Genomic DNA, 127,696 nt, shown 5'->3' on the forward strand with positions numbered 1-127,696 from the left:
TTTTTTTTTTTTTTTTGTATTTTTACAGTACTGGGGATCCCACCCATATTCTGGCATGTTCTAAGCAAACACTCTACCGCTGAGCTACACCCCCAGTTATAAGTTGTTCTTGAGTTGTCCCATATTCAGTTTGTCAGCAAGTTGGCATTAAGACCGTCATCTAGTTGCACTTTCCATATACTGTACCCTAACCTCACCCAACATCTCATAGCAGAACCTCATTGATAACGGTGAACTGGAAAGGATCTTAATTGGTCACCTGCTTCCATTATTGCGCAGCTGTAGTACATCTTCTGATCGGCAACTGAAGTGAATTTTTTTTTTGGTACTGGGGACTAAACCCAGTTGCACTTTTATCACTGAGCTGCATCCCCAGTACTTCTTTTTTGAGACAGGGTCTCTCCAAATTGCTTAGGACCTCGCTAAATTGCTGAGGTTGACTTCAGATTTGAAATCCTTCTGCCACGGCCTCCTGAGTGGCTGGGTTTACAGGTATATGCCACCGTGCCTGGCAAATCCTTCAAAAATGGAACTCACATCATAATACAATAGTATCCCTTTTATCTGTGCTTTCTCTTCTCATGATTTTAGCTACCTATGGTCAACCAAGATCTGAAAATATTCAATGGAAAATTTCAGAAATAACTCATAACTTCCAAATTTCATCAGTCTGACTATCCTGATGAAATCTTTCACAATCCCACTCTGTCCTACATGGGACATGAGTTATTCTTTTATCTAGTATGTGTATGTTTCCCATTTAGTTGCTGACTTGGTTATTAGATTACTTGTCATGGTACCATAGTGTTCATGTTCCAGTAACCCTTATTTCACTTAATAATGACCCCAACACACAAGAGTAATGATGTTGGATGTTCAGATGTGCCAAAGAGAAAACATAAAGTGCTTCCTTTAAATTAAAAGATGAATGTTCTCAGTAAGAAAAAAATTACATAGAGGTTGATAAAGTTAAGAACAAATCTTAACAGTGAAATTATGAGGAAGGAAAAAATTTATTCTGGTTTTGTTAACACATCTCAAACTGCAGAAGTTGTGGCCACAATGTGTGGTAAATGCTTACTTAAAATGAAAAAGGCATTAAGTTATAGAGTTTGGTACTATCCACTGGGGAATAAGGGGAATGTATATGGGAAAAAGGGGAATGTATCCCCTTTTGTAAGGGAGAACTAATCCCCTTGCTTGAAATCTTTCTGTTACATTAACAAAGTTCCATGTTATCAGCCCCTTTTACCTTTCCCATCTCAGGCACAAGGGCCTGCTTTCTGTTCTGGAGACACATTAAAGTTGTTTCTAGACACCACTCCCTACATTCCCATTGCTGGAATAACCCTCCCTTGATTTTCTTGGAGACCTGAAACCCATGTTGTTGAGTATATGGGATTAGCCCCACCCCTGTCTCTGCCAACATTTTGTTCATGAGCCCAACAAGCAAAATTGAGGCTGGTTGAGAAAGGTGATGACAGCTGAGAAGTAACTTTGATTTGGCTTTTCTGTTCTTTTGAACAAGAATGTTAAACACTTCACTGATATCTGACATAGGGTACCTGGAAGCCAAAAAAAAAAAAAAAAAAAAATGTGCCATGCAAATCAAAACTACACTGAGATTTCACCTCACACCACTCAGAATGACAGTCATTAAGAATATATAAATAATAAATGCAGGAGAGAATGTGGAGAAAAAGAAACATTTTTACACTGTTGGTGGGACTGTAAATTATTACAACCACTATGAAAATCAGTATGGAGATTCCTCAAAAGATTAGGAATGGAACCACCATATGTCCCAATTATACCACTCCTTAGTATTTATCCTGTAGAAATAAAGGCATCTTACTACAGTGATAATAGCTTACCCATGTTTGTAGCAACAATTCACAACAATTCACAACAGCCAAACTAAGGAACCAGCCTAGGTGTCCATCAATAAATGAATGGTATTTTAGTTAGTTTTTTCACTGCTGTGATCAAAAGACCAGACAAGAACAATTTTAGAGGAGGAAAATGTTTATTCAGGGGCTCCCTGTTTCAGAGGTCTCAGTCCATAGAAGACTGGCTCCACTCCCTGGGGCTCAAGGTAAGACAAAACATCATGGCAGAAGAGTGTGGTGGAGGGAAGCGGTTCACACAATAATCAGAAAGCAGAGTGACTAAGCTCACCAATATATACCCCAAAGACATACCCCCAGGGACCCACCTCCTCCACCACACCCTACCAGCCTATAGTTACCATTCAGTTAATCCCAGTCAGGGGATTAACTAAGTGATTAGGTTACACCTCAAGTAACCCAATCACTTTACCTCTGAATGTTCTCAGGTTGTCTCACACATGAGTTTTGGGGGGGACACCTATAATATGTCATAACAAATGGATAAAGAAACGTTATATGCATAAACAATTGAGTTTTATTCAGTCATAAAGAATATAGAAAAAAGAAATCGTCATTTGCAGGAAAATGGATGGAACTAGAGAGCACTACATTAAGTAAAATAAGCCAAACCCAGAAGGTCAAGGGTCCCAGGTTTTCTCTCATATGTAGAAGCTAGAAGGGAAAGGAAAAAGACAGGTGGTGGGTGGGGGATCTCGTAAAAAGCACAGGGAGATCAACAGCAGAGAGGAAAAGGACCAGGGAGTGGGAAAACAGGAAGGAGGGGGCAAGTGCGGGTGCGATATTGGCCAAATTATATGGTAATAATGTGTGCATGTACAAATATGTGACAACAGATATCACCATTATGTGCAACTATAATGCCCCAATTTTTAAAATGTGGGGAAAAAAAGTTCTGCCACTAAGATATTCTTTATGGGAGGACCTGGTCTTCTCCTTTCTCAACAATTGAGATCAGAAACCAAGGAATTAGAAACAACTAAGCATGACACCCTTCACTGTCAAGCTAATGGAAGAAGATAGAAAACTACAGCTTTAAAATAAAGCTTGGCATCTATATAATCATAATGTATTCTATTGTAGGGTTAAATGTATTAGTTTATCTTTTTTTTTTTTTTTTGCAGTGCTGGGAATTGAACCCAGGGACTCATACATTCTGAGCAAGTCTCCCACCAGAGAGCTACACCCACAAACAGCCCTGGTCCTAAAGTATATTCTTAAGGTAGCCACAATATTTGTAATTATATTTGGAGACTTCTTCACTTCAGAAGATAGAGTGGCCCCAGCCCCTCAGCCTCTGAAAGGTGTTGCTTAGACATATGCTATAGTGGTAGTTTAGGTATATAGCACTGGGGGTACCATTCACACTGCACAATAGAGGAGGAGGTTCATGGTTTCTTTGTCCATACAATTCCCCACAAAGCTTAATAAGGTATTTATTTATTATTTCCTAGACATAGCTCTCCTATTTATTTCTTTTCCTTATTTCTTTTATTCCTTGACCCCATACTCCACCTTGCCCCCCTCTCTTTATGGTGGCTACCTTGAGATCAACTAAATGAATTGGCTTGGGTAGAAAGATAACACTCTCTAACTCTCAAGAAATATTAGATTATACTGTACTAGTGGAAAATCCCCAAATCTTAATGGCTTAAAACAACAAATTTATTTCTCACTCATATTGCACATCCATTAGGGGTCACCAAGCAAGCTCTACTCATTATAATAACTCAGGGATACAGACTAATAGAAGCAGCATTTTGGTACATGATTTTACTATTGCAGAGACAAGGGGAAGAGAGCATAGTAAATTGCATACTAGTTATTAAAACTTCTACCAGATTTTGAGAGAGTGGTGGATAGGATGTTGGCATCATCATTTTTTAATTTTTCAAGATCCTCACAAACACTGAGCATCTATATGGAAAAAAGTCCATATACATTCATGATAAAGTTAAGTGACAAGTTTCCCCCCAAATACCAAATTATAAGCAAATGGAGACCAACTACAAACTACCAACAGCAATAAAAACTGCAGGGACCAGCATTTGTGCAAGTGGAAGGACACAGTAGATGCATAGGAAGATGCACAGTAGATGTTACCGGAGAGTAACAGAATCCCTAAGTAGCTGAGAGTTATTTGCTGGGCAGCATGGATCAATCACCTCAGATTAGCCAGTAAAACAGGAAGGGCGTCTTCCCCAATCTAACAGCAAGTGAATGTAAGGAGATTCTGGTAAGGATGAAAGGATCTGGAGCTGTCTGCTCAGTGAAGTTTTAAAACTTGCCAGTGAGGGGTCTCCCTTTTAGGTCAGAATCTGACATTGAGGAAAAACTGCTAGAATTGGAACACAATTTGAGCTGAATAAGACTTTTACTTCTGGCCATCATGTAGTAACTGGGATGGTGTTTGCCCTTCTGCCATAACAAGAATAAAACTGGACAAAATATAGGAGACAATCTTAGACATTGAAAAATGCTCTAATCCCTGAGAAAATACAAAGTGAGTCATATGATCGCTCCATGATTTCTGTCTGGATACAAATTCCACTTCATAATGCAGCAAGGGGATCCCAAGTAGAACCTGGCAACATAGAGTTGAGAGACTGGAGACTGGAGATTGAGATGGTTGTTGCAAACTTATATAGCAGTGTACCAGAGAAGAGGGAGATTTACTCATCTGCAAAAGAGTCTCCTTAGGTCTTTTGATGAATTCTAAGTTTCACATAAATAGAATGAAACCCCATAAGGTGAGGAAAAGAAAAACAGATAGCTATAAACTGAATAACCCAACAGCTCAAAACAGGATGGAAAAAAATTTAGTAGAGAATGAGAGTCTTCACTGAACACCCAGAATATTCAGTGGAAACTCAGAGTACAAGAATAAAGAATAAATCCACAATACTAAGCTAAAACAAAACCAAAAAAACCTAATTCTTAAAATGATTGAGCTGATCTACAAGTAACAATCCACCACAACAAAGACCAATACTTTTTAAAGGGATTCAACAACAAAAAATTCACAATATCCAACATCTAATAAAAAAATTTATAGACATAGTGATAAAGTGCTTGCCTAGATTCAATCTCCAGCACCACACACATACATAAATTGCTAGACAGACAGAGGCATAGGAAAATATGACTTATAAGCTGTAGAAAAATCAGTGAATAGAAATAGATACAGATAGGATAGAGATGATAGAATATTTTTAAAAAGCTATTATAAATATGATCAATTATTAGAAAGAAAAATATTTTTAAAAATAGCCAATGGACTTTCTAGAGATAAAGGAAATACAGTATCTTTTAAAAATTGATTAATTGATGAAATTGACTGCAGGTTAGACACTACGGAAAAATAAGATCCAGGAAATAGAAGATGTAGCAATAGAAACTGAGCAAAATTAAATATGGGGAGAAAAAAACACAAGGAAAATGTGAACATAGACTTCATGACCCATGGAGAAATATCAAATTGTCTGACATATTTAACTGAAGCCCTAGAGAATATGTGAAGTGAACTGAAGTCTTAGAGAAAAAAATATTTGTAGAAATAATGGCTGGAATTTTTGGAAATTTGATGAAAACTATAATCCCACAAATCCACAAAGTGCAAGAAGTCCCATAGTTTTAAGCACAAACCAAGAAACATTATAATCAAATTGCTGAAAATCAGTGATAAAAAAGAAAATTGTAAAAGCAACCAGAGGGAAAAAATATATAGGGAGGAAAAAATATAAGAAAGATGAAGGACAGAACTTACTAGAAATTATACAAGTCAGATCAAAACAGCAACCAGGGGCTGGGGAGATAGCTCAGTCGGTAGAGTGCTTGCCCTGTAAACGCAAGGCCCTGGGTTCGATCCCCAGCACCAAAAAAAAAAAAAAAAAAAACTGAGCAACCAGCCTGGCAAGGTGATGCAAGCCTATAATTCCAGTGACTCAGGAGGCTGAGACAGGAGAATCTCAAGTTTGAGGTCAGCCTGGACAACAAATTAAATTTTAAAAATAAAAATAAAAAGGGCTGATGGTGTACCTCAGTGGTGGAGTACCCCTGATTCAATCCCCAATACCACCATCACCAAAAAAAAAAAAAAAAAATCATATATTGAAGCCCTAACCTCCAATGTGACTGTATTTGGAGAAAGGGGCAATAAAGAGGTAATTAGGATTAAAGAAGGTCATAAGGGTGGGTCCCTATCCCTGTAGGACTGGTGTCCTCATAAGAAAAGACTGACACTAGGAACACACATGCATAGGGAAAAGGCCATGAGGGGTACAATAATGTGACCCTCCGTAAGCCAAAGAGAGAGGCCTCAGGAGAAACTAAGCCTACCAATTCCATCTCAGAGTTCTCGCTTCCAGAACTCTCACAGAATAAATTTCTGTTCTTTAAGCCACCCATGTGCTGATACCCTAGCAAAGTAACAATACTCTAATAGGTTAAAATATCATACTGTCAATCCCTAGAGCAACCACTAGAAACCAAAACAAAGAGTTGTTGTAGGTTGAGTTCCTATGAGCAGAGATGCAGAGTGCTTAGTAAGGGGTATTCTTGGGACAAACTCCTGTGGGAGGAAAAGCAGGAGTGGGTAAGATGAGAAACCAGGCTGTTTTGCTAGTCTTGCCCAAGCTCACATGAATCTGTAAGATAAATACTCTAATTAAAAGTGTGTGTTTAAAGTTTTAACTAAGCTAAAATTTAAAGGATTTAAAACCATGTAAACCATGTAAACACTAACCAAAAAAATGGTGAAAGAGCTGTAAAAAACAATAGCATGCAGGAATTTTGCCAGGGATAAAGGGGGACATTTCTTAATACTAAGTGGGTCAAATCATCAAGAAGACTTAATAGTCCCAAATGTGCATGAACTTCAGAGTACATGAAGCAAAATGCAAAGAACTGAAAAGGAAAAAATAATTCACAATTATAGTTAGAGATTTTACTACTCCTCCTTCAGTAATTGATACAAGTATACAGAGAATAAGTTAGGATATTAAAAAAATTCAAATAACAGGATCAACCAATTTGACCTTATTGTCATTTACTGAACACTCAACAAGATCAGAAAACACATTCTTTTTGATTGCTCATGGAATGTTCTCAAAGATTAAACTATATACTGGGCCAAAAAGCAAATGTCAATGAATTTTAAAATACTAAAATCATACAAAGTATGTTCTTGGGCCATGGGGACCAATTAGATATCAAAATTAAATTATAGCAAAAAGATATTTGGAAAATCTCCTAATAATTAGAAATTAAGCCATTAGTCAAGGAAAATTAATGAAATTAAATTTTTTTTTTTTTTTTTTTTTTTTTTTTTTTTTTTTGTGGTGCTGGGGATCGAACCCAGGGCCTTGTGCTTGCAAGGCAAGCACTCTACCAACTGAGCTATATCCCCAGCCCAAAAAAAATTTTTAAACTGAATGATAACAGAAACACAGCATATAGAAGTTTTGGGGTGCTAAGGATGTTGTAGCTAAATAACAGAGCACTTGTCTAGCATGTGTGAGGTGCTGGGTTTGAACCCCAACAACACACAAATACAATGTGGGATGCAATTAAAGCAGTACATGAAATTTATAAGGTTAAATGCTTACATTAGGAAATAAGAAATGTCTTAAATCCACAATCTTAAGTTTCTACCTTAAAAAGCCAGAAAAAGTGAATAAATTTAAATAAATTAACTAAGCCCTGATGTAAAGGGCTAAGAGATGAGCCAGGCATGGTGTTGTATATCTGTAATCCCAGCTCCTCAGGAGGAGCAGAAGTTTGAGGCTGGACTCAGCAACTGAGACCCTGTCTCAAAATACAAAATAAAAAAGACTGGGCCTCTAGCTCAGTGGTAGTGTGCCCCTGGGTTCAATCCTCAGTACCCAAAACAACAAATAAATCTGAAGTAAATAATAAAGAGTAGGAATCAATAAAGTAGAAAAAGAATATGATCCATAAAATTGATAAGCCTCTAGTCTAACTAAGGGAAGAAAGAGAGAGAAGATAGAACTTGCCAGTGTCAGAAATAAAAAAGAGACATCACTACAGATGCTGTGGACATGTAAGGATAAGGGAATATTACTATGTGAGATTTCCATGACAGAATACCTGAGATGAATCAACTTTGAGGAAGTAACTGTTTATTTTGGCTCATGGTTTCAATTTGTGATCTCTAGGCCTTGTTGCTTTGAGTCTGTGGCTGCATAGTTTATCTTGATTGGAATGAATGGCAGAGAAGGTTACTCACCTCATGGCAGCCAGGAGACAAAAAGACAGGTTATGTCCCAATAGTCCCCTCAACAGCACCCCAGTAACCTAAGGCCCTCCCACGAGGTCCCACTTCCCAAAGGTTCCAATCCTTCCCAATAGCACCACAGGCTAGTGACCAAGCCTCCTTTAATACAAGCTCCAAACCACAGCAATTATGAATAATTTTTTGCCAATAAGTTTGATAAATTAAAAGGGAAGATTCTTTGAAAGATACAAATTATTAAATTGGACACAAAAAAAGATTACAGAATCTGAAGGGCCCTATAATTTTAGTAAACTGAATTTGTAACTTTAAACTTCTACACAGAAAGCATCTAGCTAAAATGGTTTCACTGTCAAATTCAATCAAGCACTTAAGCAATAAATGATACCAACCTTTCAAACTTATTTTAGGGAACAAGTATTCTTTATCTCATAACAAAACCAGATAATGCCATTATTTTAAAAACCATGGAGCCTGGCCCAGTGACTCATGCTTGTAATCCCAGCTACTTGAGAGGCTAAGGCAAGAGGATTGCAAATTAGAGGCCAGCCCAGGTAATTTAGCAATAGTGAGACAGCAAGACCCCTGTCTCAAAATAAAAAAATTTTTATGTCTTCTGTTCTGTACCATTGGTCTTCATGTCTGTTTGGGTGCCAATACAATGTGATTTTTTTTTTACTGTGGCTCTGTAGTATAGTTTAAGTCTGGTATTTTGATGCCTCCTGCTTCATTCTTCTTGCTAAGGACTGCTTTGGCTATTCTGGGCCTTTCATTTTTCCAAATGAATTTCATGATTGTTTTTTATAGTTCTATGAAGAATGTCATTGGGATTTTAATAGTAATTGCATTAAATCTGTATAGTGCTTTTGGTAGTATGGTCATTCTGACAATATTAATTCTGCCTATCCAAGAACATGAGAGATCTTTCCATATTCTAAGGCTTTCTTCAATTTCTTTCTTTAGTGTTCTGTAGTTTTCATTGTAGAGGTCTTTTACCTCTTTTGTTAGATTGATTCCCAAGTACTACTTTTTTTCAGGCTATTGTGAATGGGGTAGTTTTCCTAATTTCTCTTTCAGACCAGAAGACACAGAAACGAACCTACATAAATACAGTGATATCATACTAGACAAAAGTGCCAAAAACATACATTGGAGAAAAGATAGCCTATTCAACAAATGGTGCTAGGAAAACTGGAAATCCATATGAAATGGATAGCTCAGAGGGGGGGTGAAGGGAGGGGAGGGGTTGTGGAGGTGGGAAGGATGATGGAATGAGTTGGACATTATTACCCTATGTTCACATATGATTGCACAACTGGTATGACTCTGCACCATGTACAGCCAGAGGAATGAGAAGTTATGCTCCACTTGTGTATAATATGTCAAAATACATTCTATCAGCATATATAACTAATTAGGACAAATTTTTAAAAATAAATTTTTTAAATGTTCTTTTTGTTCGTATTAGGGATTGAATCCAGAGGTGCTTTACCACTGATCTATATTCCCAACCCTTTTCTAAAATATCTTTATTTCATTTATTTATTTTTATGAGGTACTGAGGATCAAACCCAGTGCCTCACATGGGCTATGCAAATGCTCTACCACTGAGCTACACTCCCAACCCCTCAAAACATAATTTGTAAAAAGGGCTGGAGGCATAGTTCAGTGGTAAAGGCATTTGTCCAGCATGCACAATGCCCTGGGTTCATTCCTTAGTATCACAAAAACAACAATAACAAAACCTTGGAAAAATCCTCAAGAATATAGATGTAAAATCCTTAACAAAATACCAGTAAATTAAATTCAGAAATATATAAAAAGATGATAGCGCATAACTAAGTGGCATTTATCCCAGAAATACAAAGTTGTCTTTAACATCTGAAAACCAGATAATCACCATTTGAACATCATAAAGAAGAAAAACCATAATCGATGCGTACAAAGGATTTGCCAAAATGCATGACACACACATTCTCTTCAATACCTCTATATCTTTTCCTTTTTCCATTAAATTATAAATAGAAGGGAAATTTCTTAATCTGATGAAAAGTATACACATGCATGTATTTACTGCCTGCCACACATATCCAATATCTAACTTGACCCTTGGTGAGTGGTTAAAAACAAAACAAAACAAAACAAAAATGTCCCCTAAGATCCAGAACAGGGCAGGAATTATTGCTCTCTCACATGTATTCAACATTACACTGGGCATTCTAGCCACTGCAATAAAGCAAGAAAAAGAAATTAAATTCTTAGAGATCAGGAAAAAAAAGAAAAGCTGGTTTTTGGTTTTTTGTTTTTTTTTGGTTTGATTTTTACCAACATATGTCACAATATGTAGAAATCCTATATTCATTAATACAAAATACTATAGAATAAGTGAATTTAGTAAGATTGCAAGATACATGAGATAAAATATCTATGTTAGAATAATTTTGCATACTACAGACTATCTCCAGACACTAGCATAGATGATTTTGAAAATGAAAAATGAGATATCTCTACAACAGTATCAAAACAGCAAAATATACAGTCAATAAGCACATGAAAAAATGCTCGACAACGCTAGTCACTAGGGAAACACAAATCAAAACCACAAAGAGATTCTACTCCATACCTACCAAGATGATGATTGTGTGTGTGTGTGTGTGTGTGTGTGTGTGTGTGTGTGCGTAACAAATATTGACAAGGATGTGGAAAACTAAGTCCCTTTTGCATTATTAGTGAAAATGTAAGATGAATTTTGAGACATGTAAGGCTTTCCCTAGTCTCAAATTACAAATGAATTCTATCATGTTTTCTTCTAGGATTTGTGTGGCTTTCCGTTTTATATTTAGATCTCCGATCCATTTGGAACTTATTCTGGCATATGACAAGAGGCATGATTCTACTTCTGTATTTTTCCATATGGCTGTCCTGTTTTCCTAACATTATGCATCAAAAATTCCATATTTTCAGTGTTTTAAATCAGTATCTTTTTCATATAGTACTTGTCCACATGTAATTATGTGTGTTTTTGGACTTACTATTCTGTTCTCTTGGGCTATTTCTAAACCAGCACATTTTTTTATAGAAACTTTATGTTTCATCATCTAACATGGCTGGTATACCCTCACTGAACTTCTCTTTCAGAATTTTCCTAGCTATTTCTATTTGTGTGCTTTTCCAAATGAACTTAACAATCTCTTTGTCTAGATCCAGGCACACATCCCTTGCCCCACAAAAATTGGTATTTTTATTTGGAACATGTAAGATCTTTATAATTCTGAGTAGTACTTTTGCTCGTTTATTTTTATACCTTTAAGAAACATTTGAATATTTTCTTCAAATGTTACTTCTATTTCTAAGTATTTTAACATTTTGTTGCTACGCAATTGGGCTCTCATCCTCCACAGCATGTAATTTGTATTGACTATATATATCCTGCCACTCCACTGATTTTCTTATTGTTTTCATTGTTAGCATTGATTCTCTTTCATTTTATATCTTCCTTTCCAATTTTTATGTCTTGGTTTTCTCTGCATGCAATGGTTGTTACATTCAAACAATATTAAGTGGTAGTAAAGTAACTTGTTCCTGATTATAACAGGAATGACTTTAGTGTTTCCTCATTAAGTACATGTTGACTTTTATTAGTTTTTAAAAATCAGGAATGAGTGTTAAGTTCTGTCAAAGACCTTTTTGGTAGCTATAATCAAATTGCTTTTCTTCTTAGACCTATTTAAGTGAAGAATTATAAGCATTGACTTGCTGATACTGAACCATTTGGAAATAAATTACATTTGGTCATGAAACATCACCTTCAATGCCCTAATGGTTTGTTGACATTTTATTTGAGATTTTAAAAATTGATATTAATTTGATAATATTTGAAAATAAGTCATTTACAAAGTTTATACTAATCAATAATTTGATACAATTATTAATTTCATTGATATTAATAAGAGATTGATCTAGTTTTATTTTGTGTAATATTTATGAGTTTAGGTATTATCAATTGTCTATTGTTATAACACTAACATGCAACAACAAACTCTCAAAGGTCTACAGAGATAAAATGTTTATTGTCTGTGTGACTGAGACAATTGGCTAGATGATTTTGACATTAGCTGAGCTTACATACATGGAATTCAGCTGTTGGTTGGAACACCTGGAATGACCAGGATCTACTCCACGTTTGTCACCCTCCCAGTCATGTTATCATAGAAACGGTGCTCCTGCAAGCAAACTCAACCACACAAGTTATTTTCAGGCCTCAGCTTCCATGTTTGCTAACATCCCACTGACAATCTTGGTAAGCAGCACAGCCAATCTTAGAGTCAGAATGGAAGGGCATGACCAAATTACGTAGCAAAGTCTGTGGATAAGTTAGGTATTACTGTAATCTGGATCTGGAATGTTCCCCAAAGGCTCATGTATTAAAAAGCTTGGTCTCTCACCCATGGTGCTTTTGGGAGGTGGTATAATCCTTAGGAGGCGGGCCCTAGTGGAAGGAAATTAGATCATCAGGGGTGTACCCTTGAAGGGGATATTGGGACCTTGGTCCCTTCTGGTCTCTGCTTCCTGGACACCATGAGGTGAGGAGTTACCTCCATACAGGCTTCAGCTATGAAATGCTGCCTCACCACAGACTCAAAAGCAACAAGGCCAGCCAACCATCAATTGGAACCACTCAAACTGTGAGCCAAAACAAAAATTTCCCTCTTTTTAAAGTTGTCTCAGAGTTTGTTTGTTGGCTTGTTTGTGGAGCTAGGGATTGAACCAGGGCCTCAAATATACTAGGCAAGTGCTCTTCACCCCCAGTCCTATTTATCTCAGGTATTTTGTTACCATGATGGAAAGCTGGCTAACCCAGGTATGAAGCATTTGAGGCTATTTTTGCCAACTTTGCCAACTTATGACCATTCTTCACATCGTTCCTACATATGAAATATGAGCATTCCCATCCCAGCGGCCTCCAAAATCTCAAACATGACATCAAAATTCAAGATCTCATGATTCCCCCTATCATGTCTGGATGTGGCTACTCATAATCCAAAAATACATGAATTAAAAGTCAGATTAGTTGCTTCCCACATACCTAACAAGTGCGTAAAACAAGGACAGGGTAATTACAAATGCCCTTCCATTTGGAAAGTGTGAGAATGGAAGGCATCGTAACATTTACTTGCCCAAACCAATTCCAAAATCCCACTGGGAAAGTGATGCCAGGCCTCCCTCCTCTGTAGATGGGCAATGATCTGCAAATAAGCTCCAGTTCTGTGCCCTACATGTGTTAGGTATCTATTGCTGCATAACATCAGCATAAATTTAGTGACTTAAAACCACACCCATTTGTAATCTGAGTTTTTGTGGGTTAAGAATTTGAGCATGGCCTAGCTGGGTCCTGTACTTCAGAATCTTTTATAAGGCTGCGGTTAAGATGTTATCCAGGACTAGGGTCTCATGTGAGGCTTCACTGGGCAAGGATCCACTTCCAAACTCGTGGTTGTTGGCAAGATGCAGTTCCTTGTGGATTACTGGATGAGGGCTGCAGTTCTTTGATGGAAATTGGCAAGAAGCTGTCCCCAGTTTCTTGCCATGTGGGTCTCTCTGTAGGGCAGTTTGCTTCACTGAAGTCAGCAAGGGAGTCATTACAGCCTGCTAGGAAGATGAAAGTCATAATCTTACATAATTATAAAAGTGACATTCCATCACCTTTGTCATATCCTAATAGAGTATCCAAGTTCCCACTTACACTCAAGAGGAGGAATTACACCAAGGTGTAAATTGCAGGAGGCAGGGATCATTGCAGGCCATATTGGAGTTTGTCTACTCTAATCCACTGCTTTCTCTGGCTCTTGGCTTTACTCTCTTACACCTTTCATGCTCTGTTGTCCTCCTAGGACACTTCCCAAGAGGGCAGTGCAAAATATACCTTTCCAGCAAATTTCATAGCTTGTTTTCTGCCCACAGAAAGTCAGGGGCCCAGAGTCTTTTTGCACATAGTTCCTTTTAGTCTTGGTTAATAACACTTTCACTAGGGTAGCTCCCTAAAGTTTCATGGGTTTTTGGTCTGATTGGAGTTCACTCTACGTGCAAAAGGTCATACCCACAATTATTTTGAGCTCCCCCCCATCAGTTTTAATCACTGATACTCCAAGTGTGTTGGACTGCTGTGGAATGATCTCAATGATTTCTGAAAGCAGCTGGAAGGACCTATTAGATAGTGCCTGGATTCTTTCAGAGGGGTATGTTTTCCAATCTAGCACCTTATAGTGCCTCCAAGTTCTTTCTCCTTAATATCTAACTGGTTCTTTGGAGTATAGCCAACTGACATTTCCAACATTTTACCTAGACATCTCGTTCCTCAAGGCCAAATGTTCTCTGGGTACACTTGCTGGCTTCCAAGTCACCTCAGGTGGTAACAACGGTTGCCATTTTTCCTACTCTTCTCAGTTTGCTTGCATTTTTCAGTTCCCTATAATGGTTTTCTCGACATTTTTCCAGTTTTCATCCACAGCCTACTTCCAGCATTACATATACAAGGTTTTTGTTTTGGCACTAATTTCCATCAGTTATCACTGTGTAATAAATTACTTTAATCTTAATGCCTTTAAAAAATATTTATTTTCCTGGGCAGTCCTGGTCTCCTCTGGGCTCTCTCATGTGTCTGAGAGGTAATAACCCTAAGGTTAATCCTGAATGACTTTGTTCAGGCCAGTTTAGTCACAAAATTTTTATGACAAAAACAGAGAGCATAAGTGGGAGTGGATTCAGTTTGCATCATGTTAATGACAATCCCATTGCTAAAGCAAGTCACATTTGGGGCCCCAAATCGCACAGGGATAGCACAACAGGATTCCATGGCAGGGTATGAGGTTATAGGGACATGTAAAGATTTGAGCTGTTTTTTTTTTTTGCAACCTATCACAAGGATTAATGTTACATTTACTTCATAATATAATCAGAAGGTATTTTTCTCTTTTCTAGTGTTCTGGTCAGTGAAAATTTGGCAGAATTCCCCATTTCACCTACTGCTCTTTTTACAGGATGGTTCTTTGATAACTGTTTCTATTTCCTTTATGAAAATTAGTCTACTTAAGCTTCCTATCTGTTGGAATCACTTTCGTATGTTTTCCTAGATCATTATCCACTTAATTTAGGTTGTCATATTTATTTGCATCAAATTGTGAAAAATAATCCTCAAGATGAAAATTTTTGTTTTATTTTTCACTATTTTTTCTGTGTATTTCTGCATTCTCCCCTTAAGTTAACTAGTGGTTTGCCCATGTTTCTTATCAAATTACTATTAATTTATTCTATTTTTTGTTCCTAACCTGTGTTCTCATCCTTATCTTTCCTTTTTATTTTGTTCTTCTTTGCCTTTTTGAGTTGTATATCAATTCACTTTACTTTTCATTTTTATCAGTATTCCAATATTATAAGCTATATTTCATTTACTGCTTTAATTATATATCGATTTTATTATTAATCATTTTTCTGAGTTCTGAAATTTTAATTTAGCTTCCTTTTTTTCCCCCCAAGACTAGTTAACAGGAAGCTTTTCTCCAGGGAAGACTTTTTTCTTTTTTAACGTTCTATTAATTTCTCATTTCATTGCATTGTGGCTAAAGGTTATATTACTATTTTGTGCAAGCTAATGGGGTTTTCTTTATAGTATAATAAATTATCAATTTTGTGAGGATAGATAATATTATCAAGGTGTGAAACTCAATATATATTCAGAAGATCTACTTTATAGAAACTGTTGTTTAAATCTCTAATGTCCTTATGTAGTTCTTGTTGCCTCAAGTTGAGTCTTGAGTAAGAGTGCTGTTAAATTTCTCTATTATTTCTGGTTTTCTAATTTTCTTTGCAGTTTGCTGTACAAATGTCATATGCTTTGATGAGCCATAAGTAACACAACTAGAATAATGAAAAAGGAAAGGGAAAGACAAAGTACAAAGAACACTTTGTTGGACAGGCAATAGGTAGGAGTCAAAGAATATCATTCAAAGTTCACAAACCAATTCAGACTTCAACATTCATAATTTGTATATCCTTACTTGTCATTTAGCATTTTAATGCTCTTGTATGTGTGTGTGGGGGGGTGCTGGGGATTGAACCCAGGGCCTTGTGCATGTGAGACACATTCTCTACCAACTGAGCTATATCCCCAGTCCTATGATGCTCTTTTCCTGAATTTTACACTGTTAGAAATGGATTGTAGGGGCTGGGGTTGTGGCTCAGTGATGCAGTGCTTGCCTAGCATGTGTGAGGCACTGGGTTTGATCCTCAGCACCACATAAAAATAAGTGAATAAAATAAAGGCATTGTGCCCATCTATAACTAAAAATATTTAAAAAGAAAAAAAAAAAGAAATGGATTGTAAACCTTGTCTTCTGTGGTTTCTATTTGTCTAGTATGTTATTGCCTACCCCTTTACTTTTTAGCCTTTCTGAATCACTTATTTTAGGTGTGCCTCTTGTAAGTCAATCTGAAATTCTGTACAATAGATAGATGAAGTCCACATACATTTATTGATGTGACTCACATGCTTGGATTTATTATATATTACCGTACAAATGTAGCCACATTTACTACATTTTCTACTATATGAGCTACCACTGCCTTTGTTATTGTCTCTGAACACTGAAGGAGATTTGCATTTTTAAAAAATATTTTTTAGGGGCTGGGGTTGTGGTTCAGTGGTAGAGCACTTGCCTAGAACACATGAGGTAAATGTCTATCTACAACTAGAAGGACACAGTATCTTTATTTTATTTTTATTTAATTATTTTTTTTATGTGGTGCTGAAGATCGAACCCAGCGCCTCATATGTGCTAGGCAACTGCTCTACCACTGAGCCACAACCCCAGCCCCAAGATTTGCATTTTTATTGCAATGATTATATTGTTTATACTATATTATGGCCTTCAATAGTATAGTATACTTTAATGCTCTTAGTTCCCTTTTTTCCTTACTTAAACCCTTTGGTTTGTCAATTTTAAATAATCTTTGACTCCTACATATTGCTCAATGCAACGGAGAACTCTTACATGTTCCTGTTTCTGTCTCTCTTCTTTTTCACTTTTCTGGTTGTCTACCTTGTCAAACCATGTACCATTTGAAACTATTCATCCACCCTTACCCCCACTTGCATTTGGGTGTTAGATCTACAACTAAAGATGTACTTTTGCTCAAAGTTTCCCCAATCATTTCCTAGTTGGATGAAGCCTACATTTTTGTTGCTGTTATAATATTCTGAGCTCTTGCATAATTAAAACTTCCTTCTATATCCTTGATTCCTAAAGAACAGCTTAACTAAATATCAAATCCATAGTTCACAAAAAAAAAAAAAAAAACCTTTGAAATTGTTGCTCCATTGCTATTTTGCTTTGTTGAGAAGTCTGACACTGACCTGATCTTCCTTCCTTTGTAACAGAGTAGAGCTTTTGGCCTGGAGCATTTTTCTTTTAGCTTCATAATGTAATAGTTTGCTACAGTATGTCTCAGAGTTGATTATTTTGGGTCAATTTCCACAAGTGACAAGAATGATCTTTTCAAGACATAGTTTCAGGTTCAGGGGCTGGGGATATAGCTCAGTCATGCAGCCCTTGCTCAGCATGTTGTTTACAGAAATTTCTTTTGGGTAGTTCTAATTATTACCACCATTTCAATTTCTTTTTAAAATTTTTTTCCTTCAGGAGCTTCAATTTACCCATGCTGTCTCTTCTTTGCCTATCTTCTTCTCATTCCTGCCTTCTTTGAGCTTTACTGTACAGCAGATGTTATCTACTTTCATTGGGATATATTGGAATTTAGTCTCCATATCTGTCATGATTTTATCTTTTTGTTAAATTTTTTTCCCACATTCAATCAGTTCTCTTTTCACATATGCTTGCTGCTTTTTCATTTTAATTGTTTTTGAATGTGTGATCTGTGGTTTTCTTTCACATCCACGAATTTTTTATTTTTTAAAAAATTTCTGTTGGAGAGCTGTGTTACAGTTCACTCTGTTTCATGGTCCAAGAGAGCCCTTTTCTATTGATTGATGTAAAATTTCTTTAACAAGAAATGTCCAGATGGTGACGGGTGAGTTGTGTTTTCTTCTGAATCTTGGAGTTGCTGTTGTTATTTGATGGGCTGCTATCTTTTTTACTTTTACTTCCTTTTTCCTTTTTCACCCACCAAAAACCCTGTGGGACACCACTTCCTTTCAGGATGGCTTCATCTCTATCAGAAGGAATGCACTGGTTTCAGTCACTGTCTAAGCATCTCCCTTTTGACTTCCCACTAGTCACTATTCATCCACCAGGCTTTAGACCTGTCTGCAACATCTTGCCACTCTGGATGAGCCCAAGAGTACTTTGGTTTAACTGGAATCCCCACATTCAGCAAGGCCTATGACAGAAGAAAAATCTAGAGGATTTTACAGAGGACTTTCTATGGAAGCTTTTGCAAATAATTGATCCAGGAATACAGAGGTATTAAGTAAAACAGGAGGGATGGAGAAGAAGGAAGAAGGAACCCACCCACTATCTATACAAATACAGGAAGAGAACTGAAAGTGAGATTCAAAACCTTTAGCTGATCAGTTCTTTAGCTGATGAAAATACTCCAAAATAAAAAGAAATCAAGAATTTGGAAAATTCTCCCAGAAACTTGACAAAATGTCTTCAATAAGTGAACTTCAATGAGAAAGAGAGGAGAGCCCTAAACTCCACCACCTGGGAGATGGTCCAACCAAGGGATCTGATGAGACCCAGAGTCTAGTGGACTCTGGGCAGAGCTGAGGGAAGGCCCGGAAAGCATGTCTGCCAGGCCTATTGGTTCTTTTCAGGTGGGAAGTGGTGAATTACACCAGGTGGGTATGGGGAGGGGTTGGGTGACACATGAGGGAAGGACAGGCTGCATGCAGAAAAGGGTGAGCATGTGGAGGGAGGGTGTGGGCAGACAGGAGAGAACCTGAGAGGGCACCTACGATGGTGAAATGAGCAGGGTGGAAACAGCTGGGAGGGACAGGGTATAAAAGAGAAGTGGCTGGGGACTCTGGGTTGTAGGAGAGAGTGGACAGCAGGGTAAGGGTATGAGTGGGGCATCTGTGGGTCAGGGTTGGTGGGGCGTGGCCAGAGTCAGGGCTGGGGTAGGGGGTGGGAGAAGGCTTTGTTTCTCCCAGTCTGCTGATTACGGTCCCAAGATCAGCTTTCATTCTGCCTTTGAAAAGAGAGAGGTCACAATTTTTTAGTCGATATATCCCAGACTTGGTGTTATCCTGCTTCTTTGAATGAAAGACAGGAAAAGAGAGATGCTCTCCTGACCCAAGGCATAGGGTACAGGTAGCCCAAATGTCTTCAGGAAGATGTGCTGAAGCCAGCTTCAGGATAGTTCTGGATAGGACTGGAGCATGCTGAAGAGTCAGCATGAGCAAGGAGAGCTGCTCAGAACTAGGAAGAGAGTCCTTGGTGTTCAGGGCTGTGTCTCCAAGTGGGATCAGTGAGTCTGGGCAGGCAGGGGTGACAGGGGTTCCTGGGCCTGCAGAATTCATTCCAGAGTCCTTTGGGTCCGGAACAAGACTCTTTGTTCAAGTTTAGCATACCGGGGAAGAAGGGCCTCGTAGACCTACAAGGGCAAAAAGAGCAATTTAAGATGGGAGGGGAAGGTGCTCTTACATCTGGTTGCAACTTGCAATTTAAAAAATTTAAATCCTATTAACTTGCAATTTAACTTTTTTCCTGGACAAAGGAAAGGAAGCATCAATTCATAAAAGAGGAAATACTAGTCAGTAGGAGCTTGCATGTAATCCCAGGGACTGGGAGCCTGAGTTAGGAGCATCACAAGTTCAAGACCAGCCTAGGCAACTTGGGGAGACCCTGTATCGTAGAAAAAAATTTTTTTTTAATTTTAAAAAGGGCTGGAGATATAGTACAGAGATAGAGCACTTACCTATCATGTTTGCAAGGCCCTGGGTTCAATCCCTAGTACTGAGGAAAATAAAAGGAATTGCTAATAGTTCTCAAACTTGTAGTTTAAGATTTTTTAAAACTGCAAATTATGATAAGAAGCCAATTTTTGTTATCAAATCTACAAAAGTTAAAAAAAATTCTGGTGAGGGTAGTTGGGAATGGCTGTCTCACTGCACAGCTAGTGAAAATTGATGGAAATCAACTTATGGAAATCAACTTGACTTTTTATCTGTATTAAGGGATCCATCGTCTGTGACCCAGTTGTTATACTCTGAAACTCTCATAAAGAAATAGTTCTACGTGTAGGGTCTTAAGCCCACCAGGAGTCCTCTTAGATACCACTAAACATTCAGACTCAGATGACTGCCACGGGCCACTCCTTGGTCCTCAGAAGGGTATAGACCGGAGACACCTTTGCTGGCATTCCTCTTCAACGGGAGCCACAGGGTGGTCCATCCAGCAGTTCACGCAGTGGTCCAGGAGAGGGTCTTTTTGCCTCTCCATCTTTCTCCCTCTTGCCTTCCACATTATACATAGTTCAGGTACCTTCCTATGCCTGCCTCTGAATACAGCTGTGGGAGAGCATGATGTTTGAAGCAGCTCTAACATCCTGGGACCACATGGAGCACATCTAGAGTTACACTATCCAAGAGAGCAGCCACAAGCTGTGTGTGCCTCTGCATACCTGAAGCCTGCCTAGAACTGTAAGAGCAAAATACACACCAAATTTCAAAAGCTTCATACAAAAAAAAAAATAACAAAATATCACATTAGTAAATTTTTTCCTTTGTGTGTTTGTGTGTGTGTGTGTGTGTGTGTACTGGGGATTGAACAACAGGTGCTCTACTGTTGAACTACATTCCCAGTTCTTTTTATTTTTTATTTAGAGATAGTGTCTCACGAAGTTGCCCAGGCTGGTCTTGAATTTATAGTCCTCCTGCCTCAGCCTCCTGAGTAGCTGTGATCACAGCAACTTATGTGCACCACTGCACCTGGCTACATTAGTAAGTCTTCTAACTGGTTACATGTTGTAATAAGAATATTTGGATATTTTGGATTAAATAAAATATATTATTGAAAATTAATTTTACTTGTTTATTTTTTATTTTTGAAAAATGAGGCTATTGGGAAATTTTAAGTGGCTCACATTAGGTTCCCATTGTCCATTGCTGATCTGGAAAATTGCAAGGAACATTACCCAGACCTCTGATGTTGAACCACGGAAACAACCTTATCTTCAGAATTCCCATTAGTGTCAGCAATATCTGTGCATTCCAGCTGACATTCTGGCTTCTTTTACTCCCATTTTCGTGATAATTTCAAAAAAGGATTTCTTCTTTGGTTGAACACATCAAATTTAATGTATGTGATCAAGAAAAACTAATCTTTTTGGAAAAAATACCCTGGTCTGCTTTCACAATGCAAATGCATGACAAAATCTGATGGTGTCTCACCTGAGAAGCTCCTGGGCTTGGGGTGGCAGCCAGTCTGGGATTTGGGGCTAACTTGACAACCTCTGTAAAGGGCACATCTGTTCCACCTGTGAGATCAAGAAGGGAAAGGCCATTTTATATCTGTGCATGTTGCAAAGGATCACATTGGGATGATAAAGTGTTTTAGGGGCTGGTTGTAAGTCAGTAGTCAAGCACATGCTACCATGTTCGAGGTCCTGGGTTCAGTCCCCAACACACCAAAACAAAAACCAAAAACATTATAAAACTGGATTATGGTGATGGTTGCACAAATCAGCAAATTTCTTAACAATATCACTGAACTGTATAGTTAAAATGGATGACTTTTATGTCATATATTGTACCTCGATAAAATTGTTTTTAAAAAAAGAAAAAACAATTCAAGTTGAACCTCTCTTCAGCAGGAGCTTAGTCTGTCTTGCTTGCTGTGGTAGTGCCTGTCATGGAGTAGCCAAGTGAACCCTGAGATATGACAGAAGCAGATGACCTGCCTGTCATCCCTTATACTGCTCCACTCTCCCACTGCTCACCCCATTCTGGCCACCCTGGTCTTATTTCCACATGTCCTGCCTTAGTATATTCTTTCCCTCTTCATGTACCTATTTCCTTCTCTGATAATTTGCTGCTAGGAAGGTCACTAGTTCAGGAGGCCTCCCCCAGCTTCCAGCCCTGAGCACCATCTGCTTTTCCTCAGAGCACTTTTCACAATGTATGGTCACATATTTGGGTGATTCTTTGTTTTGTTTCATTGATCTATGTGGGAAATGAACCCAGGGCCTTGGACATGTCAGGCAGGCACTCTACCAATAAGCTTCATTGCTCTGGGTTATTCTTTATATAAGATTCCTCCTCCACTGAACTATAAACTTCATGAGGCCAGAAACTGCATCTCTCTGGGTCACCACTATACCCCTGGATCCTAGTACACTGTCTGCTACATAGGAGGCACTTAATCATTGCTCATCAAGCCAATTCATAACAGAAAAGAGGGAAGGCTGCCAAAGGTGGGCAAGAAGCAATATGGAAATCCTAGGCAGTTTAAGCAGGAGTATCAGATGGCCAGAGTAATGCATCTGTACCCTGAGTGAAGGAGTCCCCTGAGGATGTAAGAACTAGTTTTCCCAGCTGAGTGCTAGAAAATCTCATGCCAGAGGGGTATGGATGAGGGAATAAGAAGGGTGGTGGATAGCTGCTGAGAAATGAAAGACTCTGTTTCCAGCTGCACACACATTCACAACCCTGCTGCATGAGGGGTTCATCTCCAGACCAGCCAGAGAGAAGAGAGCTCCAAATAAAGCAGCTAACAGGCCTCGGGGTTGAGCTAGGATTTAGATCAGGCTTTGGTTTTGGAGGGCAGAGCAGGGCAACACACCCAGTACCCTTCAACGTCAAAAGGAGCAAAGAAAGGGAGAATAAAATCAAAACACAGGGTAACACAGCAGTGAAGTCCCTAAAGGGTAACTCCTTCCCATTTCTGCAGTAGGAGGAGTATAAAGTGGACTCTAGACTTCTCCCTGGCAACATCGAAGGCCAGATTAGGCAACAGCATCTTCAAAGTTCTTGGGAATAGTATTCTGAACTCAAAATCCTTTACCCAGCATTCTTTGAAATGGTGAAAAAAAGACCTTGCTAGACAAGTCAGACCTCAAAATCATCATCGGCTGAATTCTCTCTTAAAATATTCATTTAGAGGGTTGGGTATATAGTTCAGTAGCAGAGTGCTTGCTTGGCATGCATGAGGCCGTGGGTTTGATCCCCAGCACCACAAAAAAATTAAATGAATTCATTTTAGTTTCATTTGTCAGTAAAACTAGCATAGAAGGCTGAGGTTATAGTTCAGTGGTAGAATATTTTCCTAGCATGTGCAAATCCCTGGGTTTGATCCCCAGCGCCAATACACACATACACACACACACACACACACACACACACACACACAAATATAAAAACAAACAAAACCAGTAGAGACAAAAGAAAAGGAAATGCAGGGAGCTGAAAGAATAGAAGAAAGACTCATAGTTAAGTGCAAATAAGAGCTAATATGATGTAAAATATAATTAAAAACAATAACAATCTGGAAATAAAACCTCAAGTGATCTTGATATAAGAGATGGGGTGAAGAAGATGGGGCAGAAGGGAGGGGAAGAAAGAAGGTTAATTATTGAGAAAATATCTGTGATTTATTCTCAACATTAAAAGAAAAAAATCTAAGTTTGAATAAGTATGTTGAAAAGTTAAGAGTAAGCATGCAAAGAATGGAAAGTACCAGAGAGGGCAGGGACAAGCCCTGGAGGTAACACAGCAGCCAGGAACTCCCTCAGCAGACAGAGAACTGGGCAAACTGGTCCAAATTGAGGGGGACTGCCCTTGCGGGCGAGTGCTACTCCCTCCAGAACTGGCCTGGATGGGGGTGCTTCTTGTACTATCTGGATTTTTGTGAAGCCTCAATGGGAGCGTACTCGGAGCTGTCCAAGGTCCTGGAATGCTTGGCTCTAAAGCATCCACCATTGTCGCAACTTCCTGCTCTTGCTGAACATGGGGCTCTGCTTTATTCATCTCTCCTGCCCATTATCTGTCCAGACCCTGGCCCATGTCCACTCAAGTATGTCTTATGCCCTTTCCCAATATCCATCTGCAGAGCCAGACTCTGACCAACAATCATTCAGTTTGGATCCTGCACCCCTCTCCATTTTAAGTAGAGAATAAAGGAATAAAGGGCAAAGGTGCTAGGAGGGATAAAGAGGCTAAAGTCCCCAAGGCTCTAATGTTCCCCAAAAGTGGGGACACCCTACTTTCCCTTTCCACCCTCCTCAGCACAGACAGTGCCAGGATGCTTCCAAAGATACCTATCTCTCGTCCATCAACCTACCATGAAAAGCTTGGTATGCAGAGCCCACACAAGCTGAGTTGGCAGTGTCTATGACATACACCGGGGCACCAAATATATCTGCAAGCACCTGGGAAGGACACAGAGTTTTTATGGTGATGAGTCATTCCTCAGAGGGCACAAGGACATTTTGGAATAAATTTTCAGATTCTCTTTCCTCATGTCTTCTGATCCCTTCCACTCCACCTCTGTTGCCTTAAAAGAAGTACACTTGGGCCAGGTGTGGTGGCTCACACCTGTAATCCCAGCAGCTCAGGATTACAAATTGAAGCCAGCTTCAAGAAATTAGCGAGGCCCTAAGCAACCTAGTGAGTCCCTATTTCAAAATAAAACTATAAAAAGGGCTGGGGATGTGGCTCAGTGGTTAAGCACTCTTGGGGTCAATCCCCAGAACAAAAAAAAAAAAAAAAAAAAAAAAAAGAAGAGGAGGAGGAGGAGGGGGGAGGAAGAGGAGGAGAAGGAGAAGAAGAAATACACCTGGCCACACTGCCCCAGGGATAACAGAGGCAGGAAGCCAGGGGGAAGTCCCTGCGGAGGGCAACAGCTCTCCAGGCTATCCCTGTGCTTTTAAACCATTTTAACAAGACAAGGCAGGAGATTTAGGAAGGATGATTACTAAATGCCACTGACAGTTGGGAAACAGACCGATGTTAAAAAGCTCAAACTAACAAGGGAACTTTTTTTTTTGGTACTGGAGACTGGATTCAGGAATACTTTACCACTGAGCTACATATTCAGTCCTTTCACTTTTATATTTTGAGACTAGGTTTCTGAGGGTCTAAGTTGCCAAGGCTGGCCTCAAACTTGTGATCTTCCTGCTTTGGCCTATCAAGGCACTGGGATTACAGGCATGCAGCCAAGGATACATTTTAAAGGGATAATGATGAAGCTCTCCATTTAGGTACAAAAATTAAATTGCATAAATTTAGAATGGAGGAATATATTAAGAAGAGTTCACGTGGAAAAGACTAGAAGGCGGTTCTTAACTGACCAGAGGTATTGTAGGAGATGCCACTGACACCCCACCAGGATTCCCTTCACTGGACCAAGTGTATCCCTCACCCCGCTGCTGAGCATTGGAAGCTACTGGCCCATGTACTTCCTCCTCATGAGAATGAACTTTGGCTGAACAGAGGCCACCTCTCAAGGATTATGCTCAGCCCTCCCCCAGGCAGTTCGTTGGCCCCATAGCCCAAGGCAGAACTAGCTCAGTGTTTAATTCATGCTCCAGGGTACCCCATGGACAAAGCTGAAACAGACTGCAGGCCAGCTCATATTCTTCTTCCCCAACCCTGTCCAGAGTCCGTTGCTCCCTTCCTCTTAGGAGTATTGTCAACAGACAACTTATAGAAGAATCTCCACTTCAGGCTCTGCTCCTAGAGACTCTTACCTAAGACAGGCCATACCACAACTCAAGAGTTGGGGCAGTTGCTCAAATAGCTAAGGCAACCACAAGCTAAACCCCAAAAATGCACAGTGTCCCCCAAACAGGAGCTAATGGCTGTACAATGTGATGGCCTGAGTGTCAGACATGTATAGGCTGATTCTACTTTGGGTCATATTTTTAGCATAATGGAGGACCAGAAGGACAGAGACAAAGCCTGGCAACTATGTTACAAGAGGAATGGTTGGAGAGTCAGAGAATTAAATTGGAAGGGAGAAGCCTGGAGGAACATGAACACTGCCTTAGATGTCAGAAGGTTCACAATGGGGAAGGACAGCACTTCTCATGGGCTCCCAGAGGTCAGTGCTGCTATCAGAGTGGACTGTACAAGCAGAAGAATTCACCTGAATGTAAGAAGGAAACTGCTCACAATGGGAGCTGGAAGACCAAAGAGGTAGCTTCCTAGAGAGTATGAGCTATGAGTTCCCCATTTCTGCAGGTGTGGAAACAGATGCAACCCTTCCTATTGGGTCCATGGCTTTTAGACATAACACACATGGAAGAGGCCATGGTACAGGGTCTATTATCAGCACCTACCTGTAAGATGTCTTTATTGTGAGATGCTCCTCCTGTGGCCAAAATCTTTGTCTTGGGCACTGTAAGGAAAAAGAAAAAAATGTGTAACAGCTGTGACAATTCCCCCAAGGCAGAGAGGGTTGTTTTCCAGAGTTCTTTGGTCACACAGTGCTTATGAGGGAACAATGTCTCCTGTATTCTCCAGGACCTGGGAGAGATCCAAAGCTGTTTCTGTCCATGTAGGCCTGTCACATGTCATCTGTTAGGGAGACTGCTATCCATCCACCTTTCTTGTCTTACATTTTAATTTTTTTAAAAAAAAAATCTCTCAACAAATCAAGAATAGAAAGAAATTTCCTTAGATCAATAAAGACCACATATCCAAAATTTGCAACACACATCAATCAACATAAAGATGAAGCATTCTCTTTAAGACTGGTATGCCAGCCAGACTCCAAAATAAACTCCAAATGACCCATGCCTCCCAATATCCATGCCCTTATGTAGCCCCCTCTCACATTCAATAGGGTCGACTCCCGTGACCAACAAGACTTGTGTGAGTGATAGGGTGTGAACTCCAAGTCTAGGCCATAAAAGATATTACAGCTTCCATCTTGCTCTGATAAAGATCATTATCTCTTGGATCACTCACTTCAAGGGAAACTAACTGCCATGACATGAAGACATCAAGCAGCTTTATGGAGACGTCTCCATGGTAAGGAACCAAGGTTGTCCTGCCAACAGCCACATGAATATGCCATCTTGGAAGCAGATCCTCTAGCCTTCATCAAGTCCTCAGATGACTTGGAGCCCCAGATGATGGCTCAACTGTAACCTCAAGAGAGACTCTCAATCAGAACCACTCAGCAGAGCCAGGTTCAGTGTGTGCACCTGTAGTCCCAGCTAGTTGGGATGCTGTGAGGTGTGCCTATGGTATGCTGAAGCAGGAGGACACCTTGAACCCAGGACTTAGAGGTCAGCCTGAGCAACATAAGAAGACAGCTTCTCTTTAAAAAAATGCACAAAAGGGACACCACAGAATAATGTTTCAAGAAATGGTATACTTGTATGGTAAATACATCAAAGTTTTAAGTATCACTGCTTAAAAAAATGCACAAAAGAACTGGGGCTGTGGCTTGGTGGTACAGTGCTTACCTAGCATGTATGAGCACTGGGTTCAATTCTCAGCACCACATATAAATAAATGAATAAAATAAAAAGGTCTATAACATCTAAAAAGTATTATTTTAAAAAATGCACAAAAAAGAACTACTCAGTTATGCTGACTCAAATTCAATTCAAAGAGAAAGAAACTAAAGTTATTAAAAGCTGTTCAAACTCATTAATGAAAGAAACACAAATTAACCCTGAGATGTCTGTTTGTATCCATCAGACTGGTAATGAATTTAAAGGTGGCTAATGCTAAGTGTTGCTGGTGATATAGAAAAAGAGGAACCCTTAAGCACTGTTCCTGGAGTAAACTATCAACTTTCCAAAAGCAGCAATCTGAAAGCCCTTCCCTCCATCCCCCTACCCTGAGCAGATCTGACCCCAAGCAAAAAGTGAAGTCCTGGGGAGGATGTCTGGTGGGATGGAAAGAGAAACGGAACCTGAAGTAACACCAAACCCCCATGGCAGGCAGGCAGACAGACCTGGGAAGTGGCTCCACTTATTCATTAGAAAAAGAAGCTGGACTCATCTTCTAACCAGAATAACAACCTGCTTATTTTGGCATTTGAAGACACTCTAGGGAAGACTCCAGTTTAAAAGCATTTATGGGGCTCACAGGCATCAACTTAAATCTATGTTTTCACATCCCCGCTGTTGTGGTTTGGAACCATAATGTCCCCCAAAGCTCTGGTTTTGAAGGTTCAGTTCCCAATGCAGCAGTGTTCAGAGGTAGCAGCTCTGGGAGGTGAGAGGATCATGAGGGTTCTAACATCATCAGTGAACAGATTCATAACCACTGACAGATTCATGGCTTAATGGGCTACTGGGAGGTTGTGGGGCCTAGTTGGAGGAAGTAGGTCACTGGGGTATCCCCTCCAAGGGTAGATTTTATCCCCAGCCCCTGTCCTTCTGATCCCAGTCACCATAAGGTGAGCAGCTCTGCTCCATACGTACTCCCTGCCATGATGCTCTGTTTCATCACAGGCCCAGAAACGACAGAGTCAAGTGACCATGAACTAAAACCGCTGAAATTGTAAGGCAGCATAAACCTTTCCTCCTTTTAACTTGTTTCTGTCAGGTACTTTCCACAGCGACAGACAGTTAACACACTCACCCAAACACATAGCCTATACCAGCATCTCTTCTATTTGGAGAAGATAGAAGGTCCACTGGGAGAAGAGACCTTGCTCCTGAAAAAAGTTTGCTCTCTCCACTAAGAGATGTTATTTGTTTAGTGCTATGAGCCCCCAGCCACTCTGTGAAAAAACAAAACAAAACAAAAAACCAACAGCAAGAAAGAGAAGGATCAATATGAACAAACAGAGTACCCTAGAAATAAAGGGATAACTCAAGGAATAAAAGAGCCAATTTGAAACATATTCTAATATGTACCTCCAGAAATATTTGAAGGAATATAATGTTCATAAAACAAGGATATAACACTATGAAAAAGAACCAGGAGCCAAGAAAGAGTTCTAGAAATTAAAAAATAATATATGATTACAAAATAAAAATCTAAATAGAAAGGCTAAGACGTAGAGTAAACATGGCAAAGTCTATCTTAATAACCTGAAGGATACAACCCAGGGAATTTCTTATAACTTGGAGTGATAAACAGAGACAGAACAGAGTTAGAGGAGACAGGGAGAAAAATGTGGCAGCTCAACTTGTTCTCTCCTTGTATCAGTCTTGGAACCTTCTATTAATTCCAGGAGTCCTGTCTCCTTGAGTGGAGAAATTGTTTAAATTCACTCTCTGGATGTTCTTTGCTACTGAGATTATGTTGCTCCCATCCCCTTTTAGTGAGCTAAGAAATATAGGGTAAGTCTATGTCTATATGTACATATATAAGTCTATACAACTCTGTCTTCTCTCTCTCTCTCTTTCTCTCTCTCTCTCTTTCTGTCTTTCTCTCCCCTCCCTCCCATCCTCTCCCTCCTCCACCCACCCCCACTAGAAACTAAAGGAATGGGAAATGTATCAAGAGGACAAAGGATTAGTTTTGTTTTTTTTTTTTTGTTTTTTTTTTTGGGTGCTGGGGATTGAACCCAGGGCCTTGTGCTTGCAAGGCAAGCACTCTACCGACTGAGCTACCGACCCAGCCCAAAGGATTAGTTTTAAAGACAATTAACTGGAACAGAAAAAGATGAAAATTACTATCATTTTAGAAATGAAAAACTGAAAACACAACATGTTATGTGAAATTTTTTTTTTTTTTTGGTACCAGGGATTGAATCTAGGGGCATTTAACCACTGAGCCACATCCCCTGGCCTTTAAAAAAATATTTTATTTAGAGACAGGGTTTTGCTAAGTTGCTGAGGACCTCACTAGGTTGCTTTAACCTTGTAGTCCTCCTGCCCCAGCACTCCCAGCTGCCGTGATTACAGGCATGCACCACCACATCCAGCTAACATCTAGCCTTTTGAAATGCATTAGTCAGAAGACAATACAGAACAGGAATAAATATATCAGGTTTCAATTTGAAAAATATAGAAAAAGAAAAGGACTCAAATGACATAGAAGGAAGGAATATAGAAAGATAAAAGTTGGACCGGATCACACCAGTCAGAATGGTTACCATCAGGAATACAAATAACATGTTGGAGTGGCGCACCCTGGTAATCCAAGGTACTCAGGAGGCTGAGCAGGAAGAAGGAAAGGTCAAGGCAGCTCAGTGAGACCCTGTGTCAAAATAGAAAATAAAAAGGGCTGGGGATGTAGATCGGCAGTAAAGCACCCTGGGTTCAATCCCCAATACCAGAAAAAAAAAAAAAATACAAGTAACAATAAATGCTGGCAAGGACCTTTTAAACACTGTTGATATGAACATAAATTAGCATAGCTACCGTGGGAATTGGTATGGAGGCTCCTTAAAAAATTAAAAATAGTACTACCACATGATTCAGCTATACCACTCCTGGGTATATAGCTAAAGGAATTAAAGTCAACATACTAGCTGAGCACAGTAGTACACACCTGTAATCTCCGCTACTTAAGAGGCCGAGGCAGGAGGATCACAAGTTTAAGGCCAGCCTTGGCAACTTAGTGAGACCCCGTGTCAAATTTTTTTTTTTAATTATATTTAAAAAAGAGCTGAGAATGTAACTTAGTGGTAGAATGCTCCAGGTCAATCTCCAATACCATACATTCACACAAAAGTCAGTAAACTATAGAGATACCCACGTACTCATGTTTATTGCAGCACAATTCACAAAAGGTAAGTTATGAAATCAGTCTAGGTGTCCATCGACAGATAAATTGACAAAAAAAATGTGTTATATATACACAATGGATTATTATTCAGCCATAAAGAACATAATCCTGTCATTTTCAGGAAAGTAAATGGAGCTAGAGAATATGTTAACTGAAATAAGTCAGACTTAGACAAGTATTTCATGTTTTCTCTCATATGTGGAATCTAGTGGGGAAAAGATGACCTAAAGTTAGAAGAAAGACTAGTAGAGAAAGAAAAGGGATCAGGGAGATGGGGAGGGTTTGGTAAGGGGGTGATGGAGGTGGAAATAATCAAAATGTTATACACATGCAAGAATATGCCACAATGAAACCTATTATTCTATATATTTAACATGCTCTAATTAAAAAGAGTTGGGCTGAGCATAACTCAATGGTAGAGTGCTTGCCTAACAGGTGCAAGATTCTAGGTTTGATCCTAGCACCACAAAAAAATAAAAGAGAGAGAGGAACCCAGCTGAGCTGGCAAGATAGGTTTGACTTTGCTTTTAAGTTTGCTAAGGGGATAAGTTTGCTATTTTGTACAAGAAATGCTGTGTGTGTGTGTGTGTGTGTGTGTTATTGGGGTTTGAACTCAGGAGTGCTCTACCACTGAACTACATCCCCAGCCCTTTTTATTTTATTTTGAGACAGGGTGTTGCTAAGTTGCTGAGGGTAGCCTTGAACTTGGGATCCTCCTGCCTTAGCCTTCCCAGTTGGTAGGATCACAGGTATGTACCACCAAGCCTGGCTTCATTCCCCCTTTTGAAAGGTAACTACTAGTTACCCTGACTTCCAACAATAGCAAGTAGTTTTGTCTGTCTCGAGTCCAATGTACACAGAACCCTACCATTTGTACTTTTGTGTCTGGCATCTTCTACTCAGTGTTATTCTTATGAGATTTACCCATTTAGCTGCCTGTAGCTGAAGCTGGTTCATTTTCATTTCTGCTTAACATCCTGTTGCATGAATAGGACACAGTGCATTCATCCTGTCTACTGCAGATGGGCAATGGACTGCTTCCACCATGGGGCTATTAAGCACAGGGCCATGATGAATGTTCTCATGAATATCTCTAGTGAACATGTGTATACATTTCTGTTGTGCATTTATATAGAAGTAAGATTGCTGAGAAAGTGGATATCCAACTTCAGCAGATGCTGTCTAACAGGTTTTCCAAGAGGTTTATCCAGTGCTTATTTTTACAGGATCCTTTTACAGGGTTGGTTCAAAGACATAATAAAGCATATCCCACACAGAACATGAACTGCCCATAAAAGACTCCTAAGGGAGCCCTCAAGCAAAAAGGCTTCAGAGGTTTGTGACCTTCTCCAGTGACAACAGCTGTTTCTCAGAGGAACACATACATCTCAGAAACCTGAATTCTATGGTCATCCAGTCCAGTTTCCTCTCAGAGTCTCAGACCATTCCAATACCATCAGAAAAGGGAACCCAATGACCTTCTGAAGTTGGAAACTCCACAGTTCTCAGGAATCCCTTTCTCTTCCTATTTGCCTCCCCCTGAGCCCCGGGTCTGCCCTCTTCATGCCAGTCCTCTGAGTTCTGATGGAGGTACTGTATCTCCACTCTTCCTGGTCCAAGTGGGAAGGCTCAATCATGGCCCCGGAGCACAGCCTTCCACCTGCACTGCCCATCTCCCCAGGATCCAGAGCTTAGGATGTATGGTCTAAGGCTAGGAACTCAGATTCTTTCTGAGTCCTATAGTTCTCGGCCAAGAAAGCAGTCTACTGGAGGAGCCGAGAAGCAGGCTAACCACCTCCTCTTCCACACCTGCGCACAGAGGCCAGCAGACTCACTTTCTCACCACATCACCAGGCTCCACCACCCTCCTGTGTGACGCCCCCTATAATAGACTTAGACACTGCCCTGCCTGCCCTGGCCTAGGGTGTGACCTGGGCCCCCACCCCAGCACATACCCTGCCAGCAGGTCACTTACTGACTTGGTAGCCCAGGCCTTCTGCATGAATCCTCTTGGCCATGAATTGTCCTTCAATCAGTGCTCGAATCTCCACATCTCTGGGGAATGCTGGGACCTGACTCCAGGAGAAGGTAAGCACACAGTGAAGAACTCCCAATGCCCATTGGTGTGCAGTTGTGTGTGTGTGTTTGTGTGTGTTCTTTTTCAACAATACCCCAAACTTAAGAGTAGCTGGTCTCTTCAACCACTAACTTCACCTGTCACATGCACAAACACAAAGAAACACACACACACACACACACACACACACACACACACAAACTTGCATCTCACCTGTGTGACACTTTAGGGAGTCAGAGGCATCACAGAGCTGTCTCAGGCAGTCAAGGGTTAAAGTCTGACTCCGTCATTCAGCTCTGTGATCTTGAATATGTTTCATGCATCTTGCTGAGCATCATCTTCCTTCTTAACAAAACTAAGGTAATGGTGGCACCCATTTTTTAGACTTATTATAATGAACACATTGGATGACAGAGCCTGATAAACGTAGTTAATAATTGATATGTGAGAGCCATGGGTTTATGCTGAGAGTTCACCCCTGTGGAGCATCAGTCAAGCTAATGCTGATAGGTGTCACACCCAAGCTCCACCCTGCCTTTCCAGCACCTGAAACCAAGAACAGAACCTGCCACTCCCTCCCTCACCAGCTACTATGCTCTAGCCTCACAGACCTACTTCTAGTTCCCCAACTGCTCCCTCCCAGGAAGCCTACTCCAACCCACAGTGAGAACCTTCCCATCCTTCAGGTCTTAGCCTCTTTTTTAGAGAGGGCCGCTCAGATCACACCGTGTGGGCAAGCCCCAGTCCACCTCCTACTCTCTCCTGCAGCACTCACATCATCCCTGGAGTTGTGTATGTCCATCTCCTTCCTGGACTATGGGCTCCACAGAGCCAGGACCACTTGCGTCCTGTCCTCCTTTGTGTCCCAAGTGCTGGGGCTGGGGTTGTGGCTCAGTGGTAGAGCACTTGCCTAGCATGCATGAGGCCCGAGTTCGATCCTCAGCACCACATAATAAAATAAAAATATGATAAAATAAAAAGAAGTAAAGGTATTGTGTCCCTAGTGCCTGACACCAATTAGACATGTCTGCTAAGTGAAAGAATAAATGAAAAACAACACCCTCTCCTTGCCAAAGCTGAGATTGACCGTGCATAAGAGAGCAGGCATATCTTCTCTCTCTCTGAACAGAAACCAAACTGATCCCATCAGAGGACCAAGAGGAACTCCCTTCATTTCGTGCAAAGCTACTATGGTTCAGATCATAAATGCCCTCGAAAGGTCATGTGCTAACGACTTGGTCCCCAGCTGATGGCACTGTGGGGAGATGGTGGGAATATCAGAAGTGAGGCCTACAGGGGGAAGTAGGTGGTGGTGAAGGAATGTCTTTGAAGGGTTTATTTTGTCCCCACCTCACCCCTTCTTCCTGGTCACCATGAGGTAGGTGGCTTTACTACACCACACCTTCCCCGCCAGGGTGTTCTGCCTCACCACAGGCCCACAATCAACAAAGCCAAGTGACCATGGGCCAAAATTTCTGAAACAGCAAGCCAAAATAAACCTTTCTTCTTTAATTTGTTTTTGTCAGGTATTTTGTTATAGTGGTGGAGAGTTCATTAATTCAAAAGCTTTGCATTTAAACCAAATATGCTATGCCACTGTCAGCCATCTATTCCAATGCCAACCTGTTACAGAGATTAAATAGAGTCTCTTAAAGACACATTCACTGGGATCACAAGCAACTCTCAGGTCCGACCCCAAATGCAATGATGACTCGGGTAACTATCAGAAAAGTTGAATCCAAACCCATCAACCAAATCCCTCCCTGGGAAAGGCCACATGGTGAAGGAGAAAGAAAACAGTGGCTCCTGAGACACAGAGAACTGGGTTTGTGCCTCCGTCACTCACTGTCACTTTATGACTTTGGGCAGGTTAAGCCTAAGTCTCAATTTCTCCATCTGTAAAGAGGAATAATCATGCCTACCTCATGGAACTACTTTGAGAAGTAAATGAGGAAGATGCAGAAAACCAGAAACACAGTCCCTGGAACCAAATGTATGTAGTGCTCAATAAATGTTAGTGTCTTCCATCTACCAGGAAGCAATTTCTGACCTCAAGATCTGTGAGCCATTTGTAGGTACCAGGTACCGCTCACCAAAGAAGCAGGCTCCCTGACTCTCAGCGACAGCAAGGGAGCAGGTGTTAGCTCAGAGAGCACTCAGGTTCCCCATGCTCCTCCTTGGAAGAAAGGTGGTGTCTGTCCTAGACCCTGCCGATTCCCAGCTTCTAGAATGCATGCTGCATGTGCAAAGTGTCTGTTTCACCAGTGGATGAGGGGGCAAATGGCGTCCCTAAAAGTAGCATAAGCTGACAGGCAACTGTTAAATTTAATACTCAGAACTGGAATCAGTGCAGCTCCAATGCCAATAATATCCCTACCTCTTGGTTTTCTGCATCAAACCTATGACGCCCAATAATTTCAGGGGTGATCTCCATTACATCAAAATAAAAACCTGAAACAAAACCAGGAAGAGATTAGCTGTAAGGGGTCAAAAATGAAGATTAGCTTCTCCACAGCCTTAGAAAAGGGCAAGGTGAAATGAACCCTATCATGACCCCAGATAAGCCTTGAGAATATTCTCAGTTCCTTCTTTCCAACAGAACAAGAGAGGAGTCTGAAAGGCCCAGGCTAGGTTTTCCTAGAGGTGACTTCCTATTCCCTCCTGGCAGCCCATTCAAAGTGGCCACCCAACCCCCCCTGAAAAACCAACACAGGTTTCACTGAGGGAGGCACACCCCCTCCCTGCCCAGAAGGCCTGCCCAGGTGCTGGGCAGCTTTCCTAACAGAACTTTGTGTCCATGCAGAGAGCTGTGTATTCAGAAGCACCAGGGTAGGGGAAAGATTGTGGCTGCCATTTCTGATGCTGTCACCAGGGGCTTCAAGGGGGTCAGCTTCAAGGGGATCCGAAGGGGGAGCTACAGCCTGACCTCTACCCAGTATACCAGGTAGTGGCCAAGAGCTGTCTCAGGGCCCCACTCTCACTTAGAACATGGGATCCCGCATCAGTCTGTGAGGTCTATGGAGTAGAAGTACAGACAAACAGGACTCCCCGGGACTTCTCCATGACCCTCCTCTCCTGCAACCCATGGGGCTCCAGGCCCTGCCCCTCCAGCAAGCCCGTTCACAGGCCCAGGAATCACTAAGCAGCCTACCTAGGTTTCCACCATTCCCCATCTCCGTGGACTGCAGTGCCTTAGAGAACTCACTCCAGGAACAGGAAGCACATTCATCGCGGATCTTCTCTCTCATGAGGGAGCCATTTTTAAAGCTGCAGAAATGCACACAACTCTGAGCACTGGACCCAGGGGTTTTGGAAGAGTCTCAGGCAGAGAGGCTGCAGGTGAGGCTGGACCACAGCCTACAGGCAGCACACAGCAGGGATCTAGAACCTCCAACATCTGAGGCTCTGACCCAGGTTCCAGGTCCCTGGCACAGCCCTAAGAGAAGCTGGAATCATGGAGGCTGTTTATACGGAGGCTGCTGCAAAGGTGCCCGGGCGGAGTCAGGGAGCTGGGGGTATCTGCACACTGGGGTAGGGCTGGCTAGAATGACTAGACCTAAAAATTCTTCATGGCTCTTAGGGTTTAGCTTCCTAAGGTTTCCAAGGGTCTATGGTCAGAGTGCAGAGCACAGGCCTTCTGTGAGAAAGGTCAGGAAGCAGTATGTCCTTCTGATCATTTGCTGAGGGTACCATGAGCTAGACATTTCACAATACTATGAAGCAAACACTCTTATTCTCCCCACTTTATGAGGAAAGTATGGCTGAGATGTACCACAGGGTTTACCCAGCATCACACAGGAAGTATAGGTGGTAGGGTCAGAATTTGAACTTAGGTTTGGAGGACCCAAGGTCTTAGGTTCTTCCCCACCCAATGCAGATGTTGGCAAGAGCAGATGGGTCCCTGGGGTCTCACTTACCCATATGCTTAGTGGAATGACTTGGGGTGCTCAAGATGTGCCAGATCTGCTCACACGTCCTTGCCCCCAACCCCGGGAATGGTTAACAACCCACACCCAGGCTTACCACAAGAGTGCCATGTAGTGCTGTGGGTCAACTGGGTTGCAGAAGATGTGGCCTTCTAGGGCAGGTGTGGGCTCCTGGAGCCAGAGAAATAGGGTGTCGCTGGTGCCCAGGCTGACCTGAGGCAAGAATGGCAGAGGTGAGGTGCCTGGGGCTTTGCTTGCAAATGCTTCTTTTCTTTCAGAGATGTACTCTGCACTTCTCCCACCTTGACTCCATTACTTCACTCCTCATATCGCAGGCCTCACTTTAGTTGAAATTCTACTTCCTCAGAGACACCTCTTCTGACCCTCCCATACCGGATGAGTCAAATGTCAGCTCCCCAGATTCAGGCTTTTGTGGACCTCCTTTACTAACTTTCTAGAACTTACCATAACTGCATCAAAATAATGGTTTAGGTGGTGACTGGTTTCCTGAATGATTTCTCTGCTAGCTGCAGGAAGGCATGAGTTATGTCCTCCTCTTCACTTGGGGAGCTGACAGCCCTCAGGTCTGACCCTCTGTCACCGTGCCCATGAGATTGGCTACCACTGAGCAGGCAGGGTTTTGCTTTCTCAGCAAAGAGTGATGACCTTCTAAGGAAGGAGATATGGGCTGCCCCCCATCCCTTTTTGGGACCAAAAGACCCTCTGATAGGTAGCAAAGATGCTAAGACCCAGCACCCTGGTCCCCAGCGTAGAAAGCCTGTGGGTGTGAGAAGTCACCTTACCGCAATGTCACCTTCCTCCAGCCTCATGCCTGCCAGTGATGCTGAGAATGGGAGGGGAGCCTCTGGTTAGCTGGAGGCCACATGGGAACCATAAAGCAAACCATAGTGCCCCCCAGACACAGACCCCCATATCCCACTCCAACACAGGAGTAGGGCAAGCTGATGGCTCAGAGACCCAGGAGAAGGTCACAGGGGTCAAAGGGTAGAGTCTGTGGTCAAGAACTCTGATCTGGGCTAGGAAGTCTTTTCCCTAAAGGAGTTCAAACTCTGCACCACTGTCCGGCACTCCAAGGAGTACCGAGAACCAAGGGGGCTGGGACAAGACACCAAGAATACCTGACAGAGAAAGATAAAGGCAAGGTGGGACATGCCTTCCTCCACCCCAGAATATGAAGAGGAAGGAACCAAGGTTGTGCTGATGGTCCCCACCCTAGACAGGAGGACCACGATGGCAATCCTTATCTGCATGTTTGCTGGTGTACCCCAGTACTAAAAGAAGCCCTTGTATATACACAGGTGCTCACTAAATGCTCACTGAATGGACATATGACTGAACAATAAATGGGGGGAAGAACAGGCACACTTGAACTCTGCCAGTGAGATTCAGTCAGTAGTGCCTGCCAGAAGCCTTGGACCCAGGAATCCCACCTCTGAGAACTTATCCTTAAGTGACAAAGGGACAAGGAAGGATGTGCATCTCAGACTGTCTGCACTGCCCAAGCACTGGAAGAAGCACCAACCCCATCCACAAGGGATTGATGGAACACATTCTGGGACAGCTGAACCTTGGGCCACCAGTAAAATGAGGCTGCCCAGGCTGATGAGAAGAAAATGCTGCTTCTATGGGCACAGGAAGAAGATGGGAGTAGAGGCATCACAGTCTTAACCCTAATTTGGTATTTGGTGGCTCTTTAGGAAGAGGCTGCTTTTCCGAGGGTGGGACTGAAGGCCAGTGGTCAGGGTACTACTCAATGTGGCCCACCTGGTCTTTCTTCAGAGACCTCAGGAGCCCTTTTGAGGAGAAGCAGAGAAGCCAGGGAAGGAGACAAAGTGTCCAGATGAGAAACAAGTTATTTAAAGATCAATGACCAGGCAGAGACTCAAAACTGGGTCCTAGAAGAGGGGAAGGAGGAGCTGAGGTGTTAGCTTGGAATGAAAAGAGGCTGGGGGTGGAGTGGGCATGATGACCTTCTTTCCTCAGCCATCAGTTTTCAACAGGAGGGAGCAGACGGACGGGCAAAGCAGTTCTTAAAGGTGGTCAGGACCTAGCTGGGGCGGGGATAAGGAGGCAGGCAGATTTTGGAAAGCAAAAGGGACAGCACAGAAAGGCTTCACCAAGAGACTAGACTGGAATTCTCAGAAGTCCAGCACGGACCTTATAGGTTATCCACTTGAAGAGTGAAATCCTCCAAAGCACTCACCTGGATTGTCACCAGTGAAGGCCACTACTTTGCATCCCGGAGGAAATCCGTAGCGCTGGACATAGTAGGAAGAAATGGCTCCCTGAGGAGAAAAAGCAAGTAGGCTCTGTTGAGATAAATCCAGCCTGCTCAGCACAGCTGTCCACACCTCAGGCCATGGGAATGTTCCGGGTTCTGGGTCACTGGAGCCGAAGGAAATCTTCTGCAAAGTCTGGAGGTGCATCACTTCCCATCACAAACCAGGCACATTCCTCCTGTCCACAAATTGCTGGAGGAGCCCAGTGCAGGTTTGAAGCCACAGTCATAAGGACACACTGAAGACCGTTTGATTTTGAGATTCAGGCAGCTAGAACAAAATAATCCTCAAGTTGTACCTGCTTTGTAAGCTACAAAGTCTGAATACAGCATATAAAAAAAAATTAACAGGACACCAGTGGAAAAACTCATGGGAGTAGATAGTACCTTACACACTTGCTTATGATCCCAGCCACTGGATTAACAATAATCAGACACGGAAGTGCAGAGAACAGTGTTCTAAAGAAAATAAAACAAAAACAGAAGTGGTGGGGTAGGGGATCCATCCAGGAACCCAAGACACTAGGGATCAGAGCATAGAATAACCCCTGGACAGACCTATATGCTTGAGAAAGTAGCTATAAAATAAAGAACTTTTTTCCTTTCCCTGACTATATCTTAGTTTCCAAAGTTTAAAATAAACGAAGATTCCCTGGTGTCTGGAAAGAAAATTTTGCTTCAGCCAGAAAAATTTTAGATGTCCATCAGAACAAGCTAATGCCTGGGGAAACTGATGTTTTCATTTAGGCTGCCTCCAAAACCAGGGTCTGAGACAGGGTTGCATGCAGTTGGTTTGTATGGGGACATGATCCCAAGAGACAGGAGTGGGAACTAGAAAAGACGAACAGGGAAGGAGGGCAAGTTGGTCAAAGGGTCATAACTGTGTGCAACTGAGGCTCAGGCCACAGAAGAACCTCTGAGAGCTGGGAATGGACCTTAGGACTGTCCTCCCAGGGATAGGAGAGGAGCAGTTCCCATCCACAGCTCATGACAGGGGCCCTATGGGGTGTTAACACTCTGCAGCTCCAAGTTCCCAGAACACAAATACAATCAGAGAAGCCCCAGAAATGAAAGTGAAGAAATGAAGCTCAGGCAGGGGGCTGCAGGTGACACCTGCATGAAGCCAGAATGGCTTCCCCCATCATGTGATATGTGACAAATGAAAATGCATCTTTTCAGAATCGGATCTCTCACTGCTTGTCTCTGTACTGGCTCCTTCTTGGAACATTCTTGGTATCAGGTAAACAAAGTCTGCTTCCCTGGACAAAATGTTGCTCTCAATTTCACCTGAAACTAAAAGCCATGCATGGACAGATGCCAACCCCGGGATGAGGCTGCTCCGCCTTTCTGACATGCACGATCTATCTGGGTCTTGCGCCTTCAGTTCCTCTGGAGCAGGACGGTTCTTCTTTCGGATCTGCGCACTGGCCTCCATGGCATACTTTGTATTATAGTGGTTTGGCTGTGACATTCTGCCCCATGATGGTAAAGGTGGTTTTCAGCATGTCTGAAAGATTTTCAGAATCTTCCAAGAAAAGTGCTTCTGTGGCTGAAATTCTCAGAGGGGAATACTCCCCGAAACTCTATCTTCCTGATGGCCTATCCCTCCAAGCTCCATGATTCTCTCCAGGCCTCAGGGCTACTTCTCCTCCCTTCACATCCAACATTCTCACAGAGTTCCTCCTGGTTATTCTGGCTGTGTGGCATGTGCACCCCACCACAGGACCCCAAGGGCAGCACCCAGGTCTATTTCTACTCCATTATCTTCACAGAACAGCCAAGAACAGGACTAGTCAATCAGGGCCCACCAGGGTGTTCACAGTCAGGGTCTAATTTGAATGGGTGGTACCACACTGATGGTCAAGTCTTTTATTACCCATGTGACCAGGCACCATCTTGAGCACTTTAAACATTATAATTCAGCTAATTTGCACAATACCCCTGTAAGAAAAACAGTATTATTCCCATTGTTCCAGATGAAGAAACTAAGGCACAGATTAAACAGCCAGTTCATGGTAAATCCAGAATTCAGTCTGAGTAGTCTGTGTACTTCCAGGTTCCTGGGTATTTCTATGTCCCCCCAGCCTGCCTGCTTCAAGTCTCAGTAGTGGTCCCTCGTCATAGAATTCCAGCAGTCTGCATTTTTACCTTGGGTATGCAATCACCCAGAACCCCCACTGCCATAAGCCAGCAATCGTTATGTGCCCCTGAGTCCTGCTATGAGCAAGTGATCCAGACACTTTACTTTGACTTACATCAAACTCTCGTCTGAGACTAAACGGAAAGGCCCTGTGTCCACACTGTGAGTAAACTGCTGAGTGTGCCTGCACACGTCAGGGCTTCCCCGTAGCTGCCACTCTTATAGGAGCCCTGATGGACAGGAGGTAGTCAGGCAGTAAGATACAAGCAGACAGTTATGGCGAGGAGCCCCAAAAAGACTTCTCTAAGTAGATGTGAAGTGCATACTACCGCATAAAAGTAGATTGCTATGTCAAAACATCCCAAGCATTATAATCACTCAAAATCCTTTGACTCAGAGAAGTAGGAAAAGGGAGGGTGGGACAGACCTGAGTGGACACTACAGATAATTTCAAACTCAAGGGTTAAAAGGGAACAAACAATCAGAATGTCACAGATCTGACCAATGAACAAGTCACCCTCCAGATACCTGATTATCATAAGAGGACCAATAGGTTTAGCATTCTTTTGATATCCGATTAGCATAAACATTGAGCAACGTCCCTACCCAGCAGCCCATAAGCCCCTGGATTAGTACATTCTAATGGCAATCCTCTATTAGGACCTCTTACTCAGAGAGAGCTGTTCCTTTTCTTCCCTCCTTTGTCTGGGAATTTCATTCTTTGAGTTTGTGAGACAAGAACCTGAGAAGGAATTGTTGGTGGTCTGCTGTTAACAATAACACTGTAGAGCTAAAATAAACCTATAACACAAATGGGGATTGTAACTGCAGAAAATCCAGTTTAACCGTTGCTAGAAAGAGGGCACCTACCACAACAGAGCATGATGGTACTGGTGTGCCAAGCTTCTCCTCTAAGTGAGGGGCACAGGCGTCAAGGCAAGTCTGGGACCAGACTTTGTCCTGGATCTGAAACAAATTCATTCCAGAACCTGTAAAAGGAAGGAAACAGACAAACAAAAAAAGAAACATGGGAAAAAGACCTTTGGTGAAAATGTACAAAATTGGCAGAAAGTAGCTAATTCTCCTGCAGCCAACTTGTACCTGGGACTCTTAATTCATAAAAGATCTGCAACATACCACACTGTCCTTGAACTGACCACCAGAGGACAGCAGGGTCCCTGGGAGCACACGGAGCACCCTCTTCTCCAAATGTCCTCACAGATCAAACACCAAAGGCAGCCTGGAAATCTGTTCTTCCACGTGTCCTTTGGGTTTCAAGGTGTCCACTCAAAGGCAGCCCCAGAGCTGATATGGATCTGCCCACAGGGATTTCCCAAGCTCATGGACTTTTCAAGGAAAGCTCTCAGCCTCCCCCAAATGTCCTCACGCTGGTCACTGAGCTCAGCTCACTAGGTCTTTCCTAAGACAAGGTACTTCTTCTTTCCCTGAGGATAGGAAAGATCAGAGAACCCAGGGCACAGGGGAGGGAATGCCTCCTCTGCTGGGTAAGGTAGAGGCAGCAGAATGGGCTGAAATGGTCCTGAAGGTGTCATGTGCCAGGTGAGGGGGTTAGAAACGTGGTAAGTTAGGAGGTGACTTCCCAGGTGAGAGTGAGGGAAAAGAAGTGAAGAGCCCCACTGAACTGAGGCATGTGAACCTCTGGAATGTCCACTGACTTCCCAGCAGCACGAGTGGCCTGAGGACAGGTACAGAGAGCACTCAGGCTATACTGGGTTTACTTTTCTACAGGCCCATGAAGCTAAATGGATGCAACCGTGTCTGTTCCCTTAGACTGAGAGAAGCTGGGGACCACTCCTCAGTAACCTTACTTTCTCTCTCTGAAACCAGAGTCATGCTGAGCATAGAACAACCAGCACTTGATAACTTCCGTGAATTCCCATGTGCCTCAGGGCATCACTAGACATTTAAAGCCCCATCCTCAGGTCTGGGTTCTTGCTCTTTTTTTGCTATGATTTAAACATGTGCCTCAAAAGTTCGAGTGTTGGGGAGCTGGGAGCAGAGGTGCACACCTGCAATCCTAGCTACTCAGGAGGCTGAGGCGGGAGGATTGCAAGTTCAAAGCCAGCCTAGGCAATTTAGCAAGATCCTGTCTCAAAATAAAATAAAAAAAAGGGTTAGGGATATAGTTCAGTGGTAGTTTTCCTGGTATATGTAAGGCCCTAGATTCAATTCTCAGCACTAAGGGGAAAAACAGTACAAGTGTTGGAAATTTAATCCCCAAATTCCTGATAATAGTAGTTGGAGGTTGGGCTTCTGAGAGGTAATTAGGATTAGATGAAGTCGTGAGCATGGGGCTCCTGTGATGGCAGCAGTAGCTTTGTAAGAACAGCAAGCAATCTGAACTAGCATACTTGCTGTCTTGCCACGATGCCCTCTGCCATGTTCTGATGCAGCAAGAAGACCCTCACTAGACGCTGAGCAGGTGTCTGGACTTTCCAGTCTCCAGAACCACAAGTCACATAAATTTCTATTATTAATAAATTAAATCATCTCAGGTATTTTTGTTATAGTCATAAGAAATGGACTAAGATATCAGGCTCATCTGGGTACCTTCGGTGATCTTCTCCCAGCTTTCCCTCTTTGCTGGCAACACTCATGAGTTAGACAAATATGAACAAAAGCTTCAATTAGTAGTTCCTTGTGGGAGACAGTTTCCAGGACGGTCCCCACTGACTCCTGATTTCTGGTGTTCACATCTTGTGAAATCATCCCCAACGTTCTACTGGAATTGGCCAGTGTGGACAGTAGAATGAGGCAGAAGCGATGGCTTGTCATTTCCTAAATTTCCAAGTAAGAGTCTACGCAGTTTCTGCTTGGCCTTCTCTCTTGCTTCCTTCCTTTCTCTTCCCCTCCAATGTCACTAATAGCCCTACAGAGGAGACACACTGTGAGGAACTATGGCCCCCTGTCAATAGTCATGGGCATGATCCTGAAGGCTCAATCTTGACATTCAGTCTTCAAATGACTACCTCCCTGGCTGACAATTTGCCAGCCACCTTGAGAGAGATCCTGAGCCATAACCATCCAGCTAGGCCACTCCCACATTCCTGACTCTCAGGCACTATGTGAGAAAATAAATACTTCTGGTCTTCAGCTGCTAAGTGTTGGGGTCACTTGTTACACAGCAAAAGATAACTAATATACTCCCTTCTTGCCCAATGATGAGAGCTGCAAGATTAGCATCCACCCAGGGTGGATGGGGCTCTCACTGCCCACATGCCCACATGCCCACAAGCACTCAGAACAAGCACCCAGCCAGCACTCCAAAGGCTTACCATCACTGTAGTCAATGGGAGAGTAAGAGCCAAGGAAGAGGGAAGCAGCAAAGCTACTGACCAAAGAAATTCTCTGAAAAAGAAAGAAACATAGTGCAAGATTACTCACTTCCACATACCCTGTTACAGAATGCTTCTGACACAACAAGAAGAGAGTTTTAAATTGGGAAGGGAAGTGGAAACTTTGAGCAAAATGCCCAAGTAAACAGTGGAGACTGAGTATCTTATCTGGGGATAAGAGCAGCTGGAATTCCAAGAACTGACTCCTGGGGAGAGCACTCACTCGCTGCAATTTCTGACAGGCCATGAAATGTTAAGATCAATGAAAACAAAAAACAAAAGCCTTGTGAAAAAGTTGTGCACAGAAAAGCTGGTTTTCCTTCTAGAATCCATGTGCAGGGGAACATTGTCCTGACTTCCTCCACCACTTCTCTTTCAGCTGGCCACAGGGAAGAGGATGTGTGACCACAGGACTCAGAACGAACCAAGACGCTCCTGGGGATTTGGGACATGGTTAAATAAAAGCTGGTCCCTTAGAATCCGGACCTCCAAATCAAGTGATAGATGAAATCACTGATGGAACTTCAATGTCAGCCTGAGGGTCTGTGAATCCACGTGGTGGACAGAGTGCTGCTACCTCCTGTCCCCATTAGGCCACCTTTATTCCACACACAGAATTTGGGGAGGCATTCCTCCATGGCTCATGCGACAGAGTAATCTGGACCCTGGAATCATTAAATAATAAACTGTGTGTGAATTTCCAAGATAAAAAGTGTACCTTGAGTTTATTCTGAGATGGTTGTTTTCTTATTACAAGGTAAAACTCAACAGCTAGGGTGTGGAGTTGCTTCTTGGGTAGCATTAAGTGCTGGCTTTTGGCAACTTTGCTACCAGGAAGAATTTGGGTTCCTGTGATGCAGGTTGAAGGACACAAAGTTCCAGTCCCACCTATCTACGAAGAAAACCCTGATCCATACCAATCAAGTGCCTAGCACTTTCCTATATCAACTATACAGGAAAGTGAATGGACAGAGTCCCAAAGGCACCCAGATCTACTGTAGTCTCAGAAAGACACCAGTCCCACCACTTCTACCCTGCCCTTGCCCCTGCCCCCTTCTGGTCATGAGAGCCTCTGACTTCTCTTTCTCTCAATTCCATCCCTTCCTTCCTTTTTGACAACAGACTGACAATGAGGGAAAAAGCGTACTGAATACAGTCATGCACTGCTTAATAACAGGGATAGAGTTTAAGAAAGCATCATTAGGCAATTTCATCATTGTGGGAACACCATGCACTGTATTCACGCAAACCAAGCATACTACATACCCAGGTTAGATGGTGGAGCCTCTTGCTTGCATCTAGGCTACAAACCTACATGGCATGTCACCATACTGAATACTGTAGGCAACTGTAACACAATGATAAATATTTGTGTATCTAAATGTATCTTTTTTGGTACTGGGATTGGACCCAGAGGCACTTTATCACTGAGTCATATCCCCAACCCTTTATAATTTTCTTTTTTAAATTTTAAGACAGAGTCTTATTAAGTTGCTTAGGGCCTTGCTAAATTGCTGAGGCTAGTGATCCTCCTAAGTTCGGATCCTTCTCCATCAGCCTCCTTAGTTGCTGGGATTACAGGTGTACACCATCACACCTAACTTTTAAACATATCTTAATGTAGAAAAGGTACAAAAACTGTTTTTCATCTTTATGTTCTTATACAAGCAGAGTTTTCATATCTTCCAAATGACCAACACCAAAAATTCAAAAAAATTAAAAAAAAAAACAAAACACTTTTAACAGCCTGGAAGCAGAGCAGTTTTATTTACAGCGTATTTATCACAAACACGAGTGATGCCCTGCAAAGTTAAGGCAGCTATAATGTCACCAGACAATAGGAGGTTTCCAGCTCACTGTAATCTTTTTTTTTTTTTTCCACAGTACTAAGGAGTGAACCCAGGGCCTTGCACACGCTATACAAGCACTCCACCACTGAGTTACATCTCCAGTTCTTTTTATTTTTTGTTTTCAGACAGGGTCTTGCTAAGTTGTCCAGGCTGGTCTCAAGTTTGTCATCTTCCTGCCTCAGACTTCTGAGTATCTGGGATTGAGGAGTGTCATCACCACCCCCCACTTATCTGTGACTTTCTTTTTTGGGGAGATGGGTACTGGGGATTGAACTCAGGGGCACTCAACCACCAAGTCACATCCTCAGCCCTGTTTTGCGTTTTATTTAGAGACAGGTTCTCACTGAGTTGCTTAGCACCTTGCTATTGCTGAGACTGGCTTTGAACTCATGATCCTCCTGTCTCAGCCTCCCAAGCCACTGAGATTACAGGCATATGCCACCATGCCTGGCTCATCTGTGACTTTCAATCAAACATGAATATTGAACCAACCTCTGTGTGTGAGTAGGCCTCAGGGTTCTGCTGGCAAATCTTTGCAATCTGGTTTCCTGTAAAACGCTGGAAAAAGAGGGCAAATTCTTAGAAACTAAAATCCTACACAGAATAAATAATCAACTCCATAAAGAGAATTTAACATAGCATGCAATGGAGATTAGGTGGTAAAATAAAAACTTTTGAAAGGCCCCAGATCTGGAAATGCTTAGTATCTACTGAACACTCACACTATATATTTTGGCCTAGAATCCTTAAAATGTTCTAGGTAATCAAATACTCTGGCAATAAACAATCCCCCTGCACCCTAAGGACACAGAAGTAACTTCTGGGCCTTCTGGGAGGGCCTCTCACATGTCAGAACTGGACTAGCCTTTATGCAGATGAAACACTAGAGTCTTTATGCATATATTCCCTCCACCCAACTTCCTCTTGTTTCAGGTGGCCTAAGTTGGGTTGATCTCCAAACCTCTACTCCAGTGAGGGTCACCTTATCCACAGTGGCCAATTACATGACCTTGGGGTTGGGGCTGAAGCCAGTCAGACAGTGCACTGTCTTCTGTTCTCTGACTCCCTTCAGGTACAAAATACCCACAGTGGAAGCCCTGTTGCTGTGTCTAGGTTTCAGAGAATGAGACTGAGGTACCATCATCTCACCCATGCACAGTAGCTTGATGTGAGGAGCTTAGCTCCGTTCACACCCTAGCCTGACCTGGGAACTCATGGGAGGAGGTTGCCCTGGCCCAGTAGTTGCACAGGAAAGCAGGACAGCCTGGATCAGGAGGCAGGGGCAGCGAGTCCCATCCTGGCTCCACTGGGCTAGTACCAGCACCACTTCACATGACTCCCACAGAGGCTGGGCGCCCACTCCACCCTCCCAGATACCCAGAGAGAAAAGACCTGCCCCACTCCTGAGCCCATGGTGGGTGCTGCCCACCTCATAGGCACGGGACCCTGTGAGGCAGCTAAGAGTCTGGGCCCCACCCACGGCAGCCTCCAGCTGGCGGCACTGGGCTGTGGTGCTGGAGTCCATCCACACTGGGCAGTCGCTGATGGAAAAGCAAGCCTGGAAGGAAGCGCAAAGGTGCAGGCTTGAGTGCCACTGCTGACTCAAAGAGCCACCTGATGCTGGCAGTCACACTGCCCATCACAGCAGGTATAACGCTTCTTCCGGGGATGTGACCTTGGGAGACCCATCAGTGGCCAACCCTTAGCCTGGCCCATGAGTGTGTCTCTCTGAAGGCCTAAAAGTGAAGGGCTCTCTTCCAGTGAGGGCACCTGAGCACAGTAGACAACATTAGAGACTGGCAGGGAAGGGCTGTGGCTCCAGACAAGAGCAGGTTTTGCAGGGGCTTCTGGAACTCAGGAGAGAAAGGGGAAGTGAGAACTCCTGCCTTCACAGCATGAACCAAAGGGAGCTTCCTGAGTGGCATGTGAAGGATGGCTTGAAGTTATTTTGGGAATGATACATGTCATTAGCACCTAACCCCCTGCCCAGACACTGGGGAAATTCCACCTGGGGAGACAGGGAAGACCACCCACAGAACTACTGCTGAAGCCATCTGTGCACATTCTCAACAATGCATAAACCCCCAGGCTTCAAGGCTCATAGGAGTTGGGGCCCTTCTGTCCTCTCTGCAGAAGTTTCTCAGACTCTCAAAACATGCCACAGTTACCTGCAGCTGCTGGTGTAACGGGAGGTCTGGTGACAGGGTTGTCAGTGCCAAACTGGCCCCAGTCTTCCAGTATATGCTTCCGTGTTGCTGTTGAGGGGAAACCCAAGCACAGGTTCATGTGACCACACACTGACGTCACAGCCTCCTGGAGACACAGAAAGACCCAGACCACACACCAAAGAACTGGGCTCCAAGTCTGTCCCTGCAATGGCTAATTACAGAGCTCACCACCTTTATGAGATTTGGTTTTCATTTCAAGAAAGTGGGGAAGAACTCTGCCCTATCACACTGAAACTTGTAGGAAGGTTCCAAGAAAGAATTACTGTTGTGTACATGGGTGCTTTTTGTAAAACTGTATTTAAATATACTGATTGAAACACTACTTGAAATTCACTGGTGCCATTCATTCAATCCACTGAGCCCCTAGATCATGCCAGACATGGGACAGATGAAGAGGATGCCATTGATTCTATTTCTCAGGATACTGGAGTTAAGTCAGGGAACAGAACCCTGTGGAGCTCCAGTGAATGAAGAGCATCCATAGGTGAGAGGCAGCCTGGCAAGTTTGGTGAAGGGTGGCATTCTAAGCAATGGGCCTGTTGCTGGGTGGTGAGAGAGGAGGCAGTTTGAGCACTGACGACCTTGAAAACCAGGCTCAGGAGACTAGGATCACCTTGGAGGTGTTAGGAGCTATGGGTTTTAGGGGAGTGTTAAGGTCAGGGCTGAGTGTATGAAAGGGCTTGTGGGAGTCAGGGAAAAGTAGAAAGGAGGCAGGGAGGCTGCAGCAGCAGCCTAGAGTGAAGGGATGGACAGCTGGCCTGGGACAGAGACAGAGCTGGCAGAGACATGGTAGATTCAAGAGTTGCATACAGGGCTGGGGATATAGCTCAGTTGGTAGAGTGCTTGTCTTGTAAGTTCAAGGCCCTGGGTTCATATCCCTAGCGCTGCAAAAAAAAAAAAAAAAAAAAAAGAGTTGCATACAAATCAACAGGATGTGGAGACCCCTTGGATGGGGGGCGGGAAGATGGAGTAGTCAGCATGACACATGGCTTTTAGTCCTTCAAGGACAGTGAGAATTCCCCCAGAAAGGGAATCTGAAGAGAAGGAGGTGTGGGGGAAGACAGCATACTCACTCTAGGACATATTATTATAGGGCACTTGTAGGGCACCTAGCCATGGGGACTGGAGATGTTATAGTTTAGAGACAATGTAAGAAGTTCCAGAGGTGGAATGATTAGATTATAAGCAATATGACCTGATCAGTGGCTTAATCCACTGATATGCATTAACTGGGCAGTAACTGTAGGCAGTGTGGCTGGAAGAAGCAGGTCACTGAGGGTTTATATTATGTCCCTGGTGAACAGAGCTTTCTCTGCTTCCTGCTTGCCATGTCCTGAGCAGCTTTCTTCCGCCATGCCCCTCCATTATGATGTTCTGCATCACCTTGGGCCCAGAGCTAGGAACTGAGACCTCTGAAAATGTGAGCCCCAGATAAACTTTCCCTCCTCTATGTTGTTTTTGTCAGGTCTTTTAGTCACAGTGTTAAAAAAGTTAACTAAAACAGATGTCTAGGAAGGAAATGAGTGTCCAGGCCTGGGGTTGAGGTGAGAGATATGGATCACCCAGGGAATACTTCCAGATTAACAAGAAGAAGAACAATAAACTCCGGTTAGGTCAGGGGTGGAGAAAAAGGTCTCTTTAGAAGTCCATCTAGTGAGGAGGTAAAAATCGGGTAATCCAGTAAGGAGTAAAGTGACTCCAATACAGCAAAGGGACTGGAGGATAAGATGGATGTGGTGCTGATTTTCCTTTCTAGCAGTGACATGAACTTGGGCAGGTGACATCACTTCTCTGTGCCTCAGTTTCCTCAGGTGAATGCCAATAATAATAAAAACCATAGGTGACATTAATAAGGATTATTATATACTAGTGTTCTATGTAAATAGCACTCACAATGACCCTATGACAGGTGAGAATTTGGAGGCACCAGAAGGCTGGTGATATTCCCCAGCTCACTGCTTGTAGATGGCGGAGTTGGGCATGCCCAGAGCTCTTAAGCTGACCAACATAACCAGTGCCCCCTTAGAACTGCTATGAGGTCTAAGATAATGGACATGAACTCCCCAGTGCAATACCTGGCCATGCTAATGATTCAGTCAGCATTCCTTGATATTATCATGACTACTATTCCTAGTACTAAAATTACTGCCATTATTGGTACCATTTCTTATTTTGCTTTTACTACCAGGAAACAGAAAAGCAATTTTAGTGTCTCCCACATAGTCATAATAAATTCATGTTAAATGCCCCCTCTATTCTCTTTAGAGGAGCTCTTTTTGGTTCCCTCACCAAATGTCCTACTTTACATGCTGCTTCTTAATAAGAACTGTCCCAGATCCTTTTGTATTGAAGCAAGTTATATAGTCTCTAAAGAGAAACTGCAGGAGGCACTTAAACTCACAACGAAATGTGTGCTCCAAAGGAGATATCACCTTCACACCCAGGCCATTGCCCCCAACAGCCACTCTCACGGGACAGATGGGGCTGTTGTACACCAACCTGGCCTGCCCCAGACAAGGCTAGGACTTGAGAGAAGTCAAAGCCCGAAGTCTTCATCTTCTCCAAGATGATGTCCAGAGCCTGAGAAAAAGAACAGAATCCACCATGACTACACTGAACTACTGAATTGGGTAAGCCACATGCCTCAAAATGGAAATGCAAGAGTTTGCCATTACAGCAAGGGCTCTGGGCAGATGAAGAAGGCCCTAATGACAGGATCTATAAGCACCAGAGTACATTAATTAAACAAGTAGGCATCAATCAAATAAAAGGTCAACTATACTAAAAGTATTTAAAATAGGGCTGGGCTATTGGCTCAGTGGTAGGGCGCTTGCCCAGCAAGTGTGAGGCACTGGGTTCGATTCTCAGCATCACATATAAACAAATGAATAAAATAAAGGTCTATTAACATCTAAAAAAAATTTTTTTTAAATGTTTAAAATAAATGGAATCGCAAACCACTGATCTTTATGTTTTGCTTCTTCAATTTATGACTTCGAAGCCCTCAGGAGGAGCAAAAACAAATCAGCTCAAACTTTGGTTTCTTTTATTTGCATTTTTAACCCCATAGTCATGATCTGGCTTGACTACAACCGAGAAGTGAGGAGCAAAGCAGTGAGAGAGTTCCTCCATCAGAGGAAGGCTCCAGATCCAGACTCCTGTGTGCAGGAACCCAAGCTTGAGGAAATAGATGGAGATGAGGTGGTCATTTGTCACAAGTCCCCATTCTGCCCTCCACTATCTGGTTGGAATTCTCTTTGCAAAAAGATCCCATGGGTAGGATGAATGGGGGTGACCAGTAACCTTGACACTACTCCTAAGATTTCATGGCAGGAAGCAGAGATTCACCTCAGCTGGTTTCTTCCTTGAGGACAGAGAAATCACCACAGTTTCTGCCTGATCCAGCTGTCCCTGTACCATGCTGAGAGGGCTCCTTCTATCCCTGACTGTGCTGCCAGCTGTAGTCCTATTTATTGAACCTCAGGCAGGGTCTAACAAGTTAGGAACAGGTTCAGAAATCACCCTGACTCCACACCTAAGCCTTGATCTTTCTCCTGTGCCTGCCTCCCCAGTGAAGGCCTTGGTATATTAGATGCCCTTAATGTCATTTCTGGGAACTCTTAACAGTAATGCTTGTCTCTAACTCCCTGAACCCCCACCTTGGTCTGGCTCAGTCCTCTGAAATACATTCCAGCTAGTCTATCAGGTTAAAAACCTATCCTTTAACCTAATCCTTTATCCTTTATCCTCCAGTATACGAGACATGGTCAGGTTGATAAAAAAGAAATCATACCAGTTACTTTTAACAGGAACAATTTAATACAGGGATTGGTTAACAGGCATTAGAGGACTAAGAAAAGCTTTTGACACATACACCAAGTGCCTCCTCTGTTTGACCTCCAATTTCAGGGACTATGGTCTCCCATGGTACATGAGGTAGTCTGAGCCCTATCATGCCTGTCTGTGCTGTCCAATCCCTGGTCCTGGGGCCCCATGGGTCATCAGATCGGGCCACAGGCAACTTCCTTTCTTGTTAGTCCTAAGCAAGCAGGCCTGCTTGGGACTGATCTGGTTAGGCTGTAAGTCACTAGTGTGAGTACTCAGGCCCTGACGCTGAAGGGTCCAGAGGGCTGAGCACTGACATTCCAAGGGCTGTTTGGAATTCAAGATAGAAAAGAGTCCCCAGCAACTAACTGCAAAGTGTCTGGAAAAGCTTTCTCTGTGGTATTTTAAAGATGGCATGTGTGGTGGCACATGCCTATTATTCCAGCTACTCAGAAGGCTGAAGTAAAAAAAATCACAAGTTCTAGGCCAGCTTGGGCAATTTACCAATAATGAGACCCTGTCTCAAATTAAATTTTGAAAGAAGCCTGAGGGTTTAGCTCAGTATAGAGTGCTTGCCTAGCATGTGTGAGGCCCTAGGTTCAATCTCCAGTACCAAAAACAAAAACAAAACAAACCAACAAATATGGCACTAGAAGAATTTGTCAGCTATATGGCTCTGGTACCTGGAAGTCCTTTGTGAGTCTCAGACTGTGAGTCTGAACCTGCCCCAGGAACCAAACAGACTCCCTTAAACCATGAGGACCTGGTCTCAACAGCTGCTCTCTCAATAGCTTCCACCCTGGGGTTTCCTAGTAAATAACCAAGACTGCAGTGAGACAGGCCAGGGACAGAAGGAAAGGACCCCTGTGCTTACCTGGATCCACATCAGGACTGGAGAGGTAACGGTCAGCCTGTCCTTGTGCACATGAACACCACCCTGAGTCCTGCAGGGAGAACAGGAGAGAATGTTGAATGGCGCCTCAGGGCAGGCTAAGCACAGTGAAGCAGCCTCAGGTGGCAGATGCTGGAGACTGGCTGATGTACAACCTCCCCCCAGCTTTAAGTGGGAACTCTGAGATGGAAAGATGGAAAGAGAAGGCATGGAATCACCCAGGGTGGCCCAGAGGTGGCGATTCTCAGAAAGCATCTTCTAGGCATGAGGGTCTGGCCAGGGAGGCAAGAATGGAGTCACTTGGTGCCGGGGCCTTGAAGTAACTGGGAGAATGTGGGGATGAACTAAAAGCCCTCTGAAACACCATGAATTTAGAGAAGTGGGAGGCAGTGGTACACACATCTGCGGGAAGTTCTCATCTATCACAGCAGTCCTGGGAGTGAGGCGGGGGGGGGGGGGATATGTGTGTGGTTGCAGTACTGGGAACTGAACCCAGGGATGCTCTACCACTGTGCTACATCCCCAGTCCTTTTTTATTTTTTGAGACAAGGTCTTAATAAGTTGCCGAGGCTAGCCTTGAACTCGCGATCCTCCTGCCTCAGCCTCCCAAGTAGCTGGGATTACAGGTGAGTGCCACTGTGGCCCCTTCCCAGGGAGTCCTTGAACTGGAAGCCCTGGAAAGTTCCTGGAACCTTCTCATCCTCCTCACCCCTATAAGACCTTCCTGCAAAGAGATAGTTTAATAAAATCCAACACTTTCAACTATAAATATTAAAAAATAGGTTCAAAATCCATACCATATCTATTATTAGATATTATGTGATCTCATCATTCTATCCCTAAGTATCTAGCTATGAAAAAGGAAAGTATAAGGCCATAGAATGATTCACACATGGCCAGGTGTAGTGATGCATGCCTATAATCTCAGCTACTCCAGAGGCAGGAGGACTGCAAGTTTGATGCCAGCCTAGGCAACTTGGTAAGACCCTGTCTCAAATAAAGAGTTAGGGATATAACTCAGTGGTAGAGTCCTTGCCTAGCATCTGCAAGGCCCTGAGTTAAATCCATAGTACCAAAGAAGAAAGAGAGAGGGGGAGGGAGGGAGAGGTAGATTAGCACAAATGTTCACAGCAACTTTATAAACTAGTCAACTCAGGAGAACCTAAACAGATGAACAGATAATTGATGAGATTTTATATATATATATATATATATATATATATATATATATATACACACATATATATGTATATATATGTATATGTGTGTGTGTGTTTATGGCGTACAGCATAGAGCATAGCACCATAGAGCAACAAAAAACTAAAATAAAAAATCCTTTGTTTCATTGTTTCAGATGGTCATTATGAAAATGAGGACAAACCAGGCATGGTACTGCACATCTGTACGTCCAGCGACTAGGGAGACTGAGGTTGAAGCATCACAAGTTCCAGGCCAGACTTGGCAACTTAACAAGACCTTGTCTCAAAAAATAAAATAAAATAAAAAGGGTGTAGCTCAGTGATAGAGCATCCCAGGGTTCAATCCTCAATGGAAAAAAAAAAAAAAAAGTGAAGACAACACATAGCATGGGAGAAAAGTTTTAAAATCATATATCTGAGAAGTTCTTGTGGACAGAGACATAAAGAACTTTTATGATCAATAATAAAAAAGCAGCATAGTTTAAAATATGGACAGAGGATTTGAATGGACATTTCTCCAAAGATATATAAGTGGCACAGAGATGGGATTTGGGGAGGAATTTTGGGAGGGGATATAATTCAACCCATTACACATAGGAATGTTCATAGCAATATGATTCATAATAAAGAAAAAAGTGGAATAACCCAAATGTCCATTTAACTGATGACTAGATAAACAAAATGTATATCCACACAATAGAATATTATCGAGCTGTAAAAAGTATAACGTGGATGAACTTTTGAAACACTATGCTAAGTGAAAGAAACATATCACGAGACACAACATATTATATTAATTAATTTGCTATGAAATGTCTAGAGTAGGCAAATTCTTAAAGAGAATACACTGTGATTGCCAAGGTTAGAAGGAAGAGGCTGTGAAGTAGCTGCTAATACATTTAGAGTTTCATTCTGAGGTGACGAAAATGTTCTAAAATCAGGTAGCAATGATGGTTACACACACAGTTCTGTGAATACGACAAACAGCATTACATTGGCTTTTTTAAATTTTAAATTGAGAGTGAACCCAGGGCACTTTATCACTCAGTTACATCCTCAGCCCTTTTTCTGACAGGGCCTCACTAAGCTGCTGAGGCTGGCTTTGAACTTGTGATCCTACTCCTCAGCCTCCAGAATCACTGGGATTACAGGTGTGTACTACGGTGCCTGGCTAAATTGTACACATTATTTTTCTTTAAAAAGATTGTATGGGGGAAATCTGTATTCATTAAGGAAAAACAAATTTTCATAGCTTTCCATAACTGAAGTTTATTTCTCACTCATGCATGATCAGAAGTGGTTAGACAAGGAGTGGGGAGTTCTTCATGCAATCATTCAGGGACCGAGGTCTATGCAGCTCTGTCATCATCAACAGGTGGCTTCCAAGGCTGCTCTGGTCACCCATATCAGTCACAAAATGGGAGAAAAGACAGAGCAGGAGGGTTTTATTTTTATTTTTATTTTTCCCTATTAGAGATTGAACACAGGGGTGCTCTGCCATTGAGCTACATCCCAAGTTGCACACACACACACAAAAGTTAGAGATAAGCTTTAAAATAATTATGTATACTGGTTAGTTTTTTGTACTGTTACAAACCACTTCAAAGGAGCTGGGAACATAGCTCAGTGGTACAGTGTTTGTCCAGCATGCTCTAGGCCCTGGGTTTGATCCCCAGCACCAAAGAAAGAAAACAAAAAAGGGAGAGATGGATGTAGTGGCTTGAAACCACTAAGCTCACAGCTTACAATTCTGTTGGTCATTCAATGGGCTGGGCTCAGCTGGGTTCACTGGTGCATCTGTGGTCAGCTAACAGTAGCTAGAGGGCTCTGCTGCTAGCTGGCTGATTCTTGGCTGGGAAGAGGAAAAGGAGGCCACATGTCTCTGATTCTCTAGCAGGCTAGCCTGAGCTTGTTCAGGTGGTGCTGAGCAGGATTCTAAGAATAAAAGCAGAGTGTAGAAGGCCTCTGGAAGCTTAAGCTGAGAACAGGGACAGTGTCAACAGGTGAAGAAGTAACTCCATCTCTCAAATGCTTAGCATGTACAAGGTTCTGAATTTGATCCTCAGCACAAAAAGGGGAAAAAAATGGAGAAAGCTCAGAGAAGGCCTGCCCCCCCACACACATGCATGAGCATGTATGATGCACAAACTTTTTTGTCTCTTATGTGATATTCTGTGCCACCTCAGGGTTCTGAAAGAAGGCTGTCACCAGATGTGGCCCTTAGACTTCTGCTAGAACCATGAGCCAAAATAAACTTTTCTTTATAACTTAACCAGTCTGTGGCATTATCTCCTCAGCAACAGAAAATGAACTGATTCAACCAGGTACAAAGCAGATCTCAAATGATACTCAATGCATGTGGGAATGAATGAGCAAACGGATGAATGGAATTGGGAGGAAATGGAGAAGAAAGTATTTCAGGTATAGGAAAAAAACATACTCAGAGGTCTATCAAGAACACTATTCCTGAAATTTTGTAAAACCATACAGTGTGGTTCATGAATGTAGATTGTGGAAGAAACTCAGCCACCCCCCAACACACACACGCACGTGCACACAAACACACACATACACACACACCAGGTACATACCCAAATTCTGGAAGGTCTCTGTCAAAATGCACACTGTCCTCATAGAAGACATTCATCTCTGCATCAATAGCAACAACTTTCACCTGGAAGGTATTTTTTAAAAATACGGTAGAGTTTTCCTCAGTTTCTACAGAAGCCCAGGAGTTACTAACTCCTGGGTTTGGCCTAAACACCTCCTTGGAGGCTAGGGTATATCACTGTAGCCATGCAACAAAGGCTTCATCTGGGGACATATCCAAAGATTTAATAAAATGAAGAAACTGAAGCTAAGTAGAAATAACCATGCATCTCCAGGAATCTCTGCTCCCCAAACAGCCAAAGCCAAGACCCTCCAGAGGTAACTGGCACAGATGAGCTGGTTCCAATGCCTTGCAAGGAATGGAGGCAAGGGGGCAGGTGTCACTCATGTCTGCAAGGGTCTGAGATACTAGGCAAGGTCCATGGGCTGGTCTCAACAACCATGCTCATGATCCAGAGACACATAATGTCCCAATGATGCATATTTCCAAGCTTAGGGGTTTAGTTCCTTTCCTGGACAGATGAGAAAACTAAGGCCTAGCAAGGCAACCCCACTAACCCCATTCCCCTTAGAGATATTTGAGGCCTGCTTTCCTGGACCATTTGAGGAGAGGCGGATCAACTGTAACTGTATTTATCCCCCAGTACTTGTAAGGAGTTCCCGGGGCATCCCATGCTCAGTTTGACGGCAAATTCTTAATTCTGCTCGCCTGTCTACAGGGCCATGGAAGTAGCACAGACCACCTTTGGCCAGCAGTCCTGGGTCAGCAGACCCAACCACGCTGGTGCAACCAAGGGCCGCTAAAGGGACAGGCAAAGTCCATTTGTACATTGTGCCCATTTAAATTAAAAAAAAAAAAAAAAAGGTTTGAGCCCAACGCGGTGGCCCACGCCTGTAATCCCAGCTGTTCAGGAGGCTGAGGCAGGAGGACCACGAGTTCAAAGCCAGCCTCAGCAAAAGTGAGGTGCTAAGCAACTCTGCGAGACCTTGTCTCTAAATAAAACAAAATAGGGTTGGGGATGTGGCTTAGTGGTCGAGTGCCCCTGGGGCGGGGGGAAGGTTTGGAAGGGTGATCCGGTTTCAGGTCACGTAGTACGCATGTCTACCAGTCTGTTGGCTTCTCTGCTTCACTGATTTGAATGTCTTCCAGTCCCCTGTTACTCGGTGCCCAAGACTGCGAGCGAACAGCCCTCTCTGGACACTTCCCTTCTACGTGCCGGTTGGGTACCCCCCCCCCCCGGGGGGCGCCCGCCCTTTCCGGAAAAGCTGGGGTCTAGAGCGCACCTCGCTGGCAGGGCATCGCCCCGCGGCCACGCACCAGGAAGGGGACGCTTGAGCCCCGGGAAGCTCGAAAGTGAGGCGCACCCCCGCCTCGGCCCGCGGCTAGCCAGCCCTGGCGGCGTCGCGGTGGAGAGGGCCCCGCCCCGCAGGCAGCGGAGTCCCGCGACCGTACCTGCTGCGTGCTGAAGTCCCAGCCCAAGCAGCAGCTACGAGCGGCGTGCTCCGCCATGGCCCTGAAGGGTCCGGCTGAGCGTCGGTCCCTGAGTCCGTCCCGCGGCGTGACTGTGGCTGCGCTCCAGCGCCCAGGCTCCCGGGCCCGCCCTTCGCCCCGCCCGGCGGGACTCTGGACCCGAGTCACGAGGCGGGCTTGCGCTCTGGCGCCGCCTGCGGGGGGACGCGAGCTGCGACCGCGTCTGTTCTGGGCCTCTGGCTTCGCACCTGTGCAATAGACCGTGCCGCCCGCGCAGCCCGCTTCCCTTCCAGGTTCACATCCGCTGCGCTTGTCATCCTCATCCTCACCCGCCTGCCCTAACGCGCCCGGCTTGCTCCGAGGCCTGCCGGCCCAGAGGCTTCAACTTTAACCTAATTTGCCCCTGCCCGTCCCCTCTGGTGGCTTAGGTCTTGGGTACTGAAACAGCCGTCCACCCATGATGGTGACTCAGGCATCGCAAGGAAATGTGTCCTGGAGTTGGAGGCTCTGGGCTCTGACAGGCCCTGTCCTGAAACAGCTCACTGGAGTGGTTCCCCATTTTGTCACATCTCGTCTCTATTTAAAATCAGAGCTCATGGTGCCTCCATGGATGAGGCTCATTCATTCCTGTTGTCAGCTGGTATGGATGGTCTGATGTGTGCCAGGCATGGTGAAGAGGAACAAGAACCAAAGTCAGACCCACTTCCTTCAGAGAGCTAAGGCGCCTTCTTGTTCCAAGGACTGACTTCTTTCTAAAAACCCTCCAAAACACCCACCTGTTTGAAACTTTTCCCAGCCCTTCAGAGCCCCTGGTCCCACACTTGCAATGGTCTGTTCGCTGTCTCTCTTCCTGGTTGAACTTGAGCTGCTTGGCACCCAGATGGAATCCTCCTCCTTGATGGAACAGGAAGGTACCAGAGAACCTGTCCTTTAAGATGTTCACTGCTTGTTGGGGGGCACAGGCCCTCCAGTGGTCACCACTCACTATGGCAATGGCCAAATACTGGATACTGATCAGGAGTAATGATGTGACCTGCTAAGCACCTTTAATCCTCACTGCGATGCTGGGAGTTAGATACCATTCACTCCATTTTAAAATTTTTCTAATGAAAGTATAAAATACAGTAAAGGTTATAAAGTACACTAATCTTAAGTGCTTGATTGACTCTTAAAAATATAGCGAGGTGCAGTGGCATGTGCCTGTAGTCTCCACATCTCAGGAGGCTGAAGCAGGAGGATCACTGAACTCAGGAGTTCAAGGCCGGCCTGGTAAACAAAGGGAGAACCTGTCTCAAAAAAATTAAAAGAAAAGAAAATAGGGCTGGGGATGTAGCTCTGTGGTAGAGCACTTGCCTGTACAAGCATGTACAAGTTCCCTGGATTTGATCCACAGCACTGCAATCGTGCAATCAATCAATCTATTGATCAAAAAAGTATGTATACACCCAAATAAACAGCACCAAGATCAAGGCATAGAATATGTCCAGCACTCCAGAAATTTCCATAATGACCCTTCTCAATCAATAACCCTCAAGATAATTGCTATTCTGGTGTTCACCAACAGATACTTAATGTGAACTCTAAATAAATATGACCCTCGTTTTACAGAATGAGAAATTGAGGCATAGACAAGTTTATTAACTTGGCCCAAGACCCCAAGATCAATGTCAAACTGGGCCTAAAGCTGTGAAACCCACCTATAGAATCCATGTTTGACAGCTAAATAAGTAATTATGCTGCAGCCTTCAGTCGGCAGCCTTGTGAGGAGACTCAGCAACATAAGAATATCTCTGAAAGGCCAAGGCCACTGGCTTTCGCCAGCTGCCTCACAGAAAGACCTTGTCTTGTTCAGGGGTGCCTTTCTCTATGGACTGTGGTACCTATCCCTTTCTGGTGACTCATCCCCTCTTTTGATAAGAGGCTCTTTTACTATAGTTTTTTTTTTTTTGGGGGGGGGGTGCTGGGGATCGAACCCAGGGCCTTGTGCTTACAAGGCAAGCACTCTACCGACTGAGCTATCTCCCCAGCCCCTTTTACTGTAGTTTTAGGGGAAATGAGGTCATAGAACTCATTTGCCAAAATAGGAAGAATGCTGATTTGATCCTTTATCGAGAAAGGAAGACAGATATATTTGTTCTAAGTTGTCAATCCCTCTCAAGTTGTACTCCCTGTTGATCCCTGAAAGGACAACCTCGTAGGTGAGAAGTTTGGGGAAACCCCTCAGCTATCACTCTGTGGTTGGAATCCCCATGGTCTGAGACTGGTGTTTTGCTCTGAGCTTGAACCCACCTCCTTACCCAGGACCTGTTAAAAACCCCTGAACAGAATTAGTTACAAAGCAGAAATTGGGTGGTATCATAGTAACCAGATTGCCTACCTTCCACAGTAAGGTGCCTTCTCTTATCTAGTCACTACCTGATACTCCAATCTGAGGGTAAAGAGAATTCCTAGATCAGATCTGCACATTAGGAAGTTTGCTCAGGATGCTATGTTCAGAATGGGGGTATTTTGAGATAGGGTCTCACTAAGTTGCTTGGGGTCTTGCTCAATTGCTGAGTCTGGCTTCAAACTTGTGATCCTCCTGCCTCAGCCTCCTGAGTTGTTGGGATTACAGATATGTCACTGTACCTGGATCTATTTTTCATTTTGACACAGGGTCTTGTTAAGTTACTTAGGGCCTAAGTTGTTTTTTAGTCAGTTTTTTTGACTGCTGTGACCAAAAAGGCCTGATAAGAACAATTAGAGGAGGAAAAGTTTTTTTGGCACTCACAGTTTCAAGGTCTCAGTCCATAGACAGCCTGAGATGAGGAAGAACATCATGGCAGAAGAGTGCAGTGGAGGAAAGCAGGACAGGACATGGTACTAGAAATCAGAGAGAAAGAGAGAGCTCCCTTCACCAACCACAAAATATAAACCTCAAAGGTTTATAGAAAATATAAACCAAATAGTCCAAAGTATAAACCCCAATAGCCCTCCTCCTCCAACCACACACTACCAGCCTATAGCCACTACCCAGTTAATCCAAATCAGACAATTAATGCACAGATTAGGTTAAGATTCTCATAACCCAATCATTTCACCTCTGAGCTTCCTTGCACTGCCTGGCACATGAGCTTTTGGGGGACACCTAATATCTAAACCATAACAATTGCTGAGACTGGCCTTTAGCTTGCAATCTTCCTTCCTCAGCCTCCCAAATCACTGGGATTACAGCCTGTGCCACCTGGCTCAGATTAAGTACTTTTTTATATTCCACACTGTTTTTATATTCACATCATTAACTATATATCCAATCCTGTTTCCCCAAACTGTGTACCAAGGTGTTGTGGAAAGCTGCAGGGAACCCACAAGGGTACTGTGGAATATTTTTCTTTTTTCTAAGGAAACACATGATTCTGTAGTGGCAGCCAATATCCCTATACCAAAAGACAGGTTAACGAGAGAAGTGCATAACAAATTTATTAACATGAACATGTGCACGGGAGCCATAAATACATGAAATTCAAAGAAAAACCCAGTGGTTAAAGTTTAAACACCTTTTTAGTGTTACTGGAGTTTGCATAGTTTTTCACTTTTGTGTCCTTGTAAGAGAAGAATTTAAGTAAGACACAAAAAATAGTAAAAGTATAGTAAAGTTTATTTGAGGAGGGAGTAAATCACCTTCAAAGGATAATAGAGTGGGTCATCTCAGAGTCGAGGTAGACACTACTTTCCTTGAGAGCTCAGTTTTATTGGGGAAGGAGGAGGCATTTTCTAGATAGTACTGCTCAGGTACTACCTTTTGACTGACAGTAAGATTGCATCAGATTTTTAAACCCCTACTATGCATGATTTAACCATAAGATCCCAAGCAAAACCCATGGTGGGGGGATTTACAATTACAATGAAATTTTCTTTCTTTCTTTTTCTTTCTTTCATTTTTTGGTACCTGGATTGAACTCAGAGATGCTTTACCACTGAACCACAACCCCAGCCCTTTTATTTTTCATTTTGAGACAGGGTCTCATTAAGTTTCTTAGGGCCTCACTCAGTTGCTTAGGTTGGTCTTGAACTTGCAATCCTCCTGCCTCAGCCTCCCGAGTATCTGGGATTACAGGGGTGCACCACTGCACCTGGCTACAATAAGATTAAAATGACATGCTAAAGATCTAAAGCAATTCTCAGTCACCTTGATGCACTGACCAGACCTAATTGGAATTTGTTTTTACAGATTTTATAGTCAGTGAGCATTGCCTTTAATTATCCTGTTTTCCTGAGTCTTGGAATCAATGGTCTGTGTAAAGGTCACAAATGTCCCCTTTTCATCCCGGTTGAGCAAGGGTCAGGATAACTTTTGTTCGTTTTATCAGAGGAGGAGTTTTTGGACATGCATTCCTCAACCCTGAGAAAAGCCTGGGGATAACATATTGTTTGTCAAGGAATGTAATACATCCTATTGACTCACTCCAGAGTCAGAATGGCCTTGAGTAAATGACTTCTTAAAAGAAAATGTGTAGAGTCCATAGGTCAATCTATAGAATTATTCCCTTAACTTGCTGTCCCTGCCGCTCTTGTCTATCTACTACATATCAACAAGGGAGAGAGAAACAGAGGTGCTGTGACAAGTTATAGTAAAGTGAGGAGTGGACTTTCACTTGGAATAAAGGGTGACTTACTATGCAGATAAAGCCTCCCAGGTAATTTCAGGAGTTGCCTCTAAAAGAAGAATTCATTCCTGGTTAATCTTTCCTACTTATTTGATGAAATTCCTAGGGAGGGAGTTTAAAACAATTGCATTTCATTTGGAAGAAGTTTCCTTAATCAGATAAGGGAACTTCAGAGAGAGAGAGAGAGAGAGAGAGAGAGAGAGAGAGAGAGAGAGAGAGAGAGGAGAGAGAGACACTTTCCATGACGAGGGAAAAAAAGGGAAGGTCAGAGACCTGGATTCTAAGACTGTTTCTTCAGCTCAGCATGCCAAATGCCAGACTTCAGGGTGGCACTTTTTTTAAGCCCCCCAAATACTTAACATACCAGGTACCATGTGAGCTACTAACCTGAAGTGTGGTGAGTTCCAGGATTAGACTGTGCTACATTCCTTTCTATAATGTATCTTTGTGAAGCTGTGTCTTCAGCAATTTACAAGCAATTACTTACCACCACCCCCCACACTCCACAAAAAAAGTAATTGCAAGCAATTACTCACAAGTAAGTACTATATAAAAGGTTGAGACAGCAAATAAGGACTCAGTGTCCAATTTGATCCAAACATTTGAGAAATTATACAACGCCCAATGGGCCCACACATCCCCTGAATAAATAAGTCTTGTTAAGCCAGGCATGGTGGTTCAAGAGCCTGCAATCCCAGCCACTCCGGAGGATGAGACAGGAGGATTGCAAGTTCAAGGCCAACCTCAGCAACTTAGTGAGGCCCTAAGCAACTTAGTGAGACCCTGTCTCAAAATACAAAAAAAAAAAAAAAAAAAAAAAAAAAAAAAGGGCTGGGGATGTAGTCCGTGGTAGAGGATCCCTGGGATCAATCCCAAGTACCAAAACAAAAACCAAAACAAACAAAAAACAACCAAAACTAATGACTAAGGCAAAGTGGTACAAAAGTCACCAGAGGTTGTGTTCTGTAAACCTAACGAAAGTTTTTGCAGTTAACATCTTATCTTAACCATTTAGGTGGCCTTTCTAGAATTTAGAATGCTGGACAAAAGGGAGGATACCTAAAAGGATGAGGGAGAGGGGAGCAAAGGACAACTCCAAAGAAGTGACCTTGTTATAGTATTGTTATTAGGACACAAAAATGTATTAAGCTCTTTGGACCTAACTGCTTATAGCACAACACCATGAGTAACCAGAACTGTGATTTCTTTTGACCAAAGAGCACTTAAAAAAATTGTTGAGACTTTAAGGGTGCTATGCAGGGAGAACTCTTGGGAATTCCTGTTCTACTTGATCATAATTAATAGTGAGCTGACACCACATTTTACTGCCCAGGTCCCCAGTCCATGTGGGAACTCCAGTTCAATGCAAAGAGTGCTCATGGAATGTCCTCCTCCATGGGCCTATGGACCTATGTGAAAGAATGTGTCTGAGTTTTATGAGAGTAGGGTTTATATAAAGTGTGCATAACTGATTTGACCAAGAGGTGCTGGACTGCCTTCTGAGGTTGGCTGTGCCATGCCAGTAGATACTCCCACCTGGAATGTATAAGGCCCACATCCTATATTTAATATTTGGCATTTCCGACCTTCTATTTCCAGACTGATAAATGAGGGACAATGTCTTCTTATTGTTTTAATTTGCAGTTCTCTCATTATAGATTAATTTGGGCATCTCTCTGTATATTCCTTAGCCACTTGGGTTTCCCATTCAGTGAATTCTCTGCTTCTGTCCTTTCTCCACAGTTTGGATTTTTTGGATTTGTTTTGTTTTGTTTTTGTTGTTGTTTTGTTTTATTTTGAGTACCAGGGATTGAACCCAGGGTTGCTTAAACACTGAGTCACATTCCCCAGCCCTTTTTAAATTTTTAAATACAGGGTCTTACTAAGTGACTTAGGGCCTTGCTAAGTTGCTGTGGCTGGTTTTGAACTTGCCATCCTCCTGTCTCAGTTTCCCAAGCAGCTAGGATTATAGGCATGTGCCACTGCACCCGGTCCTATGCTCACATTTTAAACCGAGTATTTTTTCCTTGTGGATTTGCAAAAGTTTCTTATATCTCAAGATGTAAAATCACTGTAGGTTTTATATGTTGCAAATATCTTCTCCCAATATGCCATTTATCTACTAGCTTCGTCCATCCTACCCTCTGTTGACTAGAAATCTTTAATTTGAATACAATTAAAATCCCTACTTGTTGGTCCTAATTTTCAGGCTATTTGATCTTGCTTATGAAGTGCTTTCCTACCCTAAGGCCACAAAGATTTGTTACTACATATTCTACAAAGACATTGGCCTGCATTTTCTTCTATTAGCAAAGTCTTGGATTTTGAATTATTGCATTTTTTTGAATCTAGGTGTTTTTCAGCTGAATAAATTGCATCAGAACAGAAATCAGTGAGAATTAATTCATCTGGGAGCAAGCACTAGATATCAGCTTTTCAAAGACAGAAAAAACTTTATGTAGTAAATAGAATAGCAAAACTCATTGTAAAGTAAGAAAGTGGAGATAAACGTAAATCCAATTCTTGTTTTCTGGTCTCCAGTGAAATAACACTAGAACACTGTTCTTCCTTTGAAGTTTCTGCAATCACATCCAATGGATTTTACATAAGACTTTTTCTTCACAAAAATTCTTAGGAAAATGTGTGTCTTCATAAAGAAGCATTATTTTATTGTTTATTTAATTATTTATTTTTCAACCAGGTTTCTCCTACCTTGCCCAGGCTGGCCTTGAATTCCCATAGTCAAATAATCCTCCTGCCCCAGACTCCTGAAATACCTTATTTTAAAATTCCAGTATATTTTACTATTATTTTAAAAATAGTAGACTAGTTGTTGTTTTTAACTAGCACATCCCTGAATCTGTGTTTATTAGTATCCATAAATATTGAAACCATCCAGGGTTATGTATTTATTTTTATGAATAAGTAGTTCTTAAAGTGAAAAATTGGGAGTATATTAGTAGGTTTGATTCCTATCCCTTCTACTTACAAGATAAAGTTGATGAATTAAGGGCTGGGGTTGTAGCTCAGTGGTAGAGTGCTTGCCTAGCACATGTGAGGCACTAGGTTTGATTCTCAGCACTGCATATAAATAAATGAATAAAATGGAGGTTCATCAACAATGAAAAAAAAAAGTTACTGAATTAAAATAACCAGAAATTAGGAAAAGAAATAGACTAATCAGTTGTAATTCAGATTCATTAATTTATTATACGTATCTGTAATTTTATAACATTTATATACAGAGGATTTCATCCTGGGCTTTCTTAGAAATGAAATATTTCTTCTGTCTATTCTACCTCAAAAGCAGTAAAGTTATCTGTAAAATCAATGGGAAGCTGTTATGAGTGAAAATAAATATTTTGGACTCTAACCCCCCAGCAGGGCAAACATTACAGTTTTGTTTGTTTGAGTTTGAGGGTCGGGGTGTGCCTGCCTCTAGTTAAAAAGTAACTCATGCAGTTGAGGTTAAGATTTTTAAAAAGCTGATTTTGCATTTTTATCTGGAGAAAAGTTGGGTGGACTTTGATGTTTAAGCAAACACTCTATAAAGAGCTCTAAAGACAAAAGTGTTTATTTTACCAGTGTGAATATACCTGCAGTTTGTGTGTTTGTACTCACATTAGAGGCAAATTGGTTTATGAAAATTAAATGTTGTGACTATGCTCCATTTTCATTCTTCCCTGAGAATCTACCCTTCCCCCACTCTGAGCACTAAATGAGGTCAGTAATTCTGTATACATGAAAGAAAGGTTCAGAAAGATAAACTCTGAATTGTCAATAACACTTATCAGTGGGAATGAGATTTAGAAATCGGTGTCTAGAGGATGATTTTTGCATTTTAATTTTAATTTTAAGTTTTGGACTAAAAAATAAAGAGAAAGAAGACAATCACTGAGGGGATGTTGAACTACTTAGAACTTTTAAATCATTCTCCTAAATAATTACTGGGTTAGAGAAGGAAATAAAAATACAACACACTATTTAGAAAGCAGGAAAATGACTAGACACCATAGAGTTCACCTGCAATCCCAGCTACTCAGGGGGCTGAGGCAGAAGGATCTCAAGTTCAAGGCCAACCCAGGCAATTTTGCAAGACACTGTCTCAAAATAAGAAATGAAAAGAGCTGAGGGTGTAGCTCAGTGGTAGATCGCATGCTCAATCCCTAGTACAGAAAGCAGGAAAATGAAAACATTCTATTAGAACATTTAGACTGTACTAAATGCACATTCTTGAATGTTTTCATTAACGTGTGAAAATAAATGAACTATTGCTGTGTAGTGGATAGAATTATGTAACCCCAAAAAGATATGTTCGAGTTCTAACTCCTGGTACTGTGAATGTGATCTTATTTGGAAATGGGATCTTCATAGATGAGGTCATAGTAGATTAGGATGGGCTCCAATCCTGTGACCAGTGTCCTTATAAGAAGAGAAACATTTGAGGACTGGGAGTGTAGCCTAGTGGTAGCCTAGCCTCCCCTAGAATGTTTGAGGCCCTGGGCTTGATCCCCAGGCCTCACTTTCTCTTTTTAATTCCTAATCTCATTTACTTGGGCCTTTGCTTATCTTTCTTTTAAAGAACTGAAATTGCTAGGTGCAGGGGTACATGCACATAGTTCCAGCTAGTAAGAGGACTGAGGTGAGAGGAACACTTGATCTCACGAGTTTGAGACCGGCATGGGCAATACAGTGAGACCCCGTCTCAAAAAACATAAAATAAATAAAATAAAGAAAGAAGAAGAAAAAAATTGGAATTGGCATATGTTTTTGTATTTACCCATATAATTAATCTTTTCAAATAACCAATTTGGGGCCTTTTTTATCTTTGTTTTTTTGTTTCACTATCTCTCTCTCCTTTGCGGGAGTGGATTGCAGTACTGGGGATTGAACCCTTGGTAAGCACATCCTCTACACCTCCAACCCCCAGTTTTTATCTTCATCATTTTACATATTTGATGGGCATATGTAGCTATTCTGCTCTAACTTCTTAAGTTGCAATACCTACCTCGTTGATTTTCCGCCTTTCTTCTTTATTAATATAAGCAAAAGGACTAAAATTTCCTCCTATTATTGTTTTAGTTATAAGCCACTGGTTTTGATCCACAATCTTTTTTTTGTTGTTGTTGTTGTTGTTATCATTCTGTTCTATATTTTTATACTTTCTGCAGTGATTTTTTTTCTTAAACTTAGAATTGTTTAGAAAATTTCAAACTTCCAAATATCATTAGCAAGACCCTTCCTCAAAATAAGAATTGAAAAGGGCTGAGGGTGTACCTCAGTGGTAGTTTTGTTATTGAACTTAGTGATTCTCAACCTTGAACATTTATCAGAATCACTTTGTTAAAAAATAAATTTCTAGGGCCCAGTTCCAAAGTCTCCGTTTAGTATGTCTGGGGATTCCGCATGACAATAGCCACTAGTAACAAATGGACACTTTAATTTAAATACATTTTAACATGCAATTTCTCTGTCATAGTGTCCACCCACATTTCAAGTCCTCACAGCCACATGTGGCTATTGGTCACTGAATTTGACAACACTGGTATAGAACATTGCGGCCACTTATATGAAATTGTATTGGTATAGTTGAAAAGATCTAGGAGACACAATCAAATATTTCTAAGATCTTAATAAAGAATCTTACTGACTTGCTGTTGACCTTAGGGTCCAGGAATCTGTGTTGCCGACAGGTTCCTTGGGGAAATCTGTTGAGCTAGGTCCACAGACTTGTCTTTGGGAGGCAAGAGACCATGCCTCATCCTGCAGGTCTTTTTGGTCTTGGCCACTTGACTGATGTCCTCAACCCACTCGTGCTCCTTCTGCCTACCTCCCAACAGCAGCCAGAGAGATCTTACAGAAAGCAAAGCAGACTTGGACACACCCCTGCTTCAAACCCATCACAGGCCCTTCACTGGCCTCAGGATAAAGACAAAGTCCTTCCTCAGCCTACAGGTGGCCAGAACCCAGCCCTGGTCATTCTGGATAGCAAAGGGTGGTTCGCTTATTGTCCCTCTCCTCTAGCCTCTGATTCCTCAGGGTGAGCAGGGCTGTCTCTGCACCAAAAAGATTCTGGGCACAGAAAAGGTGTGGGGCAGCACTTGTGGAATGAATGTCCAGGTGGGGGCGCTGCTGGGCTGTTACTGAGGCATCCTGGACTAGTCTGGGTCCCAGCAGGCTGAGCTGGGGTAGGGGCTGAGCCAGACTTTGCTGGGCCTGCAGTAGGCAAAGAAGGGAAAAGCAGAACTCAGCTCCAAATGTGAAAGTATCACCTACTTTTAGCAACCTGAGAAAATGCCTTGGGCTCTTTGGGAAGGAAGAGGGAGGAGAGAGGAGAGGAGAAGGAAACCCTATGGTTGACTGACCTACCAACCTGAAGCAGAGCACAAAGCTCTATGGCAGTGAATTTGGAAGGGACAGTAGGGAGAGCAGATGGTGCCATTGTGGCCTCTTTCCAATCATAATCATAACCACCCCTTGCTCTTGATGGAGATGTGGACTCTGAGACTAACTATGCTGCTGCTGGTGCTCTGCTTAAAAGTATGGATGCTTGCAGACTACGAGGTTTCCTGTGTCCCAGTGACTCTCGAGCTCAGATCCTACAGCAGTGGATGAGGTTGCTCCATTCCCTGCTGAGTCAAAGGCTTTGTCCACCAGGTGGTAACCCTGTCAGTCATCGTGGTTGTGCCCAAGCTGTAGCTCTCCACCAGCTAGGTGGACTTTGGAACCTGTTTTGTAAATCAACAGAGTCTGGGAAGTCTACCTATAAACCTCAGCAGCTGAGGAGCTACTGGACCATGCTGATGGTCAACTTGCTTACTGCTTTTGGTGGAGCTGGGTCCAAACCCATGTCCTATGACCATGTGTCCAATCTGTGCAGTATGGTACACTAGGCCTGGTGACACCCATTTGTCTTGCACTGTGGTGTTGGTAAGACCAGAAATGACTCCTAAGAGGATGGGCTGACCTGGAGCAAGTGAAGGCTCCAGCATAACACATGGAGCTGCTTGTCCCCTTGTGTGTATTCCCTTCCTCTTGATGCAGGACAACAGATCACCACCAAGAAGGCTGAGGGCTTTGGGGTCTCCCCAGGGAGTGGGTTGCTGGAGGTGCTGCTCACCAATGCGACCCCAATGTCCATCACCATTCAGATGTTCTTCACTCCTAGGTACAACTCCTCCTCAATTCCCTGACACTGTCACAGGACTCAGAACTCTGTTGACCTAAGCCCCACCTCTCCCAAGGAGCAATGAGCTGTATGAGTCCACACTGGTGGTAGAAGGAATGCTAGGCAAGAAGTCCTGCGCCCAAGGCTCCAGGGCCAGGTTCCTACAAAGAGAGATTCATGGAACCTCACAGGTTCTGAGGTTCATCCCACCCCTCAGCCCCAGACTGAGCTAAGGGAACAAGATGGCGCAGGTTAAGGAACAGGTGTGCTGGACGGGGACATGGATTGGGGAGTTCTGAGCAGCTCCTGGGATGGAAAAGCCTCCTCTAGAGCAATGGTCTTGGCCTAGGCCTTGCTTCATAAGTTCCCAGAGCTAACACAAAAAACAGGTCACATCACCATAGAGACCATGGCAGTTCAGACTCACTACTTGGAGCACACAGAGGTCCAGCAAGGAAAACACAAGCCCTTGGAAAAATCCAGAGCCACCAAGATGAGATAACACACATTTACTATGTCATTGTACCTCATTCATGAGGCCACAGTACCCTATGATTTGCATGGCCTTGTGGCCTGGGTGATGCACACTGACTTTGTCTGGCCCAGCTAGAGGGGATCTGGTGGTATGGCCCAATATGCCACCCCCTCTTGTACTGCATCATCAGTGTTCACAGTTTTCAAATAGTTGACGTGCCTTCATTTGTCCCCACCGCAACCACCAGTGCTGAATGTCCCAGGTAGATTTGTTCCCTAGAGTCACTCTCTGGCGGCCAGAGCAGGGCCATCTGGGTAGTGCCTTGAGCGAGGGACTCAGTTCCCAGGGTATTCGAAGACAGCGGCGGCTCCCATTCCAGTGCCGATGCACATGGACACCACTCCATATGCCCTGGCAAAGGGAAATGCGTTGGTGGCACAGGCACTCTGAGCCCAACCACCAAACTCCGCACCAAGGCCTCCTGACAGAGAATGCAAAACCAGAAGATCAGATCTGTGGGAAATCAGTCCCCTGACACCCCACCTCGGCACACAATCACAGTGGCAGATGCCCTCTGAGACCAGAGGCTCTTTCAAGGTTGACCCTCAAGGACACCAGGGATCATGCCCCTGTATGCCCAGTTCAAAGTGCATATGCATGAATGTTGACCTCCCCAGCTCCCCGTGTTGACACCCCAGTTCAGCATCCCCCACAACACCCCAGGACACCCCATGGGGAGCAGCCTCACCTCTTCCCACGGCGCTTCAGCTCATTGAGCAGCGTGATGACCTGTCGTGCCCCAGTGCAGCCCAGCGGGTGGCCCAGAGCCACGGCACCTCCCAGAGGGTTCACCTTCTCAGGGGGGATTCCTAGCTTCTCCACACAGTAGACAGCCTGGAAGGAGCCAGAGCAGAGCCTGGAGACTCTGGCCGCCTCCCCTGAGCAGCTTGTCCACTGGCTCCCACTGGGTGCCCAGGGCCCAAGCAATGGTGAGACCAAGACTCACCTGGCTTGCAAAGGCCTCATTGATCTCAAAGATGTCCACATCGTTCACTGTCAGCCCTGCAGGCAAGGTGCAGACCTGAGGTGACAGAGGTGCCTGGCAGGCATCTGAGTCTCCCCAGACCCATGCAGGCCCACAATTGCCTAGTGTGCTTGGAACTTTGGGACAGGTGAGTGGGTCCCAGCTATGGGTCACGAAGGTCTTGGGTATAGGGTGCCAGTCTGCCCCACCTTCACTCTGCAGCACCCACGGGGCCACCCCCAGTACCCAGCAGCAGGACATGAGGGGACCCAGGCCTAGGGTGGGAAGGAGAGGCCTGACCTGCTTTCTCCAAGGCTGCAGGGATGGCATATGCAGGTCCAATGCCCATGATGTCAGGTGGGACCCCAACCACTGCATAGGACCTCAGGACTCCGAGGATGGGGAGGCCCAACTCTTCTGCCTTGGACCTCCGGGCCAGCAAGATGGCAGCCGCCCCATCACTCACCTGGCTAGAGTTTCCTGGGGAGGAAGTGTTGGGGTGAGGAGGCATCAGGGCCAAACAGAGGAGAATCTGACCTCCCATGCGTCCTTGTTGAGGGACCTGGTCTACTCCAGGCTCCACAGTAGAAGAGCTAGCCCAGTGGCAGTGCCTGGTGGCAGCCCCTGTTCCAGCCCTGGTCCCAGTCCTGGTCTGGCCCATGCTCACCAGCTGTGGTGGAGCCACCATCCTTGAATGCAGGCTTCAGTTTGGCCAGGCCCTCCATGGTGGTGTTGGGGCGGATTCCCTCATCCTGGGACACAGTGATGCTCCTCTTGGTGCCCTTGTCATCGTGGATGGTGGTGGTCACAGGCACAATCTCAGCACGGAAACAGCCCCTGCTCTGGGCTCCTGCTGCCCTGCCAGCAGCAGACAGCAGGCTCAGCTCCCTGGAGCTCCCTTCCTCATGTCCCCACTCTGGCCCACTGTGGCAGACACGCAACTTTAGCCTGAATTCAGGGACATGTCTAGTCCTAGGGGACACCTGAGGAACTGGCTGGACGTCCTGAGGAAACCCTGCCCTAGGGAGGGGGAGGCTTGCCTGGGGTGATCCGGTGCCTCCTTTGCTGTCGACCCCAGGTACCCACATCATGGCCAATGCCAAACTCAAGTGGGAGAAGGGAGCCCTTCATCCAAGAACTGAGCCTGTCGGTTGCCTCTGCTCCACTGAGGTTGGAGCCTCAGGAACATTCGTGATGGCTTCTGCCAGCTTTCCTGGTTGACCCCAACATCTGAATTGCACCCCTTCCCTAGGATCCCCAAATCTAAAGTGACATATTCCATACTCCTTGACTTCTTTTCCAATTCAAACAGAGTTGAACCCCAAGGCATTTTAGGGTTACCCTTACGACCCTATGAAACTACAACACCTAGGGGCATTTCAATGGGAGGAACCCAGAGCTTCCAACAAAGCCCACATGCCTACCTGACCCAAGAGGCTAACTGTCCCTGCCTTGGAGAAGCCCACCCGGCAGGGGCACCACTCCATCTTTGCTGTCCTCCCTCAGCCTCATCAGGGTTGCCACCCAGTCTGCTGCTGCCCCAGAGGCCTGAGCCCCTGGGATTCTGTGATGTCAGCACCTGCCCTGGGTTCGGGATGCTCGTGCCGACCCAGGCCTGCTCAGGAAGCTAACAGAGCAAGTCCACAGCATCGTTGGTCCCACACTCCAGGTCCCCAGGAAGCCTCGAGCTACCACGTTCAGTTCCCGCGCAGTGGCTAATTAGAGAGGAGTTCTGGTTCTCATGCCCCTAAGAACAGAGGGGGAACTGAGGCCCAGGTAGGGAGAAGGCACTCAGCACGGGCAGTCAGCTGGGCAACAGGGAAGGGCCACCAGCTCAGAATGGCACTGCCTCCTTTCCATTTTCCAGCTAGGAGGCAGGAGCCTTGCAACCCCCTGGTACACTACTGTACCCTTGGGACCAGTCCACCTCAGACCTCAGACCACTCAGGATGGCCTCACAATCTCACCCTCCAGCCCTGGCAAGGTCCCACCCCAAGCAGCACTCACTTCTGCTGGGAGGCCAGCGCGAAGGTATCCTGCTTCTCCCGTGAAATGCCAAACCGCTCAGCCACATTCTCCGAGGTTATCCTAGGACAAAATAGTACCCCAGCTGGGCATAGCTCTGGCATCCTGGGGACCAGGGCCATGCATGCCACAGAGACGGTAGTGAGGAATCAGGCAATGTCACCCCGCTCCCAGCCTGGGCATGGGGCAGACAGGACTCACCACTGCTGGCCAGATGCTCAGAGTTCATACAACAAAGACACCCTCCCACAAAAGAGGGAGGGCAGCCTGCATGTGCAGCAGAGCTGGGGGAGCTGCCTCAGCACAGAGGAGAGGGAAGGAAGGTTTACTGGGGCACTCGCTGCCACACTTGGCCAGCTTCCCCTATGCCTCGAGGACATGCGCTTTCACGTGGGGTGATGAGAATGCCCACCTAGTCTTTGGAAAGGCCAAACCTTGGCTTTCTGCTCCCCATGGCTGGCCCGTCCTGATCCTAGAAGTCCAGATCCATAGCTAGACCTTGTAGCATGAGCTGCTTTTCAGACTGTCCTTGGAGATACAGTGTGTGGACCAAGCTAAGACAGAGTCCTCTCCAGCCTCAATCTCCTCATACATCCATGAGAGCCAGGCCTCCCTGCCCACAGGCCCTGTAGATGCACAGAGTTTAATGGCACTGGCTGCTGACCAAGGTGCTGGACCAATGCAGTGTACTTCACAGGTTGCACCTGACAGGCCCCAGGTCCCTCACCAGCATGTTCAGGGATCAAAAGCTCCCAGCTTTCAACACTCTAGGCTCCCAAGGATTGGAGGGATACTGCTATCTGCCTACTTGTGATTGAGCATTTCAGAGGGGGCATGACAGGGTGGACTATGTTTGGAATCTCGGGCTCAGAGAAGACTTGGGAACCTCACAAATAGGAAGCCAAGGCAGCACTGATTGCCATGCCGAGTCTCTGAAGAACAGATGCCTCACACAAAGTAGGGCACGTCTTGGCATTGCCAGTCACAGATGAGAAAGTTCCTCAGCCCGATCCTGAAGAGACAGAGCCTGGGGGCACAGGCACAAGAGGTATGGATGGGCACTCACCCCATGGGGATCAAGCAGTCTCTGGCCTTCTCATTCTCCAGCAAGCGTGAAGTAATATTTCCAGGGTTCCCTCTGTTAGCCAGGGACATGGACTCTACCCTAAGGAGGAGGAGAAGGAAGAAGGAGCTAAGTCCTAACAGGAACACACCCAAGGATATGGGGCATGTGGCAAGAGTTGGAAAATAGCCAGGGAGCCCTTGAGAAGTGCAGTGCCATGTCTAGGAGGCACAGAGAAGCAAGGCAGCGCTTGAGCTGGCAGGCTGCTGAACCCTGTCTCTACCTCCACCCCAGGACAGAGCACACTGCACAGTCTGTACTTCCAGGGGTGGAAGCATACTTCCCTATACATCTGTGGAACCAGACAATTATCAGTTTTTGAGGAAAGCTTTCTAGTGTATACCACATTACCACAAACATATCCAATATGCCCAGGCCCCGTCTCCAGGGCCCATGAATTGAGAGGGGAGAAGACATAAAAACTCATATCAAAGAGCAATCTGACCTGCACAGACAAGGAGGTGCGATGTTCTGAGAGGAAAGTGAGGTGGCCAGTGTAGAAGGATCAAGAAGGACCGGGGAAGGGGAGACCTCAAGAATGATAACAGATGACCTTGACTAGTGCTTTGTGTTACCAGCATTAGTTTGAACTCTTTTCAGGCTTCAAACAGTGTTTACCCCATGCTATACACCCCAAAGTATTAGCTTGGTTATGATTCCACTTTCTCCCCCCCGCCCCTCCTCCTCCTCCTTCTCCTCTTTTTCTTCTTCTTCTTCTTCTTCTTTTGCTGGAGCTGTTCTCCAACTTGTGATCCTCCTGCCTCAGTCTCCTGAGTCGCTGGCAGGTACGCACCACTGTGCCTATATTTTACTTTGAGACAGGGTCTTGCTGTGTATCTGAAACTGGTCTGGAGCTTACAATCCTCCTCCCTCAGCCTCCAGAGTCAGTGGAAGTTCTTGGGATTACAGGCGTGTGCCACCACACCTGACTTCATTTAATATTCTCATAAACATTGACGAAGCTCAGGTAGTACCCCCTGAGGACACGGGGGTCCAGAGAGTAAGTAATTTGCCCATGGTCATTCAGCCTTGATCCCAATTTATGCAGCTTAGCCCAGGAGTTCCCTTCTACCTAGGACGCCCTGGGCAATACTACATGTTCAAACCCTTGAGGACTGTCAGATTGTGATATGGGTGTTGCCTTGGTCCAGACCTTTAGTGCGCAAGCACAAGAATCCTCATCCTGCTTGGGAATCAGAAGCCCCCTATGGGACTCATTAAGGCTCCAGGGCTTCACTTCAATTTTCCACACCTGCTCTCCCCCAGCAAGAGTGTAATAAGAAAGATATCAAAAGGCAGGCTGGGCAGTGACCTGCGTCATAACAAAGTCCCTATTTGTAGTCTTTGCTTTCTTCCTTTGAAACATAAGTTGGGACAACCCCACGCAGGTCAACTAGGACCTGGTTAAGGAACAGTGATACTTTTTGTCAAGAAAAATTCTAGAGAGAATTTGAAAGACAGTGAGAAGACATCAGAACCAGGTCTGGTCACCTCCTCAGTTTACCAATGCCTTCCTCAGCCTGCCCACCCAGTATTAGAAGCCCCCAGTCAGGGTCCAGCACCCTGCCCTTCCTTGAAGGTTCTTCACAAACTCGTAGGGCTCCATGTGCTACAGGTAAAGATGGAGCCACAGTCTGGGTAAAGGTGATAGTGACCAAATCACCAGAGATTTGACTATGTCTCTGAGAACTCGTAGGCAATCAGAAGTTTCCGCCTTGGTATCAGGGTAGGGATAAAGACATCCTAGAGAAAGGAATAGACATACAGTAGGGAGCTGTCCCTAGGTTTGGAGAACTGAAACTTCCATTTCTCTCTCAATAGCAGTGAAAATCAACAAGAGTCACAGAAGGAAGCCCCAGTGGTATATTTTTCCAACATGCTGCCCACAATTTCCAGTCTGACAGATTTCCAAGAAAGAAAACTTGGAGGCCACCTGCTCTCCCCTGCAAGTGCTTAGATGTGAGCTTTTCCTGAGCAGCCCGAGTTGGGGGTCACTCCTAGACTGCATCCAGAGGGACCCACATCAAGCCGGTTGCCTAAAGGAGCCAGAGGATGATCCTGAAATCAAGGCCTCTGAGAACTGAGGAGAGGGAAATTAGTTTGATCGTCACTGTTGGTTAAGGAGCTCTGGCAGAAAGAAAGTCTTACCCACAGGCCATGCCAATGTCATAAGACCCATTTCTGATGCCACCTGCAACAAGAGCATTTCATAACCATCCTTGACCAAGGTCTGTCTGTCTTGGGAGCAGCAGAGCCCCCATCCCACCTATTCTCCAGGTGCCACACAGCCCAGCCCCAGAAATGAAGACACAGGAGCATTCTGAAGAGGAGTGGGACAGTGGCAAGGGAAGCTCCTGCACTCTTTCTGTGCTCAGAGTCCTCTCAGAAATGCTCACTGCTGGCCCAGGGGACAGCAACATCACTGACCCTAACCCTCAGGGGCAGGACCAAGTCCAAGCCCTGGCCGAGGGCACCACCCAGTCCCAACTTACCAGCTATGTTGGCCACTGCCTGCAGCCCTGATGAGCACTGTCTGTTGACAGTGGACAGAGGCACAGTCTCTGGGATGCCACTGAAACAGAAGATGAGAGGCGCAGTCAGCAACCCTGCCTGCCAGGCTCTCATGGACAGCAGGCCTGTGCTCCAGGGCCATGTGACTGCCCCATTCAGAGGGTGCAAAGATCAGGGGAACAACCTGGTAACCCTGAGCCCATGCCAGGCCAGATCCATGGGATGGGAGTAGACAGATACTGGGCAGACCTTATCTCTGCAGGCACTTGCTCCCCAGGCCCTACGAGCACATATCCTCCCATCCTATGAGTTTCTTCAACCTAGAGAGAGGGAAGCCTGTTTGGGTCACAGGGGTTCTTCTTTCTGTCCCTCTGAAATTTCAACAGTGAAAAATGATCATCTATTTTCCCAGAGTTCAGAGGAGAGGGCATTTTGCTGGGACAAGCTACCAGAGCAAAAACCATGGTCAAGTATGAGGCCAGCAGCCATATCCTCCCTCCAGCCTTACTAGTAACTACATGACTGGGTATTATGTTCCTATTCTCTTCCCCAAGAGCCTGTTCCCACCTGGAAGAAGAGCTCTGCTGGGTTCTAACATCCCATCCACTGGGAGCTTCTAAGGGTCTCACCCTGGGCTTAACCCTGGAAGGTAATAGAGAACTGACCCTTCAATGAATCCTTCCTTGGCAAACAGTACAAAGCCCCAGTGACATTTTCAGGCCAGACTCAGATCCACTTAAAACTTCAGAGAGTTCACTGAGCATCCTGGTGATTGTGATGGGCAGCCAGGCTTGGTAATCCTGGAGGTACTGATTGGGTCAAATTCTGAAGGGACCTGTGTAAGTACATGACTTCCTAGGCCTGTTGAACCTTTCCCAGGTTCCGAGGAATGTCCTAAATCCATTCCACCTGATTATCACCTCTTTAGCCAATCCACCAAGTTTTAACCAAATACTTAATGGGCATGAGTTCTTAGATGTTTATAGAATGCCTAGAGGATGCTTTGGCCAACGCAGAGAAAATGAATCCGCAAGAGGAGACTGAAATAGCAAGACCAGATGGCAAGGCCACATCAAAGGGAAGCACAAGACTCCTATCCAAGAGGAAGACCTCTCATTTTAAGCCTGAGAACTTGGAGAAGCAGTGTCCAAGTGGTGAGATTGTTTGGGCAGGGTTTAGCTAGGGCAGAGAGAGGTACACCACTCCTCAGGCACAGAATGAGGAGAACAGGGAGGACAGTAGGTGAACAGAGCAAAAAGAGAAGAAGGAGAAAAAGAAAGAGGAAAAATTAAGGTGAGTAACCAGTTGAGAGATGAGGCTGGAAGGTTAGTCTGGAGACAAATAATGGGAGACACTGAACTACAGGTAAGCAACCTGAGGCTTTCCAAATTCCTAGAGGTTTTCCTGTTCTGTTACTGGCTACTGTACCTATTATTTCTACTCAATGCAAATGAAAGGATAAAGACAAGTGGGTCTTGGGCTGGGGATATAGCTCAGTTGTAGAGAGCTTGCTCACAAGCACAAGACCCTGGGTTCAATCTCCAGCACCACAAAAAAAAAAAAAAAAAAAAAAAAAGGACAAGTGGGTCTTAAATCTACAACTGAAAAAAACAGTCACTCCTTGCCCATCATGGGAGGGAAAGTGCTAAACAGCAAGACGACTAGGGCTCCCCCTGGGTTCCTCACTGCCCCAAGGTTCTGAAATGCAGTGTCCAGCTTGCTCTACTAGCAAAGGAAGCAAGATCTCTTCAGCATGTTTATATGATTATTTACTTGACAGATGAGGACAGAGTCCACGTTTTCAAAACACAAGCAACAAGTTAACTTTGGCTACAATCAGGGCACAGATAACCTTTTCTCTACTACCAAAGGCCTGTGTGTCCTGGCTCATAGCCAGTAACATCCCAACCTCAAAGTGGGAGAAAGGTTGGGGTCCACAAGAGCAGCATTCAAAGCACTCAGGTTTCCCAGACATCTATTGACATGGTATCCAATTTGATTATCCACCACCCACAGACTGAGTTCCCTGGGTCCAGGACCCACTCAAGAGTCAAAACAGCCAACTCATAGCTAGTGGTAGAAAAGATTACCTCAGAAACTGGGCGATCCGGGCCATGACAGCCCCAGCCCCAGGCTGAAGAACATTTCCTATGGACAGAAAAGCCTTTATTCAGTGTCAGGTGGTGTGTGGGCAATAGAGTACAGCTCTGAGTACCAGAGAGGAAACACTCAAGATCTTTCTTCAGGACCATGAGTGTGTGGCAGTCTCACTTGATGTTTGGGAATTTCAGGGTCTAGAGTAAGGGCAGCCGGACATATATCAGTGTGCCATGTCATATACAAGTCCCCATGCTGGAGGGTTTTAAATGACTTGCCCATGCACCCTGCTCTTTCAAATCAGCACAGACTAGGCATGTGTTCTACCCTTCAAAGTAACATGGAAGACTGAAGGAAAAAAGAAACACACTGCAAAGATTGAAGGACAACAGTATTGGTATTTGGGTAAGGGAAATGAGATTCTGAAAATGTATATCCTCTGAGTGTCTTCCTCCAGGCCCTGCTGTCACTGCAGAAAGAAGAAACAGTGATTCCTGACCTAGTGGTGGCATCTGGCGGATGAAACAGTATCAAGTACTATGTTGTTATATTTCAAGGGAAGAGGTGAATGGGTGGGAACCAAGGTTGGCCTGAAAGACCCTGGGTTCATGTTCTAGCTCTGGGGCAAATTCACTGGGCTTCAGTCATTCCATCTGTAAAGGATGGGGTGAACTAGATGGTTTTGACATTCTTTTCTGTCCTGGCACAGACAGGATGTCAGGACACAGAGACATTCTGGTCTGCCTCCCAGAATGTCCTGGAACCCCTAGACTAGATTGGCTGCATTTGGGATGTCTGCTTTTTCTCATTCTTAATAAGCAGAAGGCACGAGGAACATAGTGTCTCTCTAGGTCTACTATCAGGAGGAGATCTCGTCGAAGACAGTGGACTCCATATTTCCCCTTAGAGACAATTCAGGGACTGGAGGCGTGGGAGCAGGACTTTGGAAGGATGGGAAGACTGGGAGACCCCAGCGCAGAGCCTGGTGGTGCACTCACCCACGGAGATGTCCCCCAGCTGCTCAGGCCTCAGCTTTACATCCTGAAGAACCGCGGTCAAGACCGCTGACAGAAGCTCGTCGGGGGTGGTGTCCTGCAGCGGGACGCGAAACTGCGGTAAGCCTGACTCGCTATACCCACCGCAAAGAGAGAAAGCGACCGCAGTTCGCATTCCCATTGCCTGCGGCACCCCTGGGGCCACCTGGCATATGACGGCTCCCGGCCCTCCACAGTCTCACCCCAGGCTCCAGTCCCCGGGGGCCTCGCCTTGAAGCCTCCGCGTCCCGCTTTGCAGATGGCGGTGCGCCGTCCATGCACCACCACCACGTCCGCAGCCGAGGCTTGCGGGAAGCTGCTGAAGCACGGCGCTGCCCGTAGTGCCAAGCCGGGATCGGGCTGACCAGTGAGATGACCCAGAACAACCTGCAGCCTCCACATCACGACGCTGGGATAAGCAGACCAGTCTGGGGATTCAAGACAGACAGTAGGTAATAAAAACTGTCACTCGCGCAGGCGCGGAACCACCCCTCTGTCCCCGCCCTCCAAAGTCCGGCCCAGAAGCACAACCTAGAAGCCCTTTCCACTCAAAGTCCCGCCCACTTGGCCTATCGCGGCCAATCAGGATGCGGCTCTTCCTGAAGCCTCGCCCAGAAATGCCTTCTGGAAACTTAACCACTTTGGGTAGATTTTTGCAATCAAACCTGAAGCGGGTCCCTAGAACTTTGTATATGTCTTGAAATACCCGGCCCTCCAACAGGAGCCCCTTCCTCCAACGCCCTGTCCACTACCCGCCGCCAGACAGAAGGCTGAACCATCAGGAGCTCGCCTCTTGCTGTGGTTGAGGTCCCATTCTGCCCTGTTCCCTTCGGGGTCCCAAGCGTCCAATCCCAAGGACCTAAATACTTCTGATGCTCTCAATTCTTACTCCGAAGGGGTCGGGTTCTCCCGGGAAGTCTTTACAGAACTAGGCAATTTGAGATTCTTGGCCGGCGCTGAGAACAGATTTTTCAAATGTACGGAAGTGTGGCAAGCTCTCTAACAGAGAACATCTCACATTTCTTATACCAATTTTATACGGTTTGGGACGATCTAATTAGTGTCCATCCTCCCCTCTAGGACGGGTCCACACCAAGGCGGAGAGGACTCTGTGTCAGGGAGCCTGCAATATCGTTGACACATACTAGGCGATAAATAAATACTTGTTGAATGAATGAAACAAATCAAGGCTCCCCAGATCTGGACTGTGACCCCAACACTAAAAAGCAAGGCTAAATACTCCCTGATGGACAATGGCAGGACCATGTGTTTATCTGAGACCCGTGCCAGTAGTACTGTGTTTTCCTCGGACACCGGGAGACCGCGCCTTGTGAATCACAACCCTTCGCCTTTTGAGAGCAGTCATAGCCTACCTCAGACTTAAGGCAGTAAGTCCTTTTCCATTGCCACTTCGCGGTGCAGAACTGGTCTCTCCCCATTCTCCTATGGGCAGGATTGTGTGTTCCCCAGAGACCAGGGAGGACAGACCTGGTGATTCTCCTTGTCCTCTTCCACCATCCTCTAGGGCAGAATCATACGAACCTCTTAGATCCCCGATTAAATGAATGTGACACCATCAGATCCCATAGAGCTAGGGCGGTTTACCACAACTTCCAAAATAGGGTCATTCTCCTTAGTCTTCCACTCACCACCACCACCAGACTCCTCCAGGAAGGTCAGTGGACCGACCCAGATCTCAAAGGGCAGGAGGTTCTGCTGGGTACTGAGAAACACGCCTGTAATTCTAGATACTTCCGAGTCCGAGCTAGGAGGAACATAAATTCCGGGCCAGTCCACTCTATTTAGCGAGACCCTGACTCAAAATTAAAAGGGGGCGGATTTGGGGATATAGCTCAGTGGTAGAGGAAAGCTCCTAGCATACGACAGACCTTGGGTTGGATCCCCAGCATTGTAGAAAAGAAACTCTAAGGGCAGGTTCTGGATTTCTATATTCACCGCCCCAGTCTCCCAGTGAGGGGTGGGGCGCTCCAACTTGACCCGATTGCGCGGGCCTCCGGAGTCTACCGCAGGGCGGCGCTTCTCAGAAAGCGAAAGCAGCCACGAGAGCGGAGGGAGCCGTAGAAGGAGGAAGCCCGACAGGCGACGCGACCCTACAGCATCAAGGATCCTTCAGAGCGGCCCTGTCATGTCTGCGGGAGGCCCCAGTGATGGGTCTGCACCCCTGGCCACTTCTACCTCCTCCCTGCCGCTGGCTGCGCTCAACGTGCGAGTGCGGCGCCGCCTGTCGCTTTTCTTGAACGTGCGGACACAGGTGGCCGCCGACTGGACCGTGCTGGCTGAGGAGATGGGTTTCGAGTACTTGGAGATTCGGCAGTTTGAGGCGCGCCCGGACCCCACCGGCAGCCTACTGGACGCCTGGCAGGGCCGCCCTGGAGCTTCCGTAGGGCGGCTGCTGGAGCTGCTCACCACGCTGGGCCGTGACGACATACTGGTGGAGCTGGGGCCCAGCATCGGTGAGGCCTCGTATGGAGGGTGGGGGAGGCTGACTTTCACAGACCTCAGCAGCCAGCCCTAGCGACCCTGGTTCTGGCTGGAAGGGCGTGGGATGCTGGAGAAGTCTGCAGAGGGAGATGATCAGGTTCCTTGTCAAGGTCTCTGATAAGATAAGGGTAGAGGAAAAGCGGCAAAGACCCTGAGAGGCTTAGCAAAGGTTCTCAGGTTTTGGGCCAGATGTTAGTCTGAGGCTGCTCTGGAGCCTCTGAGCTGTGTCAGATAGAGCAACAGGAGAAGCCAGGGACTGGAAGCTGATGCTCTAGGAAACTTCAGGTGCCTGGGGAAAGAACCCTTCTGTGCTCACTGGCACTCATGTAATGTACTTGCACAGGAAGTCCAGCTGCCCAGACAGGCACACCTTGCTGGGTTGGTGTCACTCGCATCACTGCCCCATAACCCTCAGTCCTCAGGCCTCCTCACAGGCCCTGGATCCTGGAAAAAGACCTTTATTCCATTCTCAGGAGCTCTAGAAAGGGGGTCAAGGGACAGAGGGACGCATGCCTGACCTTGGCTTCCTAGATGACCAGAAAACCACAATATCCCTTTGGAACAGTCAGAGCCCTGGTGGTGGGGGAGCAGGGAGGGTGTATGTGTGTATGTTTGGCTTGTCAGAGCTGTGGAGCTGCTCATGGCACCAGCAACTGGAGCACTGGAGTCCAAAAGGGCCAAAAGAGGTGGGACAGGGCTGGATCCTGATTGTGGGTGGAGGGCTGGGCAACCTAACACACCCTGTCTCTTCCCTACAGAGGAGGACTGCCAGAAGTACATTAAGAAGCAGCAGCAGCAGGAATCAGAGAAGCCCTTACAGGTGGCCAGAGTAGACAGCAGTGTACCAAGGACAGAGGAACTGTCAGGCATCACCACACTTGATGACCCCATGGGTAAGGGCCCTATATTGTTCCCATGGCACAGTCAGACAGGTGGGCCACAGCCACAGGACAGTCTACTATGTAGAACATGGATGTTGAAAGCAGATGGGCTGTGAGTCCTTGGACAAGATTTAGTTTCTGAGTCTTGGTTTTCCCACCAAAAAAAATGGGGCTACTAATAGTCCTACCACTATGTTGCTTTGAGACTCTCATGAAATGATGGTTAACCCAGGGTTGGGCCCCCAGGGGTCTCATCTCTCCTTTCCTGAGAAGAGCACTTTCTCCAAGTTGTGTCATCTTGGGATGAGTATAGATCCAGGACCAGGTTGCCTGTGCAAGGAACTCTCGGCTGGGTTCCTTCACCGCTTCTTTGGTGCTCTGACCATCACCTTGTGCTCTGCTCTCAGGGAAAGTGCCAGAGCGTTTTGATGCCTTCATCTGTTACTGCCCCAGCGACATCCAGTTTGTGCAGGAGATGATACGGCAACTGGAACAGATAGAATATCGGCTGAAGTTGTGTGTGTCTGACCGTGACGTCCTGCCAGGCACCTGTGTCTGGTCCATCGCTAGTGAGCTCATTGAAAAGAGGTGGACGAGGGGCCCAGTGGGGGGTGAGTGGGTGCATGAAGACTTGCTCAAGGGTCCAGATGCTGGCCTTTTCCTGCCAGCTGGTCCTGTTTACCCTGGTCACAGTGACCCTCCTCTAAGAATGTCCCCTGGGAATATCCTCAAGTAAGTTACCACAGTATATGCATCCTGCCCATTCTCCCGTAGGTGTCGCCGGATGGTGGTAGTTGTGTCAGATGATTACTTGCAGAGCAAGGAATGTGACTTCCAGACCAAGTTTGCACTCAGCCTCTCCCCAGGTAATCTCAGTCCTGCCCTGGCCAGAGGGGAGTGAGGAGATGGGGCCTCCAGAAACGGGTCTCTGCACACCTGAGCTTGTGTACACACCTGAGCTTGTATGCCTCTGCATGAATAAATAGGTGTTATGGTACCAACTTGGGGAGGTCTGATGTTATCCCCTGACTGGGCCAAGGGCCTGGTGAAAGTGCTATGACACTTGTTTACAGGTGCCCATCAGAAGCGCCTGATCCCCATCAAGTACAAGTCAATGAAGAAGGAGTTCCCCAGCATCCTGCGGTTCATCACTGTCTGCGACTACACCAACCCCTGCACGCAGTCCTGGTTCTGGACCCGCCTTGCCAAGGCCTTGTCCCTGCCCTGAAGAAGACTCTGGGACCCCTGGGGTGCCTCCCTCTGTCTCCCTGTCCATGTGCTTCTGCTGGTGCTTCCTCCTGGGATTGTGGCGGGAATCTGTACTCCACTCACCTCTCTGTTCCTAGAGTTGCCAACTCCACAGATACATCTGTCGTAGTCAGACATCGTGTGGACCCCACCTCTTCTGTCCTAATGGAACCACCATTAAGAGTGGTTATCAGCCAGGACAATGAAAACCAGGGTCAGCTCTAAGTAAGAAGAGGAGTAGCTGAGTCACCTCTGAGCCTTTCACACATCTTCCACCTCGCTTTCTGCACGATGTGGAGTTTGGGTGGTAGCTGTGTTCAAATCACTGCTGGAAAAGGTTGAGTATTGCTCTGACTGAGAGAGAGCTGACTGTGGGTGGACCACATGCTGGCCACCAGTGGGACCACGAGCCTGCTGGGGCAGCTGCTTCCACAGTGGCACCTATTCACCACCTCGCAACCCACTTCCTCCTCTCTGTAGGGCAGTTGAGGAAGCTGACTGATCCTTATTGCAGATCCTGCCTCGAGCCTGATTCTCTAATGGTCTTCTCTCAGCTACATCTTTGACTCCTCCCAGCCTCTGCACCAAGAGACCATCCTGAGCAGCTGGTGCTGCTTTTCACTTCCACTCATCCAGATGCCTGTCAGCTCTCCTCAGTTCTTCTTGGCCTGGGTTGGCATCCTGGCCTCTGACATATCATCAGATAGGGGCTCTGGGGTTGAGTCACCAGGGTCATGTCAACACAGAGCCTTCTTCCCTGGGTCACCCACAGAGAGCTTTCCCACTGTCTTTCTATATTTCCATTGCCTTTTTTACCAACAAACAGAAGCCACATAGGAGCATCCTTCCCCAAAGCCTGTGGGCACATGAGCACCCATAATCTTCCCCGCATGGGCACATACAAGTTGACTCATGCACCCTCACACACAGAGGTACCTGCATGTACATGTTTCTCTGCATGTACCATGCATCTCCCAGGGACACCTGCATGGGAAAGTCCCACCATCAAGGGGGCCTGGTCATCTTCCTGGAAAAGAATGGGTGCTCTTGATTCCTTTCTTCTCTTTTCTCTATTCATTAAAACCAAAGTCTGGAAAGGGTCCAAGTTGCCAGCATTTTCCTTCAATGAAGGCCAGACAGAGTAGGGAGAGCTCCTCGAACTCACAGCAGGCGTGGACATTTTCTTCCTCCCAAAGTGGCTTGTACCTTCCCCTCAAGTTCTCTATGAGGGAGAAAATGTCATGGTCCCAGGTCTTTGTGCCCCAGGGCAGACCCCAAGGCCCTAAATCTGATAGCAAATTGCTTTTCTGCTCCTCCTTGGCCAGGCTGGGGCAAGGTGCCTTCCCATAGGATTCCAAGAAGGAATAGAGACCACTGACTGCATGATTGCAGTGAAGCCCTTAGATGCCTGCATCTGTCCCCCCTTTGATATTGAACATTTTATAGTAATTTCAAGAAAGCACTATCTACCCCTCTTTCATATGATTTGTGAGAATTTCAAAGAGATCTGAGAAATGCCTGTATTTGTCATTTATCTTTCTCTATTCTGGGTTTATAATAAAGAATATTCTATTTTGGGAAGGTGTGTGTGTGTGTGTGTGTGTGTGTGTGTGTGCGCGCGCACACACACATATAGGAAAGAAGTTTGGAAGCAGTAAGCTGGGTAGCATTCTTACCAGTAAGAGAAGCTGGCTGTTTGAGTGGGTTCCAGAGGGCTTGGCAGGGGCTCCCAGAGCCCTCCTCCTCAAGGGCTCAAATCACAACAGGGCAGAATGCAGAACCAGGAGCACCAAACCTGAACAAAAAGACTGGAAAATAATTAACAGGATCTCAGGACTTTGTGAGACTATGTACAAGGAAAGATCCAGTCTGTATGCCATCAAAGTCTGAAAAGGAGAGGAAAATAAATTGAAGCTAAAAAAGAATTCAAAAGAATTATGGTTGAAACTACAAAAATGACAATAGGCATCAAACAAGTAGCTGCGCAAACCCCAACCAAGAAGAAACTGAAGAAATCCACACCAAGACACATCTTGGTCCAGCTCTGAAAATCAAAGATGAAGAAAAAAAAAATCTCGAAAGCGGTCAGGACAAATGGGATCTTAGAAATATTTGAACAACCTCAGATTTCCATTCAACAGCTGTGGGGGTGGGAAAGCAGGGTTTCAACCTCGCTCAAGTGCCAGGAAGAAAGAACTGTCAACTCAAAATCCTTCACCACCCCCCCAAAAATCCTTCACCCAGCAAAAAATCTTCGGAAATGAAGAGGAAGTCAAGATGTTCTCAGATGGAAATCTGCAAGATTTGTCAACAGCAGACCTAACCCTAAAAGAAGGGCTAGGAGAAGTTCTTCTTTTTTTTAAATATATTTTTAAGCTGTCAATGGACTTTATTTATTTACATACGGTGCTGAGAATCAAACCTGGGCCTTCATACATGCCAGGCAAGTGCTCTACCCCTGAGCCACAACTCCAGCTTCTTGAAGTTCTTGAAACAGAAAGGGAAAGATAAGAGGAGGAATCTTAGAACATCAGGAAGGAAGAATTAAAGAAAGAGTAAAAATAGGGGCAAATCCAAAGTCCTTTGCCTTCTGAGATGTTTTGGAAGTTCTACCTGTCAATTCTTTCTCAGTCTACTTTCTGTCTGCTGTTCAGATTTGGGGCTGTTGACTGTTGTATCTTAAAGAATAGTTAACCGTTGTGTGCGAGATAGATTAAGGAACAGAAGTGCAGTGGCTATTTCTGCCTCAGGCAACTTCACTAATGAAAAAGAGAAAGGAAATGACTGATTGTGGAGTCCCTGGAACTTCCTCCTTCCTCAGAAGATCAAACTCCACCAGCTACCCTGTTCTAAGCACTGTGTGTTGTGACGTGGCTTCAATTCACGCAGCGGAATATTTAAAATGACTAAACAGGGTGAGTCCAGTGTCCCAAAGGGAGCACAGGCCTCCTTACCCCTAACTATAACCTAACAGTGTACCTAACTGGTACACCACCGACATAGGTAGAACTGTGACACATTAGCTACAGGGAATGTTCTGCCCAGAGCTATGAAATCCTACATGCAGAGATACTCTCACAGCACTACAAAAAAACCCGATGAAATTCTGCTCAACAAGACTGAAATTACAGAGATGGAGAGGTAATCAGAGGTGCCAGGGCCTAGGACTGGTCAGGGAGGGGAGGATGGACTGAATAGGTAGCTGGAGCAAAACTGTATGGTTGTGATTGTTAGGGAGTTTGATTGTGGTATGACAATCTTCCCCTGTGATAAGATGACCCAGAGGTGTAAATGTATATTCTGCCAATGTCATCTTTTTGGTCTTGATATTATCCTAGGGTTACACTCAATTATTCACTGAGGAAGATCGTGAGAAGGATATAGGAACTTCTTTTGGAATAGCTTTATAATTTCCTGTATTGCAAATCTACAATTACCTAAAAATGAAAAGTTTTTTAAAAACATTGTTAATATAGTAAAAATCAAGGTAAAAACCAAAGCCACTGGGTCCCTAAGCAATGACTAAAGCTTAGTTTTCCATCATTTTTTTTAAGAATACTTCATTATAAAAGTGATCACTGATAACACATATTTATGTATCTATAAAAGTATTGTTTCCAAATACCATTTCATTTCATGAACTTATTTCTGGAGGACCTGCTTCTTTTATTGGTCTAAACCAAGGCAGACTATGAAGGAAAACCAAGCATGACTCTGTCCTCAAGGAAATTAAGACCCGATGGGAGAATCGAGACACGAAGCAGGAACTTGAGTGACTCAAGAAGTCAGATAGCAGAGGCCTGGGCAGCAAGTCCTACAAGTCCTGAAGACAGGCCTCTGTGGGCCACTTGCCTGGAAAGGGCCCTGGAGGCAGATGGCCCTGAGGTGGGCTCTGACAGGTGGTGGAATGGGCAGGGTGGACCAAGCGGGGAGAAGGAGATTCAAGCAGAAAGGGAATCATTTAAGTGGACGGGAAAACAAGAGGCACAGCTGGAGAGGAGAACAGACTGGTGGGCTAGAACCCTTGGAGTTTGTCAAGGATGACCAGGGTCCCAGGATTTAGGCTGCAACACTGAGTCTGGCGGTGCAGGGCTGCTGAACCTCGGCACGGAGAGCCTAGCTGGGTGGCTGCATGCAAGGTGGATTAAGGAAGTGGAAAAGCTTGGTGGCACTTTCTGCTTCAGGCAGTTACACACACAAAAATGAGCAAGGAAGTGACACTGACTGGCAGGAGGGACTCTGTGGTCTCTGAATTTCCTCTTTTCCCACGCAAACCTCACTGGGTCCATCCAAGAAGCCCTTGACCCACGGACACAGGCCTCAGTTCCACTTGCCATGACCTGCCCCCAGGGCCTGAGGGAGGGTGGAGTGCAGGGACCCGAGGGAAGTCTATGTGCTCTGGGCACTTAGGCTCCTTGGGTTCTGACCCGAGTGGAAACGAATGTGCGCTCAGAGCGCCAGCCTCGGCTTCAAGAATTACCTCTTTCTGGTGGAGCGCTAGTCAGCAGACAGGGCATCTGAGCCACATACGTGGTTTTAAATTTCCTAGTAGCCACACTAAAAAGGTAAAAGGAGGCAGGAGAAATGAATTTAAATAATTTATTTTGTTTAGTTCACTCTATCTAAAGTAGCATCTCAACATGTAAAACATGAAAACAATGATGAGATTTTACATTTATTTTCCTTATTGTGTCTTACTAATCTGGTATATATTTTATGCTTTCAGCACATTTCAATCTGGAGCAGTCATGTTTTAAGGGTTCAATCCCTATTGTGACCACTAGCCACACTAGGGACAGGATTGAGCTTCTGTGTAACCCTGCTACTCAAAAGTGTGGTCCCTGGACCAGTAGCACTGACATCCCCTATTAGAAATGAGGACTCTCAGTTGAGCATGGCGGTGCATGCCTGTAATTCCAGTGGCTGAGGAGGTTGAGTCAGGAGAATCATGAGTTCAGAGCCAGCCTCAGAGACTTAGCAGGGACCTAAGCAACTCAATGAGACTCTGTCTCTAAATAATATATATATATATGGGCTGGGGATGTGGTTTAGTGGTTCAGTACCCTTGGGTTCAATCCCTGGTTCAAAAAAAAAAAGAAAGAAAGAAAAGGAAAAAAGAAAAAAATGAAGGACTCTCATGTTCCACTTCAGACCTAACCCATTAGATTCTGCACTTTAGTAGGTTCCCCCAGTGATTCATAGGTGCAGAAAGGTTGAGAAGCTCCACCACGTACATGCAGGAAGGGAGTTGTAGGGTGGTGGTGTTTGGAACCAGGAATCAACATCCCTCTTTCTTCTTCAGGTTTCCTGCCATAATCTTCCTCAGCCCCAGCTCCAGGCATAGACCTACACCAAGCAGCACCTCTCCTTCTTTTGAGCTCTCTGATGGGTTCAAGCATGTCATGAAACCCAGTCAATAAGACACACTGAAGCCCTTGACAGATTCCAGTGTGCTTGAATGAAAAAGGTTGAGTTCTGGAGTCACTTTGGAACATGATGGGACACACTGTATAAGGAACCTGCAAAGAGAAGCAAACCAGATACTGATGATGGAGGAGGAGGACTAAAGAGCAGATATAGTCCTGGGCCTTGATGCATAACCTGACAGCCATTTATAAGGTCTCACCCTAACCGTCAGTTTGTCAGATAGGAAATATTCCTCATTCATTCACCCTCAAACAGTACCAGGTATAGCATTAGAGTCAGGGTCCTTTCACTTCCCTCATCAGGGCAACAGTCCTATATTCCACTCATTTGAGCAGCCAATACAATAGCACTAGCTTCTTTTGTTGATGCAGTGAACCAGGCAGATACCTTCTTATTCCAGCTGTGTCTCCTCTCTCAAGAGGAGTTCTCAATAAAGTCTTTGCCTGTGTGTTTGTACTTACTTGACTGACTTGATTTTATCTCTCTTCTCACTGAGTCAAAGTTCCCAGTGTCCACCACCAACAACATTATGTGAACCCCTGCTGCTAGCCTTACTTCTGGGATTTTCAGGTAGGTGAGACAGCAAATTCCCTGTTTGTTTAAATTAGATGGACTCATGGGCTATTATTGTCTTTCTTCTCCTCCACATCTTCTCCCCTTGTTCTCCAGCAGGCTCTGTGCTCCCCTTGCCCTCTGGTTTGCTATTGGGCTTGGGCCTTGGGTGGAACCAGCAGGCGATCGGAGAGCAGGAAGTGAATGAGGTCAGGGTATTTATCCTCTTGTGGGGTTGCTGACAGCCAACAAGTACTGTCTACCAAAAGTGCAGCTGCTTTCAGGTCGCTCTCTTTCTCTTTCCCCTACTGGCTCCTGGAGTCCTCTGTTCATTGCTCCTTCAGGGTTCTGTGTGGTCATGGCTCTTAGAGGTCGCTAGTCCTGGAGAACAATACTCATCCTTTTGGTTTCCCTCCACCCTGCCCTTGACTTTTACAAATAGCTCCACTATGAAACTGTTCTCAGATTATCCCTTCTGACTGCCCCATTCATTTCTTGTTGCACCTGACTGGCACAATGATTGATATGAGGAATGACCTTAAAATAGGATTCTGTTTAAATAGGATAGAGTTGCTCATGTGTTTGAGGAGGGCAAGGATAGCCTCCTTGCTGGCATCCTGGCAATCCATGGTGTGCCATATCATTGCAAATAAGCCAATGATCACTGGTGGTACAAAGGCTTGGGGATAGTTGGTCAATCCTAAGTACCTGTCCTGACCTGGATGTTACATGGTGCACTGGTCCATCAGGTTGGACAGGCACCTCAACGTGCTCTTGTGCAATGGAGATGGTGTACACTGAGCAGGTGCAAAGGCCCAGTGATCTCTTCTCACATATAACCCCACTGCCTGCCAGTGTCTCCTCTAGCATTCCACTGGTGCCCCAAAGAGAACAGAACTGATCACATAGTGGAAGAAAAGTAAGCACAGGCCTCTTTCTGAAAGGAATTTGTGCAGTGTGCTGGAACCAGCCAGAAGAAACAGCTGTTGTACCAGCCCTCTCTGAAGTGGCTTCAAAAGCCCATGGTGAAGGGAGGTGCAAGCGTGCAGCTTGGTTGCACATCTACCAGAGGTTCAGATCTGACTTGACTTGAGGGCAGCAGCTAGTAGGTGGGCCAGCTGGTCACAGATTTGCAAAGAACAGAATGGAAGGTTGCTGACAAGGAAGCCAAGGGGAAAGATATATTGATGAACTGCAGAGTATGACCATACTCAGGTCCTGAGTAAATGCTCATCCAAGGATATTTGTTATGAAGAGACTTAATCATTAGGAAGACAGGATGAATAGCATCCAAGGGGACATCAGTTGGCCTTATCCCCAGGTGCTCTGGTGGCAGCTTCATAGGCCCATTTACAAAGCATGAGTCTCGCATGACATTACAACATGGGTTTGTCCCCATCACCCTCATCTGGATGCTGTTTTCTTTGTGAGAGGGATTTTAACTACAAACCAAAATATTTCCTTTTTATTTTTGGTGGGGGGGGTACTGTGGATTGAGTCCAGGGATTCTACCACCAATGAGTTATATCCCCAGCCCTCTCTAAATTTTGAGACAGGGACAGGTATGGTGGTTCATGCCTATAATCCTAGCTGCTCAGGGGACTGAGGCAGGAGGTTCATAAGCTGAAGGCCAGTTTGGGCAACTTAGTGAGACCCTGTCTCAAAATAAGAAATAAAAAGAAATGGGGATGTAGCTCAGTGATAAAAGCACCCTGGATTTGATTCTCAGTACAGAAAAAAGAAAGAACAGAAAAGAAAAAAATGAAACAGAATCTTGCTAAGTTGCTGAAGGTCTTGTGAAGTTTGCCCAGACTGGCCTAAAACTTCGGAAGCTCCTACCTCAGCTTCCTGAGTACCTGGGATGACAGGCATGTGCCAGCCTGCTCGGTTTACAAAACAAAATATTTGAATAAATATAGGTCTATAGGTTGTCTATTTATACTCAGGTAAACTTTGACAGTTTGTTTCCTGCAAGGAATTTATCCATTTCATCTCAGTTGTTAAATTTATACTTAAATTTACCCTTTCAATATCTGTGAAACCTGAAATGATGTCACCTCTTTCATTCCTGATCTAGGTAATTTGTGTCTTCTCTTCCTTCTTGATTACTCTGAATAGAGGTTCAACAATTTCAAAGATTTTATTTCTTCAAGAACCTGATTTTGGAGTCACGAGCCGAGAGCAGAAGGCTGTCAACTGCAGAAGCGGAGAAATGCCTAAATCAAAGGAACTTGTTTCCTCAAGCTCATCGGGCAGTGATTCTGACAGTGAAGTTGAGAAAAAGTTAAAGAGGAAAAAGCAAGTTGCTCCAGAAAAACCTGTAAAGAAGCAAAAGACTGGTGAAACTTCAAGAGCTCTGTCATCTTCTAAGCAGAGCAGCAGCAGCAGAAATGATAACATGTTTCAGATTGGGAAAATGAGGTACGTCAGTGTTCGGGATTTTAAAGGGAAAGTTCTAATTGATATTAGAGAATATTGGATGGATCCAGAAGGTGAAATGAAACCAGGAAGAAAAGGTATTTCTTTAAATCCTGAGCAATGGAGCCAGCTGAAGGAACAGATTTCTGACATTGATGATGCAGTAAGAAAACTGTAAAATCTGAGCCATATAAAACCTGTACTGTTCTGGTTGTTTTAATCCTGTCTTTTTACATTGGCTTTTGTTTTCTAAACGTTGTTTTCCAAGCTACTGTATATTTGGATTGCAGAACAATTTGTAAGATGAATACTTTTTTTTAATGTGCATTATTAAAAATGTTCTGAGTGAAGCTAATTGTCAACTTTATTAAGGAAGGATTGCTTTGTGCCCACCACCTAGTGTAAAATAAAATCAAGTAATTACAATCTTAACTGTTGTGGCCTTTTTTGATCAAAAGACTGGATACTCTTTAAGGCCAAAATTAACAGTTTTATAGACCTATTAGTTTTAACTCAGTTTTTACATGAAAAGGATTTGTATTGCATTGAGTTTTTTAACGTTAGATTTGTGAAATCTGTGCATCTTGATCTCTTCCAGCTAAATGTCAAAGCTTGTCTCAGTCACTTTTCTTTTTTTCTTTAATTCATTTTCCTTTAATAACTCAGTCTCTTCATTTTCATTTCACTTTTTTCATATACTATATTATGCTAATTTGAAAAGTCAGCGAAATTGTCAAAGTGTTATTTCAATGAGGTACTTACAATTAAAATATTATATGGGAACTACATCACTAATCTGTAGTAATTATTAGAGCAGATATAGTTTGATAACGTGGCTTGTATGAAAACTTCAAGCAAGTGTATGTCATTACCTCATAGTGTTCTTTGTAATTATCTTACTGCTTAGTGTACAGAAAATAATGATTAGATGTCTGATTAGCTTTCAGTTAGTAAACATGTTCACCGTGGGATGATGTCTGTAAAATCAGATACTGTTAAACTAGACTAGGACTTAATAAAAACTGTGAAAGTTTACTGGCCTAACATTTTATTTTATAACATTTGAGTATGGGTTTATGTGTAGCTAGAGAGGTCACTGAGCTTTACAGTCACAGTTAATGTGGTCAGTTAATGTGGTCAGTTTTTAGGGGAAAGAGCATATATTTAGTTTTTTTTGGCCTTTGCTTCAGTAGAGTTGGTTACTGGATGTGGCTTTCTAGACTTGATGTTAGTAAGTTTTAGTAAACACTTAAGTAGTTTTCATTTTAACCATTGTGAAGCAGACAGATTGAGGCACATGTTTCAGGTGCTTTGCAACAATAAATAGGGTATGGTGTGCCTTAAGAAACGAATGTAAAGGAAACTTACTGAAATTAAGGAAGGTGGCATGTGAAGAGGAAAGAATTTTCTTCAAACTAAATGATATATTTTGAGATTTTATCATTTGATAGGACACAATAGGTAGAATAGTAAACAAAAGGCTTAGAGGTAAAAATTACTTTTGACAAATTGTGGATGGTAGCAGATTTTAAATGATTACTGACATTAAGGGCTACCATCTCAAGAGAATTGCACTGTTCTTTTAGCAAGTTTGATTCCTGTGTCTTAAAACATTTTGTAGTGTAGTTTCAAGGACTTAATTTTAAAACCATCTGCCAGATCACATAAGTTACTCATTTTTTTAAAGGCGAAAATTGATAGATCTCTTTTTCTGGTAGTTTAGTCTTTATCAAATAATAGGTACTCAAGTGTTCACAATATTGTTAAGACAAATTGTTCTTGATTGGTACCCCCCCTTATTTGGAAACGTGTGTCCTAATCTCTAAATTGGATAGTTTTTAAAAATATTTTTTGACACAGAGAAAGGGTTGTGAGTACACAGAACTTTGATTTTGGTATAGATAAAGATGGAATGATGGATCAGTTTTCTAGGTTTACGTGAATTCAGAGGATGTATGCAATCTGCTTATACTGAGATGGCGCTGTAGTCTATCACCTAGGCACTTATTAGTTGTTTGGTGTAATATTAGTAAAATCTTCTAAGGAGTGTTTGGCAGTTTGGTAAGTTGACTGCTGAATTCATTTAATTATGTTACTGGATATGTAGTATTCTGAAATTATTCATATGTTTCTCTGTGTAGGAAAGGATGAGAATTGAGTTCAAATAAAATAGACTAACTTGTACTGAAAAGGAAGAATAGAGTACATTTATTTTCTGTTTAAGCTTTATCTCCTCAGTAAGATTTCTCCCAGGAAGAAAGCTTGGCATTTTGAGGCATAGTATCTTACTTTGTAATGCCAAAAATGAATTTAATTAATGTCAGTACTCAGGTTTTGTCCTTTAATATATTCAGTAGCAGGGCTTTCTACTAGATTTTTCCTCTTTTAAAATATGAACAATATTAGACCAATTTCTAATTCTTTCGGATTTTATTTAAAGAACAACCACTGGAAAAAGAAAAACCCTTTGCATTTTGATTATTTTGCTTTGCTTCATAAATGCCTAAAAACTTCTCTTAAAGAATATTCCTACCTCATTAGTTAGTCAAGATGCGGTGATGATCAATCTATTCTCCAACATGTATTAGAAAAAAAGACTTAGGGGGAAAATGAAAGTACATCCTGAGAAAAGAGAAAGAATTGAATAGTAATAAAGTGTTCCTGATAGAATTATGTTAGAATATTATAAAAGTTTGAAGAAAAAAAATGCTGACCAATATTTAGGTATTGTCCTGAAATTCCTTGTAGTTCACTTTTTGAGGAAATTAATAACAGCGAAGCACTCAAGTTTTTTTTAATTGTTTTTCCAGAGAAACTCTAGTATAAACATGCACATAGTCACAAATATGTAATCCTGTTAATTGTGGAATGCCTGTAAACTTTATTTGTACATCTTCCATGAAGCTATCAGTGAATATGATTCTCCACCTGTGAAAATTTTCAATGTTGAAATAAAAATAAGAAATGTGAAAAAAAAAGAATCTGATTTTGGCTTAGTTGGTTATGAAATATTTCAATGATTTTCAGTCTCATTATGTCTTTTGCTTATTTTGACTTCAATTCTCTGCTGCTCCCCCTTCCTCTTCTCCTATTTCTTAAGGTAGAAGCTGAGGTCATTTGATTTGCAGCTCTCCTTTTGGCTTTTTGCTTCCTAAAATCTCCCCTTTCCCATGAACCCCTGTTTAGCTGTGTAGGCAGGGTAATCTTAAATTTCCTATTAGGCGATTAGGGGAGGTGAGAACTTAGACTCCACTGTAAGGTCCTGGGGGACCCTCCCTCTGTCATGGTCCATTGCTCTTTACCAGGAAAGCAGCCCCAGTTCTAGATGATGGAAGAAGATCTACCTTTTAGACTAATTTGTCACAATTGTGCACATGAAGAATAATTCATAAATGTTTATGCACTGCATTTGATTGAGACTGAGGGGCACCTAAGTCCCTGTTTCTTGGTGTCCTAAGATTTCCAACTCAATGGTCAGATGGGCAGAGAACTCTAATATTTATAGCTCCACAACCCTAATCCAATCATTCAGGTTGGATGCTAGCAAGGTTTCAAATCCACTAGGAATCAAGGAGAAAGGCTTCATTTCCTTAATCAGATTTTGCAATAAGAAACTGGGCAAGCAGTGATACAGCAGTGATTGGTGACATTCTGCAGATGGTGGCTGAAACCTGTTTTTCCAGAGTAAGCAGACCTGAATCAAACCATGTAGCACTGTTGTTCAACCTCTGTCTTCATAACGCTCTTAACTCTATTCCCACCAACTGACAAATAGCAACTGAGCTCTCAAAATAAGATAGGTGCTATGCTCAGCATTTCCAGGAATTTCTGAAGGCAAGTTTCTTGGACTTTCTAAGTTTGTTTCCTCACCTATAAAACTGGCATAAAAACCTCACAAGGCTATTTTACTGAATAGAAGTATTTATATTGCCTGACAATTTAATTGTTGCCATGAAGGTCTTATTTGGCTTTTTCTCTGAATTTATATTATGAAACTAGGCATGATATTTTACGCTGTCTGAATTTATTCAGTTCTTGAGTTCAGAGAGTGGAAGATATCTAGTTATCAGAAGTTAAATGAGTATTCAGTTCCTGGTTTAGATAGTGATGGATATCTTTATTTTTGAATGTTTTTTGTAAATTACACCCCTTCCCCCCAGAGATTCTGATACTCTTGTGGTTGAAAACTGGTATATAAGATTTTGCCAATTTTTCTAAAAAAGGGGAGAAAAGCAGCTCTTTATAAATTTTCAGACTGCCCTTGTGCTGGCATGGCATAGGTGGGCTGGGGATATAGCTCAGTTGGTAGAGTGCTTGCCTTGAATGCACAAGGCCCTGGGTTCAATTCCCTAGCAACACACACACACACACACACAATTCTTTACTTTCTGTCATAAATATCCTCAGTCTTCCCAGGCCACCGACAACCTAATTTGAAATACAGAAAATTCACACACACACACTATGGGTACCAGGCAGCACAGACCAAGTGCCCAGAAAGAGGAAGTAAGCACTCAGGATTGTCCTCAGGGCTGGAACACTCTCAGAAAAAGCATTCCTGTGGGTGGGTGGGGTAGGAGCGGAGGGTGGGCCATTGCTGCACCTGGAAGAGTAAGTAAGACCCAAGACCTGGACAGGTGGGACTGAAGTGAAGTGGCATTCCTGAGCCACAGGCTTAGGCAGGCACAGTGCGACCAGCCTGGAGAGTGTTGAAGTTCCCTCCCTCTGAAAGAGGGGAAGGGCTGCAGCGTGAGTGCCATAAACATTACTGCTACCTGAGATGTGAGAAACCAAACCTTACAAATTGTGAAACATACCTAAAAAGAGCATATAAATATGAATACTTGAGCATTTGAGAAATGGGACATCTCTATTAAGTCCTCAGTGTGCTCTACTGTGAGTATATAGCCTTCCTTCCCTCACAGCTAATCACCAAACTGAATTTTGTTCTCTTTCTCAAGTATATAATTTATTAAAAATCATTCAATTGTACCTGCTTTTGATCTTTTATTTTTTTGTGACTGGAATTGTACCCTACATAGTTGTCTGTTATTTCCTTTTTGAGGTGGGGGACTGAACGCATTGGCTCTATCGATGAACTTCACCCCCATCCTGCTACTTCGTTTCTATCAGCATTGTTTTCAGATTTATCTGATTTATTTTGCATAACTGTTGTACATTTCTGCTGGTGTATAATATCCATTGTATGAATATTTTAGTATTTTGTTCCTGTGGTTTCCTCAGTCATAACAAAACATACCTAATGATGTTATTTGGAATATACGAGTTTATTTTAGGTAGACATTTAGGAGTACTATTGTTGGGCAGTAGGGGCAGTATAGGTTCTACTTTGCTAGGTAATATCAAATTGTTTTCCAAAGACCTTGCATCAATTTACATTCCAAACAGCAGAGGATGGCAGATTCTGTTGTTCCTTAACTTGGCCAATGCCTCGTATTCTGTGGCTTTAAATTTTTTGCCCATTTAGTGGGGGCTGAAATATTAGGATACATAAAATGCTTTTGTGTTAGTGTAATTAATGCTAGCTGAAGTAAAACCGAAAAATCTTAGTTTTCACAAGTATGAATGAAGTTCAGTGTAGATGTTCCTGGTCCCCCTCTTCCAAGAAGAGAATCATTTCTGGACTCCTTTCATCTTGTGATACTACCATCTCCTAAGGCCTCTTTGAACTCCTCTACTAGATCCTCTGCATTCAGTCAGCCCATCAGTTCAAAGAACATTACAAACTTGGGCCAAGACTAGAAGCTGTGTCCATTATTTTTTTCCATGTTGTATTGTTCAGACCCAGTCTCTTGACTACATCCCAAGTCAAGAAAACTGGGAAGTGGTTTCCTGTGTGCTCAGGAAGAAGAAACTGATGGTACATGTGAGCAGTCAACCAATTTGCTACACCTGCTAACTTTGGTTGCCTACAGGTTAAGGGTACTGACTTGTTTAGGATAAAAGTAGAAAGACAATATACTTGTACATTTTGAAACTGTAGAAAGTCCAAATATTACCTATTAAAAGAACAATTTTTATATGACATTTTATGTTATTTGGAAAGTAATCACAGAAATAAAATAATTTTCTTAGTTAAATATAGGCTGAAAACAACATGAAGATCAGTCATTTAAAATATGGAAGATACCCAGTATGATGGCACGTGCCTATAATTCCAGCTACTTCAGAGGCTGAGGCAGGAGGGTCACAAGTTGGAGGCAACATAGTGAGACACCATTTCCAAAAGAAAAAAGAGCCCTTAATTTGCATTTTCTTAATTATAAATGTAGCCAAGATTTATGTTTAAGGGTTCTTAGGTTGTTTCCAATTTCCCCCTATTATAATAGTGCTATAATAAATATCTTAATGAAGTATATTTTTAGTCATATTACACTTTTGTGTGTGAGTGTATGTGTGTTACTGGGGATGGAACCCATGTCCTTGCATATGCTAGGCAAGTGCTCCACTGAGCTACACTTCAGGCCTTTTTCTAAAAGTAAAAAAAATTGATTTTGAGAATTTTGAGATGAGGTCTATTACGTTTCCCAGGCTGGTCTTGAGCTTGTAATCCTCCTGCCTCAGCCTCCCAAGTAGCAAGGATTACAGACATGCACCACCACCATGCCTGGCACAGACACATGAAACCTTTAAAAGATACATTTGAAATGTTGATGGCACTTAGGAACCCACTCTATCTCAGTCACGTCTCTGGCTCCAAGTCTAGCTAATGATGAGATTTCTTGTATGGACTGATTCCCACTCACCCACCTAAAATAATCTATATACCTACCTATCTTGCAGACCCTAAGGCCTTGTCACCTTGGACATTTGTTTTCTGAATTTATCAAGATGTCAGTTTCTCATTGGGCTTCAGGTTCCAAGTTTATATATATCTTTTCCACTCTTAAACTCTGTTTAATTAACACTGTGACTGAATGTGTGCCTTTACATGACACTGTTCTGGACACTAAGCAGAGAGTACACTATGCAAAGTTACTTTCCCTTCTCATAACAAGGGATGACATCACACTACACCTGATATGTTAAAGAGATTGATGGTAGGGAACAGCTTATAAGAGACTATTGTTAGTCCAAATACTGACAGGGAGCTGAGAAAGTCAGTACATTACAGCAACTTAAAATTGTGCTTTTCTTATTTGCTTTCTCACATAGGGTACGCATTAATATTTTCAGACTTCAGTTTCTTTCATTAAAGGGTCTATAAAGGCAGGCACATGGTGGAACATGTCGGTAAGCCCAGCTATTTAGGAGGCTGAGGCAGGAGGACTGCAAGTTCAAGGACAGCCTCGGCAACTTAGTAACTGTCTCAAAAAAAAAAAAAAAAAAAAAAAAAATCCAAAAAACAGGATGGGGATAAAGCTTAGCAATAAAGTACTTGTCTAGCATATGTGAGGCCCTGAGTTGAATCCCCAGTACCACACACACACACAGCACCTATAAAAATTGAATTATTATAGCTCTATAATTACTAGTGATTACTGAGGACATCCCTAGTTTTTCCTCCCTCTATCCTGCAGGTGTAAAAGCAAAGCAGAAGGCAGGTAAGTTGAATAGGGGCAATAGTAAGAAGGCAAAGCATGAGTACATTTTCACTCTTGTTTTCTTGAACTAGATAGTAATTCTCATCTTTTAGGTCTGCACTTGGTGGTAGATGCTATCTATACCCTGCTCATAGTCTTTGGGCCTAGTGCAAAGTTTGCTTTCAGTGTCCTAGTACATGAGAAGGAGCATCTGTGACTGCCTGTATGCTTTCCTCTGACCTTAGAAATGTGCTCTTCTAAGAACTGAGCTGGGTAGAGGCGCAGGAGTATTTTCTTCTTTTTTGGTGGGTAGTGGGGATTGAACCCACGGCCTACCTGCATGCTAGGCAAGCACTTTATCATTGAGCTACATCTCCAGTCCAAGTGTTAACTTTTTTTCCCCTAGTGTTAACTTTTAAGAGAGGAAAAGGAGTTTGTGATTTAAAAACTCACCTTCTCTGTCAAGTGGAACCATTCTGAGGTGTTTTGGTTTCTCAGGTGCCTCCCAGCATAATTGAGCCCAATGTCCACATAAAAACTCCTTGTTAATGCATCCTTTAACAACTATCCTTCCCTTCCTGTCACTACTGCATTCCTATAGAGCACCTCATGGGGTCACCTCTTGGACAAATCATTTGCACCCAAATCCTGGTCAGTCTTAGAGCCTGATTTTAGGGGAAACTGAAACTACACCAGGGACTCCTTTGACAATATGGGGGAAAACAAGGTCCCTCTCTCCAGGAAAATAGGTCATAATTTCAAGAATCCTGGGTAGTTGGGGAAATTTTGATATAAGGACCAGGGTTCCAGAATTACCCTACCTTCTCTTTCCTTTCTTCCCTAAAATAATTACTGATAGAACCATATGCAAGAACCAGCAACACAAATGGAATCCAAGTATTAATAGCTTCAAATGTGCCTAAATCCCCTCTGAACACTGTTTTTAAAACAAACAAACAAAAAAACTTTCTTAGCTGGATGCAGCGGCACACACATGTAATCCCAGCAGCTCAGGAGGCCGAGGCTGGAGGATGGCAAGTTCAAAGCCAGGCTCAGGAACTTAGCAAGGCCCCAAAAGACTTAGTGAGATCCTGCCTCAAAATTAAAAGGGCTAGGGATGTGGCTCAGTGGCCCCTGGATTCAATCCGTGGTACAAAAGCAGAAAAACAACAAAAACCCCCACTCTTTGCCTGGCTGGCTTCCTAATTCTTCTCTATCATAGTTTAATTGCCTTTTCCTGCATGATACTTTGCAACTTACAATTACTTAACTGTTTATATGTTTGTTTACTCTTCTCTAGGAAAACCATATGCTCCACAAAAAGAGGGACTAAGACTACCTTAGTCACCATTGTATTCCATGTATGACAGCATTCTCACATGGGAAGATCCTCCACAGGCTAAGAAAGGGGTTGAGGGGTGGGCTTCTGGCCTAGAATAGTCACCAGATCTTTGCTCATTAAAATCAGGATTGTAACCTCTAGCAAGCCACATAGGAAAAGTCAGAGACAGGGGAAATAAAATGACCAGATCTGCAAAGCAGGTTCTGGCTTGAATAATGCATCTATGTGTGTTCAGGAGGAAGACAACATACAGTGACTGCCCAAATATGTGGGCCAAATAACATCTTTAATTTTTACCACGGGATTAGTAGTTCCTTTTCATGGGGGGAAGGGGAAGAGTGGAAGGTTTTCAAAATCTTTCCTTGTCAACATCTTTTATGTGATGTATGTCAACATCACATACGTGGTTAAAAAAAAAAATCTGGTCTGTCCATGGACCACACAGTCCAACAATCCCAAGTTATCTTTGGTTTGTGGGTCTTTCTATTGGCACAAATTTTGAGATTCCTAATCTTTACGATCAGATTTAGCTCCTCTTTTCCCTGCAAAAAGAACGAAGGCAGCATGTGCAGTAACAAAGGTGTCAGTAGTAATGGCCGAAACCAATTTCTATAGTAAGGGCTGTGCCATACTTTCTGGAAGTCTGGCACCTTTGCAGTGATTGAAATAGTCTCGCCTCTCAACTTCCATCATGTTAGCTTCCCAAGGTCTGGCTCAAATGCCAGTGTTTCCATTGAAACATTCTCCAATCCCATCAAACAAGTGGAGACCTATAGGATAGCTCAGCAGGGTTTCCAATGCGCAGCTCGGTGAAGGTCTCTTCCTTCAGTGATTGTGTTTGGACTGAGGTGTTCAGTTGAGAAGTTTCGCACCTAGTCCTATCAGTTGAGGCTTGTTTTCTTTTTTGCCATTCTACCAAACGCGTTGTTCAATGGCTCCAGAAAAGTGAAGTTAGTTAAGGTGCACAAATTCAAGGCCTCTGAAACGCCCCCAAGCCGCGTGAGCCGGCTCTCCGTTTAACAGCTCCAGCCGCGTCACGGGGAAAAAACAGATTCTCGAGGCTCCCACGGAAGGTGCTCATTTGAGCTCCGGTCCCGAAGCTGAGAACCCACAGAACTCGTTCTCTGAACAGCAGAGAAGACGCTGGAGGGCGCGCCGCGTCGGACGCTGCAGAGAACTTCCGCCTTGAAAAAAATGTCGTCACAGGGCAAACTTCCGGTTCCACTCAGTCTGGAAGCTCAAGGCCTTTAATCCTAGTTGGCAATTGTCCACGCTCGAAAGCTACCCCACCCAGCCGCTCCCTTGGGTTTCTCCACACCCTGAGGAGCAGTTTGCACGTCTCGAGAGTGTGACGGTTACGCCGTGACGTCACTGCGGATAAAGGGGTTAGGAGAGCAAGATACCGGGCATCTTGAACGACTGGAATTCTAACACCAAGACACTAGCTGAGAGCCTGGAGGCGGGACTAAACTCATGACTGGCATCCACAAACACCAGTTGCCTTTTTCATTCCTTCTCAAACCAACCAATGAATGCGACGACGGGGAAGGCAACGTGCCCCGTCTTCTAGAAATGGCTCCGCCCTCTCCACTTGGCCACTCAGGTCGCCATGCTTAGTGTGGCCATTTCCACTTTTATACTGTTTTCGTTTCTTGTTGGGCTTTCTTATGCCCTTGACGAACTCCTTCTTTCACGTTTCTTTCCTTCCATCCTCAACTTAAAACTTCTTGGGGTTTTTACTTGCTCACTAAGTAACCAGCCACACTTGAGATGGCAGCTGGAGGCGGGACCGAGGCGGGGCGTGACCGGCGCGGTGACGTCAGCGCGCTGCGTGTCGGCAGGTGGAGGGAGAAGGGAAAGTTTGGCCCGTGCGTGGGGCTTGGGTGGAGGGCGGGACAGAGGGGTTGGGCCCAGGAGAATCTTCTTTTGCGGCTGCTGCGGAGGTCTAGGCTGGGACGTGGGCCGGGTCGGGGAGTGCTGGACGCGGAGGACCAGGAGGCGAGATCCGCCGGAGCTGTGAACCCCTGTCTCTTTGCCGTGCAGTGACCCCGCACCCAGGCGCTGTCCGACCCGCGGCTGTTCGCTAGGCAGTTGGTGGGGGCGCGGCAGCGGCGGTTGGGGGTGGGGAGACGCGCGGCGAGGAGACGGGAGAGGTCAGCGAGTTTGAGGGAGGATCGAGAGCCGCTGCCGCCGTCATGACTGAGGACTCGAGCGCCCTGCCCTGGTCCATCAACAGGGACGATTATGAGCTGCAGGAGGTGATCGGTGAGAGCAGGCGCCGCTGAGGGGGGAGGCGCCGCACTGGGCGGCGGGTCACACGCGGGAACGTGGGGAGCCGCGGGAGCTGGAGGCTTGCAGCATTCACGGGAGTTGGAAGGGCGCTCGTGGGACTAGAGGTTTGTAGGGCGCGCGTGTGAAGCACGGGGTTGGTGGAGCGCGTGTGAGGCGGGGAGGGGGTTTGAGACGTGCACCTGTGAGGCGGGGCGGGATGGGGTTTGAGAGGCTCGTGGAAGATTAGTGTACATTTTGACAGATGCTTGAACGCGAGCGACAGATGTGTCTTGAAGAGAAAGAAAAGTGCAGGTGGGGGAGAGGCCTTTTTGAGGTCGTGTGAGAAATGGGATATTGGAGTTGTGGGCAGAGCCATCTCTTTCTGGTATTGTGAGATAGGTTCATTCCCGCACCCATGCGAGAACCCCTTGAGTACCAGGAAGTGCCAGACGTTGCTGGGGAAGCTGCAGGTACTGCTCTGAGGAAGGTAGACCCAACTTCTGTTTCCTTGCAACGGACTTGATGGTCAGGGAGGTAGACATTAACTAAGTAGTCAAAAAAGAATTTAAAAAACAGGTTTTGGCACGTGGTGGGAAGGAAATAAGATGTTTTGATAGAGAATAACCTGGAGACCAGGTTAGGGTGATTTCAGGGAAAATTCTTTTTTTTGAGGCAATGATATTTAAATTGAGCTCTGAAGCATGAGAAGTGAGTCTTAAAAGAGCCTAGGGAAGACTTGTTTTTTCCCTTATTGAGAGATGAGGAAATGCAAAGGCCCCGGGGAGGGAGTTTGATATGTTTTAGGACCCTAAGGAAAGCTGTCATAGATAGAGAATGGGGAGCCAGATCTTAGGGACCTTCTCAGCCATGTAAGGATTTTGAAATTTTATTTTAAGTGTCAACCAGAGACATGACATGATCTGATAGGTCTGACTGCCATGCATGGAGTGAATTTGAAGGGGGTCCAGGAATACTAGTTGGCAGAGATCAAAACTTTCACAAACGTGGATTGTAATTCTCAGGCTTAGTGATAAGGGGGAGGCGGGGGACTATGGATGAGGGGACTGTTTGTTGGACAACAATAACTCAGATGACCTTAGAAATCAAAAGGGGGTGGGTTTAGCTAAACAGAGGCTCAATCAGCTGACACTAGCAGACCCCTGTGTATTGGAGGAAGAATTGTCTACTTTGCCAGCATGCTGTTCTAAAATTAGGTTTATAACAAAGAGCAACTGAAGACTCTTGTGCTGTCTTGGGGATGTCAGTGTTGTCACATTGTGTCTGTGTTTTAAAGAAATGTCAAATTCTCCCCCCTCCCTTTTCCTTGTCTCTTGGTTTTGTTTTGTTTGTTTTGGTGCTGGGGATTGAACCTAGGGGCACTTAACCACTGAGCCATATCCCTAGCCCTTTTTGTTTTTTGAGACAGGGCCTTGCTAAGTTGCTGAGGCTGGCTTTGAACTTGTGATTCTTGTGCCTCAGGCTCCTGAGTTGCTGGGATTACAGGCTTGTGCCACCATGCTTGGCTTTGCCTCTTGTTTTAAAACAACCTGGTCTTAAGTTTTATCTAAAAGACACCGTATCCTCTACTTTAAGTCACTTCATGGGTCTATGTCCTTGCTACTTGTTGGGTTTTTGACATGTACTGATTGAGCTAGTTAGATCTTTTTTGAGGAGGGGTGCTGGGAATTGAACCTTGGGAGTCTTTACTATTAAACTACATCTCCGCCTTTTTTAAAAAAAAATATTTTGAGTCAGTGTTTTACTAAGTTGCCAGACTGTCCTCAAACTTGCTATCCTCCTGCTCAGTCTTCCAAGTAGCTGGGATTACAGGCCTGTGCCACCTTGCCCATTGAGATCAGGGTTTTATATTGAAGGAAGAGTTTCAATGGGAGCTTCCAAAATGATAAAGGAGTCCCTACGATTGCTTTAGAAGAGGAATTTTGCTTTCTTTTCTGGTAGGGTATACATCTTTCTGGGATGAAAAGGGTGACTGTAGACATTCTTAGTACTTTTGCTGTTAAGGTGACATGGAATTTCAGAGTTGCAAGGGCTCTAGAGATTTAGTGATATTGTTAATTTGGTGTCCTCAGAACTATAAGTTCTGAGGACAAGGGAGAGTGGCACTGAGTCCTCCAGGATAGGGTTACTTCTTACCACAGAGTGGTCCATGGCTCAGCAAAGGTTAAAAACTCTAATGTGATTTGATCACATTATTATTATTATTATTATTATTTATTTATTTATTTTTGCGATGCTGGGGATTGAACCCAGGGCCTTGTGCTTACGAGGCAAGCACTCTACCAACTGAGCTATATCCCCAGCCCTTGATCACATTATTTTTTAAAAACTACTTTACAGAAGTATTATTTAATACCATAAAGTGTTCTCATTTAATTTATAAAATGTAACGGAGTTTTAGTAAATTTGCTACATAACCATTACCATCACCCAGCTTTAGAATATTTCTGTCAACCCAATGAAATTCCCTTGTGCCTTTTTATAGTTAATCTCTCTTCCCTTTCCCAGTCTTAGGTAACCACAAATCTATTTTTTCCTCTATAGATTTAGTTTTTTTTGAATTTTTCGCATAAATGGAATTCCTACAACATGCAATTTTTCGTGTTTTGGCTTCTTTCATTTAACATACAATTTTTTTCATTGTTTAGAACAATTTTATTTAGGTATAATTCATATTCTACCAGATGTAGTGTACCAGATTAGTGTACAATTAGTGTACAATTCAGTAAATTTTTAGTAAATTTACAGAGTTGTTCAGTCATCACCACAGGCCAGTTGTAGAACATTTCCATCATGCCAAAAAGATGTCTCATGTCCATTTGTAGTAACTCCCTATACCCACCCCTAGCCCCAGGCAACCACAAATCTTTTTTCTGTCTCTGTAGATTTGTCCTGGATGTTTCTTATAAATGCAATCATATAATATTTAGTCTTTTGTGTTTATATGTTTTTTTGTTTTTGTATAATGTTTTTGAAGTACCTAGTTCCTTTTTATTGGACATCAATTGATGGACATTGGATTGTTTCTGCTTTTGGCTATTTGGAATAAGGCTGCTATCAGAATTCACATTAAATCTTCATGTGAAAGTGTTTCCTTTTCTTGAGTATATCCCAGAGTGGAATGGTTTGGCCATATGGTAAATTTGTTAATTTTTTAAGATACTGCCAGTCTTTTTTCAAAGTAGTCATACCATTTCACATTCTACTAACTAATGTATGAAAATCCCTGTTTGTCAGCATTCTGGTCAGCTTTGTTGTCTGTTTGTTATTTTGTATATATCTGTGTGGTGCTGGGGATCCAACCTGGGGCCTCACAAGTATTCTCCCACTGAGCTACATTCCCAGCCCTGTCTTTTTAATTCTGGCCATCCTAGTGGGTATGAAGTGGTATTTTACTGTGGTTTTGATTTTTATTTCCCTAATGACTGATGATGGTGAACATCTTTTGCCTATCTGGATTACCCCATTGGGATGTTTTGTTTTCTTATATATAGGAGAGTGAAAGAGGGTGGTATGTGCATATTCATTCTTCATATTCATCCTTCATCTGATATATGATTTCAGTACAAGTATTCTTATTTGTATTCCTTTTTTTTTTTGTGGTGCTGAGAATTGAACCCAGGACCTCATACATACTAGGCAAGTTCTGTCCCACTGAGCCAACTCAGCCCTATCTTCATTTTCTTGGTGGTGTCTTTTAAAATCAGAAGTTTTGATGAAGTTTGATTTGTCACTTTTTTGTTTATTTATTTTTATTTTTTGGCAGTATTGGGGATTGAACCTAGGGACTCGTGTACTCTAAGCAAAGGCTCTACCACTGAGCTACACTTCCCACCCCAGAAACACAGTGATTTTGTAATAAACTATAATTTTTAAATGAATTTCATGATTCTTTTAGATTTTATTCCCTTTCAGGAGACAAATGATTGGCATCTAGGAAAAAAGGAAATATTTTTCACATATAGTACTTAGCATGATGATATTTATGGTGTTAATTATTGTTCTAATTCTATTTTGTTCTCCCTTTTCATAATAAAATCCTACAGGTGAAAAAAAAATCTCTCTCCCTAGGAACATATTAAAAGTGTACAGATTGTGGGCTGGGGAGATAGCTCAGTTGGTAAAGTGCTTGCCTTACAAGCACAGGGCCCTGGGTTCCATCCCCAGCACCACACACACACACACACACACACACACACAAAGTGTACAGATTGGGAATTCAGAGGACTTTCTTTTAAAGAATGGTATCATCTTAAGTATGTTTTTGTAAGATTTGAAGTTATCTGCGTATAATTATAAAAAATCATAATTTTTATTATTGGCCTGAACTGTGTATAATTATAAAAAATTGTTCTTCTTATAATTAATCATCTTTTTAGTATTTTTGAGCTCATTCCTAGCCTGTAGTTTTGCACTGAAACTTTTGAGTATGTTATACTGTATTTGACAGTTGTGAAAGTGTGGACTTTTATTGTCAAAGTATGGACTGACCGGAATTTAAATCCTGGCTTTTACTAGCTTTGTGATCTTGCGCAAATTATGTAACTGGTCTTAGTGTCAGCTCTTTTTCTAAAATGGGAATAATAGTACCTGTGTCACTGGGGCTGTTACATAGGTTGATTTTAGAAAGTGTTTAGCTCATATTAAGTGATCCATAAAGTGGTTGTTATATCCAAAATTTTTTCCCCTTTCTTTTTGTATTTACATTTTTCAAATTTTGGTATTGACACAAAATATAAAATGCTGTGTGATTTATAATCTTTTAAAACTGTAACACTTAATATTTTGAATTTGTTTTTGTGTATTGGAACATTCCTTCATCTTTTTCTTTTTCAGTTCCAGGTCTTATTAAAATTTAGATGAATTTATGTTAGACATGGTAGTATACCTGTGTAAGGCCTGCCACCATGGTATTGCCTACAATGCAGTATGATAGCAAAGATGAAAACCAGTCTGCACCATGTAGCTTTTATTGACATGTCTTGAAAACCTCAATAAGTATTTAGTATATACCTCAGTCTAGGTTTAGAAAATTGAAAACTTCATTCTAGGTTTAAGGTTTTTTGTTTTTTTTTTTAAGATGGGCATGATTCACTTGGCTTTACTGAAGGCAACCCATTAGCTTTATTCTCTACTTTCCTCTTTTCTTTTTAGTTTTATTAACTTTTCATTAGCTACACATATTGACATTTAAGTAGTGGTTTCCAAATGCAGATTTCAGAGCTTCACCTCTAATTTCATAAATGTGAGAATCTTTATGCTCTGTCAATAGAGTGATGCCTAATGGTGTATTTTACCCTGGATTGGGGGACTCTGTGCTAAGGAAACATTTTCAGGGAGGCTGGCATTGGGCAACAGCTTCACAGGGTTCTATAAAATAGGGATTATATTTGTCTGCATGTAATGCAAATCAGGCATAGCAATGGCTTAATAAATTCTTTTTCCCCTTATGTAACAAGAGGACTGGAGGTGGCAGCCGATTTGGACTGTGAGGTACCAGTGATCCTGGTTTTCATATCATTGCTCTGAGCTCTCATTCTCATGGCTGCAAGATAGTTAATTGTTCCACCTTTAGCTTCATGCTTGTATATAGCAGATAGGCCAGAAGAAGAATGTGGCAAAAGGACAAAGACAAATGACAGCTAAATTGGCTCTCGTTCAAAGGGCTTCCTGTCCTGGTGCCTTACTCAGTTATTTCCACTTCTATTTTATTGGCCTGAACTGTGTAATTTTTTTTTTTTTTTTTTTTGCAAGGGAGGTTGGTAAATGAAGCTTTTTAGCTGAGTAGTACATTCTTTCTTCAAACAAAATAGGTTGGGGTTCTCTTATTAAAGAAGAGGAGATTTTATGTTGGATAAGCAACTAAAAATGTTAGCCTTGGGTTTTTTTTTTTAATTAAAATAGTTAAATAAGACATTGCAAGTAAATAATTAACCTGACACATAGTAATGAGTTAATAAATGTTACCTTTAATCTGAAGAGATGGCTGGGTGTAGTGGTGCATATCTATATTCCCAGCAACTCCTGAAGTAAAGAGTGGGAAGATTGCAAGTTCGAGGCCGACCTCAGCAACTTAGTGAGACCCTGTCTCAAAAAATAAAATAAGATAAAAAGGACTGGGGATGTAGCTCAGTAGTGTAAGTGCCTGGTGTTCAATCCCCAGTACCAAAAGAAAAAAAAAAAAATCAAATCTGAAGAGGTAATTGCCTAGTAATTAAAAACATAGTATTGAGACATCATGTAGTTTTGGTTTCTAGGCCCTACACTGCTTCTTACTAACTGTGTGACCTAAGTCTTACCTTTGCTTACATGGTTTATAAAATCAGTAATACCTAACTCATGAGATTATTTTAATAATTAGATGAAAAAAAGGGATACAAGTAAAGAAAGTGGTCAGCATAGTGTTTGGTATACAAAGTAAGTACACAATAAATGTTACTGTTCCTGATGGTAGCAGTGAGGTCATGCCCTTGGTGACTGGGTTATTTTTGCGTTTGTTCTGACCCAAGCAAGTAGTTTTTTTTCCTTGAAAATATATTCTACTACTTGATTGATAAATTCATTAAAGAATTATTTGCTGAACTCCTGTTAAATGCCAGGCACTATTCTGGATGCTGGATTAAAGCAGTAAAACAGATACAAATCCCCACTTTCATGGAGTTCATAATCTAGTGGTGGTAGTGAAGGAGAGACATGGAGCAGGGATAGGGACTGGGGACTGCTAGGGATGGAGGTGGGGTGTGGTTTTAATAGGTCAGGGAAAGCCACACTGAGAAGGTGACATTTGAGGAAAGACCTGAAGGAGGTGAGAAGTGCTTGATGTGGTCATCTACAGGAACCTTGTTCCGAGTAGAGGGAACAGGAAGAGCACAGGCTCTGAAGTAGAAGCATGCTCATGTGATTAAGGAATAGGAAGGAGGTGAGGGTGGCCAGAGTAGGGGGAGATAGGGTGAAGTGACAGGTGAACAGGTCAGAAAGGTAAGTGTTTCAGATGCATGGTCCTTATCAGTAAGTCATTGTGAGAATTTGGCTTTTACTTTGAGTAAGATTGAAAAATCATTGCAGGATTTTGAGCAGAGGTTAGACCTGACCTAACTTATGTTTTAAAATAGTTGTGAAAATAGTTTTTGTAAGGGTGGCAGGAGAGATTACCATGGGGAGAAGGAAGTGTAGTAGAGAAGGTGGTATCTGTCCATCAGACTCTGGGTGTGATGTATTTTGAAGTTAGAGGATTTGCTGTTAGATTAGATATGAGAGAAAGGGGAGATAAAATGACGCCAAGGTTTTTGGCTGGAGTGTCAGGAAGGATGGCGTTGCCATCTCCTGAGCTGGGAGATCACCAGCATGAGGAGGAGGGCGAGGGATGATTCACTTAGGACCATCATACTGTTTGAATGATTACTCAACACATATGGCAATATGTCTTTTTTTTCATCTTTGTGGAGAGAATAGCATGATTTTTATGATGATGCCTGTTCTTACACCTATTTGGCCAGTTCTAGGAGCCTTAATTTTCAACAGGACTCTGACAAGAGCTCTTATTTAGAAAAGGGCTTACAAAATTACCAATTGTGTTTTCCATAGTTGGACTGACAATGCCTTGTTTGCCTTTTAGAATGAACATTCTGGGCTGGCTCATTCCCTTAGTAAATGTAAAACCTTACTAAGAATTATTTTAAATAGTCTTTAGAATATTTACCTGTTAGAGTTGTGACCAAAGTTTTGGGGAAAATATCTTCAATTGATCTGACTTATTTGACTTTTTTATTTTTCCTCACAGGTAGGAGTAGTGTCCATGTTTACCTTCTCTCAAATTTTTGGGTCTGGTAAATTGTAGAAAGACTCAGAACTTTAGTGTCCATTTTGAAGGGTTTTAGGAGAAAGCTCTACTTCTATTTTTGCACATTAGTGTGTTCTGATGTGTACACTGATATTGTGGTTAAAGAACTAATAACTAGGAAAGGACAGAAGTTAGGAGAATACAAACCAGTGTAAAAATAGTGAAAGTCTGACTTAGGGTGTTTTGTTGGGAATTGCTTTAAAATTTTCTTTGTATCAGGTCAGTGCTTAGCAGAGGGCACATCAGGGAGGTTGCTTTTCACACTTTGAAATCATTCCTAAGTAATATTTCTTACCTATATGCATGCAGTTTTTACAAAGTAACATTTATGTTTTCTGTGTACAGTGCTTACTGATTTTATTCATACTAAGAAAAATGATGGGAAGCCCAGTAAATAGGCCTGGCCTGTAGTTTAAAAAAACTACATTAAGAAACCTACTTTAAAGAAAAGACAAATTGGGGCTGGGATTGTGGCTCAGTGGTAGAGCGCTTGCATAGCATATGTGAGGCACTGGGTTTGATTCTCAGCACTGAATATAAATAAATAAAGTTTCATTGGCAACCAAAAAATTTTTAAAAAAGGAGAGATAAAGCATTTAGAAATCGTTTCTGCAATTCTTTTTGTTACTAGAATTTTGAAAAGTATTGGAGAATCTATAATTATGAATAAAAGTTTTAGGTATTTTTCTTTTATCCTCCTATTTACCTTATTAATTGCTATTTTTTTTTTTTTTTTTGATACTGGAGATTGAACCCAGGGGTGCTTAACCACTAAGCTACATCCCCAGTCCTTTTTATTTTTTATTTTGAGACAGGGTCTTGATAAGTTGCTTAGGACCTCGCTCAATTGCTGAGACTGACTTTGAACTTGCAATCCTTCTGCCTCATCCTTTCAGATCTCTGGGAGTTCAGGTGTGTGCCACCATGCCCAGCTAAATTGCTATTTTCTATGCAGTAAATTTTTTTCTGATGAAAGAACACTATTGGCTATTCCTAATTAATGATGTTGAAAGTATTGAGTTTTTAATTGCATTACTGTACTTCTTTGTATTAGAACTTTAAACTATTTTGTTTTTGTTTTGGGGGAAATCTTATGATGATGGATGAAAGTGATTGTTGGATAGAACTGGAGTTTGCAAGTCTCTTTTTAATATTGGGTTTGGTGAAATCTTAGCAATTTGGCTATTTGTTAAGTCATACCAGAACTTAATATTTTGCTTGTAGGGAGATTTATTCATTAAGTGAGTGAATCTTTGAAAGAAAGATACTTTAGTAGATGAACAATTATGATTGATAATACCTGGGTTTGGTGTTTTATTATTGGTGGGACTCAACTTATTCGTTTATCTGTGCAGTAGTCTTTCCTTATCTGTGGTTCTTTCTACAGTTTCAGTTAACTGAAGTCAGCTGAGGTCTGAAAGTTTTAAATTGAAAATTCCAGAATAAAACAGTTCACAAGTTTTGAATTGTGCACTGTTCTGAGTAGCATGATGAAATATCATGTCACCTGTCCCCAGTATGAATCATTCCCTTGTTCAGCGTTTCCAAGTGGTATTTGCTGCCTGTCCACTTGCCCGTTAGTCACTAAGTAGCCATCTTGTTTATCAGAGATTATCAGGTTTAATGTCAAGGTATTGTAGTGCTTGTGTTAAAGTAATCCTTAGTTTACTCAGTAGTGGCTCAAAAGTGCAAGATGTTGGCAATGTGAATATGCCAAAGAGAAGACACAAAGTGCTTCCTTTATGCAAAAAAAGTAAAGATTCCTAATTTAAACAAATGTTGCTAAGATATATGGTAAGAATGAATCTTCTGTCTGAAATTATGAAGAAAGGAAAAGCATGTTGTTATGATGTTCTTTTATTTATTGTTTAATCTCTTATTGTACCTAAGTTGTTAAATAAACCTTATCATAAGTATGTACATATAAGAAAAAACATACATAGGGATTAGAACTATGCATGACTGCAAGCATCCTCTGGGGGCCTTGGAGTTTGTCTTCCTGTGGATGAAGGGAGAGTACTGTATTTTTAACATTGGCATGGTTCTGGTTTACATATGTATGACATTAATATATTAATATATTTAAGGCTGGTATTTCAGGTTTTGTGTGTGTTGGGTTACCCAGATAGATGTGGGAATTTAACACTGGTTAAAAGAATAGTACAAGATTGTACATTTTTTTATTATTAAAATCTTTTTTATTTTTACAGACTGCATTTTGATTCATTGTACACAAATGGGGTACAACTTTTCATTTCTGTGTTTGTACACAATGTAGATTCACACCATTCATGTAATCATACATATACATAGGGTAATAGTGTCTGTTTCATTCTACTATCTTTCTGTCCTCCACCCCCTTTCAACCCATTTTACTCTGCACCTTCCGAAGTTCCTTTATTGCCACTGCCCCCCCTCCTCTGCCCCCGCTATATATTGTCATGCACTCATCAGAGAAAACATTCGGCCTTTGGTTTTTTTGGGTTTGGCCTATTTCACTTAGCATGATATTTTCCAACTTCATCCATTTACCAGCAGATGCCATAATTTTATTCTTCTTTATGGCTGAGTAGTATTCCATTGTGTATATATACCACAGTTTCTTTATCCACTCATCAATTGAAGGGCATCTAGGTTGGTTCCACAATCTAGCGATTGTGAATTGAACTGCTATGAACATTGATGTGCATCACTGTAGTAGGCCTGAATCTCCATCACATTGGCGTAGGACCAGATTTCCTTAACAAGACCCTCATAGCACAAGAAATAAAAGCAAGAATCAATAAATGGGATAGATTCAAACTAAAAAGTTTTTTCTCAGCACAGTAAACAATCAATAATGTGAAAAGAGAACCTACAGAGTGGGAGAAAATCTTTTCCACACTTCAGACAGAGCACTCATCTCCAAAGTTTATAAATAACTTAAAAAACTTTACACCCAAAATACAAAGAACCCAATCAATAAATAGGCTAAGGAAATGGGCAGACATTTCACAGAAGAAGATATACAGGTGATCAACAAATATATGAAAAAGTGCTCATTATCCCTAGTAATTAGAGAAATACAAATTAAAACCACCCTAAGATTTCATCTAACTCCAATTAGAATGGCTATTATCAAGAACACAAGCAATAGTAAGTGTTGGTGTGGATGTGGGGAAGAAGGCACACTCATACATTGTCGGTGGAGTTGCAAATTGGTACAGCCACTCTGGAAAGCAGTATGGAGATTCCTCAGAAAACTTGGAATGGACTCACCATTTGACCCAGCTAGCCCACTCCTCAGTTTATACCCAAAGGACTTAAAAGATTGTACATTTTTGAAAATTAATAATCAATGAACACATCTATATGTAAGAAGATGTCTGTTATCTAGGGCCAGAGGTACCTTGTAGAGACCACATTGTATCTTCTGTGATTTGAGAATGCTTCTGTTCCATGATCCTTATGTGGTATTTCCAAGAGTCAGGCAGTGACTGCTTAAAGATGTGAGAGGGAGGGAGCTTAATTGGAAGCTCTACTTTTCTGCTTGCTTCCATCCTATACTCATATGCATAATAGAGGATGTTTAGCCAAGAAGCAAACTGTAAACAGTTTCAATAAACCCGTTGAATTACTTTTATTAAACAATGGGTTAGTGTTCCTAAACAGTTGTAAAATTGTTCAATTACAATATTGGATGATGCAATATTTACAATATTGAATGTAAATGTGTTCTTAAATAGGATCTCTTTAAATTTTGCATTATGTGATTTTTTTTGCAGTTTTTATTTTGTTATCATTGGATTTGGGTTTATCTATGTCATTGTTGACATGGTTATGTTTGTGTGGTTTTAGTTAAGGATTTTTCAAATGGATTTCAATGTAACACATGCATATTCTATTGAACTATATAGTTGTATATGTGTATCATTTGCAGTTTTTAATGTTTGAAGCACATTAATTTAGAAATTTGACACTTAAAAGGATTTTAAATAATAGCTTTATTGAGATATAAATCACATATCATAAAATTCAGCCTTTTAAAATATACAATTCAGTATATTTGCATAGTTGTGCAACCATCACCACTATCTAATTCCAGAACATTTTCATAATCCCCAAAAGAAACTCCATTCCCCTTAACAGCACTCTCCATTTTTCTGTCCCTACAGTCCTTGGAAACTGCTAATTTACTTTCTTCTCCAAATGGATTTGCCTATTCTGGATATTTTATACAAATGTAATCATATGGAATCATACTATATATGGCCTTTGTGTCTAGTTTCACTTAGTGTGTTTTCAGAGTTCTTCAATGTTGTAGGATGTATCAGTACTTATTGCCATTCATTAGTTGATGGACATTTGCATTATCACTTTTTGACTCTCATATTTTCTGTTCTTTTGGGTATATACTTAGGAATGAAATTGCTAAGTCCTGTGATAACTCTGTGTTTAACATGTTGAGGAATTGCCAAACTTTTCCTAAAGTAGCTGTGCCATTTTACAACCCTACCAGCAATGTAGGAGGATTCCAGTTTTTTCACATCCTTACCAGCACTTACTATTGTCTTTTTGATTTACCCATCCTAGTGAGTGTGAAATTGTAGCTTACAGTTTTGTGAAGGGATTTTTAAAATTGAAAACTATTAGGAAGTTTTATACACTGCATATAATATGTTAATTTTATTATTTTTTGAATGAATAAATAGGAATAATAAATATAATGAAAAGATAGTAATACCGAAAAATTAAAATTTGAAAGAATAAATTCAAATTACTCTGAGTCTGACCCTTTAAGATTTTTACTGTTAGATTATGTAAACAGGGTGCATTTAAGATAGTCCCTGCCCTGTTCTGATGTTTATCTGAGTTGACTTGTAATTCAGAAATGATTACAAAATTATCAACATTCTTCTGCTACTACAATGTGGATTCTTTGCTAGAAATTTAGAAAACTTCTAGATGATTTGAATATTTTATTTCAATAAAATGTAATAGAAAATAAAAATATGTATTTCTTGTAGTAGAAATAAAAATATGACTTGTTCTTTGGGGAAAAAAGGACTTCCTTTTAAATTATGCTTCAGTGCATTGATATCTACAGACAGGACTTTCTCTGTTTTGGGTGCCAGGGATTGAACCCAGGGCCGTTTAACCACTGAGCCACATCCTCAGCCCTTTTTCATTTTTTATTGAGCCAGAGTCCGCTAAGTTCCTAAGGCTGACCTTGAACTTGCAATCTTCCTGCCTCCGTGGACAGTACTATTTTTTAATCTGGTGTTTTGTTGATGATAAGATACTCTTTGCCAAATGAGTTTAAACACCTTTAATGGTTTCTTGTATGTCCTGTTAGAAAACTTAAACATGTGTATCCTTTTATACAGGAGGGACTAGAGGTGTAACTCAGTGATAGAGTGCTTACCTAGTATATGCCAGGTCTTGGGTTCAATCCCCAGCACTGCAGAAACAACAACAGTAACATAGGCTTTTTACCTTTGCCTTTGCTTTTTACCCCTTAGAAATCCGCCCCCCCCCCCGCCCCCGTACTGAGGATGGAACTCAGGGGTACTTGACCATTGAGCCACATCCCCAGCCCTATTTTTGTATTTTGTTTAGAGACAGGGTCTCGCTGGGTTGCTTTTGCTTAGGCTGGCTTAGAACTCATGATCCTCCTGCCTCAGCCTCCTGAGCTGCTGGAATTACAGGTGTGCACTACCACACCTGGCTAGAAGTTCAAGTTTCAAAGCAAAAGCATATACTTTTATTAGATTATGCCATCATTTTGTTTTATAGGCTGATATAAAAAATCTTCTGAGATGACTTTTTAAGTTTTTCTCCTTCCTTTTTTCTCCTCTTCTTCCTCTTCTTCATACTGGGGATTGAATTGAGGGCACTTTGCCACTGTGCCATATCCTTATTAGCACTTTTTATTTTTTATTGTAACACAGGGTCTGGCTGTGCTGTTTAGGGCCTCACTAAGTTGTTGAGGCTGATTTCAAACTTGTCATCCTTTTGCCTAAGACTCAGAAGTCCATAGGATTAAAGGTGTGTGCTACTGAGCCCAGTTCAGGTTCCATCTTTAAAGGAAACAACCACAGATTGCCATGGAAACATTTTGAGGAGAGCCTTGGAATTATTAACAATTGGCCCAGAGTTTTGGACTGAAAAATGTAACTTCAGATTATTGGAGAGATGTGCTATAGATGATCTGTATTAGCTTCACTTGATGCTTTAACAATAGAAACGGATTTAGAATGGTAGTCTGATAGCTATATCTAGCCCTTCCCCCATCTCCCCCACCCACCCATTTTTATGGTACTGGGGATTGAACCCAGGGGTGCTTTACCACTGAGATATATCTGGAGCTCTTTTTAATTTTATTTTGAAACAGGGTCTTGCTAAATTGCCAAGGCTGACTTAGAGCTTGTGATGATCCTGCCCCAGCCTCTTGAGTAGCTGGGATTATAGGCATGTGCCACCACGTCCAACTAAAATCTCTTTTGTTTTGTTTTTGCAGTACTGGGGATCAAACCCAGGGCCTTGCATGTGCTAGGCAAGTGCTAGGCAAGTGCTGTACTACTGAGCTACACCTCCAGCCCCTTAAATCTTTTTAAATTAATATCACTCCCCAGAGTGAAATGTTTTCTATGAGAGAGTCTAGAATTCACCAGAATTTTGAAAGCACGTTGGGATTTATATCAAGCATTCTGCTGAAAACTTCTTTTCTCTTAATACAACTACCATGTAATACATCCAGCATTTTTTTCTTTGTCCCTCTACTCTTTTGTTAACATTTTGGCAAAATCACTTTTTATTTGGGAAGAGGATGAGATAATGGAGAAGGAGCGGAAAAGAATTTAATGATTGAACATTTTTCCATTAGTGTTTACAATTTCTTTCTGTCTAGGACTTGATGTTTGTACAGAAATTGTTTAGTTATGGTCACACCAGTGATTAAAATGATGAAAAATAAAAAAAGAAACCTTATACTTTTAGCAGAAGGGGTAAAGGTGGAGAGTTGGTGGGAATAATTTACCCTCCTGCATTTTGGTACAGATTCAAGTACTTTTGATAATGATAAAACTACCCTTGCTAAATACCTGTGGAGACATAGAAATATTTTTGAACAGTTTAAATGATTAAAAGTTAGGTAATGGATAAACAAGTGAAAAATAGCAACCATTTATTAAGTATTCTTATATCCAGGCACATAGTCAGGAAATGGAAATTTGCTAATAGTAGTAAAGCTGAAGTTTAAGTCTGTTTTCTATGGACCTTCCTGAAGATAGGTGTTTTTTGAGTTGGGCTTTGAAAGAAAGGTAATGTAGAGATTAATATGTAGAAAGCAGGGTGTGTGCTCTGTGACTTGCACAGAGGTGTGGAGATGGGATAAAATTAATTTTATTTAAGGTTTGGAAATAAGTTAACTTGTTCAGTTATCAAGTATAATGTCAAGTAGCTGCTGTGGTTTAGAGATCTGGAGGTGCGCCATTGTGCAAATGGTGAAGATTATTTCATTAATGGTAGTGGATGAATTGAGACCTAGGCAAATTAAAAAAAAAAATCCATAGGACTTAAACAGATTTTATTAGCATTTCGTGTTGTATATTAACTATGCACACATGCACAGAAATACTTAATTGTTTGCATGTGTATATAGTTATATTCAGTTTTATTACATGGGTAGCTTCATGTAATTACCACTAAAGTTAACATAATAGAATTGCAACTCACCACAGGGCTCTTGGGCTATCCCTTTAGAGTCCTACCTGCCCCTCTCCCCAAAACCCTAACTCCTGACAACCACTGATCTGTTCTCTATTTCTATTGTTTTGTTATTTAAAGAGTGTTTTACAAGTGGATCATAAAATACGTAGCTTTTTAAGATTACTGTTTTAACTCAGCATACTGTACTAGAGGTTCATCCAAGTTATTGTGTATACCAATAGTTCATTCCTTTTTATTGCTGAATTGTATTCCATGGTGTGGCTGTACCATATTTGTTTAACCATTTACCTGTTGAAGGATATCTGGATAAGTTCCATGTTTGAGCTATTAAAAATAAAACTGATGTCAACATTCATATGCAAGTTTCTATGTGAACATAAGTTTTCATTTCTCTGGGATACATGTCCAGGAGTACAAATGATGAGTCATATGACAAGTCCATTTTTTTGTTTTAATAGAAATGGCCAAACTATTTTCCAGAGTGATTGTACCATTTTTTACATTCCTACCAGCAGTGTATAAGTGATAATCTAGTTTCACTTCTTCCTAACCAGCATTTGGTGCTGTTATTATTTTTTAAAGCCATTTTGGTATTGTGTGGTGGTATCTCATTGTAATTTTAATTTGCATTTCCTTAATGGCTAGGCTGTTGAACTTCTTTTTCATGTCCTTATTTGTTATCTGTATGTCCTCTGACTAAATGTCATCTTTGTCTCATTTTTCTTTTTCTTTTCTTCTTCCCTTTTTTTTTTTTTTTTTTTTTTTTGGTGCTGGGAATTGAACGCAGGGGCTTGTTTAACAACTGAGCAATATCCCCAGACCTTTTTGTTTTTTTATTTTGAGACAAGGTCTCACTAAGTTGCTTAAGGCCTCATTGAGTTGCTGAAGCTGGCCTCAAACTTGTGATCCTCCTGTCTCAACCTCCTGGGTTTTTAATTTTGATAATTAAGTTGATCAGGTTTTCTTTTTATGGATTGTGCTTTCGATTTTATGCCTAAGAATGCTGTCTAGCCCTTGGTTCCAAAGGTTTTCTTCTATGTTCTTTAATTTTTAGTCTTCTGTTTTATATTTAAGTTCATGATCTATTTTGAGTTGTTTTATATAAAATATGAAGTTTAGGGGCTGGGGAGATAGCTCAGTTGGTAGAGTGCTTGCCTTGTAAGCACAAGGCCCTGGGTTCAATCCCCAGCACCCCCCAAAAAAAATATGAAGTTTAGGTTGAGGTTCATTTTTTTGCCTTTTGATATCTAACTGTTCCAGCATCATTTATTGACATGGCTCTCTAATTCCATTGAATGCTTTTGTACCTTTGCTAAAAATGGGGCACTTTTATGTGACTCTATTTCTGGGTTCTGTATGTTTTGTGTGTCTATCCTTCTGCCAGTACCAGTCTTGATTACTGTAACTGTGTAAGTCTTGAAATTGGGTAGTGAGTCTTTCAGCCTTTTTTTTTTTTTTTTTTTTTTTTTTGGTGATGGTGCTGGGAATTGAACCCAGGGCCTCATGCATGCTAGGCTCAACCACTGAGCCACATCCCCAGGCCAATTTTTCAGCTTTGTTATTGTTCTTCATTAGTGTGTTGGCTAATATGTTAGTCAGCTTTTCATTGCAGTGACTAAGTATCTGATAAGAGCTACTTAGGAGGAAAGGTTAATTTTGGTGTATGGTTTCAGAGGTTAGTCCATACGTTGTTGTACTCCACAGCAGAGGGTATGATGGAGGAAACCTGCTTAGCTGTGGATGGGAAGGGGTGGCACAGAAGGGACCAGGGACAAGATATACACTTCCAGGGCACACTGTCAATGATCTGCTTCCTCCATCCAATACCCATCTCCCAGTAATCCATTCCACTATCAATGGGTTAATTCACGGATAAGGTCAGAGCTCTCATGATCCAGACATTGTCTAAACAGCCCCACCTATGAACCTTGCTGCATTGGGTTCCATACTGTCAACACATGAGCATTTGGGGGACATTCCAGATCTAAATATAACAGTTATTTTAGGGTCTTTCCTTTTCCATATAAACTTTAGGATAAACTTGTCTGTGAAATACTTTGTTGGAATTAAGATTCTATTGCATTAATTTGGGGAATATTGATATCTTTGCTATGTTGAGTCTTCTAATCTACAAACACAGGTAAATATCTCCAGTGTTTCAACTTGAAAGATTTTTAAGATGAAAGTTTTTCATCAGTATTTTGTAATTTTCAGCACACATGAGATCCTGTACATGTTTTTATTAGACTTATACCTAAGTATTAAATTTTGGGGGGAGCAATTATAAATGGTATTATTGTTTTAAAATTTGCTTCTAATCATTTATTGTTAGTGTATAATGACATTGATTTTTGTGCATTGGTATTATATGTTGCAGCCTTGCCAAACTTGCTTACTAGTTGTATGAACCTTATAGCTCTGTCATCTGCAAATACAAATTGTTTTATTTCTTCCTTTCTGATATGGATTACTTTTATTTCTTTCTCTTGATTTATTGTGGTAGGTAGGACTTCCAATACTTTGTCAAGGAAAATTTAAGAATGGATATTCTTATTGTGTTCTCCATCTTAAAGGGAAAACAGCCTTTCATTATTAAATAGGATGTTAACTGTAAGTTATTTATTTATTCTTTAGATATTCTTGATGAAGTTGGCCATATGTTCTCTATTCCTAGCAAAGGCTTTTTATCATGATGATGTCAGAATTTTTCAAAAACTTTTTCAATGCCAGTTGATGTGATTATAGAATTTTTCTTCTGTACTGTGTTGCTATGGTATATTACATTGAATTTTGAATATTTTACCAAACTTGAATATCTAGAATACATTTGACTTGGTTGTGATGTATTCTGTGTTGGTACATTCAATTAGAAAATATTTTTGTTAAAGATTTTGCATCTTAAATTCACGAGAGATATTGGTGTGTAATTTTCTTGTCTTTATCTGGGTTTAGTATTGGTAAAATGGCCTCATAAAATGAATTCGGAAGTGCTTCTGCCTCCTCTGTTTCTAGGAAACATTGTGTAAAATGGGTACTACTTCTTTTAATGTGAAACCATTTGGGCCTAGAGATTTTTGTTTGTTTGTTTGTTTAAAAAAATTTTTTTTGTAGTTGTAGCAGTAGAAAATGCCTTTATTTTATTTATTTTTATGTGGTGCCTAGGTTCAAACCCAGTGCCTCATATGTTCTAGGCAAGTACTCTGCCATTGAGCCACAATCCCAACCCAAGCATGATTTTTTTTTTTTTTTTGGTGGTGCTGGGGATCGAACCCCTGGCCTTGTGCATGTGAGGCAAGCACTCTACCAACTGAGCTATATCTTCAGCCTACCTGGAGATTTTTTGGGGAACTTTAAAATTACAAATTTAATTTTCAAAATAGTCATGTTATTGTATTATCTACATCTTGGCAGTTGTCTTTGAAGAATTGGTTCATTTTTTCTAATTCATTGAATTACCAGCTAAAGTTGTTTATAGTATTCTCTTATCCCATTATTCTTCAAATGAAATAAGATTTTACCATTTTAAAGTACACTTCATTAGATTTTTAGTGTACCAAAATCTAATTCTAGAGTATTTTTATCACCCCAGAAAGAAAAAGCCCAGGTTCAGTAAGTAGTCCCTTTCATTCCCTCTTCTCCCAGCCCCTGACAACCCCTAATCTATTTTTTCTTTGGATTTGCCTATTCTGAACATTTCATATAAATGGAATCAAATAGTATGTGAGTGTTTGTGCCCAGCTTCTCTTTCTTAATTAGCGTGATGTTTCAAGGTTTCTCCATGTTGAAGATGTGTCAGTATTTGTTCGTTGGCTCATGCCTGCCATCACTCCAACCTTTGCTTTCATTATTTCATCTTTTTCTCTGACTCTGACCCTTCTGTTTCCCTCTTTCACATTAGGATCCGTGTGATTACAGTGTCCCACCCAGATAATTCAAGGTAATCTCTTCTCAGGATCCTTAATATAATAACGTCTGAAAAGTCCCTTTTGTTATATAAGTAACATATTGACAGATTTCAGGGATTAGAATACATACATCTTGGTGTGGGAAGCATTATTTTTATATACCACATAGATTTCAGATCTTTTTGTCATTATTTCACTGCTCCCTAAGGCTGTGTTCTTTTTTTCAGTCTATTTTCTTTGTGGTTTAGAGATTGAGTACACTACTGATCTTGTCCCTAAATTCACTGAATTTATCCTCTTTAATCTCTGCTCTCTTGTTGAGCTTTTCCAGGAAAGGTTTTAGCTCAGTAATCATAAATTTTGGTTGTATAATTTCCATCTAATACTTTAAGAATATCTCCTGGGGCTGGGGTTTAACTTAGTGCTAGAGCATATGCATGGTGTATGTGAGACCCTGGGTTTAATACCCAGAAACTCCTCCCTCGAGATTCCATTTCTTTGCTGAGATTTTTTTGTTGTTGTTTCAGAATTCAAAATAGTTTATTGAATCATTTTTATGATGACTACTTTTTTTTTGGTACTAGGAGTTGAACTTGGGTGCTTAACCACGGAACCACATCCCAGCTCTTCTTTTTTTTTTTTTTTTGGGTGCTGGGGATCGAACCCAGGGCCTTGTGCTTGCAAGGCAAGCACTCTACCGACTGAGCTATTTCCCCAGCCCCAGCTCTTCTTAAAAACATTTTTATTTTGAGACAATCTTACTTGACAAGTTGCTTAGAGCCTCAATAAGTTGCTGAGCCTGGCTTTGAACTCATCATTCTCCTGCCTCAGCCTCCTGAGCTGCTGGGATTGCAGATGTGCACCACCTCGCCATGTGTGCTTTAAGATTTTTGTCAGAGAATTGCAGTGTCTCTGATTGATATTGGTGTTAGTGTCAGTGTGATCGTTTTTTCTTGTTCAGATGTGTTTTTCCTGGTTCTTCATGGACATGTCAATTTTCAGTTGTATCCTGAACATTTAGGTTATTATGTTAGAACATTCTTGATTCTATTTAAATCTTCTAATTTAGCAGTTCCCTGTTTAGGTTTAGCATGTAGCTCCTGTCCTACTTTTGTGAGCTGTAATTCCTATGGTGATTTAGTTTTCAGAGCTCTTGCATTGCAGTTCTCTTCTGCTTTATTCTCTTGGCACCAATGTCCCATCTCTTTAGATGCCACCCTGGCTGTCTGGTGGCAGTGGGACCCTGGCTTCACTACTGCTAAGGGCAGATTGACTTGGCATTGCTACTGGTATGGGACAGGAGTGCAGCTGCCCTGCAGTGTATCTGGCCTGCCACTGTTTTAGGTGTGGGGTGGAGGACCCTGCTGGTGCTGCATTGGAGCTGGCACACCACTGTCTTTCATGAGGACTAGGGAATGTTTCTCTCCCCTAGGTCTCTGCCGACCTGTCCCTTTCATAGTCCTTTGATCAGAGAACAGGATTTTCTCATTTATCTGCCCGTACATACGCCCACTCACCCACATCCCTTACCATTGTTGGTTCCAAGTTGCAGTCCTCCCTGATGTTCAGTCTGGGATATGTGAAGATAAAAGGAAAACCCAGTGAACTCACAATAGTGTTTTCCTCAAGTCCTGAGGTCCCTAGATTATCTTCTGCCTTCTTTCTTTCAGAGTCCTTATATGATAGTGTGTTTCGTTGTTTTTAGAGAATTCAGTTGTATTATAAAGAGCAGGAAAATGTGGACCTAGTCCATCATATTCTAGAACTTATACCCTAGCAGTTTTGATTTTTTTTTTGCACTGGTATTTATTGTCAATAAATATGAAGTGGTTGATGCTTTTACTTTTATTCACTCTGCTGTTTAGAGTGTTTCTTTGCAACTGTTGTTCATTGTAGGAATAATATATTACTCTTGTTTAAATTGTGTGGGAATTAGAAGTGTCATGTCTATGTGTACATTTATTTACTCATTTTATGTATTTATTTTTAGGGAGTGGAGCAACTGCTGTGGTCCAAGCAGCTTATTGTGCCCCTAAAAAGGAGAAAGTGGCAATCAAACGGATAAACCTTGAAAAATGTCAGACTAGCATGGATGAACTGCTGGTACGCACATCTCATTTCTTAAATGGAGGAGTATACTCCTGTATATTTATGTGAGAGTGGGAAAAAAATGAATTTTTGGTTTATTTCTTTTAAAAAAAGTTTATATTTATTATTTATTTACTTACTTAATTACTTACTTACTTACTTATTTTGTGGTACTTGGATTGAACCCAGAGCCTTGTGCATGCTAGACAAGTGTTCCATCGCTGAGCTACATCCCCAGCCCTTTTTATTTTTTTAATTTTTAGACAGAGTCTTGCTAAGTTGTCCATGCTGGCCTTGAACTTGCAATCCTCCTGCCTGAGCATGCTAAGTAACTAGGATTACAGGTGTGCCTCCCAATGCCTGACTGAACTTTATTGCCTATTCATTAATAAATAATGTTTATTTTAAAATTTATAAAACCCAGGTAAGTAGAAAAAATTAGTTACAGTTCTTTCACTCTGAGATTAACATTTGCTATATAATCTTTCAAACTATGAACATTTAAATATCTTCCAGGCTAGGGATATAGCTCAGTGGTAGAAGACTTGTCTAGCTTGAGCAAGGCTCTGGGGTTGATTGTCAGCACCACAATAAACAAAATACATAACATCTTTTTTTTTTTATGGTAAGGTAATCATGTGCTTACTTTTTTTTATTGAACAATTTATTATACCATTCTTTGTATGTCTGTAAACATGGATTTAATATTGTTTTCAGCATGTGAGTAGTATTCTGTTGATAGATGACTATTTGTTCTTTGGTACTGGATGATTACCATGGTTCTTCTTTTCTTCTTGGTGTAAATAATGCTTGCTTAGTTCTCTGTTCCCTTAAATAATATGGTATTGTGATTCCTGGATCAAGTGGAATATTCTTTTAAAAGACTTTGATTTCCTAATAACATGGTACCACTTGGTATTATGGCTATTAATGCAAATTGAGAGAATAACTCTCCCCAGGCAGCATTGTCTTCTCCAGGGAAAGAAAGAAGAAATGTGAGTCCCAAGGATCAATAACTGTAAGAGATTAAAATGTCATCATTGGGCTGGGGTTGTGACTCAGTGGTGGAGTGCTTGCCTAGCATGTGTGAGGCACGGGGTTCAGTTCTCAGCACCACATAAATAAAGGTATTATGTCCATCTACAACTAAAAATATT

The 127,696-nt window shown here is 42.8% G+C and overlaps 5 protein-coding genes and 2 non-coding genes across 15 annotated transcripts in view; 4 read left to right on the forward strand and 3 right to left on the reverse strand.

Moving 5' to 3' along the window:
- Window positions 1–11,872: 11,872 nt before the first annotated feature.
- On the reverse strand, window positions 11,873–58,831 carry Xylb (xylulokinase). Of its 5 annotated transcripts, none has more exons than XR_007105828.1 (20): window positions 58,673–58,828; window positions 57,201–57,283; window positions 53,393–53,462; window positions 51,193–51,273; window positions 48,634–48,720; window positions 47,895–48,023; window positions 46,958–47,023; window positions 44,556–44,628; window positions 42,130–42,248; window positions 39,045–39,126; window positions 37,624–37,664; window positions 36,918–37,033; window positions 36,046–36,161; window positions 35,272–35,345; window positions 32,793–32,889; window positions 26,455–26,513; window positions 24,456–24,543; window positions 21,569–21,654; window positions 17,570–19,770; window positions 11,873–13,809 (listed from the first exon to the last, which is right to left on the reverse strand). XR_007105828.1 is itself a non-coding variant. In XM_047531474.1 (19 exons), exons 1-19 carry the CDS (start codon window positions 58,727–58,729, stop codon window positions 19,693–19,695), a joined length of 1,602 nt encoding a protein of 533 aa, XP_047387430.1. In that variant the 5' UTR covers window positions 58,730–58,828; the 3' UTR covers window positions 16,933–19,692. The 5 variants fall into 5 exon arrangements, 3 of the variants coding, with proteins under 3 accessions (XP_047387431.1, XP_047387430.1, XP_047387432.1); XR_007105829.1 differs by having other exon boundaries at window positions 12,104–13,806; XM_047531474.1 differs by lacking the exon at window positions 11,873–13,809 and having other exon boundaries at window positions 16,933–19,770.
- Window positions 58,832–67,164: 8,333 nt separating this feature from the next.
- On the reverse strand, window positions 67,165–81,221 carry LOC124968830 (3-ketoacyl-CoA thiolase B, peroxisomal-like). Of its 2 annotated transcripts, none has more exons than XM_047531647.1 (12): window positions 81,025–81,221; window positions 80,758–80,851; window positions 79,753–79,810; window positions 77,644–77,723; window positions 77,300–77,342; window positions 75,095–75,193; window positions 74,011–74,091; window positions 72,671–72,861; window positions 72,304–72,483; window positions 71,986–72,041; window positions 71,728–71,873; window positions 67,165–71,390 (listed from the first exon to the last, which is right to left on the reverse strand). In XM_047531647.1, the coding sequence occupies exons 1-12, from the start codon at window positions 81,193–81,195 to the stop codon at window positions 71,315–71,317; spliced, it is 1,275 nt and encodes a 424-aa protein (XP_047387603.1). In that variant the 5' UTR covers window positions 81,196–81,221; the 3' UTR covers window positions 67,165–71,314. The 2 variants fall into 2 exon arrangements, with proteins under 2 accessions (XP_047387603.1, XP_047387602.1); XM_047531646.1 differs by having other exon boundaries at window positions 72,671–72,927.
- Window positions 81,222–82,813: 1,592 nt separating this feature from the next.
- Myd88 (MYD88 innate immune signal transduction adaptor) lies at window positions 82,814–87,005 on the forward strand. Of its 2 annotated transcripts, none has more exons than XR_007105863.1 (5): window positions 82,814–83,267; window positions 84,054–84,188; window positions 84,584–84,745; window positions 84,951–85,042; window positions 85,250–85,391. XR_007105863.1 is itself a non-coding variant. In XM_047531648.1 (5 exons), exons 1-5 carry the CDS (start codon window positions 82,940–82,942, stop codon window positions 85,402–85,404), a joined length of 891 nt encoding a protein of 296 aa, XP_047387604.1. In that variant the 5' UTR covers window positions 82,816–82,939; the 3' UTR covers window positions 85,405–87,005. The 2 variants fall into 2 exon arrangements, 1 of the variants encoding a protein (XP_047387604.1); XM_047531648.1 differs by having other exon boundaries at window positions 82,816–83,267; window positions 84,584–84,764; window positions 85,250–87,005.
- A 6,579-nt stretch (window positions 87,006–93,584) lies between these two features.
- LOC124969289 (activated RNA polymerase II transcriptional coactivator p15-like) lies at window positions 93,585–94,253 on the forward strand. Its single transcript, XM_047532170.1, has one exon. The coding sequence runs from the start codon at window positions 93,616–93,618 to the stop codon at window positions 93,997–93,999; it is 384 nt and encodes a 127-aa protein (XP_047388126.1). The 5' UTR covers window positions 93,585–93,615; the 3' UTR covers window positions 94,000–94,253.
- A 10,328-nt stretch (window positions 94,254–104,581) lies between these two features.
- Oxsr1 (oxidative stress responsive kinase 1) overlaps window positions 104,582–127,696 on the forward strand; it is a 110,071-nt gene continuing 86,956 nt past the window's right edge. For 2 of the 3 annotated variants that reach the window (XR_007105784.1, XM_047531201.1), the window contains exons 1-2: window positions 104,583–104,972; window positions 126,442–126,554. Coding sequence is in view for 2 of the 3 variants with exons in the window: in XM_047531201.1 (XP_047387157.1) it covers window positions 104,903–104,972; window positions 126,442–126,554 (183 nt within the window). In the remaining variant the exon portion in view is untranslated. Of the gene's footprint in view, window positions 104,973–126,441; window positions 126,555–127,696 lie in introns of all 3 variants that reach the window. The other variant, XM_047531203.1, reaches the window with a different exon arrangement.
- Window positions 107,225–107,298, reverse strand: Trnat-cgu (transfer RNA threonine (anticodon CGU)). The gene has a single exon. It is a non-coding gene; the product is annotated as a tRNA-Thr (tRNA).
- Trnat-ugu (transfer RNA threonine (anticodon UGU)) lies at window positions 121,671–121,744 on the forward strand. Its single transcript has one exon. It is a non-coding gene; the product is annotated as a tRNA-Thr (tRNA).

This window comes from Sciurus carolinensis, chromosome 17 (genome assembly GCF_902686445.1).
Source record: "Sciurus carolinensis chromosome 17, mSciCar1.2, whole genome shotgun sequence".
Taxonomy (NCBI): domain Eukaryota; kingdom Metazoa; phylum Chordata; class Mammalia; order Rodentia; family Sciuridae; genus Sciurus; species Sciurus carolinensis.

Coding starts and splice junctions, on each gene's coding strand:
- Xylb (XM_047531474.1), bottom strand. CDS start 58,729: ATGGCGGAGCACGCCGCTCGTAGCTGCTGCTTGGGCTGGGACTTCAGC. Junction 48,721..51,192: donor CCTTGTCTGGGGCAGGCCAG/GTTGGTGTACAA, acceptor TCCCCTCAACAG/CAACACGGAAGCATATACTG. Junction 19,771..21,568: donor CAAGCCCAGGAGCTTCTCAG/GTGAGACACCAT, acceptor TTGCCCTTGTAG/GTCTACGAGGCCCTTCTTCC.
- LOC124968830 (XM_047531646.1), bottom strand. CDS start 81,195: ATGTGGAGGCTGCAGGTTGTTCTGGGTCATCTCACTGGTCAGCCCGAT. Junction 72,484..72,670: donor TGGTGGCTCCACCACAGCTG/GTGAGCATGGGC, acceptor CTTCCTCCCCAG/GAAACTCTAGCCAGGTGAGT. Junction 71,874..71,985: donor ATGAGGCCTTTGCAAGCCAG/GTGAGTCTTGGT, acceptor GGCTCCTTCCAG/GCTGTCTACTGTGTGGAGAA.
- Myd88 (XM_047531648.1), top strand. CDS start 82,940: ATGTCTGCGGGAGGCCCCAGTGATGGGTCTGCACCCCTGGCCACTTCT. Junction 84,765..84,950: donor AGTGAGCTCATTGAAAAGAG/GTGGACGAGGGG, acceptor ATTCTCCCGTAG/GTGTCGCCGGATGGTGGTAG. Junction 85,043..85,249: donor TGCACTCAGCCTCTCCCCAG/GTAATCTCAGTC, acceptor ACTTGTTTACAG/GTGCCCATCAGAAGCGCCTG.
- LOC124969289 (XM_047532170.1), top strand. CDS start 93,616: ATGCCTAAATCAAAGGAACTTGTTTCCTCAAGCTCATCGGGCAGTGAT.